This window comes from Lacerta agilis, chromosome 1, assembly GCF_009819535.1.
Source record: "Lacerta agilis isolate rLacAgi1 chromosome 1, rLacAgi1.pri, whole genome shotgun sequence".
Classification (NCBI taxonomy): Eukaryota; Metazoa; Chordata; class Lepidosauria; order Squamata; family Lacertidae; genus Lacerta; species Lacerta agilis.
In genome coordinates, this window is record NC_046312.1 from 81315432 (window position 1) to 81454505 (window position 139074).

Genomic DNA, 139074 nt, shown 5'->3' on the forward strand with positions numbered 1-139074 from the left:
ATTTGGGCGCATGTCGGGCATGGAAAATCTTTGCCGCAGGCCAGGGCAAAAATCTATATGGTCGCAGAATCTGGTGCTTCTGCTCACACCTGAAACTTAACACACAGGGAAAATGAACTATTCCAACTCAGCATACATACCTAGGACAATACCAGTTTGCCAGCATGAAGAAAACTGAAGAAAACTGTTCTTGTGGAAACTTTAAGAGAGTAGAACTCTGACCATTCCTTAGCCCTCTGGCTGGGATTAACTACATATTGTACAGTGGTACCTCGGGTTACATACACTTCAGGTTACATACTCCGCTAACCCAGAAATAACATTTCAGGTTAAGAACTTTGCTTCAGGATAAGAACAGAAATCGTGCTCTGGCGACGCAGCGGCATGTCCCATTAGCTAAAGTGGTGCTTCAGGTTAAAAACAGTTTCAGGTTAAGAACGGACCTCCGGAACAAATTAAGTACGTAACCAGAGGTACCACTGGGTTTTTTAAAATATGTATTCTTCTCTCTAGCCTACGGTGCACACACAAGAACTTACTTATTTTAGGTCTTTTATCTCCCAAATTTGTACCCGTCAGAAAAGCAAAGGACAGTCTATTGGTCTTGAGAATGTCTGCTCCTGAATTTTAATCTTGAATATTTTCAGAAGGGTAGCCACGTCAGTCTCTTGCAGCAAAAGCAATCAGGAGTCTTGTAGCGCTTTAAATACTGTACTAATTTTTTCTTTAGCCTTCAAGGAGTCACAGGCTCCTTTGTCTTGCAGACCTTTAGGATGTCCTTGAGAGACCAGAGGATGTTAAAATTCTGAGAGAAAAAGGTTGCAAGGAATTATAGTTGTGGCCAATATTTTATGCGGGATGCTACCGGACGTGCTAAGCCTAAGGCAACGGCCGGGTGAAATGGCCCGTTAGGCCTCCGAGCGCTCCTCGATTTGAGCGCCCGCCGCAGCGTATTGCCTGGGGCCGCGCTTGAATCGAAATGGTCTGAAAGACACCCGGCCTGCGCCAAGCGAGCTGCAAGTCTCCCCTGGGCCTCCAGAGGGCGGCCTCGGGCGACTAACTTTCTTCTCTCTGTGTGTGTCTATGTACAAAGCAGGCTTCCCTCGAGGGGCGGCTGTTGCTTTAAGCTGGCCCTGGAGCGAGCAGAGAAGGGAAGCCAGAAGCTGCGCGGCGGGCCCCGGAGGTCCTTTCCCCCTGCGGAGAAACAAAACCACCTACGGGCGGCAACAGCAGCAGCAGGAGGAGGAAGAAGAAGAAGAAGAAGGAGAGCGTGTGCGAGTTTCGGATCCGCTCGGCTCCCGCCTTAAGCGCCCAGCAGTGAATCAGCGCGTCGAGCTCGAGAGCTCCTCGGCTGCGCTTGCCTCGGGCACTTGCGCGACGCTGCTTCTCCGCCTTGGATCGCAATCAGAGGAAGAAGAAAAGCGCTGACAGATAAAGGCAGCAAGCCGCCGCCGCCACAGCAGCCTGCTCCGCCGCCACCACCCCCCACCACCCCTGCGCCGCCGCCGCCGCTCCGCGTTGACAGGCAGCGGGAGCAACAGCAGCGGCCGCGGCAGCCCTCCCTGCACGCGCGCGCGCAACACACACAAGACACACACACACACTCAGGACACACACAGAGACAGCCCGACAGCCCTGGAGGAGGAAGGCAAGCCAGGAGCGGAGGGCAGGGGGGCCAAGCCGCAGCCCAGGAACTAAGGAAGGGCCGCCGCTTCTTTGCATGGGCATCATGTGGGTTTGTTTGTAAGAGGGGTTGGGGGGCCAGATCCCCTCTCTTCGCCTCCCCCCACCCCTCGCTCTCCCTCCCCTCCCCCTAGCACAGGCGGCCACACACACGCACACACACACCGACCAGGAGGCGGCGGCGGCGGCGAGGGAGCCGCAGAGGCCGCTGGAATAATAAGAGAATTGATTGTGAAAAAGGAAAGCAGAAGAAATAATTTCCTGGCAAGATGGCCGACTTGGAGGCTGTGCTCGCCGATGTGAGCTACTTGATGGCTATGGAGAAAAGTAAATCCACTCCGGCAGCCCGGGCCAGCAAGAAGATCGTGCTACCTGAGCCGAGGTGAGCCCGGCAAGGGGGGGCGGGCGGAGGGGGCAGGTGCGTCGCCGGGGCCCCGCGCGAGGCGCGCCTGGTTTAGGATGGGCGCTGTGTGTTTGTGAACGCGAGCGAGCGAACGCATAAATGTGTCTGTATAAGACTGAGCTTCGCTCTTTTGAAATGCACGGAGCCAACTTTCCCTTGGCCCAAGCAGCAGGGGACCGTGAACTACCCCGTCCATATAGCGGGGTGGAGTGGGGTGGAAAGAGGGCTCGCTAAAGCAGCGTCTTTCCGTGTACGTGGTTGTGTTGATATAGTGTGGGCATGATGATGGATTGTCAGGGTGTCCTGTCTCTGTTTCCTGATTCTTCATTCGGCTGCTCAGATCCTTGGAGATCATTCCCCCAGCACCTCTTACAGTAGCAAACCCCCTCCTTCTCTGTCCTTCCCAACCTACACGTCACAATTCCACCCACCCCAACACAAACACACATAGTGATTCTCTCTGTGTATGTGTAATATGCAGTTGTGTTAACCACAGCAGAAAAGCAGGCTAGTAAATCAGGCTGCCTATATAGTGCTTTTTTCGGAGCCGTCCAGCAACTGTGCTGCTGGGTGTTATGAGGAGCATACAGATTGGCTCTGGCAGTGCCTGGGGTCAGCCTCATGATGCCCTAACCACTGTCTTCTGTTTGGGGTGGGTGGTTTCTTTGTTTTTGTTTTTGAAAATCTCTGTGTACGGACTTGTGCACTCCAGCGCTGTGTCTTGGTAGTGTGCTGGTAGATAGCACCCAGGCCTTTGCCCACCTTGCAGCTGCCCTGAGCTCAAGCAGGAACTGGGGCTGCACAAACAACGTTGCAAGCGTGCACAAATGCAGCGCAAGGTCACCACCGTGCAGATAAGGGGAAATGTGTTAGGCAGGGGCTCTGCTTCATGTAAGGGCATTTTCTTGCTGGGAGACACAAGTGGAAGCATTAAGTCAAAAAAATCTGACTGGTCATCCAGGTGGGTCAAAGGTGTTATGGTTTCGGTCAACCAACCCTTAACTCTGCTTCCTGGCAGCAGTTACCAAGGGCAACAGGGTGGGGCCTGACAAGCATCCTGCACCTTCAGCACATGGGCAAATGCAGGCCTTCCTCGCTCTCCCTTCTTCCCTTCCACCTCCCATGTGACATTTTGCTTACCCTACCCTTCCCTGTTCTTGCCAATAACCTTGGGTTGTCCCCATTGTAGGAGAAGTCTGTTCAAGCAGAACTGCTCCCCTGCCACTGAAGGCAGGACGGAGGGTCTCTGAGAAAGCTCCAAAGGGCCCCTTTCCGCAAGAAATGGCAAGCGGCCCTTTCAGAGGATGATGCAGATGTGTTACCATGGCAATGCCTGAAAGCCCCAGCAGCCTCTGTGCTCTTTTCCCCCCACACGGTTGCTGGTTTCGGTATGGAAGTACTCACATGGGAACTTTGAGTGAAGTTCCATAGCCTTTGGAGGAAATAATTTTGGGATGTGTAGTGACGGTCCAGAGAGCAGCCTCTTCACTTGCATCACATCTCAGCTAATAGTTGCTCACTGGCAACCCCCTGCCTGCCTGAGTCACATCCCTGAGTCCAGTTTAAGAGAACTATCTTGGGGTGGCAGAATTTAAGCCATTGTTTGCCCTTCTGCCCCTCCCTCATCTCTTTCTGCACCACTTGTGATGACAGTGTAACTGCTGCTGCCTTCTCCTTTCTTCTTCCTCAAAGTACACCAGGAAGGCCTTCAGTTCTCCCAGCTCAATAGCCATCTATTTGGGAGGCAGGAGAGGGAGTAGGGGAGCAAAAGACAATCTTGACAATATATCTACATATAGGAGGTACTTGTGAGATTTGGCTTTTAGGAAATAGAGCATTTTATTTGTTAAAAAGTAGGGGAGAACTAAGGGGTCAGATTGCCAATTAGGGAAGAACATTAAGGATTAAGAGGCGTACATGGAGGTCTTGCCATGATCACGGCACAGGGGTCTTATTGATAGCTTACTGATAGGCAGAAATAAGGTAGCTGGAATGGTAAGGAAAGCATGGGGAGGAGTGTCAAGGATATGTACAGAATTGCATTTCTTTGGATTCAAGACATCTGCTGAAAACAATCATTGGAGACTGCTTCTTCCCATTAGCTAGGGAGGATCAGATACATTTCTTCTGCACATCTCACTGTGGGAACTTTGCTGGGGGACTTCTAAAGTGTGGCCCTGTAAATTTTGTCCGGGAAGCTAATTTGGAGCAGGAGGAGAACAGGGTAATTCCAGAACAGGTTAATTCAGTCAGAAGCTGAAGAAATTCTTAGTTCCCCTAATCTGAATGCGTAATAACATGTAGACCTTTTGGTACAGCCCAACAGAAATCACGTGGAGGAGGAAACTGGGTTTGGGTGATGAGCAGAGTGTGTGTTTTACATTAAAATATGCAAGTCAATGTATTTGCATATTTATTTTTTGCATAATTTGCTCGGTTCCTAGCAGTCATGGGAGTCGGTGTAGGGAAGCAGTGCAGGGCACAGAATCCCCACCTCTTGACCATTAGAAATTCGACTCATCCTCCCTCTGGCCTTGCACACATATACTGTTGTAGATCAAAAAGACAAGAAACTTGCTTCTTCTTTTTTAATGAAAAACAAGATTTGGGTTCCCAAGTATAATTTATTTCCTTGCCTTGCATGATATCGTCTTGGCACCGCATACATAGTCCTGTTCACAAATCACATTACCTTGCTTCTCAGAGACAGAGCATTTACTCTCAGACGCTCCATAGGAAGGTGAGACTTAACAGAAACCACAAGCAGTGTGGCCCTAGCATACACTATCTTTCATCATTGTTGCTTTGCTGGCGGTTGACCTAACAGCTTCCGTGTGTGTGTCTGTCTTGAAACATAAGGGACATACAGATCACACCCTTGGAACCTAGGTGGTGCCTTCATTTTTTCTCATGGGCTATCTATTGGAATTGAGACAAAAATGCAGATACATCCTCAGGAAGTTGTCCAGGATTGGAACAATAGAAGGATGGAGATTCTAGAGCAGTGGTGAGGAACTTAGTGCCCCCCAGATGTTGATGTACTCCAAATCCCATCAGTTCCAGCTGGCACAGCCAATGGTCTGGGAGTTGTAGTCCAGCAACATCTGGAGGAGCACACCACCCCATCCCTGTTGTAAAGAGAGGAACATCAGCAGAATTGCCAAGGGTGCTGTTGGGCACTTAAAGAATTTGAGGCAAAACCCATGACCCAAATCTCCATAGCATTTGCATTGGCTAGTTTTTATGTACAGTACTGGTATTTAAGATGGTGGGTTTCTGATGCTTATCAGCATTTGCATTTTGCAGTGTGTACAGCAAGTCAGTAAAAAGGGGGGGGTGAATTTTTTAAAAGCAAGAAAAGGGCAGGAGATGCAGACCAAGTGCAAACCTGGGTTTTGCCACCCCTCCACATCTAGAACAGCACCCCTGAAAGTTGCTGAAGGGGCTGCATCCTTGTTCATTACTGCAAAAGCAGGAACATTCTGTTACATCTGTTACATTAATTTATGGCATTTATATGCCACTTCATCATTAGCATTTCTAGGAGGCGTACATAAAAATAAACCATACAGAGAATAAAACAGTAAAAAAATCACCATAAAACCAAACATAAATCCAAACCCTACCTTAAAATGCTTGCTGAAATAAGAAAGTCTGTGTCACATGCCTGAAGTCCAGCAATTTGTGTATTACCTGTCCTGTACTATGTAGTTCAGAGGCAGCATTTTATCTTCACAACCAGCCTTTGGAGGTAGATTAAATTTGAGATACAGCGACTTGCCCAGAGAGCTATCTGATGAGATTTAAATCTCTGCTTTCCACCAACCAAGCTCACAGTGGCAGGGTACTGGAGACATGATCCTGAAGATCTGGAGGACTCTGTCTACTCCCTCCTGGAATGTCTTTTGTAGATTCTACACCAGGGTCAGCAACCTTTTTCAACCGGTCCACTGTCCCTCAGACCATGTGGTGGGCCGGGACTATATTTTGAAAAAAAATATGAACGAATTCCTATGCCCCACAAATAACCCAGAGATGCATTTTAAATAAAAACACACATTCTACTCATGTAAAAACCCCAGGCATGCCCCACAAATAACCCAGAGATGCATTTTAAATAAAAGGACACATTCTACTCATGTAAAAACATGCTGATTCCCGGACTGTCCGTGGGCCGGATTGAGAAGGCGATTGGGCTGCATCCAGCCCACGGGCCTTAGGTTGCCTACCCCTGTTCTACACAGACATTCCAAGAGGGAGTGGAGGTAATGAAACTCAGAACTGCTGCCCATTAGACCGACTTCGAGATCTTGGGGGAATAAGATGTCTAAGGTTTTGCTTATTACATTGCGTCATACTTCTCTCCAAAGGAGCTGAGGGCCGCACACATTGTATGTGGGATAGTTTAGGTTGTGTGCGTGTTTGACTAACCACCGCCACTCTTCGATCTTCATGCCAAAGTGGAGAGTTGAGCTGAGGTTGCTCAGGGGTTGCTAATCTGTCACTCTCCACACATTGTTGGATTCCCATTGGCCCTAGCCAGCATGGCCAATGGCCTGGGGGTGTTGACAGTTGTACTCCATCCACAACTGGAGGACCACAGGTCGTCCGTCCCCCCAATTCCTCTTCCATATCATGCAGAGCAGAATTGTGGGACAGGGAAAGGAGGCCTCCCACAACCCCTATTATGGAGCACCCTGACTTTAAATCACTCCCACTGGTTTTCTCCGATAGGCTCCAACACACTAAACTTCGTGCCCGAGCAACCTCCTCGCTGGTGCAGCCTCTCATGTCCCTCCTCCTGCCAAAGTCAAGGCCCAGCTTCGAAGAAGAGCTGTCTCTCTGGTTTGTCTGCCAGGAAATGACGTCACTTTTGGTCGCAATAGGTTCTTTGGGTCTGCTGCAAAGTAAGAAACTGCAGCAGCACATAGGAGGAGAATCAGGGTGACCTGTGTCCTGCTGACCTGCCACGGCACCCACTGCAAGCTCTGCCTTTTTGTGCAGGTTTTATAGCGGAGTTGGAATGTGTCAGAGCCAAGGTGGTTGTGGCATTTGTGAGAAGGGAGAATTCAGCTTTGGTAAAAGGGCAGGGGATTAAAAGGGGGGACGGGACGGAAAGGAAGTTTCTCCTTTGCTGGTTGCTGCACTACAGTGTTGTTTTTCCTGTTAAGGGAACCAAACTGTTTTTTTTCTGTGCATTCATTTCCTTTTTCTGTGATTGGATATGAAGCCAGTCAGTGTTCCCTGAAGTCAGGCTCTCTCTAGCCTGACAATCTACAAGAGCATAAAGAAAAAAATAATAATAAACCAGCTCAGATGCCCAGGGATACTAGCAGGCAACTTCCCACTTCCTCCCCAATGGCCTTTAAGCGAACAAGAGCATTGTCAACAGCTGGCTGATTATTTATAGTACTAACTGCCTCTCATTAAGTCTCTGTGCAAGAGGAACTCAAGGGAGCTGACATTCTCCATAGGCCTTCCTGGTTGTTAACTAATGCTCTCTTTTTTCCTAAGGGGGAAAACTGAGGCAGGAAAAATGAGGGCACTAGGACCAGTTCTCTCAGACCTTATCTGACCGAGGTTAACTTCAGTGACTGAATTTTTGGAATCCGTCTTGTAAACAACACAAAATTTACAAGCTCGGGATTGTTTCCCCACCCCCCACCCCTCTGCAGACTGAAATGCACATACAGGCTTGTGGCTTAAACCATTTTTTTAAACCTTCCTTTCCTGGTTGCCTAGAACAGATGCTTGTTAGCCACAAGTGACCACGCTAGTTGCTTTTTAGAAGCCTGGCCTATATAGCTGTGCTGCTTTTCCATGGAGCAAAGGTAGCCAACCTAGTGCCCTCCAGACTGTGATCAGGCTACAAGTCCCATCATTTGTGGCCATTCTGGCTGGGGCTGGTGGGAGTTGGAGTCAGGCAACTTCCAGAGGGGATGATGTTGAGCGACTTGGTTTGATGCTATGAGTCCCAAGTTCAAGTCTCCGCTTAGCTGCTGCTATAAAAAGGAATGACTTGCCTACCTTACCAGGACACTGTGAGAATAACCAGATAATGAGTGTGAATTCCTTTTCTACACAAGGCATTTTATGTAATGATATTAATGCTATCATTCAACTGGACCTGCCCCCTGGAGATGGTTGTTATGGAGATGCTTGAGACACATTATCCCAGGCCCATAACAGCAGCAGGCACCAGAAACACAGCCATCCATCATCCTTCCAAGACGCTTCTGTCTCGGTCATGGGGATCTCTCCCCCCCGTCCCCCATGGCTTACTAGTTTCAGGAGCAGGAGTTTGTTGGGGGGGGGGGGAGAGACACATTCAGTCTAAATGGTAAAAGTAGGTCCTGTTTCTCAGCTCCCTGATATTTACTGCGCAGAATCCAAGGGAAAAAATCTGCCCTTCACAATGGGAAAGTGTCTCTTCAGCCCAATCACACTCTCCCCTTCAGAGGCACCCCTTACATCAAGCTCCCATAGCTCCTATAATACGACTGTTCCCCAGAAACCCCATTCAGAGCCAGCCCAGCAACCCATTTAATCCATGGACTGCAACAGCACCAGCTATGGTTGTTCCTACTGCAGACCACATTGGGCACCTTTCCATTGCCATTCAGGGAAGATGCAGTGGCCTCTCTAGGTTAAGCATCCAGATCTCTTTGTCCTCCATTCAGATATTTAAAAGGTACCCGGATGAAGGGCTGTTTATTCAGTCAGCACACTCAAGCAATGTCACACACACACCCCCGCCACACACACGGTTCTCTCTCCTCCCCCCCGCACTGCAGATGATAACACTTCCAGGCGGGCCGGGAGGGAGTTGTGTGTCTGAATAATGTTCCACATGTAAAACTAGAAAAGCAGTGTGCATGTCAGGGTGAAAGGATGCAGTCTTATTGGGCTCGGTTTTCTCTGACGAGTTTTTCATTCCCATCTGGGAGCATTCAAAATGTCACCCCACCCCCACCCTCTCACCTGCAGCCTGAAATGGAATAGTCCAAGATAGCCTTCCCCGGCCTATACAAAGTGGAGGGGCTGCATAATGCTTTCTGTAGTTGGGGGGGGGGGTTCTGTGGGGAAAGAGTGGGCAGGTTAAGCAGTGATTCCAGTTCTCTAAACCTTCTCTTCTTCCCAAGGTTACTTTTTCATAAGAAAGGAGGGGGGACCTGTGACCCTCCAGACCCTGGGGTCCAAACTCCCGTCATCTCTGTCCTTTGGCCATGCTGGTTGAGGATGATGGGAGTTTGCAAGTCCAGCATCACCTGGAGGGCAACAGGTTGAGGAATGCTAGTCTAAGGAAAGCTTTGCCAATTGATTGATTCAGTGTTTCTCAGACTTGGGGCCTCAGCCATTATTGGACTACAGCTCCCATCATCCCTGACCACTGGTCCTGCTAGCTAGGGATGATGGAAGTTGTAGTCCAGCAGCAGCTGCGGACCCAAGTGTGAGAAACACTGCATTAATTTGTCCTGCCTGACTTACCAAGTATCTCGTGCAAGTGGTGCAAACTGTCACAGAATGTTGGTGCCACAGTCACAGCATTTTCACCCTTATAGTGCCACCCGCACTGCTTCTCATTCATTCCAACCTGCAGTGAGGATCTGTACAGTCAGTATGTGGATTGTGGGTGTTGGGAATGCTGACTCAATACACTTGTCAAGCGATACGGTAATCTGCATCTTCCATCATCTGACAAGTACTTCTTACACAAGCTTCCATCTCGAAATGTACCCGTGCTGCAAATTGAAGCATGCTTTCTAGGGAGCAAACCCCCTTGAAGTCAATGGGACTTCTTCCTTCCAGGTGAACATGGTCAGGAGAAAATGGTTGAAAGTGATTTGGTGGCATTTCCAAATAAATGCATTTAGGATTAGAATTTCTGCCCCCGTTGTCAGAGGCAGTGTGCCTGGAATCCCACGTGGAAAAAATGCTCTTGTGCTCAGGACCTTCTTGAGGTGTTCCTACTGGCATCTGGCTGGCCACTGTGACAACAGAATACTGGGCTGGAGGGAGGCTGTTGCCCTTACCCTGCAATGGCCCTCATACTCAGGAGCTAAAATTTTCTCTGTAGAAGGGCTATGTGTGCTGCTTCACCAGCTAAATATCCACCTGGAGAAGCCAGGTCATCGCCCAGCTCTGAAAGATGGCACACAACTCCAAAAGAGAGTTCCAGTTCTTTGTAATACATTAACCCAGCATGAACCCCTGTCTCACGACCAGACCGCCTGTAGCATTTTCCAGGTTGCCAGCTACCAGGTCTTGCCAACTCATCTTTGAGATTAGTCATTGTACTTTGGGACCTTGGAATTTCAGGTTCATTTTCAACCCAAAAGGTGCTCTTTCCTAATTATTTGCCTGGCATTCACTCTTTCTCTCTCTCTCTCTCTCTTGGTCATTTTTTAAAATTAACCACCCAGAAGGACAAAACAAACACAGCGTCTAACAAAACAGAATGTATTCAGAACAATGCTTCCAAGATCCAATGTATAATTTCCTCTGCTTCTCTAGCCAGGAGCCTGTCCATCCACACTCAGACAACCATCCCCCTGTCCCTCCCGCTTTTTGATGAACCTGCATTTTCTGTTTAGACTTTTAAATTGGCTTCTCTTCCAAATTGCCCAGATGCAGATGCCATTCTAAGAACACCAGCTCTTCTTTAAGACAAGAAACAAACCTCTGTTCGTTCACCTGCTAGAATGACTGGCTGCCTTTGTAATCTTCCTGTACCTGGCTCCACTGAGCCCCAGATAAAAACACAGTCTCCTTTAAACAGCTGGTTGGTCTTAATTCATGAATGAAATGTGGGCTATCCAGTGCTGGATCCTTACTGACCCAAAATCTCTTGAGATAAGTGTCTTTTATCTGAAGGCTTCCTCTGATAATAATTGAGGGGTTGCAGCAAAAACAACAAAGGGTATTGCACCACCTTAAATACCATACTACATTTGCTATCCTTTAAGGTACTACAAAACAGCTCATATAATAAGACTTTCCCCCTCTCCACCCCCCACACTTTCTAAACATGTTCTTGGTTCCTCCCCCGACCCTCCAGAGCAGATTTAGAGGGTGCAGCGGGAAGAGAGGAGGGGGAAGTCCTGCTGTACGAGTGGACCTCATTCTGCACATGCAACAGCTTAGCTGGATCCTGCCCTTGTTGTTGTTTTCAGGGCAGGGGTGGCAAACCTTTGTCCCTCCGCATGTGGTTGGACTCCTGTCAGGCCCAGACAGCGTAGCCAGCGGTCAAGGATGATGGGAACTGGAGTCCAGCAGCATATGGAGGGCCACAATCTCCCCCCACCCCCCGCTTTGAGGGAATAGGCCGAGCTGAGAAGCTTCACCCGTTAACTTCCCTTACGTGCCTTTTCTCTTGGCAGTATCCGCAGTGTTATGCAGAAATACTTGGAAGACCGGGGTGAGGTGACCTTTGACAAGATATTTTCTCAGAAGATTGGTGAGTAGCAGAGCCTCTGCAGGGGTCATGAGTTCAGGCAAGACCAGCTTGCCTGTGCTCCGGTTAGCCAGGAGTCAGCGCCAGTGAGAGGAAATGGGGGGGGGGGCAGAAGGAGGGTCTCCTTTTTAAAAGGGCTGTGGTGGGATTGGCTGTCTGCGGAGTTGTGATGAAAGCTGCTTGCTGCATACTCAGTCTCGTCCTTCCCCTTAGGAATCCAGCTTCTGGCCCGAAAAGCGCTGCTGTGCTTTTGCCGCAGGGGCAGAGGCTGCAGGTGCAGCTTCTTTTGTCATTGCTCCTTCGCTGGAGTTGGGGAACGTTTGCCTCCTGAACTTGTACTTACCGTCCAGCCCTTGCAAAGGCCACTTGCCCACCTTCTTCGTTCAGATCAGGAGTTAACAAGTCTTCTCCTCCTCTAGGGCAGCCCAATGCAAAGAAAGTCAGTGACACTGTATCTATTAATGAGGATTTGGGGGGGGGCAGCGCATAGCTCTACAGTGGTGGCGGAAGCTGTGGGCGGGTCATTTTGTTCTTGCTAGTTGCTCAAAAAATGGGAGTCAGAACCCCTGAGGATCTACTGCAGGTCACCCAGAGATCTCCCAGCAGATTGTAATCTACTGTCTCTCCCTGCCCCACCCCCACCCCGCCTTGTTCTCAGGCCTGAGCTGCGATCTGTACAAATGAATTGGGGAAGGGGGTATTGCTGAGGTCGATGAGGAAATTCTGCTTCCTCTTGTGCGGCCTGCAACGGTTCCCCGTTCCATCTTCCATTAGTTGTTTGCAGGACAATTGCTTCACTTGAGGGATATTGGAAGAGAAGAGGGTTCAAAGCTTCTGGACTGGCTCACTTGTGAGAATGTTCTGCCTCCAGGAAGGGGGGGGGGAGCTGCAGACCTTGAGATTGAATGTGGCCCTGTAGGCCCATCTTTCTGGCCCTCAGGCTTCTTCCTAGGCCACACTATATCGCTAGGCCACACCCTCACAGGCCCTGCTCCCCGGCCCCCAATGCCTCTCTTGAGTGCCTGGATGAAGAAGTGTAATTACTCCAGCAGAGAATCTGGACCTGGTGGAATTCCCCTTCCATGAAGCTCTTAAAGAAGTCTTTTAGAAAGTAAAAGTGTCAGTTTTTTCTGGCAAGGCTCCTGCCCTGTTAGCAATGGTGTGAGAAGTAAAAATGCAGCTTGTGTAGCTTTTTCTCCCTCACAGATTGAAATGTACAGGTTGGTGGGGAGAGGGGACAACAACACACTTTCGCTGCTGAATTTCTGCCTGTCATCTTGCTGAAGGCACAGAAGCCTGACAGAAGGAAGGAAAATAAAATTCCACACCCTGCCACTTAACTCCTTTAAAAAAAACAAAAAAAAACAGAATACTCTAGAACAGTGGTTCCCAATTAGCTAATTACTGAGGGCCCCATATTTTTCAAAAGCCAAGGCCCAGACCCCCTATTTTTGAAAAATTTGATGACTCCATGGTAGTTACCTCTGCAAAGCAATTTTTTTGAACAAAGTGTGGGGTAGCCCCTAATAAGCAAAGGACTTTAGGTATACAGTAATTTTTAAAACAGATTTTAAAATTGGTGGTATTACCATGCAAAAATGACCAAAAAATAGTTGGGGTGGGGAAGCAAGGGATGGGCCGCAGACCCCCTGGGTGCGTTCCACGAACCCCCAGGGATTCCTGGACCCCGAATTGGGAACCACTGCTCAAGAGGCACTGATGAGGAATAGATGCATGCAGGTTGTGGTACATCTGGATAAATTAGGAGGATTGCACAGGTTAGGAAGGGCTGTGTGACTGCTGGCTTGGGACAGGCTGGGTGATGCTGGGCTGTTGTTGTCCATACTGAGCCCCGGAGGCATCTGCTTGCAAGGCTGTTTCTCCTTTTCAGTTACTACACCCCGCCCCAACAGGAAACACTCTTGCTTCCTCCCACACCCACAGCCACTTGTGGTTTCCTCATAATATCTCCCGCTTTCATCCCCTCTCTGCTCCCACCCCTCCTGGCTCTCCCTCTGCTCCTGTCTCCCCTGCTGCCTTCCCCACAGCCTCTTGCCTCTGCCTCTCACCTGGGGATGGCGCACAAGTAGGTTGGGGAAGCAGGTTTAGCACCAAGGAGCCGTTTAGCCACAAGCTGACGTGTGGATATTGATCCGTGTGCCCCTCCGCTGCGTGAGGGGGGGTGGGAGCAGAGTTGAGGCGGAAACTGGTGCGCAGTATGCTTGAGAAATCTTCTCCAGGTGTGGGGATTGCCACCCTCCAACTGCCCCTTTTCAGTTAGCTGAGGGAACCTGCATCTCTGCAGGTGTTATTGCTGTCCCAGCTCCCATCAGCCCCAGCCAGGGTGGCTAATGGTCAGGGGTCATGGAGTTTGCAGCCAAGAACACCCAGAGGCAGACAGGTTATCCACCCCCTGCTATATCTGGTACGAATGAGACTCATGTCTGCTTTGAATATATATTGAAGGTTACTGAAGGGGCCGCTTCACCCTGTATAAAATTTGCAAGGAATTTGCACACAGGCACAGTTCCGTGTAGCTTCAGTTACGCATGCAGAGGGAAGCTCTTCTCGGTTGCTTATTATGAGTGACACGTAGGTCTCCTTCATGTTCCTATATGGAAGTGCCTTCGGTTTGGGGACTTCTCTAACATGCAACTCAGACATGAGTTATGGCTAGCTTTCCCAGGGGGACCACGTGACTTAAGGCAAGCATGCGCAAAACAGTTATATATTTTTTATTTTAAAAAGTTACCCTGCTCCCGTGCATTTAACAGCAGCCTGACATGTAGAAATTAAGAATGTAAACCCTTCTGAACTTTGTGGGGCTTACTTCTGAGTAGGCATGCATGGGATTGCACTGGGAATGGTGGGAGAAGCTTCTCCTGTGTAAACCTACTGGGCATATTGCAACTCCCAGGGATATTGAACGTAGCTTATGAAACTGAAATGGTTATGCTTTTTTTTTTTGTAATATGAAAAGATTGAGATGTGCGTTCTTAGAAATATCAAAATCCCAGCTTGTTTTCTAGAAGTTTTCTGTAAAAAATAAATTGGATGACCATACCTGCTAGTTTTGAACAAAGAAAGACTCTTTGTCTCTGACAGTGGTGTAATGGGCAGAAATCACCAGGTGAAGATTTGTTTGGTATTAAGATGCATGACGTTAAAAGTTTCAGAATTGTTGATTTCTTTCTCTTATATTTGCTGTTAAAATCACAAGGCCCTTGTCCATAAAAAACAGGATTTGGTATTAATGGGCACTGGTATAGACGACTTTAAAAAAGCCAACTTTGATAAATTTGCATAGATCTTTTGACTAGCTATTCACCATGATAGAAGAATGAAACCTCTATATTTGGAGTCAGTGTACTAAGTTTGGGGAATGTTTTTGGACTACAACTCCCATCATTCCCGATCGTTGGCCATGGTGGCTTGGTCTGATGGGAAATGATGTCCCACAACATACAGAGGGGCCAGAGGTTCCCTATCCTAGCAATATACCTGTGAACATATACAATGGATTTCTTTTCCCACTATTGCTGATTAGTCAGGGATGGAATGCAGGGCCCTGGCTTTCTAAGGGTGCTAATTCAGGTGGGACCAACTGGCTGGCTTAGAAAAAGGGAAGCAGGGGCACACCTGGTCGTTGCAGCTGACAGTTGTGTGTTTTTCTTAGGTTTCCTGCTGTTCCGAGACTTCTGCCTAAATCAGGTGGAGGAAGCCAAACCACTGGTGGAATTCTATGAAGAGGTGAGGCCCTGATTGTGTGTTGAGGGTGGTGGGAGAAAATGCTCTATTTCCTTCCGTGCCGTCAAACCACAATTTCCTTCCTTGGCCTGGCATACAGGCTCCCCTCTGACATTGGTTTCCAAACTTGTCTTGAGCTGAGGAGTTGACTTTTCGAAGACCTGTTCAGAGGCCCCTTCAGGCCTTTTGACCCTCCTATCAAAAAGCATATCTGAATTCTTGTTCACAGCAGCATGACTGGAAGCGATCGGGGGAAAGGACCGGGGGGGGGGGACAGAAGGCAAGGCTACTGCATCTCCCAATTCAGGTTGGAAAACAAATATATGGAATCTCTGCATTGCCTCTTCAGGGCAGAGTGTGGTAGTTTCATTTTGCCAGGGGTGGGATGGGGTGTGGTGGTTATCTGGGGAACTTAAAAGCTTAAAAATGGGCAAAATATTTTATTAGAGAAGGCAAGAGCCAGAAAGTTCTGCTGTGCTTTATGTTTTCTTATAGCATTATCCCTTTTATGTGTATGGTTTATGTGGTTTGCCCTCTCATAATTTAAAATAAAACTAGATTTAATGGAGAACAATAATAATGAGGAAAAGAAAAATGCTTGATGTGAGATTTCAGCGCACTGCTTTCCCTGTATCTCAGAGGTCGTCCACAGGGTGCCCTCCAGATTTAGTTGGGCTCCATCTCCAATCCGCCTCAGCTAGCATGGCCAATGGGCAGAGATGATGGGAGTTGTAGTCCAGCAACCTCTGGGAGGGGGGGGGGGCTACAGGTTCCCCAGCCCAGGTGTAAGCTCAGCTTTTGTCTCTTTGACCTTGCATATGCATTCTGTGGCACATTTTGTCAGCTGCCACCCAGCCCCTGTGGAAAATAATTAATGAGGCAACAAGAGATTGCAAGAGCTCTCTCCAAGCACAGCCATTATTTGAGTTTTTCGGGTGCAAAACATGGTTCACATCGACCATGTGTCTGTCTATGCCTTCTGAAGGGCTTACAGAGTCTGTAGTCGGTGGGTAGGTTGCTGAGCCTTGTTACATCTCCCCTTGCCCCATTCTTCATAGATCAAAAAGTATGAGAAGATGGACTCTGAAGAGGATCGAGCTATTAAGAGCCGCCAGATCTTTGACACATACATCATGAAGGAACTCTTGTCCTGTTCTCACGTGAGTGGCCCAAATGCTTGCTGTCACATGAGAGAGTCTGGGAAAAAACCCCTTGGCAAGAAGCCTAATGTTTGCTTTCCAATCCCATTGATCAAGATCCTTTAAAAGATAATACTCCTCAGAATGGAAGGAGCCAGACACCCAGCATTGTCCATTGTCTCGCAGGCTGTGTACTCTCCCTGGCTCAATAAATGTCGCACACAACTCCCTTAGAACTACCTGTCCCAGCTCTTAATCTCCTTTTCACGACCTCACTTTCCTCTACCCTGCATGGGAAATGGCTCTTTCCTGTTCTGGGATGACCTTCCCATTAATGAATTGTAGGCAGCCGTTTAAGGCACCACCTTGTGAAATGCACCAGTGCCTTTGCTTCTCCCATTACAGTGGGAGCAAACAAACCATGGATTCTTCCACCATTAACCGTGGTTTCCCATTTTATCGGAACCAGGAGACCATAGTTAACAGCTTCAGAATAAGCTAGAATATCAAGCCAATTTCAAAACATGGTTTTATATGGGGGGAAGGAGATCACATTTCAGCCCAAGGGCCACATTCCCTAGTGGGTCCAAGGGCTATATGCCAGTTGGTGGGCAGGGCCAGAGGTAAAATGTGGGCAGACTAGATGGCTCTTGGGGGTCTCTTCCAACTCAATAATTCTATTATTCTAGGTTGCTGGGGAACAATGGGTTTAGTGGGAGGTAGGGGCAGTGCATGTGAGCCTTGCAGCATAGCAGGAGGGAGGCCTTCCGGAAGTCCCTGGGGGACATGATGAGAGATGAAACCAAGAAGCCACAGAGTCACACTTATTGGTGTAAAGTGCTGGGCCAACTATGACAGTTTTTGAGGTACGACACTTTTCAAGTTGTGTGAAGAGCAGGCAAACATTGATGCCGCCAGTGCTGCGTGACAAACTGCGAAGAGGAGTGATTCAAAACGAGAACGAAAACGACCTTCATTAAGTGATACTTGGAAACCAAGAAAGTTAACAAAATGTGTACATGGAACAATTTTATTCTGAATGGCCGACAGTCATAATTGTACCGTGTCAGTGGTTCCCCCAGACGGCTTCAAAATTGCTGAGAGTCCTGGTGCATCACTTTTTTTTTGCCAATTGTAGCGATTGTCATGCCTTGTGCTAGATGCTGTATGATTTTTTTAATTGCACTTTTATTGCTGCTTTTATTTCTTGCTTTCTGTTTTGCTCTAGCATTCCATTAACATGATCAGATAAAGGCGTGAAAGAAGGGCAACAGATTATTAATGAATTTATCCGACACAATAAAAAATCCACACCTGAGTGCAGTGGCAGCGTACAGACAGGGGTTCCGGCTGTCCTGTTTCAATTGCCTCCTCCCCTCTCACGTCAGGATTTTCCTGCTCACCTTCATTCCCACGTTTTGACTGTCTCCTCATTTTTTGCTGCTTCCTCTTCCTCTCACTCTTCTCTTTCATGCTGCTAATCCTCTCTACTCTTTTCAAGTGCCTTCTCCTCCCATCACTTATGCTCCTTCCCACTCACCTTTTGGTTGGACCACCAGTTCCTAAGAAGGATGGAACAGCTGCTGAGCCCACCGTTCTTCATAGATGCACGGTGGACTACCTGTTCAAAGCTTGCTGGCCATTGGTGGTCTACTGACCACAGTTTGGGAAACTTTGCTCTATGCATTTAGTTTGAATTGCTTGTTGTTCTTGTTGTTTTTGTTAAAACTGGGGGAAAGCCCCCCCCAAAAAACCTGATAAGTGAAAAGTGTTTGCCAAGCCCAAGAACAACAGGCTTCTTGCATCGGACAAAGGAGATAATTTATTCTGCTTTCCTTACGTTTCCATAACTGTTTTATTTCAGCATTGTATTTCTGCTGACGTAAACAAGCAAGTAACACGGAAATGAGTGCCAGACTTGTGCTATATTCTACTATATTTCTGGAAGCAGCTAGTTAGGGAAACCTTGGGGAAATGGAATAAACTGCTGTGTGAATGCAGCCAGGGCCTTATTTTAATCTGCCCAGGATTTGCCAGCCCTATTCCTGACCCAGCTTGTAAGCCTTTCCCAAGCTCTGTGCCCCAGTCCTGTTGATTTCCTTGTCGCTGGGCTTCTCCGGTGGTCTCAGCATTAGAGCTGGAAGTCAACGCAAGCTTTGTGCCCCAGGCAGGCACTATATCTTGATGGAATGTCTCTTTGGACAGCGATGCATCCAGACTCATTTCCTTTTTCTTGTGTCTTCTCACAGCCCTTCTCCAAGACTGCCACAGAATATGTGCAGAGCCGTCTCAGCAAGAAGCAAGTGCCACCTGACCTGTTCCAGGTAAATCCCTCCCCATCGACTAGACCGGGGTAGTCAACCTTTTTATACCTAACACCCACTAATGCATCTTTCTTGATGGTAAAATTTTCTTACCGCCCACCAGTGCTTGATGGAAGGAGGATTCAGCTTGTGCCGTAGAACCCCCTACCACCCACCTCAAATCCTGAATCGCCCACTAGTGGGCGGTAGGGATCAGGTTGACAACCCCTGGACTAGACCCTGGGGTTCATCCAATCTCGAATCTCATTTGCCCCAAGACTGGATGCACTTGCATAGGTAGACAGGGGCTGATGTAGCATGAACTCTGGCCCATTGCAACCAATTTCTTCCTAGCCTGTACAAGTGTCCCCACAGCAGGGGGGACCTCTTTTCCTATAACATTGCCAAACCCAAAGAAATGCAGGACCCATTTGGGCTGTTTCCTTACAGCACTTGCTGCTGAGGATCTCATGGGGATTTCCACATCACTGAGTCCCGCAGGGGCCATGCAGATGAGAACGGGGACCAGTGGGTGGAAAGCTTTAATGGATAGGTTTTCGGCATTCACTCCTCTCTGCCCACTCTTCTGCCAGCCATACATTGAGGAGATCTGCGCGTGTCTGCGTGGGACTATCTTCCAGAGGTTCATTGAGAGGTGAGTGCTGAGGACTATAGGCTGTCCACACGCAGAACCTGCAGCACCATGTTGCAGCATGGTGTGTTCCTGTTTAAGGCACACTTTTTCCAACATACTCCATTCCATTCCCCTTCCCCATTGTGCATGGCGAAGCTTGAAAGAAGACGGGACAGTGCCTTTGAAGTTTTGCAGATTTTCTTGGAAGTAAGCCCCTTTGAGCACCATGGAACTTCCTTCTGAGCAAAAATGCCTAGAACCAAGCTAAGCAGGAGCGAGTTCTGTAGATGGAAAGAAGGCTCACTTCTTTCCGTCTACAGAATTTGTGACTCTGTATTGTATTTTGGTATTTGTTGGAGGCCGCCCAGAGTGGCTGGGGAGACCCGGCCAGATGGGCGGGGTATAAATAAATTATTATTATTATTATTATTATTATTATTATTATTATTATTATTATTATTATTATTCTGAGTTAAGCCTGCATAGGGTTGTCTTGATGGCAGGATGGAAGTTATATGTATGTGAATGTCCCCTGTATTTTCCCTTTCCCCTCCTTACACCCACTGCTTCCTTTCCATAATACTGGGGTATAGGAGTCTCTGTTAAGGGGGCGGGGGTGTTATTGGATTTGGAAGAGTTCTGGCATGGAGATTTGAGGAGGGATCCTTTGAAAGTGGTGATACCCAGGGTTTGTGTTCCAGTGCCTGTGTGTTCTTTCTCTCACTTCTTCTCCTGTCTGTTCTGTTTCAGTGACAAGTTCACACGCTTCTCTCAGTGGAAGAATGTGGAGCTCAACATCCATGTGAGTGCCTGAGGAGGGAGGGCATTCCTGAGAGTTGCGACGATAAAAAAAGAGCTGTCAAAAGACACTAAGCATGGACCTGCCTGCAGCCACATTGTTGCAGAATGGCAAAGTGTATAGGATTTGCAGAGGTGCTGGTCATGTAGTTGGTGGGAGGTTTGGGGGGTGGGGTGGGGCTAATCCCTGCCTCAGGAAGTTCACCGATTTAGCTTCAGGGAAAACCAGGTTACGATCGTCTTCACTGGGTAAATGAGATGGGAGAATTTGAGGGTTTCTTGTCCGTCATGAGAGCTTGAGAAGCAAGCCCAGTTCTGGCTCCCCAATAATCCGAGAGCAACCACCCCTAACATGGGATCCTCTGTACAATTCCCATCAGCCTCAGCCGGCACAGCCCCTTCTGGGGAACCTCAGGCTGGGGAAAGCATTCCTAGTGCGACCCACATGCGACACAAAATAACCTTGAAAGCAGGATATGAGGAAAGGTCACTGTGGGTGAGAGGAGTGCTTGTGGAAGGCTATTCTGTTCTATGAATGGTAGACCCAGACCCCTGAAAGGGCAAAGGTGGTGCCAGCAACATGTTAACGTTCTTGGTCTTGCTCTCCTTTCCTTCCCCCCCTCACCCCCCGTCATGTTTGTTCATGCTCTCTGCCTTGTGGGACCCAGCTGACCATGAATGACTTCAGCGTCCACCGGATCATCGGGCGTGGCGGCTTTGGCGAGGTCTACGGCTGCCGGAAAGCAGACACAGGCAAAATGTAACGTTGCAAGATTGGTTTGTCAAATTGTTATTCCAACAATTGTCTGGAAGCCCAAGGTTGGGCAAGGAGACAGAGGGGGTTGCCATGTGGCCTTTGGCCATTGTCTTTTAGCCTAGCTGTGCTCCACATCATTGCTAAGTAGCTATATGAAGTATCTGTACATGGAAATGAAAAATGATATTATCCATTATTCTCTTTTGGTTTGTAATGGCTATGTTGGTCCTGGAGAACCAGGATGGTACCCGTCTGATATCTCAGCTCCCAGCCAGCCCTGCTGCTCCCTATAACCAGCATAAGTAGGCTTCTACTCACTGTCTGAGCCCCAAATGCAAACATAGCTTCCCAAGGGCCTTTCCCTAACTTGACTTTATTTTCTGGGGTACTAGATTGGTGCCTGCGCTAAACTCAGATTCTTCCAATGCACGTACGAAAGGTTAGGAAAAACAGTTTGTGCCTTCGTATCGTCAGTGTCTCAGATTTTATTCTTTATTTACTGAGGTTTTGAGGTAGCTAATGGCAAGATGGAGCAAAGCCATTGAGCATCATCTTAAAACAATATAATGAAAACAACAGCAGTATTCATAAAGCAAACAAGAGAGGAAGCAGATATTATTAAAAAGTGGGTCAGATACAATAAGGACGGGTTTAATCCAGGTGTTTATTGCTTAGGGGGTGGCAGGTTCAGAGAATCATAGGGCTAGATCCAGAGTAAGTCAATTGCATTGAAGCCCCATTGACATAAATGTGAAAAAATCAGTCATGACTTAGGGCTCATCCAGACTTCGCTTGTACCGCTGCTTTCACCCAGAAAAACCTGATCTTTAGCGCTGAATTGGAGCAAACGGCAAAGAAACCTGGAGGAATCAGGTTTTCTGCGGATTAATGTTTGCTCCAATTCAGCGCTAAAGAACAAAGTTTTCCCGGGCAAATGGAAAACTGCTCAGACCTGTGCTTTTTAGGCAGGGAAGTGTGGACAAGCCCTGGGTGAAGTCCCACTGATTCCAGTGGGAACTGGGCTCACCTGTCTTGTTCTGGATCCAGCCCATCAAATGTTAGTGTTGAAAAGAGGCCATCTCATCAAGGTCCCCAGCTCAACCCAAGAACCTTGCAACGCAGAATCTACTAACTGGCATACTTGGCAGTTCAGCCTTCGCTTCAGTACCCCAAGTGCAGGAGAGCCCACCCACCCCTGTCCCCCACAAAGGAAGGCTGTTCTCATATAGGGGGAGCTCAGTGAACATTAGCAGACACCCCAGGGACATCTGCGGTAAATCTCCTCCGTGGGAAACCAAAGAAGTGTTGGGGGGAGTTTAGTCATAGCAGGTGACTCAGGACTCAGATGGGGGTCATGATGGGTGTAATTAAGGAAGTGCCAAGTGGAATGAGCTTGGTAGGTTTCCACAAAGGAGGCACGCAGGCTGTTCTGCGTGGAGGGATATCGGCACGGGCGATTCCCTGGGAAGCAGCCAGACCTGGCGAGAGCAACATCGCAGGGCGAGAGCAACATCGCAGCCTCTTCTTTCTCCCTTGGCAGGTATGCCATGAAATGTCTGGATAAGAAGCGCATTAAGATGAAGCAGGGGGAGACATTGGCCCTGAACGAGCGCATCATGCTCTCGCTTGTCAGCACAGGGGTGAGTCTGGCTACATTGAGGAGTGGGCGGGGGGGGGGGAGAATAGGCAAGCCCCCCAGACTGCCCAGTCCAACAGGAAGGGGAAAGAGATCTGTCAAGTGGGTAGAGGCGAATGCTTGGGTTCCTGTATTGTGCTTGCAATCAAAGCTATGATAATGCCGGTATAGACATGGCAGGTATTTTGAAGCACACACTGGTAATTAAAGGCAGGGGGAGGGATGACGGTGATGAAGTGTGCTGGGGGTGGCACTGAGCATGTGGCTGGGAGTGTGATGCCTGCAGTAAACTAGCAGCAGGGCTGGGATGTGTGTAGGCAGTGCAGCGAATTATTATGCGCATGGAAGGGGAGGGGAGGCAGTTCAATGTGCACAACGGCAGGAGGAGGGCAGGAGGGGAAGAGAGGGGGACAGGGCGGGGGCTTTGTGCGCAAGGGGCACGGGGGAAGACAGGGGAGCCCACCGTAGGGGTTTGTGACAAGTTTGCGTGGGTGGGGGAGGCAGCCGGCAGGTGACGTGACGGCTGTGTAGGAGTCGGTGCAAAACCCACGGCAGAAAATGGGCGGGAGCGAGGGGTTAATGGAAGAGCTGGCAGAGGGAAGGAGGCAGTGGCGATGTGTTAGGCAAGAGGCCGAGGGCCCTGTTGAGCAATCCGTTCCCCTACAGTTTCCAGGTGCAAGTGTGCTCCTGTGTTTAGGGGAACTGTGGTAGGAAGCATGCATGTGCGAGGCATGATTCTGAGAGCGCAGAAGGGAAACGTGGAGCTTTCAGGAAGGCCTGTGGATTCCGGGCGTGAGCAGAACGTAGAGCAAGGGAACTCGTTCACGCACATGTGCATGCAGACTTGGTGATTCATTTATGTATTTTTCCCCCCTTCTCTATTTCCCCTGCTGTGACTTGGTTCCTTGTGTCTCTGCCAGGATTGCCCCTTCATCGTGTGCATGTCGTATGCCTTCCAAACACCTGACAAGCTCAGCTTCATCCTGGACCTCATGAATGGTGAGAGCCAGAACCCAGCCCGTAGAGAGCTTCTGCCTCTCCCCCTCCCCTTCCCTCACATGCTTCTCGAAGGGATCCACACACAGAGGCATCCCTGCCTCACCACTTCTCCCCTCTGCCAATACTCAGGTTGTGTGCCTCACATGGCTCTCTGCTCCATTTCCTGCAGGGGGTGACCTACATTACCACCTCTCCCAGCATGGGGTCTTCTCCGAGGCAGAGATGCGCTTCTACGCAGCAGAGATCATCCTGGGGCTGGAACACATGCACAACCGCTTCGTGGTGTATCGCGACCTCAAGGTGAGCACGCCCCCCCCCCCGAATGCTGCATTGTTGCCCATCCTTTATCTAGATGTTTGTATGTTGCCTGCCAGGGCTATGCAGCCCTTTCGAGGCAATGGGTGTCGTCAAACAATTCATTAATTGCAGCATTTATTTCCTGCCTTCCCTCCAAGGAGCTCTAGGGGGCTTGCATGCTTCCTTCCCCCACCCTGCTCCCTATTTTGCCCTCACAGCAACCCTGTGAGGTAGGAGAGAGAGAGAGAGAGAGAGAGAGAGAGAGAGAGAGAGAGAGAGAGAAAGAGACTGACTGGCCCAAGGTCACCCAGCAAGCTTCATGGCTGTGTGGGTTGGGATTTGAACTCCCCCACCCACCCTAGTCCCACCCTCTGACAACTATGCCAAGCCGAGCTACACCAGGTTAAAGGAATAAAATTCAAAGAAGTCTAAAAACCTGGTTTTAAAATGGAGAGAGAAAAACCTCACCATAGGCTTCTCTTTCCACTAAGAGAGGCATTTTCTGCCTTCAGCGTGGGGTCCCTCGGTGTTGCACCCGCACCCACAGAAAAGAGAGTTCTCTAGTGTACTCTGACTTCATGGCCACGGCCTGCTTCCTCCGCCTCCGCCTTAGAAGCCAGTACTGTGTTGTGTGCCATGAGTCGTTCAGGGTGGCAGCATTCCTCACTGGGGAATATCGGGATCTCAAGTTCTAACATCTATTTCAGAAAATGTGGGGTTTGAAGGTTTTTTTTATTTTATTTTACTGAGGGAGATTGTTGCCTTGATGGAAGTGCACTCCCACTCAAAATGCCTTGGGATTTGGTACTGTGGGTTATCAAAGCTACTTTTGACAACCCACTTGCCACCGTTGCAGGTTGATCCAAAGCAGGGAGGGATCTTGCGAGGTTGCTTGTCTTTTCCGTATCATGGCCTCACTATGCCGCTCTTCAAAATTAAGCATACCCACTGCAGGAATTGCCCAGAGGCCCAGGCCAAAGGATGAAGGAGGAGCGGTTATTCTCTCCCTTGCTTTCCCCAGCAAATCCTCTCTTCCCCCTAGCTGCCGTTCATTGCTGCTCTTGTTCCCCCTGCAGCCAGCCAACATCTTGCTAGATGAGTTTGGCCATGTGCGTATCTCGGATCTGGGGCTCGCCTGTGATTTCTCCAAGAAGAAGCCTCATGCCAGCGTGTGAGTATCAAACAGGAATCTAATCCTCGGCCAGCAGCTCCATTCTCTGTATCTGGACCTAAAACTGCTCCCATCCCAGGAGTTGTGGGTCTTGATAAATGTCAGAACACCCTTTCCCCTTCTCCCCCAGCTGCAGGGTGAGCTACTAGAAGTTCCTCCACTGTTGCGTCCTCTAGCTTTCTATAGGTGTTAATTCCTGTATTATCTGGGGATCACATTATCACTTCTTCAACATCCACTCATTGGGACATTTGCCCTGTCCAAAATATGGACCACAAAACTGGAACCTACAGATTACAGGCCTCAGATTCCGGTAGTGGATTCCTCTGCAAAGGGGCTTTCTGATTCTGGGGTGTGTGGGATAGAACGAGCTAGTTCAGTCCCAATGCCCAGCTTGCATAGGAGTGAATGTCTTTATGGGATCAACTTGTTCTTGGGAGATGCCGGTGTTGCAAGGAAAATGGCCCCTCTCTAACTTTTTCTACTTGGAACCACTCGTATTTTGTGGGGAGACAATTCCTACAGGCCACAACTGTGGTTTAAAGGGGAATTGTAAGGAGGAATTAGTACCTGCCTCCATTTGCAAGCACATGCATACCTAGATTCATAAGCAAATGCTCCTCCCACGTGAATGTGCGTATTTTGTAAGTGTACGTAGATCTATTTGTCACTGGCCTGTGTGTTTATTTTTCCTGTGTGTTTATTTTTCGAAAAGGATTCCTTACCCATTGACCTGTCCCTGCTGAGGCCTCCCTGCTCCTGCTCCTGCTCCCCCCCGCAGGCGCTGTGCTGTCTTTTGTAACTCTCAGTTTCCCTCCACCCCTGCAGTGGCACACATGGGTACATGGCGCCAGAGGTGCTGCAGAAGGGCGTTGCCTATGACAGCAGTGCTGACTGGTTCTCTCTAGGCTGCATGCTCTTCAAACTACTGAGGGGGTAAGTGGGGGAGAGCCCAAGATGGAGATGAGTTTGCAGGGATAGGGGTGGGAAGGAGGCCTAGCTGGCAGAGGAAGCCGTGGTTGAATCCAGAGGGTGCTGGGTTGGATTGATTGCGATGGGAATGGCAAGAATTGGGAAAAACCACCCTGAGATCTACAGTTATTGGGCGCTATACAAATTTAATTAAAATAATAATAATAATAATAATAATAATAATAATAATAATAATAATAATAATGTGTTAGGGGGTACCTGCAAGGCCTGAGTCTCCTTCTGATTCTCTCCTGGCTCTTCTTCTCAGGCATAGCCCCTTTCGGCAGCACAAGACTAAAGACAAGCATGAGATTGACCGCATGACGCTCACTATGGTAAGGAAATGTCGTCAAGCTCAGTCAGGGATCAGCCTGGATCCCAAAGCTTCCAGGTGCTGAATCGTTCCCCTCTTGCTCCTCGGGTCTCCGAAATCTCAGATCTTCCCTTCGCCAGTCATCGGAGTTATACCCGTGCTTTGCAGAGCCTGGCTGACCTATACTACATGTCAACTTGCCAGTTTCATGTGGACTTAGCACATCTTTCCAAATAGATTCAGCATTTTGACATGAGGTTTTTCCTGCGTTGAACCCCCATTATTCTCCTTCGAAGTCAAATATCCCTACACTTTGGACCGGGTCCATTTCTATGAGTTCCAGCGCCCTTTGTTTGGTTAGCTGGGTGGCTCAGTGTGCGCGTTTGTGTGAAGGAAGGAGGGAAATGGGTACGCGGAATTAAATTTCCCACTATTACTGTAAGTTATGCTGCTGCCTGAAGAACATGAATAGATCAGGGACCTTCTATTTTTAGCACCGCACAGACAAATCACAAAGAAATTCCCTTCCCTAGAGAACGTGTAGAGACTGTAAGCAGATGCAGTTTGGTTGAACTCAACAATTACTGTTTGGCAAGGCAAGCAACACAACTCTTGCCAAGGTGTCAGGCTGCTAAGCAGTGTCAGGCAAAGGCACCATTAGAAATTTCTGGGCTAGGCATAAAAATGCTTTGTGCCAGCCCCGGGTGCGGCTGTCGTGAAAAGGCCCTTCCTCCATGCCTTTGGTGTACAGCTGTGGTGTGGTTGCAACTATTTGCTGTTGAGGTTAATTCAGGGCATGACTTATACAAAGTGTGTGGCAGGGGTGGGGTTCACTCTTCATTTAGCAAAAGTTTATGGGTGGTTCTGAGGACTGCTGCTGCAGCTGCTGCTTCTAGAAAGTCCTAGATTTCAATTCTTCTTCCAGCAGAGCTCATGTGTATCACCCTAGATTTCCGTGAGGGTGTAGGATCCCTCCCACAGCACTTTTTGCACACAGTAGAACCGGGTAATGCCAACAGCGAGGGGAAGAGGAAGACAATACAGATCATCATGACAGAATCGAGTTGTAATGCATCAGCTGCCTAACTGTTTGACAGGCTTTTTGAGGCATCATGGGGAGATGGGAGGGAGCCGAATGGGGTTTAAGGTGCATAAGAGGCAGCTTTGGATGTTTGCAATAGCCAAGCCACTTTGATCGTGCAAGGCAAGTTGCGGAGAAATTGTGTTTGCGGGCAAACTTAAAATAGGTGGGCAATTAAGATAGCTATTTTCAGATCCATGTTTGCAGTGGCGGAGGAAGGGGGGTGGTCCGCCTCAGGTGTCTCATCACAGGTGTGTGTGTGTGACAAAATGAGTTTTTTTAAAAAAAAAAATTGAGCTCACAAAACTTTTTAGGAGTGACGTGGTTGCTTAGGTGCCTGCAGGTTCCGCGCTGCCTGAAACGGAAGTGTGGGACTTGCCTCTGCCTACTGCCTTTCCCTCAGCTGCATTGGAGAGGCTCACCCCACCCCCGGCTGCAGAACACGCCCCCGCACCAGGCACCCAAGCGGCTAGCTACGCCGCTGCGTGTTTGTGTGTGTGAGGTGGGGGGGAGAATGTTTCACAGCTGGGTTGGCATTTGATATTAAAACACCTTTTCTTCTGATGACAACTGAGGATCTTTTAGCCCACTGCCTCTCTCTCCTACACCACCTGCCAGGAGTGTGATTCCATTGCCACTGGATGAAAGTTGTCTTTCCTGAGGCTTCTCTGTGGGCTCCAGGAATAGGAGGGCCTGTCCCTTCTGTCGTAATGAATGAAATAAACCGACCCTGTCGTTCCGCACAGCTTTGAGCCATGGCGACAGATTAGTAGGAATAATGCCCCTAGATGCCAAAGGACATTCTTCCCGTACAATAGGGATCAGGAAACTGTGGCACCTCCTCCCAATGTTCCTGGACTGGAGTTCCCATTATCCCTGAACATTGGCCATGCTGGCTGAGGCTGATGGGAGTTGGAGTCCAACAATATCCAGAGGGCCACAGGTTCTTAAACCCTGGCAGGATCTTTCTTGCTCCAGATCCTTCCCACCCCCATTTCCATGATTGACCTCCAGTGCCCTTTTAAAAGGTGTTGAGGAGGGGGGGTGTTACTGGGTTGTTTTTGTATTTATTATGTATATTGTGATTTTATATTGTGATTTTATGTTGTAACCGCCCTGAGACCTGCGGGTGTAGGGCGGTGTGCAAATGCAAGAATTAATAATGAGAATAATTCTGCCCTTCTCCTTCCCACAGGCTGTGGAGCTCCCAGACTCCTTCTCACCTGAGCTGCGCTCTCTGCTGGAGGGGCTGCTGCAGAGAGATGTTAACCGTCGGCTGGGATGTATGGGCCGCGGGTGAGTCTCTGGGGGGAACAGCTGAAGCGCCTGGATGGGCTGTAAGGAGGGATGTTGGTGGGGAGTGAGATTCCTGTGGCCCTCCAGTTGTTGCTGGACTGCTTGGTGAGCAGTCAGGGGAAACTGTAGCCCAAGCGCATCTGGGAGGCCATTGGTTGGTTGAGGGGATTAAGTTGCTCAACCTTCTTATACAAAGAATGCTTTCAGAATTATCAGTGGAGTGGAGTTTTGTTGTTTGGAACTCAGCTAAGAATACTTAAGCCCTTCTCATTTGGAAAAAAAAACACACAACCTGGGGAAATGGACAAACGTACTATTTCCAGGTGCTCTGGTTGCCACAACAAGGGCAGGTTTAAAATACATGTGTATTTTATGGGACCAAGAAGTGCCTTCCATTTTCAAAAAGTATTTATGGGACGGGTTTAACATCCTGCTGTTAGCTTAGCTTTCCCAGGCTCCCTGCTTGCCCTGTTCCTCAGGTTCAGATTCAAGCCACAATCTGATAACTCAAATTTAGATGACCTTGAAGCAGAGGATGTACTGCGGGAGCTAAGGAATGCTCCAGCAACGTTATTCCTTCGTCGGCAAGGCTCTGGACTTTCCATGTAGTACCCTGTTCAGCGCAAGACCAAAGATAGGATCTGGAATTCAAAGAATCACAGATTTTGCTTGCTTAAAGAATCTGGTTTATGGTTTTTAATGGTTGCAGAGAAGCAATCTTGGAAGCCAAATATGGGGACTGAATTGGCTGCTATGTGCAAAATGTGCTCCTCATGTTACCCTGCACCCCAGCAGCCTGTCTCTTCCCCCTGCTGTCTTTTATTCTCCATTATTTCTGATTTTGTTAGCCTAGTTTTGATTTTTCTCAAAACATAAAATTTTCTATCACAACACTTTTCAGGTCTTTTCAGAGCTATGAATCGTTATTACTCACTTGCAAATACAATATCTGTTCTAGGGAGAATGGGGGATGGGAGTCCCTGCCTAGGTACTTGCTGATTCACCCTTTCATAAAATAATAATGGAGCAAATTAAACAATCCTGCCCCAGAATAGGCTATTCTCAACTCTTGCGACGAATAATGTATATATAACCCAGAAACTGACATGTCTCACGTAGGGACAAATCAGCTTTGTTTACATCCTGCATCTGATGAAGTCGGCTCTTTCCTATAAACGTTTGTGCTACGATGAGTCACTTAGCCTCTAAGGTGTGATGTGCAGACTTCGCGTTAATAGCATTCTGTGGCTAGGCAATCCAAATTCTGTGTCAACAAGAGCTGTGTTCTTTGACTTGTATATAAAAGGTTTGCACATTTTCTCTTATCAATCACAGTTTCTTCTGAGCTTTTGCTATTTTTGCATAATTTGCTCTGGTTTTTTTTTCCATGGAGAGGGGCAATAAGCCATACAGAGGACTGAAGCTGCCCTCCCCTGAACCTCTGATCATCTTTCTCTAGGTTCTAAGTTTTTAGTAAGCATAGCTCACATACGGTACTTTCAAATATATACAGTGGTGCCTCGCAAGACGAAATTAATTCGTTCTGCGAGTGCTGTCGTCTAGCGAAAATTTCGTCTTGCGAAGCACCAACGGGGGAAGAGCGGTTTGGAAAAAAAAATCACGAAAAATTTTCATCTTGCAAGGCAAGCCCATAGGAAAATTCGTCTTGCGAGTCAGCCTTCCGCTAGTGAATGCCTTTCGTCTAGCGAGTTTTTCGTCTAGCGAGGCATTCGTCTAGCAAGCTACCACTGTATTCAAAACCATAAGGACTACAGACTTGCCTGCCTTAAAAATGAGACCTGAACTTCCCAGAAAGCTGGATTCTGGGTGCAGAATCCAGCTTTCTGAGAAGTTCAGATCTGCCCTTTTTCTAAGCACCTGCAGAATTGCAGCATATGCACGGCCCTACCTTTAAGTTGCTCAATGTCTCTCTTGTCCTTTGTTTGCTGTAACAAAACAACAGCTCAGAGTTGTTGGGGGGTTTTGGTGGGGGGGGCAAAGAAGGCACACCAGGCTGAGTTAATCTAGGAGGTAAAAGTCAAGAGGTGCAGATGTGGTTAGGGCCAAGCTAAATCCTGATGTCCTTTTTAAACAAAACAAGTTTTCCTTCAAAGGAAATTGCTCGGCTGTTAGACGAACACAAAGGCAGCATTCCAGTTCTGTGTGGCTGTTCATGACGAAGCTGTTGTTCCCAAGCTTTTCTCTAGCCCCTAACTCAGGCAGCTGACAAGGGATAGTAATGAACAGCACCCAGCCTCCCTCCCCATTGACCAAACTGGCTGGGGCTGAAGGGTGTAATAGTTCATACCGTCTGGTGGGCACCGCATTGGCTACCCCCGCCCTAACTATTCAGTGGTCAAAGGGAGGAGGGAACTCTGTGTAATCTTGCAACTGTCTTTCCAACAGGTCGCTTGAGGTGAAGGAGAGTCCTTTCTTCCAGGGTCTAGACTGGCAGATGGTTTTCCTCCAGAAGGTGAGCAGGGTAGTTGGGAGGACAATGGAGTTGCTGGGAATAAAGACTCTGCTCGGTCATCATGAATCACAGAGGTGGAAGGGGCCCCAGGGGTCATCTAGTCCAACGCCCTGCAATACAGGAATCTCCACTAAAGCATCCGTGACAGATGGCCACCCAACCTCTGCTTAAAAACTTCCAATGAAGGAGAGTCCACAACCTCCCGAGAGAGCCTTTTCCACTGTTGAACAGCTCTTGCTGTCATAAAGCTCTTTCTGAAGTTTAGTCGGAGTCTCCTTTCTTGAATCCACTGGTTCGGCACCTAGTCTCGAGAGCAGAAGAAAACAAGCTTGTTCCCTCCTTCAGTGTGACAGCCCTTTAGGTAGTTGAAGATGGCCACCAGGGAAGGAAGAAATTGTAAGGGATAAGTGACTCTCCTCTGTGCCTTGGTTGACTTTCCCCCCCATCATGTCTTCACAGTATCCGCCCCCCTTGATCCCACCACGTGGGGAGGTGAATGCAGCTGACGCTTTTGACATTGGTTCCTTTGATGAAGAGGACACCAAAGGCATCAAGGTACGTGGGAGGCAGCCCTTAACCTACTCTCTGCTAGGGCAGCTGCAGCTTCCTCCTCTGCTCTTTGGTTTGAACATACCTCTAAATAATAATAATAATAATAATAATAATAATAATAATAATAAATGTATCTCCCATTTTTCTTCCAAACGAGGCACTCAGAGCAGGTTTAATTACAAATACACGGTGAGGGCTTCAGCAGCAAAGTGAAAGCAGCAGCGCTAATGGGTGGAACTGCACTGTAGGCTGCAATACTATGTTCTGCTACTAGGGAATAGGGTAATGCAGACAAATGAATGTTACTGGACTGGTATGTTGGCTTCAGTCTATCTGGTTCAGCACCTTGTCTCCGACACTAAGGCCAGCCACAGACCACTGGGAAGCTCACAAGCAGAACGTGATGGAGACACCCCTTCTCTCTCTCTCTCTCTCTCTCTCTGCCTGCAGTAGTTGGAGCTATACTGCCTCTGAACATAGAGGTTTCATTTATCCTGGCGAACAGCCATGCATGTGTTTAAACCTTTGAAGAGCTACTTGGGTAGTGGCCAGCATGTCATCTTTGGTAATGAAGTTCACAAAGTAAATAGCACATAAAACGGGGATGTTCAGCCTTAGCAAAACTATTCCTTATATGTGGAAGAAGTTTGTCATACAATTGCCGCATCCCCTAGAACAGGCTTCCTCAACCTCGGCCCTCCAGATGTTTTTGGCCTACAACTCCCATGATCCCTAGCTAGCAGGACCAGTGGTCAGGGATGATGGGAATTGTAGTCTCAAAACATCTGGAGGGCCGAGGTTGAGGAAGCCTGCCCTAGAACCTAAATCTACTGTTCTGAACAGCAACCTTTGGGGGTGTTTTGAGACGTATCTAACAATCCAGCGGTTCTCCAAATGCCTTAGGTACTAGGGCAAACAGAATGTAGAGGGGCTTACCGGACTGTGAAAAGTTACTTGACTTTAAGCCAAAAGGAGTTACAAAGTAAAGAACAGAAATCACACACACACACGGCAATAAAGAACTTTAAAATGTACATCCATAGATAAATATACAAAGGATGTACTCCACTAAAAGGAAGACCAAAAAAAGAGGCAATAGACATAACTAAATAACCTCCAAATTAAGGCTCGAGGGGCTGGGTAAATAAAACTGGCACCTAAAGGCAAACAATGATGGTGCCAGGCTTGCTTCCCTTGGGAGAGCATTCCACAACCAGGGAGCCACCATTGAAAAGGCCCATTCTTGAGTCACCACCCTCCCTGCCTGTCTTGGAGGGAGCACACACGGAATGCCCTCAAATTATGAAGGCAGGACCTGGGTCTGCTCTGGAGGGGAGAACTGCTCCTTTAGGTACTGTATTGGGATCCTGAGCTGCATAATGCTTCCCTCCCCCTTGCAGGCAGGATGGGAGAGGTGTTCTATCTGAGATGGTTGGGAGAGAACTGGAGAGAGCTGAGGAGATCGGCTGGGAAGTGATTGGGGAAAACCTGGTGGGTTTCAGTTTTAGTGCCTAGCAGAGGTGGTGCAAGGCTGGGAAGGTGGAGAAGTGCAGAAGGCAGAGCTGGAGAAAATATCCATGCCAGATACTTAAGATAGAAAGGAAGAAGTGGGACTCACCTCAGACCTCCACAGTAGAAGAACGCTGCTGGATCAGACCAAAGGCCTATAGTTCCACATCCTGCTTCCCATAGTGGCCCGTTGGATAGGGCTCAAAGGGGACCCGAGGGCAGTAACCCTCTCTTGCTGTGGTTTCCCTGGCAGCTGATATTCAGAGCAGGGGGACTGTGCCTGTTACCCTGGAAACAAGGGCAACATGGCTCACTTCTCATTCCAGCTGTTGGACAGTGACCAGGAGCTCTATCGCAACTTTCCACTCACCATCTCAGAGCGTTGGCAGCAGGAGGTGACAGAGACCGTCTTTGACACAGTCAACGCTGAGACTGACAAGCTGGAGGCTCGCAAAAGAGCCAAGAACAAGCAGTTGGGCCACGAGGAAGGTGAGACCCAGGGCTGGTAGGACAAGTGGCAATGGGTTCCCTCATTCAGGCTAGCTCTGCTCCATGCCCCAGTCCTCCTCAGCCGCCATCGCCACCCAGCTCTGCCGGCCAGAATCCAGTTTGCAGGGCACCTGCTTTTGGAAACTCTTTGCTGCAACACCCACTATGGAGAGAAGGCATGGCTGGTTGACTTGGGTTGTTTCCCCCTGAAATGTTCCCTTTGGTGTCTCCCTTGTTTTGTTTCTTGTGGGGCTTTTTGTTTCATTTTGTTTTGTTTTTGCCTGTCCTTGATGCTCTTCTCTTTGCCATTCCTGTACACAGATTATGCCCATGGCAAGGACTGCATCATGCATGGCTACATGGCAAAACTGGGGAACCCTTTCCTCACGCAGTGGCAGAGGCGGTACTTCTACCTCTTCCCAAATCGGTTGGAGTGGCGTGGAGAAGGAGAATCCCCGGTAAGAGGAGATCTTTCCTCTAAGGAAGGAGGGGAGGGGAAAGGGGCAGGTTTGGGGTAAGGGTGGAGTGTCTTGCTATATACAAGTGTGAGAGCCTAGGTTTGTCTCATATGGGTTTGGGGCGGGGGGGGGGGGGTAGGATTAGGCAGTGCCTGGAGGATGGGATTATGTGGAGGTGGGCAAGGGATGTAGAATGCATGTTTAACCTGGGGTTATATAAGTGGCTCTTTCTTTGACCAAAGATGTTTTGGACCCTACAACAGCAGTCGCTGCTCACTATGGAAGAGATCCAGACTGTTGAGGAGACACAGATAAAGGATCGAAAGTGCATCCTCCTAAAGATCCGGGGTGGCAAGCAGTTTGTCCTGCAGTGTGACGTGAGTTTTTCCTCACATTGCCTCTCCTAGAAGAAAGCCCAAAAAGTAGTGAGGTTGCCCAAACCTGGTGATGGGCAGCCCCCAATTTCCCTTGGCATGGTTTGATGACAGGACAGGACTTAGGATAATACAGCACATCTTGACTGCTTGAAGTGTTTCACGTGCATTATCTCAGTGATTCTTACAAGGCCTTTGTAAGACAGGTGACCATTGTTGTCCCCATAGTGCAAATGGGTGAGGTGGGGGGGGGGCCTGAGGCTGAGAGAGAACTTTGCTTCCATAACCCCACCCAGTGAATACATGGCAGACGCAAGATTACAACCTGAGGCTTCCTGATTTCACAGCGCTGTGGTCTCTAAACCACTGAGCCTAGGGCTCGCCGATCGGAAGGTCAGCAGTTTGAATGCCTGCAATGGGGTGAGCTCCTGCCAACCTAGCAGTTCGAAAGCACGTCAAAGTGCAAGTAGATAAATAGGTACCACTCCGGCGGGAAGGTAAATGGCATTTCCGTGCACTGCTCTGGTTTCGCCAGAAGCGGCTTTGTCATGCTGGCCACATGGCCCAGAAAGACTGTCTGCAGACAAACGTCAGCTCCCTTGCCAGTAAAGTGAGATGAGCACCGCAACCCCAGAGTCGTTCGCAACTGGACTTAACTGTCAGGGGTCTTTTACCTTTACCTTACTTCTGAACAATAAAAAATCCTGCTGAGGTCGCATTCTACATGTTTGCCTAAACAAAACTGTGTTAAGCAGGCGCTGAAAAGAATGCAGCCTGGTGTCAATAAGCAGGGAGTTCCAAAGGGTTGAGTACTGCCACACTGAAAGAGCAATTTCTTACAAACGGTTTTATGTGACACCTGTAATGGTTCCAGTTCCACAGATTGAAGCAAAGTAGACTACAGTGGTACTTCGGGTTACAAACTCCGCTAACCTGGACGTAGTACCTCGGATTAAGAACTTTACCTCAGGATGAGAACAGACATCGTGCGGTGGCGGCAGCGGGAGGCCCCATTAGCTAAAGTGGTACCTCAGGTTAAGAACGGTTTCAGGTTAAGAACGGACCTCCGGAACGAATTAAGTTCGTAACCAGAGGTACCACTGTATTCCCAAGCTGTTAAAGGCTTTATATATAAATAGTAACACCTTGAATGGTAACAAATCAGCAACTAGTGCAGATCTCAGAACAGAGGTGTAATATGATGGCAGGATCTCTATCTGGTCAGCAGCCATGCTGCAGCATTCTGCACTAACTGCAATTTCTGGAATCAAGCACATGGGAAGGTCCACATAGAGTACATTGCAGCAGTAATTCAGCCTTGAAGTCAACAGTGCCTGTGATTAAGCTCTCCTGGTCCGGAACGATCATAGCTGTCATACCATGTGCAGCTGGTAAAATGTGCTTCTAGCTCCTTAGGGTACCAGAAGCACTCAAAAATTGTGTGCCTACCCCTTCAAGAAGAGAGCAACTCCATCCAAGGTGGGCAAATGACAAATTTCTCTGACACAGGAAACACCCACGGCGCCTCCATCCTGCCAGGATAGATTGATAGTGGAGAGGGCTTGCTTACATTCCTGAAGTTTGCAGCTTGTTTTAGTCACTTGGTGGTATTAGGCCAACACCTTTCTGAAGTTGTATTCTTGATTTGGTAGGTTGTTCTGGTCAGATGAGATCAGGGGAAGGGTGGATGGTCCTTTCTTGCAGTTGAATCAAATTTGAACCCTCAGGTGTAAGATGGATCAGAGGCACAAGTATCTTGTAGCTCTTGTGTTGGTTTCTCATTCAAACCTGAAACAGATCTTTTCAAGTCTACCCTCACAAGGAGGTGAGCAAGTGTGGGGACAGCTTAGGAGAGCCAAAAGAGGAGATAAGAGTGAGATGACAGAGCAGAAACAGGAAGTGTAGAACTGTTGTGCTTCCTGTTCTCCCTATTTAACTCGATGGCCTGTGTTCCCTTCCTGTTCTGTGATTTCTTGAATTCTGTGGTCACGAGGTGCCCTACAGACTACTGGAGGAGGGGGAGCCCCTTCTCAATCTATTGGGGGGGGGGAATGTCCTGTTCAGTTAAGAAAGCTAGTTCACATTTTAGAAGACTATAAATAGGGTGGTGTGTGCTTTGCATTAAAAGGGGAAGAAATTTCTCTACAACCAGAATAATTATATGTATTCATCAGACGTACAGAATATAGTGGAAGCTGCATAATTCTCTTATAACTTGTTCAAGCCTAGAGGAGTTGGAGTAGCGTTTTTTATTGTATTGGGAGGCAAGGACTTTGCGTGGGTGCAAGAGGTTTATCCCTTTGCTGGAAAACCCATCCGCAGTGCAATCCTAAACTTGCCTACTCTGAAGTAGGCCCCACTAATTCATTGGGGTTTTCTTTTCCCCAGGCAAGTTTGTGTAGCAGGGGTAGCTAACCCATGGGCCAAATCCATCCTCAAGAGTGGATGCACACACATACCTAGACCCGAAATAAATTGACAATTGAATTTGTGCTATTTAGTTCATTTTTAAAACCTTGCATTTTTGCTGAGGTGTCCCTCACTGTCGCTGTGATGCTCCTACTGCAGACAGTCTAGCTAGCATCCCAAAAATTGTGTGCCTCTGCCTTGACCTTTCAAAGGCACCTCTTCTCCCTCTCATGCTGCACTGTTGATAGATCTATAGTACTCAGGAATCTATATGTTTTTAACAAAGGCCATATTTCATAGCTGTCAACTTTTCCATTTTTTTAAAGGGAAATTCCCTTATTCCGAATAGGATTCCTCGCAAGAAAAGGGAAAAGTTGACAGCTATGCCATATTTTGAATTAAGGGAAGGTTAATCATTGGCTGCGTCCATTGTCTCACTCCCACATGACCCCATATACAGGCAAGCACCTCTTTAACCCGTTTCTGCTCCAGTACAAGCAGTGATAGGGGCTTTGGCAGTCTGCCCTATATTATGCCCTTGAGCTCTGGCTTCCATGCGCAAGCCAAGCGACAGGCAAATGTGGCTGAGCCGTTGTGATGCATAAGTGAAAACCAACACAGGTAATATGTGTGGGGATTAAACAGCCCTTTGCCTGGGTGTTGGTCCATGCAGGAGAAAAGCATCTTAGGTGAACAACAGGAGATCAGGAGCTGTGCTGAGAAACTCTTCACCTCTGGCTTCCTATTCCTTCTCTACAGAGAGAAACTATTGGTGCTAATGGGCTGGCACAGAGAAGTGCCATTAGGAAATTATGCCTGAAAGCATTAACCATTTGTACACAGCTTCCAGAAATTTAGTCTGGTTGGTTGTTGTTTTCTGACAGTGTTTAGAACATTTAAAAACAATCACATTTGCACAGCTAATGATGTCAAGGTTGCCAAGAACAGTATCTTTCAGCCATCATAGGCCTGGTTAAAAATGAATGTTTTTAAGTTGCTCCCAAACCTTAATAATGAGGGAGATGGACACATCTCGCCAGGGAGGGTATTCTATAAACCCGGAGCCACCGCTCAGAAGGCCCTGTCCTGGGCAAGTGCCAATTGGGCACCAACCAGTTATGGCAGCACCACTCCCAAGCCAATTATAAGGTCCAAGGCAATTGATACCCTCTCCTGCCCCCCAGCAAAATAATGGCTGCTGCCTTGAGAGGTGTCTCCTTTGTATTCTAGGGGGGGCCCATTCTAATCCTTTGCCTTTCCTCCTCCAGAGTGATCCGGAGTTGGTGCAATGGAAGAAGGAGCTGTGCAATGCCTACCAGGAAGCCCAGCAGCTGCTGCAGAGGGTGCCCAAAATGAAACACAAGCCGCGCTCTCCGGTGGTGGAGCTCAGCAAGGTCCCTCTGCTTCAGCGCAGCAGCAGCAGCACCAATGGCCTCTGACCCTCCTTGACTTCCTCTCCCATCCTTAATTTATTTGGCTGGGTTTGTCCACCATCCCCACTCTCTCTCCTGTCTCCTTTCGCTGATCATTGTGATGTCCACCCCAGCCCCCTGGGGTATTATAGTGAGGGGGTGGGGCATCCAGAAGGTGTGGGACAGACTTCCCTCTCCCCATCCCCCAGCACAGGGAGACCAATACCCATTTGAGGGGAAGGAGCCTGGTTGGCAAATGTGGGTGAGCTTCTACCCCCCCCCCGCCCCCCACGAAGGAAAGCTGGGATTAAAGCCCTGTCTCCAAATAGGACCAATGGAAGGAGATGCCCAGAGGTGTGCCCCACATCTTGTGTCCTCCCTGCTTCTTCCCCTGTGGGTGCAAGACATGCGCTAGCGCACTCACGAGAGCCTGCTGGCTTAGGCCTTGCTCCCTATGGAGTGGCTGGCAGGGCATGTCCTCTCAGGTGAGTCCCTTCACACCAGCTGAGGTGAAGAGACACATCAGCATGGCAATCTGTGTTCCCAGCCCCTTTTCTTTCCAGCGCCAGGCTCTGGCGTATGGTTCCACAGCAGGCCCCCTGCAGAAAGGGCACCCTGGTTCTGGCGTTTATGGGATAGCTCAAAAGTGTGCATTTCCCACCGCCCGTCACTCACAGAATATCGGCTAGGCAGCCACTGTGCCATAAGCAATCCCCTTCAGCATCGGCTGGGTTTGCACTCTAGCGTGTGATAAGGAATTGCCTTGAAACTCTTACACTGTAACGAAAATGTCTAACAAAAAATGAAGGCTTGCTCCTGTTCTGTTCTCTTCCCTTCGTCCCTGAGTTCACGTCCTGAATCCTTCCCTACTATCCTCTTCTGGTCCCGCCAATTGCCATTCCAAATCCCGAATTCCTGACCTGGGGCAGCGGCTGCTGCTGCTGCTCTTGCTGCCGCCTCAGAGTTGTGGCCTGCCCTCTGCCTCTTGCCACCCTGCTCTCCCAGGCATTCTCTTATCAACTGTGCCAAATTTCAAGATTATTGTTGTGCCCTTCCCAGTTGGCCCCGTGGAGAGTCTGCAAAAAGTCGTACTCCCTGGGGCTGAATCTGGACAAGCTCCTTGCGTTTGGCTTGCCCAGTCTCTGTACTATTGCCTCTGAATCTTCTCCTTGGAGTGGGATGAGAACTGCCTCTTGCTCTGCTGTCTCTACTGCCAAACGCCCCATCTTGCTTTGCTGTGGGAAGAGGGGAGGGGCAGCAGGTTTCATGCCAAAAGAGATTTCTGAGCTGCCCGGCCCCTCTGCTCTCAGGGCCTCTCTGGGCTGAGCCTGGAGTGTGGGGAGTGGGGGTGCGGTCACTGGAAGCTCGGCCTGGATGAGGCACTGTGCCAAGTCCCAAGTGTCTGAAGGATTCTGTAAATATCTTTGTGCCAAGGGGGGGCCTGGCTGGGTGTGGAAAAACTAGGCCCATTCTGCCCCTCCCTTCCAGTATCCCTCTGTATAAACAGCTCCCCCCCCCCACCCACCACCTCCCCTTCCCCTAGCAGTGTTACGGTTTCTCCCACAGGATGGGGAGAAATCTCAGGTTGAATTGACCCTGTACCCCTCCTCCTCCTTTTCCCTCCATCTGCGGTTTAACAGAGGGGTTAAGGGTAGATGGCTTTCGGTTGGGGATCAGGTCTCTCATCCCCATGGTGTCATGCCCCAAGCGCATGCGATTGCCTCTGCTGCATGCCCCCCCCACTCCGCCTCATGTGATGAGTTTTTGCCTGTTCTGCTACATGGCTCCCACATTCCTCCCAAGGCGATTGGCCCTGGGAGGGGGAGGGGTAGAGCGGGAGCCCCCCCTTTCCCTGCAGTGTTTGTAAATATTGATCTCTGGTTTGTCTCTCTGGGTTATTATTATGGATTTTTTGCCGATTTTTGAATGTGATTTTAATGAGTGGGATAAAAAGACTGTTTTTATAATAAAAAAATCCAAAACCCACAAAGCTTAGAAAAACACAGGCTCTTCTGTGGCTCTCGGCACCAGAATGTGTAAAACGTGTCGCTGACGTAGATTGAGTTGGGCTGTTGGCTCAGGGATGTCTACACCAGCTTTTCCAAAGCTGGTATCCAATCCAGGTGTTTTAAGAAGACAGCCTCCATTAACCCCAGTCAACAAGACCAATTGTCAGAGATAGTGGGAGCTGTAGCCCACCAGGTTGGGGAAGGCTGGTCTATGGCAGAATCCAGCCCCAAGACCATTTAGACTGGAGACTGAAACTGAGACCATAGGCATGCAGATTGTGTGTTTTCCATGGTGATATGGGTGCTCCTTTTCCTTTCTCTGGAGCAAGGATGAGAAATTTTTGGCCCTCCAGGTGTTGCTAAACTACATCTCCCATCAGCCCCAGTCAGCATGGCCATTAGTCAAGGCTGATGGGAACTGTAGTTTAGTAACATCTGGAGGAGCACAGTTTCCTCACCCGTGCTCTAAATTGAAGCATCCATTTAGGAATCTATGGTAGGAAGCGCACAAATATGTGAAGAAATTCTTGCATTATTATAGGTGACCAACCAATTCTCTCCTATGGGTCTCAAGCTCCAACGTAATATAGTGCATCACTAACAAACCAAGTCCTTCTGCTGTCCCCATAGGATAAACAAAGTGGTGGGAGAACATTTCTGATATCCTCAATATTGCCATGCTTCACACACACACAAAGTTTTCTAAGGGATACTCCAGCATAAAATAGCTAAATGAGAATTTATCATCAAATTCAGTTCTGTTCAATTTGGACCTAATGGGGACTGTGGTTCTCCCTTGCGAACATGCTATGGAAGTGCTGAATTAGCATTGCATAGTAAATGATTCATGCCCCACTCTTCCCATAGAACCCATATGGGGGGTTTCATGAACTACAAAAACTCTCAAAAAGAAAAAAACAACACAGCTTAAAAACACTAGCATCAATAAATAACACAGAAAGATCAATAGGATTATAGTGACTGCTGCAGAGAGTACACCAGTCTGTGTATACATTTGAGCTCTGCACAAAAACGTCACAGACCTGCTAAAACCCCTTGCATTTTATAGCCTCTTGGACCCACTGTTTACATTTCCCCTTCTACAGCTATGTGCATGTATATATTATCTGTCAACTGAGGATAACACTTCATGCATCTGATGTCATGTGTGCTAGTTCATGAAAGCTTCTGCCACAACAAATCAGTCTTGAAGGTGCCACAAGACTTGCTTGTTTCTGATACAAGAGTCTCAATGAACTTACCAAAACAAACTGGACACAGCTGGGCTGGAGCTTAACACAACAGCTGGAATACTTTTCTCTCCATAAATGAACTTCATGGCCCAGTGGAATTCCATTTCCCCATCCCTCTTAACAACATTTGATAATAATTTAATAGCATCTGTTTGAGGCAGAAATGTAACGGGGAGCTTTTCACAATCTAAAGGAAGCCGTGTTGGAGTAAACTTCCCTGTTGAGTTTCTGCCTATCACATACCAGTAACTGTTAAAAGCCAATGGAACCCCTCTCTGTCAAAAATGGAGGGAAAGACAGGCTGGGGTGTATGACTGGAGGTGGAGGCTTTATGATCCACAGAGCACGTTTCTTGACTCTTGAGAAGGAATAGTAGTAACCTTTCCAACAGCCTTGCTGTTTTAAGGTGCCTCCTCTACATTTCCTGTGCTACATTTTTCTAGACCTAGTCATAGAAGGTCTGTTTACTTCATGCCTGCCTCTCCCTAGCAAAAACAACTACCAGTACTTCGTTTCAGGTTTAACTGGGTGCCAACTACTTTGTTACTTCAACCACTGAACAAGTCTGCAACAAGGCAACACTTCCCCAAGCAGGTAGAGCAGGTCCTGCATGTGAAAAGACTGTGCAATAATGATATCCATGTCTACTCAGAATTAAGCGTCACTGAGCTGAATAAGATTAATTCCCAGGGGGTATATTGGATGACCAATACCTGCGACCTAATACCCACTAAACACAGAGGGACTCATTTCTGAATGCACATGTCTAGGAATGTGTTTTTAGAAATGATTCTTGAAAGACACGTACACAAAACAACTTTTTTTAAAAAAAGCAGTGGATAGCCCATATTTAGGATTGGAAGGGTAGAGTTTAACTTCTAGAATGAGTTGTGAGGTTCAAGAAGCTTGGCTGGAGTCCTGATTGTTCCTACTCAGTAGAAAAAGTGCACTCTGCATATGTTTAGGTGCACTGATTTATTGAACCACATTTCACAGCTGAAACAGCATAGGAGGCAGCTCCAGGTTTCAGCTTGCCACTAACCAGAAGCCACCCACGACCCCTCCTGGTGCCATTCTTATTTCCCTGAATAATAAAAGATGCAAGGGGAAGAAGGCTTTCTAACTGAACATGATCCTACATATATCTCAGAAGTAAACTAGGCAGGGCTTAATAGGCCCCAAACCAATGGATTCAAGTTGCAAGAAAGGAGATTTTGACTAAACATGAAGAAGAACTTCCGGACAGAAAAAGATGTTCGGACTCCAGGTGAGGTGGTAGACTCTCCTTCCTCGGGAGGTTTTTAAGCACAACTTGGACGTATGATCTAGCTGAGATTCCTGCACTGCAGGGGGCTGGACTAGATGACCCTTGGGATCCCTTCCAGTTCCTCTCAGGTGAGTGGATAGCTGACTGCAGCCTCAGCCTTCCCGTCCGCTCCCAGCAAGCAAGCGAAGCCAAGCCAGCCCAATCGCCCACCCTTCTGGGGACTCAGGACCCCGAGCCGCTGCCGGGGGTGCAATTTCGCCTCCGCCCGCGTCCCCTGGCGGCTGACGAGGGAGGCAGGCTGCCCAAGGCGGCCGGCTCCGCTCCCTCCCGCTGCCGGTGGTGACGCAAGGGGTGTTGCCTGTCCTCGACGCCCAGAGCGTGGCCCTCTCGCGTGGGCTGGAGCGGGGAGCGAGCGAGGCCGGAAAAGTGCCTGGGCCAGCTTTCCGCGCCCCTGCCGCCGCTGTCTCCTCCCTGCGCCCCGCAGGCCCGCCCCTTCTCCCCCAGCCCCGCCGCTCCCTGGCTCTGGGTCGGCCCCGGGAGCCGCAGCGAGCGAACCCCGACCAGGCCGCGCGTGCGCCCCGCCGTCCCTCCCTCTCCGCCTGCCTGCCTCTCCTCCCGGGAGCGCAGCCGCCGCAGCAGCAGCAGCGGGGCCCAGCGCAAAACCGAGCAGGAGGGAAAGCGCCAGCGCCGCCGCCGCCACCACCACCACCACCACCCGGAAAGGCCTCGGGCAGAGAGGGATCGGCGCAGAGACCCGGCCGGGCGCGGGGACATGGTGACGGGATGGCCCGCATCACAGACGCCTTCCCCCTGCACCTGCTCGTCTGGCACAACCGGCACCAGGCGCTGGACAGCGAGCTGCGCAAGGGACAGGTACGGGGGAGCCCCTCGACACACACACCCCAATCTCCTAGGTCTCCCTCCTTAACCCCGCATTCCAGGTCGCCCCTTCCGGACGGAGTTGGCGATGTGGCAGCCGGGGAGGGGGATGTGATGTGGGATCCTTCCAAGATGGTCCCAGCCCTTCGCTTCCCCCCCCCCCACCCCGTTGGTAGCCCTGCTGCTCCTGCTGCTGCCGCCGCCGCCACTGGAAGGGAGAATGAACAAGGGCCAGATACTGGCACCTAGTCCTGGGATGTCTGCTGCTAACCTAGGTTTGTTCCACTTGCATCCTGTTAACCTCCCCCCCCCCAGCCACGCCACCCACACAAGCAGGAAAGCTGCCCAAGGGTGCTTGACCCCCCCAAGTCATGATAGCATCATCACCTTTCCCCCACCTTTGTAATGCTCCTGGTCCCCTCTCTCCATTCCTTCTCTTTGTACCTCTGGATTGTAACTCTTCCCTCCTCACCCCAGCCGAACTGGTGGTTTCAGAATAGCTGTATAGATGTTTGATGATTCTTTTGGGCTGGGAATCCCCAACCTCATAATTCCTCATCAGACTTGGCAGTTGAAGCTTGGAAGCAAACAGCAATCCTCAATTTGAGGCCATCTGTTTGGAATCCCAGAATCCACTGCTCCTTCGTCTTAGGCCCCCTCATAGCGATTTGGGCACATGAGGGCAAGGCACACGAGGGATCCGCACACTTGAGTTGGTTCTGAAGGGTGCCATGATACTCAGTCCTATAACATCCTCTAGCAATTGAGGCCTGGTGTTTTGTTTTGTTTTGTTTTGTTTTAAAACAACAACAACAACAACAACAACAACAACCTTCCTGTGGTGGCTTCACGTTTAGTGCACTGATAGCCACCATTTTGGAAAAGAGAAAAATGGGGAAAGGCAAAATAAGTCTTAAAGATTGATGTGCCTGTGCACAGCTGGTATTGGTCTCTTTTAAAAATTTAATTTAATTCAATTATTAGAGCCTCCAAGCAAGTGTCAGCTCTAAGCACCCTGTTGCATTGTTGAGGGGAAATTCACAGGGTTTTCTTCTTGCCTGCCCCTATGGACCACATCTGAGCACTGGACTAGGCTGAGCATCTATACTTAAAAAAAAAAAAAGTGTGATGAAAGCAGGGCTCCAGGTGGGTGGCTGCTGGTTGGACAATTGCCCATTTCGAATGGTGGGACTTGGTTCTCCCACCTAGAGTTAGAACCAAGAGAACAGAGTCATTAGAATACCTGTATGGGAGAAGACTGACTGGAAGAGTTCTGCCTGGCAACTGATTTGGAACTGGGAGAAATGCAGATCAGGGAGCATGGCTTAAAAGAAGACTGGGCTGGAGATAACTGGTGGTACCTGAGATAATGATGATTCCCATTTCTTGTTCTGGAAGGGGGGAAACGGGGAATGAACTGATTGATAGATCTAGGGGGGATGACTTTTGGGAGGATCTCAAAAAGAAAGCAATTTGGGGTGGAGGTTTGGTCAGCCGGATGTTTATGGAATCTAATTACATAGGGCACTCAGGTGATGGCCTTCTCTTGTTGTCAGTCCCTAACAGCTGATACTCAGAGGTATGTTACCTTTGAAGAGGGAGGTTCTATTTAATTTGGTGGTTGAGGCTAGTAGCTGTTGACAGACCTGTCCTCTGTGAATTTATCAAATCCTTTTTGAAACTAACTTAAGCTAGTGGCCATCAACATACCTCACAGCAGTGAATTCCATGAGTTAATTACCCCTTGAGTGACAAAGTGTCTGAATTTGCTTTTATCTTGTCTCTAAAAAATCATGGGCAGTCTGGGAAAGGTGGGAGAGGAATGATTCAGAGTATGGCATACAGTGGCATCGCAACAAAAGTTGGGTCAGGGCAGATATTTGGAAGGAAATGGTGTGGAGGGTTTGGGGCTCTGCCTTGTGTTCAATTTGGCTAGGTCACTTGTCTCTCAGTCTCACCAGTTCTCCTTCTGTAAAATGGATATTGCAGTATCAAATGTAAGGTCAAAGAAGTGGTCTGGTGTGTAGAGCTCATGCTCCACCTTTGCATTGTACTCAGTTTGCAGTCTTGGAGAAAGTCAGGTGTCTCCATCTAGTCCAGCATTCTGTTTCCAGCAGTGGTCAGCCAAATGCATCTGAAATTTTTACAAGCAAGGCCTGAGGTCAACAGTGTTCTGCTGTTGCTTGTATACAGCAGCTGACATTCAGAGGCAAATTCTTTCTGAATATTGTGGTGCTTCCATCAAATTATGGCTTTCAGAGTGGGTGTTGGGTGGGTGGAGCTCTGAAAGTTGGAGCCTAGGCAAGGGAATGGCTTGGCAGGGTGGGCAGATTTGTAACATCCTGAATTTCTGAAGGTATCAGCTGCTGTTACATCTTTTTTGCAGATGCTTTAGGATGCTCAGCCACCCTGCGCATGACTTAATTTGGTGGTAGAAGAAATCACATTCTGACTATTTTCAGATATACTCTTGTGGTCAACTAGTTTGCAAGTGCAGTGAAAATAGGCCCAGCTTACGTGGGATATAAGAGACCCTGGGCTGTTCCAGGTAACACAGAAGGATTCTGGAGCTATGATGGAACCAGCCAGACCTCTCTGCAGCATAGCTGTCAACTTTTCCCTTTTTAAAAGGGAAATTCCCTTATTCCGAATAGGATTCCTCGCAAGAAAAGGGAAAAGTTGACAGCTATGCTCTGCAGCAAACACTCCCATTGTTGGTGAATTCCTGATAACCTACTGTGAAAAAATGTGATTCTGAGCCCCAGTGCTTGAAGCGATTACACCAACCTCAGCATAAGGAAGGTGCCCATGACATCTGCACAAAGCACCCCAGCCCTGATTCATTTTTATTATCCATCCCTCAAAAGCGTATTTACTTGTAGGGGATTCTTTCTTTCTTTCTTTCTTTCTTTCTTTCTTTCTTTCTTTCTTTCTCTCTCTCTCTTTCTTTTCTTTAATTCATAAGCCGTGTGCTCTCCTTCTGTAGCACTTGAGTGCACTCTTTGTACAATTAAAAACAAAACAGGTTGTTTCACAATATGGCTGGGCTAGTCCCTATTCTGTTCTATCATGTGGGGACAAAGGCCTTTGTGGTGAATGGCCCCTTCTAATTGAATCTTGGAACAAGGCAGCATTTGCCATTGCAAAGAAAGTCCTTGCATCAGGAAGCCAAGACACAACATTAATTGATTTCCATACATACTTAGATTTCCCCCCACTTTTCAAGCAATCAAGAGTCTCCCAAAGTGGTTCAAAAACAGAGTCAGGCCCTGCCAGCAGGCTTGCAAACTGAAAAGACGAGACACACAAGGAAAGGGAAGTGGAGTGGGAGAGAGATCAGTCCTTCCAGGCCAGAACAAAGTGGTGAGCTATAAGAGAGGGGATTTATGCTCAGTGGAGGCCAGGGTAGGTAACCTTCCCTTGCTGATGTTCTCACTTGAATAGGAATTGTTGGCTCCAGCTCCTTTGACCAATGGGTGGGGCAAGCGCTTCAAACTTCTCCCTTTTGCTTCTACAGTCCTGGGGCGAGTTGGAGCTGAGTAGGAAGGGGAAGGTGAGTTCCATGTAGCCTGCTGGTTCTCTGGCTGATGGTTGGGGCCAGGTTGGTCTCCTTGCCATGATATTCTTCCTTGAAGGGCAACTGGACTGTAGCCCTAATGTGCTGCCCTTCACTTCTGCAGTCCCCTCAAGGCTTTTGAATATCTGAATATCAGCATGCGCAAGCTTAGATTAAGCAACAAGGCCGGCTCTTCTATTCTGGCCAGTGGATATGATACGTCATGGTCCCTTGGGTCGGATATTCTATAGGATATGTGAATTCTATCCTAGTATCCTGGATGTCCTTGTAGGTCAGGGACAGCATTATCTGGGGACGAGCTCTGAGTGAATTTTCCTCTTTTGCAAGAGATACTGGTGGAAGGGCATTAAAACCCCTGCTGAGTCCTAGCACTGAAAGGAATGAGCCCCAGCACAGAGAAAGCCTCAGCCCTTGTTCTCCTGCAAAGGAATATCCACCTAGCTCATTAATGCTGTGGCTCTTTTGCAGCACGATATTGAGATGCTGGACCCACGAGGCCGAACGCCCCTGGAGCTGGCCGTGTGCCTGGGGAACCTGGAATCCGTCCGGGTGCTGTTGCGACACAATGCCTGTGTGGGCCAGGAGAATGCCAATGGCTGGACAGGTATGAAGGCTCAGTGGGCAAGGGTATGTGCCCCATGTTGGTCCGTTTCAATTTCTGTCTCCTCCGCTTAAAGCTGGGGTGAGGAACCTGTAGTACTCCAGTTTTTTGTTGGACTTACAACTCCCACTTTGGCTGTAGGCTGATGGGAGATGGAGTCCAACAAAACCTGGAGAGCCACATGTTCGTCAGGATGGTCAGGTTGCACGACTGTGAAACGTCTTCTGCTTGAGACCTTGCAGTGCTGCTGCCTAATACTGGGCTCAATAACAGTCATTCATATTGAAGCATCTCCTTATATCCTAGGCAAGGGGGGAAAGAGAAGGAACGTGTTGAAAGGGTTGTTGTGAAAGCTGAGCAAGGGAAGACAGCAGTTGAGAAATGAAAGACCTGAGACATGAGGGCTGTGGTTTTGAGGGGTAAGCAACACGAATGAAAGCCAGAGTCCAGTGCTTAGGCCAGTACTGGAGTAATAAGTGTGCTTTGAAGGCAGAACTCTTCCTGGCACTTTTGTGTAAGGCGCCTATCCTTGCTTCTCTGGCTTAAGTTTCTGGAGCCTTGTTTTGCCCTGCCTAGGATGGTAGAAGTTTCCCTGGGAACTGAGCACTGATTGGCATGATACCTGTGCCCTTGGCAGCCAGACATGTCCTTTTGGCAGATCAATAGGCTGTCTGCTCCTGGTTGGGAGTGAGGATAGAGGAGAAACTCGTTTGGACTTGAGAGATGATGGGCACAGTGAGTGGGACCAAGAAGCAAAATACTGATCCCCCCCTCTGCCTCTCTAGTCCTGCAGGAGGCAGTAAGCACAGGAGACCCAGAGATGGTGCAGCTGGTGCTACAATATCGCGATTACCAGCGGGCCACACAGCGCCTAGGCGGCATCCCAGAATTACTCAACAAACTGCGCAGAGTATGTACTGTCAACTCCCAGCCAACTTCGGTCCTTGTGTATTTCTCTGTGTCTACAGATTTTATTATAGGGTGCCCAACCTGTACTCTTGTCAGGACCCCTGGCGAAGGGAGAAAGAAATCTTGCCAAAGCTGCCCTGTCTTAGGATCTTATTGGAATCTCCTTTTCTTTCTAAAACTCTGGTTGTGTTTGTGTTAATTAAAAGCAACAACCCTCTCTCTGGTTACTTCTTCCATAGAGCACCAGCATTAAATCCCTCACTTTTGTGTGGGCACAGAACCATTGCAATTTAACCATTCTAATGCATACTTCAAGAAGGGAAACACTCTTGTCCCTTCCACATTCCCTTGCAAAGGGGCTTGGAAGATGAAGCATTTGAACAGCACGGTTTCAAAATGACAGCGGTAGCAGTTACTCTGCATCCCAGAAGCATCAACCCTCTTCTCCTTTAAACCCCCTGGGATACTCAAAAGCACTCTTGGGTTTTCTAGCTAGCAGTTGCTAGATCTAATTGAACTCCCATTGGCAAAGTGTGACTCTTAATAAGATTATGGTCACAGCAAAATGTAGTCCCTTTAGAGAACAGGGATTGACTGTTCTTGCTGCCCCTTCTCTCACTTGCCGTGCTCTGCCCCCTCACTTTGGTTCTCCATCTCCACAGGCTCCTGATTTCTACGTGGAGATGAAGTGGGAGTTTACCAGCTGGGGTAAGTCAGTGCTTCACTTCTGGGAGGTGACAGGAGAGAGCTGTCCAATAAGGGAGGAATTTGGCCTGGGGAAAGGATGCAGCAGAAGAGATAACTACTTTAGCCCTCCTGAGCTCAGAAGCATAGGAACCTAGACGACATTTTGAGGAAGAAGGAAGCATTCTCCTTTCTCTGCAGTGGGTGCCGTGGCTTCACCAAGGAGCAGAATCCAAGCTATTGACACATGGTGTCCTAGTCGTGCTCCAGAGATTAGAGGTGTGGCACTCTGAAGGAATGAGGTGATGCCAGGCAGAGAGGGGAAGAAGTACCTCTCAGCCATGAGACTCATTGGGTACTTTGGAGCATGTCGCTGTCTCTCTGCTATGGTGCCTCTCTGAAGGGCTGTAGCTCAGTGGGAGAGCACCTGCTTTTCACACAGAAGATCCCAGGTTCAGTCAGGCATCTCGATGTAGGGCTGGGATGGGCCTCCCATCCTGAAACCCTGGAGAGCTGCTGCTAGTCAATGTAGACAATACAGAAATTGATGGACCAGTATTAGATGAACCAGTTAGATGGACCAGATGGATCAGTATAAGGCAGCTACCTGTGTTTCTATGAGTGAGGTACAAATGTGGCAAACAAGTAAATGATGCTAATCAATGTTCCCTCTCCCTCTGCTCCCTCTCTTCCTTTCCGTCACCAGTGCCCCTGGTCTCCAAGATATGCCCAAGTGACGTGTACCGGGTGTGGAAGCGTGGGGAAAACTTGCGGGTTGACACCACCTTGCTGGGCTTTGAGCACATGACCTGGCAGCGGGGCCGCCGCAGCTACATCTTTAAAGGCGAAGGTCAGAATATCTCTTTTCTGGGGAGATTGGCGAGTGCTTGGCGAGGTGTGGGGGGCTATGATACTGACTGCTTTTCTCTCCCTTGCTCCTTTCACCCTCTTTTCTCCTTCCCCTCATCGGCCAGATGAGAATGCTGTGGTGATGGAGGTTGACCACGACAAGCAGGTGGTGTACACTGAAACGTTGTCTCTAGCCTTGCATGAGCCGGAGCTGATGCTGGCTGCCATGCAGCCTTCCGAGGAGCACGTGGCCAGCCGGCTCACTTCGCCCATCGTCTCCACCCACCTGGATACCAAGAACATTGCCTTTGAGCGGTGAGCTGGGGAAAGGGGAAGGGTAGTGTATGGGTCGGTGTGAACCATGTGTTGCTGCTGTCGCTGGTTGTTAACCCCGATGACTACTGTATATGCTGCCTCCAGGATCAGAGGCAGCTGCATGTTGTTCAGAATAGCAGGAGAAGGCTAATGGTATCACACTTGCTGGCTTCCCAGAGGCATCTGATTGGTCATTGTGGGAAATGGGATGCTAGACTAGAGGGTCCATGGATGTGATCCAGCTGCAGGGCTCTTTTTATGGTACAGGATGAGGTCCATGAGACCAAAGCTGGGAAGGATGAAGTCTGCCCAGGCCCTCGAGCATCAACTAGTTTAGCGAGAAAAGAGGGGGACCGAGGCCCCAGCTTCTAGTGCCATAGGTGTCTGCAGCCATGTTATCGCACATGCCCCATCTCCCCTCAGAGGAGAGACCTCCACTTGCAGCTCCCTAGTCCAAGTCTTTCAAGGGCAGGGTCGGAAGAGGTGAAGGCAGAGCTGTGTGTGTGAGAGAGAAAGTGACATTTGATGAGATGTTTATCTTTTAGGCTGAAGAGTAGGGGGGCCTTCTAAGTCTGAAAAGGGTTGGAAGAGATGAAGCTCGATTGTAGGGGTGGTGTTTGAGAAAGTGGCATTTGAAGAAATGGATATCTTTAGGCTGCATTGGAGCGGGGGGCAGCTGAGGTCTGCAATGGCAAACTCTATCGCTCTTGACATAAATACTTTCCTCTCTGCAGGAACAAGTCTGGCATCTGGGGCTGGCGCTCTGAGAAGATGGAAAACATCAGCGGCTATGAAGCCAAGGTATAACTCTTCCCCCATTCCTGTTCCTTACATGTGTAAATCTGAAAAAAAATCAGCAAAGTTTAGCTTAGCTTCACTGCTTTGAGGAATCAGGGCTTGTGTTGAATGGGACCGGGTGATATCAACAGTCTCTTTGTCCTTTTTCCAGGTTTACAGTGCCAGCAATGTGGAGCTTGTCACCAAAACCCGTACTGAGCACCTGTCAGACCAGGACAAGACACGCAACAAAGGTAAAAGCAGATGTTGAACCACCTCCAGTTGTGACTCGGTGTGTTGACTCATCCAATGACCCTTCATGCTGCTGGGATTATTTTACACTACAACTCCCAGAACTCCACTTACACTTGCTGTTTGGCGGCTCCTGCCTGCCCTTTGACCACAAGTGACTTGTCCTCATTAGTCATGACGTGCTCCCATTTACAGGCTTCACCTGGTGGTTAAAAGAGAACAAAAATGACGGCAGCGTATACTGAATATTGGCCTGGTCTATATGTAACGCTCAGCCGAACTATGGCTAAGCAAGAATGAAAAACTGCACAAGTGCGCCAAGCGAATATTGCTGCCACTGTTTCCGCTGCCTAAGAAGCAACAGGATAGATATGGATTTTGGCTGTTGTCCTGTGTTAGACTGCTTCCCAAACCACTGGTGGGAGATGCAGAGTAAATGGGAATATGTACACAGCATAACTGTGGGAGTTTGAGAGGGGAGGGACCACTTGGGCCATGCTGGCCAATGGAAGGCACCCACTTTCATGGAGAAGGAGTCTGAGAAGGAGGATGTCAGGTGGCAGATGGGCTAGCCCAGGGGTCAGCAAACTTTTTCAGCAGGGGCCTGGTCCACAGTCCCTCAGACCTTGTGGGGGGCCGGACTATATTTTGAAAAAAAGGAAAAAGAATGAATGCCCCACAAATAACCCAGAGATGCATTTTAAATAAAAGGACACATTCTACTCATGTAAAAATATGCTGATTCCCGGACCGTCCGCAGGCCGCATTTAGAAGGCCCCTGTGCCTTAGTTTGGGGACCCCTGGGCTAGCCTTAGCGGCTATGGCAGGTAGAGGAGCCTGGTGATTTCATGATGCTGGTGGTTCCATGATGCATCTAGCAATCCTTGTGTAGATCTTCCCCCATAATGTAAAAATCTTTCAGTTCATGGATATCGGTATCTGTGGTAGTAATAGAGAGGACCTTTTCTGTAGCCACCTACACCCTGCAACTGTCTGTCGAGAGAGACCCACCTTGACCTCTCCCAGAAGGCCTCCTGCCATAATGCAAAGATCTTCCTTTCTTGGCAGGCATTTGGTCTGTCGAGCTGCTGACCTTAACCTCCCAGGCAGGTCACTTTCTTTTTTAATCGGCTGCCTCTGCCTCTTTTATCTCTTATCAATGACTGCTTTGCTGCATTTTCCTTGGATTTTGTCGTTCTAATGTTACTAGCCGCCTTGAACATTGCTGTGTAAAGGCACTCTAAAACTACTTCAGATAAGTAAAAAAAAGGTAACAAATAAATTGCACTAAAGTGTTGGAAGCGGTGGTAGTTTCTTTGGAGAGGACTCACTTGGATATCCTCCTTTTGCCTTCCAGGTTCTAAGACTCCATTCCAGTCCTTCCTGGGAATCGCCCAGCAGCATGCTGCCCAGAATGGGGTGAGTGACAAGGTCAGATCCTGTCCGTACATGGGGAAAGGAGACGCTGGCCCAGCCACACAAATTTAGCCTAGGGGTACATGAGGCGGGGAAGCAGATCACAAGGAGGATATGCCAGAGAAGGGATTGTGTTGCTCCAGAGTGTTGGTGTTCTAGTTCCTGCCCAGATCCAGACCCTGATCCTCACTTTTGCAGGCCCCTGTGCTGCAGTCAGCCAGCCCAACCAACCCAACATCTATTACCCCTGAGGAATACTTTGACCCCAACTTCAACCTGGAGTCCCGCAATATTGGCCGCCCTATTGAGATGTCCAACAAGGTGCAGAGGTGAGAAGGATGGGAGATACTGCATGGATTAGTGGGGTGGGGTCAGAAATGGAAGAAGATGACAGCTGGCATGTAACTCTTAACCAAAGGTACTCATTTTTCCAGAGAAAGGTGAGAAACAAAAGGTAGAGGAAATAAAAGCATGTTCCTGCAGATAATTCACCCGTGTAGGGGAGTTGCAGGCCCAGTCTCTCTGTGGGCAGATGTTGGGGGCAGGGAGCTGGATGGATCTCCGGGAAGACTAACATGCTCCTTGTGTGACAGGTTCAAGGCCACTCTGTGGCTCTGCGAGGACCATCCCCTCTCCCTGGTGGAGCAGGTGACGCCCATAATTGACCTGATGGCAATCAGCAACGCCCACTTTGCCAAGCTGCGTGACTTCATCACCCTCAAGTTACCTCCTGGCTTCCCTGTCAAAATCGGTGAGAGGTGTGAAGCCTGGCTTGGGGGGAGGCGGACATTAGCAACTGGGGGGAGGGGCGTGTGGAGACAAGCTGATGGGAGGCAGATCAAGATGGGGAGAGAGAAAAGGAAGGCAGAGAATGAAACTGTGGCGCTAGGCTTCTCCAGACATTATTTCTGTTGTACATCCATGATGATTTGTGCTCATGAAGGTATTGGGGTAGTTCATACACAATCTTGTTTTCAATGCCGTTTGTGCCTGCAAAGGTTTCAGAGCAGACGTACTGCTTCTTTTCAAATTGGTGAAATCCTGTAACGTTTCATACCTCAAATGTTCTGGGGTGGGTGCAAGATTGCCCCTCCAGATGGCAATAATGCAATAACTTTGGGAAAACATCTCAGAACAACTAATAAAGCAGAATGATGTGTGGAGAGTCTGCTATAAATGCACCACTAATGCACTATTATTGCAGAATACAACTACAGAAAAGAAAAACCTAAATCCACCTGCACTTTAAATTTAAAGTAGTTATACCACTTTGAGCAGGCATGGGTTGTCTCCCCCCTCCTCCCAAGAATCCTGGGAACTGTAGTTTGAGGGTGCTATGAATTGTTAAAGAGTTCCCTCTTCTCTTCACAAAGCCAAAATTCTCAGAGTGGTTTAACAATCAGGTACCCCTGACCATTAGGTCCAGTTGCGAACTACTCTGGGGTTGCGGCGCTCATCTTGCTTTACTGGCCGATGGAGCTGGTGTACAGCTTCTGGGTCATGTGGCCAGCATGACTAAGCCGCTTCTGGCAAACCAGAGCAGCGCACAGAAACGCCGTTTACCTTCCCACCGGAGTGGTACCTACTTATCTACTTGCACTTTGACGTGCTTTCGAACTGCTAGGTTGGCAGGAGCAGGGACCAAGCAACGGGAGCTCACCCCGTCACGGGGATTCAAACCTCCAACCTTCTGATCAGCAAGCCCTAGACTCTGTGGTTTAGACCACAGCGCCACCCGCATCCCTTGTAAAGGGAATAGGGATCTCCTAATAACTCTCAGAACCCTTAACAAATTACAGCTCCCAGAATTCTTGGGGGGAAGCCATGAATGTTTAAAATAGTATGATGCAGCTTTAAATATACCTGTATAGTGCAGTCCCCAATTTGGAGAAACCCTAAGCCTTTGTTGTGTGGAAAGGGGTAATGTCCTGGGGAGGGGAGCAGCCATGGGGGAAACCAGTGAGAAGCTTGAAAATAGAGGTTTACCAACCCCCCAACCTTCCTTTGTACATTTTCTTTCTTTTCCCCAGAAATCCCCCTCTTCCACGTGCTGAATGCCCGGATCACTTTTAGTAACTTGTGCGGCTGTGATGAGCCGCTGAGCTCAGTGCGAATCTGTACTCCCACCCACACCCCAGAGAGCACTGAGGAGCCGACTGCTGGGGCAGAGGCAGCCAACAACACCAAAGGTAGGATGGCGGCGGGAAGCCAGGGTCAGGACTTCCAACAGCTATATCTAAACCTTTGAGGAGGGAGGAAGAGTGGAAGAGGTGGAGGATGTTCCTGCAGGCTGGGAGAGGGAGGGAGGCAGCATTAGGGTGCAGTGGCCGTGAGCCCATATTGCAGGACTGGGAGACAAAAGGGTTAAGAAGGAGATGTGAAAGTGTAAGATGTCTGAGTGACTGGAAAACGGGTGACTCTCCTTCCCTGTGGAAGGGAAAGCATGCTTTCTAGAACTGACACATCCTTCCCCATGATCCCGCTACTGACCATCACATTTTAAAAATGGACATACTGGCTCAAGGTGTTCATCGTCATTTTTAAAAAACATCAAGTCTTTCCGCTTCAAGAATGCTAAACACAGCCATGTTCCTTTTGTTTCCCATTGTGTATTCAACTTTTACCCAGATTTGCTTGCACAAAGCTTACACGGAGGTTAGATTGTATCTGGTTTTTATTGAGCATTCATTCTGATTGGTTTGTGGGCCAGCTATGCCCCGACAAGCATTTGTCCCACATTCATCCTGATTTGCTTGCAGGCTGTTGGTATGGCTTCCTGTTAGTCATTTGCTCACCCTGCAATTTTCAGTGCACTCCCCCACCCCTTCCCAAACTTCAAAAAAGCTGGATTCCTTTTAAAACAGCATTTTTTTTGTGCGAGGGCAACAGAGCCTTTTAATCCGCTTCAGTTGCGCAAACCTAAATTTTCGGTGGGTGTTGAGTCTCTCCTGCAAAGTAGTGACAATCAGGAGGCACTTTTTGTTAAAGAGGCCCAGCCCATTTGCTGCTTGCCTTAGGCCCTAGGGAGATGTCCTTTGGCAAAAGTTTTTAAGAGCCCTTTTCATGGGTGGAGAAAGTGAGGCAAAGATGAAGGGACTGGTCTTTGGTGACACAGGGCATCGTGGAAGTTGCGTAGTCCGTTGGCCAGCGTGCTAACCATTGTTCTCCCTTCCTCCCCCAGTGTACCCTTTCCCCTGTGAGGTGGACCCATCAGTATTTGAGGTGCCCCAGGGCTACACAATGTTGGGTGCAGGCCGTACAGAGCCCATGCGGGACGAGGATGATGACCTGCTCCAGTTCGCCATTCAGCAGAGCCTCCTGGATGCTGGCACAGAGACAGACCAGGTGATTGGGAGGGCGGAAACCTGCCTGCGCTAGGGGTGAAATTATAGCAGGCAGGTATGACTAACTGGTTCTTGGAGGGAGGTCTCATGGTGCCAGGATGGTTGTGCGGGGACCAAGCAGAGGTTGGATTGAGTGGTGTAGCAAACTAACTCCCAGTTGTTGGGACTCAGAGTGGAGATAATTCTTGGCTGTCACTTATAAATGTAGCACTGAGTGCTTTGCAAACCTTGATCTCATTAAGGCTTTTACACCCCAGTAGGAGCTGGTGATTATATATTTCCTTTTTGCATGTGTGTGTGTGTGTGTGTGTGTGTGTGAGGGGGTGGAACCTGAGGCCATCAGATTTATGGCTTGCCTCAGACCTCCCAGAGAGTCCATGGCTTAACTAAAGCATTATGGCTTATTATTTTAGCATTATTCCAAGTCCAAGCCTCAAAATTACAGCAGGAGTACACACCCATTCTGCCTCTTTGCTATCGGTTTTAGCATATTCATTCTTGTGTGTTACACCAGGTGACCATCTGGGAAGCTCTGACCAACACACGGCCAGGATCCAATCCTCCGTCCTATGATGAGGAGCTACAGCTGGAACGGTGAGTGTTTCCGTAGCAAGAAGGAAGAGGTGGTATTACGGATTCAGTTCTGCAACCTGTATGTTAAGGTGTATTATTTTCTAAAACCTACTTTGTGGTCACTTGGTCCACCTACCAGCAACAATTCCATCTTAGCTGGATTGAGCTTCAGTCTTGCCAGGCCTCATCCACACCCCCACTGCTTCCAGATACTGTTTCAAGGATTTCACTGCCTCAGTGGGGTTTAAGGAAGAGCAGACAGAACTGAGCAGCATCTCCATATCCTCACAGGACCTCTCCCATTGGCTGAATGCAGTGTTCTTCCCCAGCTATTTTCCTTCATATTCCACTATAAAGTGGGGTGCAGGGCATCTTCCTTGGTCACCTTGCATCCCCCTTCTCTCATCCTTTCTTACCAAGCAGAATGGGAATGCCCTCTTGGGGAACATGATGGCAGAGAAGGAATTTGGGCGTGCTTGAATTAGCTTCCAGTGCGTCACCCATGAATGGAGTTTGCCTGCTTATAAGCGATATACCCGTCTGTCTGGGAGATCCCCAGAAATTGGTATAGGTGCTATGAGAAATTGAGCTCGGCATAGTTCAGATTGTAAACACTTTGAACATGGGTAAAAATCCTCCAGCTCAAGCAGATGTGAATGTATTTGGAGAAATTTCCCCTCTTCATGCCTTTGCCCACTCTGCCTAGTATGAAGTGTGATTGTTTATCTGTCACGTGGATCTTCTTCTGCTTGAGGAAAATAAGGCTGTCTTGATGCACAGCTTTATATCCTGCTGGGGGCACGGATTTTTTTTTGGGGGGGGGGGAGAGGCACTTGTGATATTTCACATTCAGCTGTAAGATTCCTCTGTGGGTTTTTGCAACTGCCAGTTCTTATTTCTAATAATAATTTGAAAATCTATTCAACAATTTCAGTCTGCCAGTGGGTGGAAAGCAAGCACCACCCACTTTCCGGCACCAATTGGAGAGCGATGCCAACAGAACTGAGAAGGCTGAGAGAGCCTGAAGGAAGTTTTTTGGTATGAGTAACCACCCATTGCTCTACAAGCACAGAGCTTCCTTAAAACTCAGCAGTTGAGAGAAGACTGAAGGCACATTTGCACCTATGCTCTCAGGCAGCAGGAATTTATTCCCAGCAGTAACTTCTAAGAGAATCTTAGAATTGTGGGGTTGGAAGGGACCACATGGGCCATCTAATCCAACCCCCTGCAATGCAGGAATTTAGTTTGTTTCTTCTGTGTTGTCAACACTGCCAGTTTAGTTTACTCCTACTATTCAGGCAGTGCAGACAGCCCAGAAGTGCCATACTTTACTCCAATTCTGTCTCCTGTGTCTACTCTATCTCAGGACCAAACAACCCCAGCCATTCCATTAAAGGTCATTGGCCTGCGCATTTTCTCATGTGACGTACGCTGTCATCTGCTGACAATGCCATTGTTTACGTGGATCAGACTGCTCAGTTGTGACATGAAGGAATAAACAGACACAAATCAGACATGAAAATAGCCTCAGCAGCCAAGGCAAGAGGAGCATTTCAGTCTCCCAGAACTTATTGAAACAGTCCTTGAGGTCCCCTACTTAAAAGTACAAGCAGACCACAAAGTTTCAACTGGAGATTCTTGTGTGAGATCAGGCCTTGGGGTGAGGGGCATTCTTTAATTTTTCTTACATTTATATCCCGCCTTTCTTCCATCCAGCATACAGATGGTTCCCAGGTGGTCTCCCAGGCACTGACCAAGCTCACACCTTCAGCAAAGAGGTGGCCTTAGGTGCTTTCAGATCACTTCAGCCATTAGTTGAAATTCATCACCAAGTTTGCTGCAGTGAAACTTGGACTTGATGAAGACCAGGAGTGGCTAGTTAACTAACATATTTGTCTTTCTTTTGGTCTTTACTTACCTGATTCAGCTTGCTGTGCCTATTCACCCCAGCAGATCCTTGTTCCTTGTTGAGAAAGAGTCACACCTGCTCTGAGTGGGTCCACCAGATACAATCAAATGAACGTAGTTTTATTTGTGCTCTGGCTAGTATTGTGGCAAACCTGCTGCTATCTTTTGTATTGCTTGGGGGTGGGGAGGTTGGCCTCGCCTTGTGGAAAGAAAGGTTCACTCTGTACTTTGTGGGTAGGTTCCCACTTTGGCAGCCACTCCATCTAACAAAATGGGCTTTAGCCCTCAAAATTACATGATGCAAAATGGCCACAATCCTTACAGTACCACAAGATGCTTTATTCTCATCGCTGAAACAGACTACTCGTGCAGAATTGCCCTGGCAGTATTCTCGGCAGTAAACGACAGCTGTTTTGAGAGAATTGGTGTGAACATTCCCCGCACTGATCCAGAACTGGTGCAAGCTCTTTGCTGAGATGTAGAGTATAGCAGTGTAGGTAAGAGCACACATAGACTGCATCATGGGAGATCCTTCAGGCTTCTTGTAGGGCATAGAAATGCATAAGGAGTGAAAACCAGGGAACAAACAGGAGGGAAACCCCTGGGTTGTGGTGTGGCCTGTGCAGGCAGTGAGGCGTTTTCTTCACGACAAGCAATAGCCTCTTCCCCTTTCTCCTACATTTCCTGAGTTGCTGCCCAGCAGGGAACCCACCCAGAGTTGTGATGCAATGCAACAATCTGGGGACAACAGGAAGAAAAGACACAAGCCTTTCAAAGGCTAGATGATACAAAGACAGCTGTTTATCCAATCTAGATAAGATGGGGGAATTGTTGATGGGTAATGCCTGTGTGCAGATAATGCTATTCAGTCTATTCTGCATGGGATTATACTCTGAAGAATCATGCTCACAGTTTAGGGGGTTTCTACACCCCACTTTCTCACTAGAGGCCTAAGTGGGAGAGAGCACCTTGAGACAAGTGCACCAGCTTGTGGCTCTGCCCTGGACAGGGGGTAGCCTATACTTGGGGTATCCATTCCCTGGTAACCTCAAGGCTTGATTACTAAAATAAATTCTACATGGGAGTACCTTTGAAAACTGACCAGAAACTGTAATTAATGCAAAATGCAACCACTAGACTGAAATGGGATCAGGTGTTTCAAACATATCACCAACATTTAAACAACTGCACTGGCCTCTGGTTCATTTCTGAGAGCAATTTGAAGTGTTGGGGCTTGGGGCCTGAAGTCACCTAACCACAAGATGAGCCTTTCCATGAAGTAAGGTCAACTTTGGAGGGACTTCATTGAGTATCCCCACCAGCTAAAGCCACAGTGGCCCACAGGCCTAATTCAGCCGACCAGGGCTTTGAATTTGGCCATTTTGGGCAAACCAGTTGTCAGGTTTTCTCTGGTGTAAGATAATGGAAAATGATGTGGAAATGCCCTGGAAAGTGTGAGATAACACTTGCTTTGAGGTAACATCATCTAGCCTCCTTGTGAACCTTTAGATAGCCAACCTTGTCTTAATCTTCCTGCTAACAAATCGGCATGGATGTTCAGTAAACAGGTCGCTTTGAAGCACCCTTGTTGTGAAAATAGGTGTATTACAATTACACAAAAAGCACTGTTTTTACCTGTGAATTGTATTGATGCAGAGAGCACCAGAAAGCTGTCAGGCACTCTGGGAACCAGACTGAGCCAAAGGCCAGCACATTTCTTTAATTTTTACTAGCATCCAGCAGGCTCTGGGCAGTTGTGTGGGAATGGAGGAAGCCCAGATTGGGCTGGGGGTGTTGGGACATACCTGCGAGCAGTTTGAGCCAGCTTGCCTGAACTGGGCCCGAGAAGCACAACCAAGTAGCCATATCTTGCTGCCTTGTTTGCTGATGCCTCCTTCTCCTTCTGTGTCCTCTCAGGGCTATCCAGGAGAGCATGTTCCTTCAGGCGGGGCCAGGCCTGAGCCCAGTGGAGTCTGGAGGTGGCAACGGTGGTGCTCCTCCTCCCGAGAGCAGCCCACCTCTCAGCACCAATGGGGGTGGCTCCTCGGCCTTGCCCCCGCCCTACCCCAGCTTTGACGAGCAGCTGCGCTTGGCCATGGAGCTGTCTTCAAGGGAGCAGGAGGAGAGGGAGCGCCAACGCCGCGAGGAGGACGAGGAGCTGCAGCGCATCCTCCAGCTCTCTCTGACGGAGAAGTAGCGTCCCAGCCTGCCAGCAAGGGGCCCCTAGCCTCCCTCAAGCCTCACACCGCCCAGCCTAGCTGTCCTTGCCGTCATTGTATTTTTAACCTCTGGGGGTGGGGTGGGGTGGGTTTCATGCTTTGCCCCTTCCCAGTTGAGGGTCAGGCTGGATGTGAGAAGACAGCACCTTCTGCATTTCCTCGGACTCACTCGGTTCCATCCTCTGGTATTATTTCCTGTAAGATTTTTTAAAAATTTGCTTTATATCCTCAACCTTCACTGGGGAAATGTTTTCTACAGCACAGAGAGGCAGGTTGGAGAAGAGGAGCAGCAACAAATAAGAAGGGGACAGGATGTGGGGTGGGGGGTGTGGGAGGAAGACGTTGAGGACATTTTTATCACCTCGGCATGAGATTTTTCTGTGCTGCTTTCTCTTTCCTTGCAAGGGTTTGGGCCTGTTGGGGACGGGACCAAGTTGGGGAAGTGGCAATAGAAGGCGGTGGGGAAGCCTGGAGCTTGATGCGCTGATGTTTTGCGGTGAGACCTGAAACCAGGCTGCCGTGTGGTGAATAATTTTCAGTCCCGCATTTTATTTTCCTCCTCATTGCGAGCTGCTGCTCTCCCTGCCCCCCTTATTTTTAATTTATTTTATTTATATCTCTGAAGATATATACAAGAAGGGGAGTGGGAGGTATGTGGTTTTTTTTTTTTTTTAAAGAAACTGAACCCAGTGGGTCTAAAGGGAACAGCTGTGCCCACTCCTGAGCGGCTTTCTCCTGTCGTCTGGGAACCAGGCACAGTGGGCTCTGGGCAGCAGGAACTACTAAATAAAACTAAGAAACCAGCATTGCTCTGCTGTGACGTTCTTCCGTTTTCTTCCATCTTGGTCTCGGGTTCCATGGCTGTGACATAAACATAAAACGTGGCTCCTGCTAGGATTTCTGTGGCTCTCCTTTTGAAAATTAACAAACATGCTAATTAATATACTCACAAAAAACCCTGATAGTTTGAACCATAAGAACATTATACCAGCATTATTTTGTTCCTAATGATCCCTAGCATGGAATTCGCCTTTTTCACAGCTGCCATATGCAGGGTTGACATCACTTTCATCAGTGTATCCACAATGACCACAAGGTCTTTCCTAGACTGCATACAAACTACACCCTTAAAAGCACATTCAGAACATACTGTCCCTTCCCAGAATTCTGGGCACTGTAGTTTGTCCAATGTTGCTGGGAACTGTAACCCTCTGAGAAATAAACTACAGTACCCAGAATACTTTTGAGGGGGAATGTGCTTTGAATGTCCTTTAAAGGTATATAGTGTGTGTGCTGCCAGTTCAGACCCCGTTACTATATATGTCAAATGAGGATTTATTTTGCTTACATTGTGCTGTTTTACGTTCACCCAGTTTGGAGAAATTCTTTTGGAACTCCTTGCAATCCCTTGTTTTGTTTTTTGTTTTGTTTTGTTTTGACAACCCTGAACAATTTAGTATCATGAGCCAACTTTGCTCCCTCAATACACTAATGGGACTCCATATGTTGGTGATAGTCTGTATCCATTTTGGTAAACGATAAGGTTTACAAGCTGCTTTAGGTTCTTCAACAGGCTACATTGCTATTAATTTGGCGGGAGCAATAGTAGAGAGGGCAGGAGGGGAGTGAGAGAGGGAGGGAGGATAATACAATATTGGAGTCGTAGAGTAGTACCATCCTTTTTCTTACAGCTGCACTCAGAAAGTGTTCAGTTTAAATCATTAAGTGAAATCTACACACTTTCTTTGCCCTCATTGCCCTGATAGTCCAATGCCCCAGTGACAGTAAAGCAACAACTAGCTTAGTTTCTTGGCAGTCTAGCAATCCTCTACCCTCCACCTTTGCTTCCTGCCAATAGTACACAGCCCTTGCACCATCTACACCATGTGCATCATTTTGCACCAATACTCTTCCTTTTCCCCACTGCTCTTTGTCAACACACCTCTGCCACTCCTTGTCCCTCCATGTCCTTTCTTAACTTTAATCAAACCGACAACTTCCATCTTGCCTCAAAGAAACTGGACTACCAATGGATTTGATCTCTGAGCCACTGAAATTATATGTCTCTGCTCAGCCAACCTAGCTAGCATCATAGTTTTGGACTGCCCAAGTGCAAATATATACATACACTGCGCTTTGTATAAATCCCTGTTGGCCTTGCCTGACACAACGCATATCCCCATCTAGTGTGCATACACAGAACTGCAATTTGTCTCCCCACCCCCCACTTGCTCAACCTTCTGCATGGTGCAATTTAGGAAGCCAGGCACGATGATTGTACGCAGTGAAGAACCGTGGCTGCCACGTGATAGCACAGTGTCTCATAGGACCTTAAACAGAGCAGGTGGCAATGGTACTGTTAAAATTGCTTTGGCTGGTTTCAGTTGCCAGGTCTCCCCTGCCAGTTTGGAAGGGGTGCAAGGGGCTCCTGAGAGCTCTGCTTAACCAGCTGCACTTTGGGGGAAGAGCTGTACTCAGTGGTAGTGCAGCACATGCTCTGCAACCAAAGATCCCCGGTTCAACCCCTGGTGTCTCCAGCTGCGGCTGGGAAACGGCTTCCCCATCTGAAACCCTTGAGGAGGTGCTGCCAGAGAGTGCAAGCAACACAACTGACCTAGAAGTGCCAATAGCCCGATTTGCTATAAATCAGCTTCATAACTGCATGCAGTAATTTTGGGTCCAAATTGCAGCACTAGTGTCATATAGGCTGTATTGTAACTGTGTGCCTGGGGCTGGCTGGCTTAGGGAATCGAGGGGGTGGATAGGCTGAGTGTGCCGAGATTAGGGCTGCCCGCAGTGAACCTGGAAACCCTGCCTACTCCTTTCAAAAGCTCCAAAGCAACAAGAGATGCTGCTGCCTTGCTGACCCACCTGCCCACGCTCCTTTCCACCTGCTGGGTCTTACACAGCTAGCAAGGGCAGGTAGGAAAGTGCATTGGTTGTCAGCCCTTTCATTGGTTCTGAGTGTTTAAAGATCAAATGCAAGGCAAGCAATTCCGTTATGTTCGCGAAGCAGCTAACATTAAGCATCAACAACAAAAAGCCCCAGGAATTAGCTGCAGTTCCTGCTATATCTTCTACACTGAACAAATCTCTCAGTTGGTAGAGCATGAGACTCTTCATCTCAAGGGTGTGGGAGGAAGATTCCTGCATTGCAGGGGGTTGGACTAGATGACCCTTGTAGCCCCTTCCAATTCTGTGATTCTTAGAGGTTTAACTGTGGAAACTAGTGTGCACTATGCAACTTGCACTTTAATGTTTTAAAATATATGATCATTTCGTTGATTTTTTTTTTTGAAGCATTCCCCTTACAAAGGGCAAGTTGCTTGAAATGCTTTGGATCAAAACTGCTTCCCATGAGAACTGGTTAGCAATTTGAGCTTTTAGGGGGAAGAGCTGGGCGTCTATCTAGGTTGTCTGCTGGCAGCCTTCCGCAATAACCGAAGCATTTAGAATTCAGCACTGCTGAGTTCTGAACTTTTACCTTTACCTTCGATAGCCTGGCCCGGCGGTATCAGCAGCTGGCGATGTTTGCAGGGCGGTGCTTGTGGGTCGCTATGCTATGGATTAGGAAGGCTGCTTTTTGGATCCCGATATGCGGCGGGGGTGGCAGTGGGCTCCATGCGGCCGTCGTGCTTGGTGTGTTGGGGGGGGGGCGCTGTGCTGCTTCTCCAGCCTCTGACGTTCGGCTTTTCGCTCGACCACCTGCTGAGTCATTTGTAGTAATATGCCGGGGGGGGGGGGAGCAGCAGCGGCAAGGCGTTAGCTTTCCATGTAAGCTCCGACTCTGGTGTTAGCTGAGATTTTAACTCTGCATGCATGAAAACAAACAAACACGGTGCCCGCTTCCCTCCCTAATGTCCAGGCCACAACGGGAAGAGAGCCTCCTCCGTTTCACACGGCTGTCCCGAGGCAGAAGCAGCAGCAACCTCACAGCAGCTGCAGCAACCTCTCTCTGCACATCCTCAGAGGCATAGAAGCCAACTCCTAGGGACCGCTGTGGTTCCTTCGCTGCCCCCCTTAATAAAATATTTGAGCGTCCCCCTCCCCGCAAAAAAGTTGATGGGCTTTTTGCCATTCAAATAGTGTGCGTGTCATGTGATCGATTATGTGGGTCGGGGCTTCCCAGTCTTTCTCTCTCTCTCTCTCTCTTCCACCCCCCATATTTCATTCGTTGGCACCTCTGCTCAGAGGCACTTGTTACCCCGCTTCACACCATACGCAGGCCTAGCAGCACTCAGAATAGGCGCCGGGGCTGAGCCTTGCCCCCTATGATGGAAGGGTGCCACTGCGGCTTGGGGAAGCGAGCCCCGAGCAACCCGACGCTCCTCCCACCTCCGCTCCCGGCTGGGGAAAACCCTGCCGCGTATTGGGGCTGGTTCCTTTAAGAGCCTCCCGCGAAGGACGTGCGCGATTCCGCCGCGCAGCATCCTTGAGTGAGCTTCCTGGTTAAGGCGGCCGGGTGCAGGAGAAGAAAGTTTACGGCCGGCAGGTCCCACCCTGGCGTGACCCAGGGAGTGCGCGGGAGGCTGGGCACGCCCGCCCCCTGGAGGCTGTCTGCAGCGGCGGCAGCGGCGCCGAGTGGCACGATCTTTCCCCGTCGGCTCCCGGCGCGCTGGGAGCGGAGGAAGGGCGCAGCAAGCCGCGCATGGCGCTGGTGACCGTCTGTCGCTCCCCGTCGGGGAGCGGGCACTCGACACCCACCGGCAGCAAGGTGAGGTCGCACGCCGCTTCTAGCCCAGCCTCAAGCCGCCCCAAGAGAACCCCACCCTGATCCCCCGACGGGACCCACAGAGCAGCTGCTCTTCTTTTAGGCACGGCTGCGATCCACCATCCCCTTTCTGGGGCTGGCGGGTGGTGTTGTGTTTCGACGGCTGCGCCATCGTGTGCCCCTTTCTCGCCACCTCTGTCTCCCATTGCAAGCTGTATGCTGAGCTGTGCAAGCGACTGCACCTTGCACCATTTTGGCCCCGAAGGATCTGGCCGTTTGCTCTCGCACCTCCCTGCAGGGGCGCTGTCGGAAGAAGGACTGGCCTGCGCAGGGTGGGTGGGGGGCCGGTATTGCGCAGAGAAGGGGACCCACGCCAAAGATCAGGCAAGAGATTTCCCCCTGTCTCTAGTCCTCTTCTTCCCAGTAGAGGGAGTTCCCTGGGGTGAAGCAGTAGCAGGAGTGGGATAGGGAAAGAAAACGACGGTCTGCCACTCTTAAATTTAGGATTTCTTTACCTGCTGCAGCAGGGACTGTGTTTCCCACCTTTGCCACTCAAGGTGGGCCACTCTCAACCTGAAACAGGAACCCCACTTAGCTGTTCTGTCATACTTGCATTCAGCAGAAGTCACAGAGTGGCAAAATGGTGGGTTGTTGTTTTTTGTTTTTGTTTTTTAAGCCATCAAGATTCTCATGAGGGCTATGTTCTTCCTCCATCCTTCTGAATACCAGTTGCTGGAAACCCCAACAGCTGTTGCTGTCATGCCCTGTTTGCAGGATTCCTGCAAGGCATCTGGTTTGACTACTCTGAGAACAGGATGCTGGATTAAATGGGCCTTGGGCCTGATCCAGCAGTCTCTTCTTATGTTCTAGACTGCACCTGCTCTGCCTGCAGGTTCGATTCCCAGAGTTTCCAGGCAAGGCTGGGAATGTCCCCTACCTGAAACCCTGAAGAGGTGCTGCCAGACCATGCAGATAACATTGAACTAGGTGGGCCAATGGTCTAATTTGGTCTAAGGCAACTTCCTATGTTAACATATCTCATAGAGTAGTATTAAAATGTCCAAGCAGAAGCAACTGCCTCTGTGCTGGTAGTTGTGGCTACAGAACTAAGGTTACCAGATTTTTTCCCCAATAAATCAGGGGACACGTTTCAACTTCAGTCAGATTCAGTGAATTTTGTCAGGGGACTGGTTTGTAAATCTGGGGACTGTCCCCGGGAAACAGGGACATCTGGTAACCTTATTGTAAACAGTTCTGGTTGCCTAATGGAGCGGGAGAGGCATACAAGGGCATGATCTTGAGTATGTGGCATCCCCAGAAAGGTATGGTGGAGGCATTTTACCAGCATCTTCCTTGGGCTGGGTGCTTGCACAACTCATAGCCTTCCTGGGTGTGTGGGTGGAATGAGGGGTTCATATAAAGTGGAATAATCTGGCTGCGTGAAGCCAGAATGTTTGAGCTTCACAGTCCCTCCTCATTGTGACTGAGAGCAGGGGCCAGCTGTGAAAAGCCCATTCAGCTCCTCTGGCCTGAGCCTGTCTGCCCCACACAGGGTGCCTTGTTGTGGGATTCATTCCCTCCCTGATCAACATTCTCTCTCAATTCTCCATGTAAGGAAGCCTGTCAAAAGCATGCCACAGTGGTCAATTGCCTTTCCTTGCTTGGGTCCCCACAGATATGCTTTCCCCAGTCCTTACTCCTTCCTCTTTTCTTCCTCTAATCAGCTCTTGACAGCTCAGGATCCTGTGCAGGAGAACTGGGCACTAATAAGTGACTTGTCAGGGAGTTTCACAACTTGCCACTTCCTGCCAGTTCCTTGCAGATTGCAACGTCAGGGGCCCGTGGAAGGCAGCAAAAAATATCCCTTGCATAATAGCCTCAGAAAAGCAAGATTTCCCCACCCTGGAACACCAACCCTGGGGTACCTCTGTGTCCCTTTGCACTGGGGTGCCTAGCGCCAGAGTTCTCACACCCCAAGCTTGGCAGTTTCCTGGGCTGACTGCGTTTCAAGCGTAATTAGACATTGTGCAAGGAACTGGTAATTAGGAAGTGGCAGGGGCACGGTTTGTGTTTTTTTCCATGCTTAAAAATGTCACAGGAAATTGCCAACAGACTGGGAATCACATAGATAAGGTTATGCAAGAGCCTGAATTCAAGGCCGCTCCAGGAAAATATTTGCAACCATTCCAAGGAGACGGGAGACTAGCAGTGTCCTAAAATGGAACCACACTGTGTATTTCCAGGCTGGATTCCCTCCCACCCACCCACCAGCCCTCAGCTGTGAAACTGTGACATTGTGCAGGTCTGCACAGCTTGTGATCCACCAGGGCAAACACAGACCACCAATCGCAGATTGTGAAACGCACAAGGCTTGATAAATCTTCTAGTTTCTTGCTTATATGGGATATGGGCCTACAAGAAACATGGTGGAGAGCACCTCTCACAGCCCATAGATGTGGTCCGCAGGGAACACTCAGCTTAGTGAGACATAAGTTGTCCAGGCTTGGTGCAGAATGCTAAGAATTAGTGTAGTAGCTAACAGCTTGAGCTGCAAAGTCCTTGGTTTGACACTTGCCTTAGCAGGGAACTCATTTTGTAGCTTTGGACAAGCCACTCTCTTTTGGCCTCAGCTCCACTATCAATAGTGCAGAGATAATAATACTGGCATACTTTGTGGGGCTGTTGTAGCGCAGGGCTGGGGGACCTATGGCCAAATGTTGTTGAACTCCCATCAGCCCCAACCAGCATGACCCGTGGTCAGGGGATGTTGTTGTTCAGCAATGTCGAGGGCCACCGGTTCCCTGTGGCTGTTATAGGGATTGTTGGGATAACGCATGTGGATTGCTCTCACTATTGAAATCTATTGTAATGCTAAGTAAATGGAGAGAACCCTCATGTGTGACCCAGCCTGATAACATACATAATAATGAGTACTTGTCATTATATGCAACCAAGAGCCTGGAAAACTCAAATGGTTAAGAGTGTGGTGCTGATAACACCAAGGTTGTAGGTTTGGTCCCCATATAGGGCAGCCGCATATTTCCTCTGCATTGCAGGGGGTTAGACTAGATGATCCTCAAGGTCTCTTCCAACTCTACAATTCTGTGATTGTTATTAATTTGTCACCTTTGTGTTCTAGCTTCTTATATAGGCCAAGAACCAGCAGGTTTACAAAGGCATCCCTTTTATGGCAGAATCCCATATTCACTGTAGAGCCAGCCCTGGTTTTCCACCTGAAGTGAAAATCAATATGGTGACCTTTTATTCAGTTCTGAAGTGTTTTGTTTTTTTTAATGACATGAAGACAAGAAATTGGAGGTAGGAAAATGGCACCCTTCTGGAATCTGTTGCCCATAGGTCCCAGATCCAGCCATGACTTGTAGGCCCATAATGAAAGCCTAGCTACTTCAACATCTCTTTCAAATAAGGTTGAGAACCGAGCCAGCTTCTGTGAAGGGGGATGGTGTCTGCATTCTGTGTCTAATTGTAGCATGCAACCTTAGTATTTGATTAGCTGCATGATGAGACATTTGGGGTTCTTTCTTTTTCTTTTCCCCCTTCAAAAGAGAACATCTCTAACCCTTTTGGTGCTGAGATAAATTGGGAACCTGCTTGTGAAATTGCGGAATTCAGAAGGCAGAGCAAGGCTTCCAAGACCTTAGGCTTCAGTGCTCAGACTCGGTCCTTCTCTCTTCCGAAATAACAATAAAAATGATCCAAAATAAACACCAATGCACAAAGTCAGGCTGTTGGTTGGGGCCTGTAAAATACAGAGCCCTGTATGGAAGTCCTGTTGATGTTCGGGATCAGAGGTGGCACAGAAGGGACTGCTTGGAACAGGAAAATTATATCATGCTGGGTTTTTCCATGGGAGAGCCAACAGCGCAAACGCAATTGTGAGGTGGTTTGGTTCTTCTGGTATAAAGGAATCACTCTGAAGCTGCTTTGGAAGGCACCAGCCACCTGCCCCAGCCACGGATGTAGCCAGCCAGAACTTGGGCCTTATCCACACTTACCTTTTGCCCCACTCTTTCCAGGCACAAGTCTGTGCTTTAAAGCTCTGTGTCCAAGTGTGTTTCTTTACTTTCTTTCTTTTTCTTATTTGCCGGGGAGCTTTCCCTCTGAAATCAGAGCAATTGTGTGCTCCAATTGAATACTAAAGAGTGGTTTTTGCAGGGAAAGCTCTGGAGCAAAAAAAAAAAAAAGTTGCTTGAAGCACTGACTGTCCCTGGAAAAGAGCAGAGGAAAGGCAAGTGTGGAGAAGCCCTTAAACCTGTACTCGCCACAGTGCTTTCTTTGTATGCCTTTTGTGTTGGCAAGCGTGAGCTTTAAACATTTCAGCTGTGCATGAGGTAGATGATTTTAATAATAAATGGTAGACTATTTTATGGTTTTATAGCCTGCATTTACTATGTTTGTGCATTGCTGTATGTTATGGCTTTGTGGTCTAGAGACAAATAAACTTATCCATCACTTAAAAGAAAGGCAGCCTGCTATCACTCCCAAGTCCCACCAAGGTAAAAGCCTCAGTGATTTAATTGGGTCAAACTGTTTTATCCCCAGGCCCGTGCAGAGCTTGTCTGAGGCCTGGGGTGGGAGTCCCCAGTTGGCTAGGAGGCATGACAGTGCAAGTCTGGCAGGCTTCCCCAGCCAGCTTAGCCCTCTGAGGAGCCAGTGCTATTTTTCTAGAAAAAGTGGTTCTGGAACTCGCCATGAACACCTCCCTCATTCTATTAGGATGGCAATGGTGCCCACCTGAGAGGTGCTGGGACTGAGTTCCGGAGAGTTCCGGCTGCTGAAAAAAAAAAGTCCTCTGAGGGCCCCCTGCTCTGTATGGACCTGCTTATCTCTGGAAGACCTTGGTAGCAGGGCCACCTCTACCAATAGGCAGAAGAAGATGGCTGTTTGGGGCAGCATTTGCTGAGGAGTGCAGAGCAAACAGAGCTGAGTGTGCCATATGATCTGCCTTGCAGCTCCCAAACTAGCCTGCTGTCCTCAGGTCCAAGGAAGGATGCTGTCCCATCTCCACTGTTCCGGTGATATTCAAGGGCCCGCCTGGTTGGCTTCTGCATATGGAATAAGGGGAGTGCCATCTTGCCCCTTTGGTTCAGGAAGCAAAATGCCTTGGGATAGCCCTTGGTGGAAATGACCGTGTCTAGTAGATTGGTGCCACATGTGTGGAAACTCATCATTTAATCTGGAGCAGGAGATTTCTTCTTCTTTGCTCTGGATCAGAAGTGACTGATCTGCCTGGAATTCCCTTGCAGGATGAAGATGTTCCTCGGAAGAGACAGCTGCAGCGACGGTAAGGAGCTAGCCTTTGTAATCCTGTCCCTTAACACATACAAACAAAAAGACCAGGGTCCTCCCAAACCAGCTTCTGGGCTTTTTCACACATTTTTTTTTTTAAAAAATATTTTGGATTTAGTGTGTTACTCCCAGTAGCAGGAACCCAGCACCAGAATATCCCCCCCTTTATTTTTGCAACTTATTTTTTTAAATGATGGTTCCAATGCTGGAGCTACATTGTGAAGAAATGCAGAAGGAAGAGAATATAAATATTCCAAAACAGTGCAGTGGGTAGTGGTGGTGCAGGAAGGTGGAGCATTGCTGCTTCTTATAACTAAAAAACAAACAAACAAACCCTAGTGCTGCACCAAGTGCCCCAATACTAGAAAAATATAGTGTAGGAGTTCAAACAGGAAAAAATAGTTGATTTATTTTTACCCCGTTTTTCATGAAGCATCCAAATTGGCGTACAACAAAAGATATCATAACAAATGAAACCGTTGAAAAACCTACAGGTTAAAAAGACAAGAGTGACCCAGAGTAAATTAAAATTGTGATACCGTACTCTGGAATCAAAAAGCAGCAAACATTTAGGAGCATATTCTGGTGCCTTTTTAAGCTGAAGTGAGAGAGGGTGCCTGCACAGAGAAGACTCTTCTTGATTACTGCCAAACACACATAAAAAGTGTGCCATAGCTGATTATAATGAACAAGAAGGAGAGGGGGATCCTTCAGGTAATCGGTCCCAAACTGTTAAGGCAGTACAGTATAGGTCAAAAGCAAAACCTTAAGTGTGGGTCAGTGGCTAAATGGCAGCTAATGCAGCTCCTTGAGGAGTGGTGTAATATGAATGTGATAAGGCACCCCGGTGAGTTGTCTAATTGCTGCATTTTGCACCAGTTGCAGCTTGCAGGGCAAGCTAAGGGCCGCCCCACTTAAAGCACACTGCAGTAATCCAAACTCAAGGTTATCAATGCCTGAGACACAGCAACCAACTGATGTAGGTGTTTGGCGGTGAGGAGGAGGAGAGAGTTGTGTTCCTCATTAATATCCCATGATATTTGCAAAACCAAATTGTACACCGTAGTCCCAGTTGCATTGGAGGGAAGAGCTACATTTTCCCAAGAGAAGTGCAATCTTGAGACAAGATTGTGTGCAGCAAAAGCATAACAACTGCATGTTTGTTGCTCTGAAAAGAGGAGTGTACAGGGGGGGGGGAACCTTGCAAAGAAGAGTGGGAAATAGGATAAATTATCTTGCAATGGAAAATGTGCACCAAACGAGTACATGGGAGGATACTGTGCATTAAATATAAATGTACAGCATAGTGGAAAGATCTCTAATTCTGGTGAACTGGAAGGATCTAATTCCCTCGTCCTTTGTAACGAACTTGCCATCTTTTCAAACACTTTTGAACTCTGCAATGATGTGGGGCAGGGGGCTGAGGTGAACAGAGGAATAATGGCTGGGGGAACAGATACTGCCCATTTCCCTTACTGCTCCTCCACTCTTAAATCACTTCCCCTAGCTAATCTCTGCTTTTTAAAAAATGGTGGGAGCACTGTTACACACGCTAGTGTGTAGCATGTAGGGAGTGTCAAAGCCTTTCTATCCAATTTGTCAGGGATTGGTGGTCATTTTTAGAGAACACACCTCTTTTTAAAAAGTGTGAGAAAAGCGGAGATTTGGCAAATAGTTTTTAAAAAATTATTTTGAAAAGGCTAAGGGCACTCTTGGGCGAGGAAATGCATTTTACTTTGTTTTTGTTTTTTAAAAAAGTAGGTAATAAATCAATGTTGACATTTTTTTTAAAAAAGAGGTTGCAATTTCTAAAATGCTTGCTTGTATTCCAGCTGAGTATAGCTAATATTGGTTATATATTCCTTAGCGTCAACGTTTTTCAACATTTTATTTTAAAATCTGATGTGATTTCTCAATATACCGCCACCTCTGTATACATTTAGTAGGCCTTAAGGCTTCTAGCTAGCAGAACCTACTTAGTTTCCCTTGACGGCTAGGCCTGTCTCTCTTGGACTACTTCAGATTTTGTGACTGTTCTGTACTTGCAAATTGCTCCCAAGCGTTCATGGGGAAGGGCTGTAGTTCAGTGGTAGAGCACCTCCTTTTATAGCCTAAAGAAGGTCTCAGGTTCAGTCCCAGGCGTCTCCAGGAGGACTGGGAGAGATTCCCAGCCTGAAACTCTAGAGAGCTGCTGCTGATCAGGGTAGAAAATGCTCAGTTCAATGGATCATTGTCGGGGTAAGGCAGCTTCTTATGTTCCCCTTGGAATGGGGAAGGATTTAATGGAGCAAGCTCTCCTTCTGGAGCAAGAGGGTTTTTCTACCTATCTCCATTCCTTTCCCTTTTCAGCCACAGCTTCGTCATGGTCAAAGGAGCTGCTTTGCTCCTGCAGGAAGAAGAAAAGCTGGAGTCCGTGCAGGAAGGCCCAGCCACCCCCATGGACCACAAGCCTAAGAGTGAGAATGCCGCGGCTGAACAACAGGAGCTGCACTTACAGCAAATGGTGGGGTTGATGCGGCCAGAAGACAGCATCCGGCTGGTGAGACTGTGAGGGCAGGGAGATACGGCAGAGTGCGGATGACAAGAGACAGGAAAGCAATCGGCCTGACCACAAAATGTGCCTCTTAGGATAAAGAGTCTGGAGCAGGCAGTTATCGAGTTCAGTGTTTTTTACTGCCTTGTAAAAGAGCTTGCTTGGGGCAGGGCCTTTGCCCTTTTCCCTCCTCCTGGAATCAGCACGGTCTCCATTTCCACCCACTCAACCCTGCCAAGGCCCAACACTTAGGGCAAATTCCCTTCCCTCCCTGGCTCAGCATTGCTTACTATTGGAAGAAAAAATGATCCAGCTTTCTGCTGCCAAACCAGGCCAGTTTAAGGTTCATTCTGTTCATCAAATGATCTTATCTTATCAGAGTTGACCTTCTGTAGTAACACCCACAAATTAAAATTAAAGCACATGGCTTCACCCACCCCAAAGAGCCCTGTAGGTTGGTGCTGTTTACTATAGGTCTGTGACTGGTAAACTATTTGTTTATAATTTATTAAATTTCTACACTACCCTCCACCTGAGGATCACAGAGTGATTTACAATATAAAAACCCAAAAATACATAGCACAGTAACAAACAAAAACAAAAACATCCCCATCACCACAGAGTATTTGTTTTATTTATTGCAGCTCCCATGGGAAGTTGTGACTGTTAAGATGGTATAGCTGTGCTTTAAATGTATGTTAGTTGGACTCCTCTCCTTAATGGCATAAGTGTTTTCTTGCCCTCCTGTCCAGAGCCACCAGCTGCACCCAGTGTGCCTTGCTGCTGTCCTACAGGCCTGGTTGGGCAAGCCATGCCACAAGAGGGCTATTTTCTGCAGACACAATATTTCAGAAAAGCGAGGTGTGTGCCCTCAGGCTTCGGCCTAGTTCTAAGAGGCAGTAAACCTGTGTCTAGACAGTATCGCTTCAGGCTGTGGGTGGGATTCACATGACTGAATCCTTCCATCGTGGGATCGCACCTGAAGCCTGAAAGGGCACAAGTTTACTGCCTCAGTGAGAACTCCTTAGTGACCCACATTGCTTCCCAGGCTAGTTCAGCTGGTTTGTGGAGTAGACACCTGACTATTAACGCCTTCCTCTTGACCTTGATCTTCACCTTTCTCCTCCTCTTAGTGCGATTCTAGAATCTGTGTTGCCTCTTGCCTGGGAGTCCTGTGATAAACTGATTCCGCTTTGCCTTCCTGCTGCAAAACTCTGTGCTGGGGAGGCCTGGCTTCTGAGGGCCTCATTGTCTGCGCTTGTGGAGGCTCAGAGCAGGGCGGCGAGGGATTCCTCTCCTTGAGGAATGTGGTTTTCAGGCAGACATTCAGCCGGGAGCTGCAGCCACTTCCCCATTTATGGCCTGCGGGGCTTTTGCTCTCTTGGGCAGACAGCCAGAGCTGGCGTCTCTGCCGAATCTTATCCCGGCTTTGGCTTTGGGGACTCTGCTGGGAGATTTCCAAAGTAGCATGTGCTGGGTTTTCTTTCTTTTCTAGAGAGTGAGTCACAATAGCCTCCCAAGTACCTGGGGAAGTTCCTGAAGGCAGCGGTTCTCATGCTGCTTTCTGGTAGCTGCTGATGATCTCGGGAGCTTAGATGTGGCTCAGTTGGAAGTTCAGTAGCAGCAGACAAGCTGCCCTAAAAGACAGCTTGCTCCCCACTGTGGATCTTCCCTTGCAGTGTGGAAAACGGAGAACTAAATAAATAAATGTGCATCTGTCCAGTATACTCTCAGTTCAGGCAAATCAGTACTGAGGTCTAGTGGTCCACAATAACACTCCCTGCCCCCCCCCCTGTGTGTGTCTTCCTAGAACATGCCCCAAACCCCTTGGCAAAACCATGAAGATCTATGGCATTTGCCAAAGTGGAAAGTGTGCATAAAATATGAAAAACACTCCCATAACATTTAGGTCCAGAGGCTCTTCCCTGTGATCCTACCACACAATGCCAAACTGCATTCACTTAATCCAGGGGTGGGGGGCTTTTCCCCCCTGAAACTCCCGTTCTATTTTCCTAATGATTTTGTGCTAAAAGCCTTGTATAATATGATTTCCAATGGATGATTTAATAGCTTTGAGAACCTCAGTGCCATGGCTCTTGGGCTCAGTGATGAAAATGTGACGCACTTATTTCTGGATAAATGTAAAAGGAGTTTTTCCTCAAAACCTCCCCCCCCCCCGCACTGTAAATTGCACAAATGGCTACAGATAAGGAACAAGGTGCACTCTGTCCTAGGCCTACTTGGATTATCCCAAGTTACTATCTTACGTTATTTCCACTCAAGTAACAATATGATACTTAGCTATGACACTCTGAGTAATAACCCTCCCCACTCCCTCACTATATTTAAGGGTCTGGTGACTTCTGTTTCAGCGTATCTGAAGAAGTGTGCATGCACACGAAAGCTCATACCAAGAACAAACTTAGTTGGTCTCTAAGGTGCTACTGGAAGGAATTTTCTATTTTATTTTGTTTTGACTGGTCTCAGGAATCATGGAATTTTTTTCAGAAGTTGCTGGTGTTGCTAAACAAAGAACTATCCCTGGATCTGCCAAATGCACCACCAACAGTTATGTTGGAATGTTACTGGCATATGTGTGGAGGTGACACACACAAGGACAATCTTGCAAGGACTGTTTGTTTTTTTCTCCTCCAGGCTGTGAGGCTGGAGTCGGCTCGAGCTCACCGGATCCGGTACTTGCTGGTTGTGTCAGCAGCAGAGGTGGAGAGCAAGAGTGAGATGGTGCTGCTGGGAGTTGACTTCCCTGAAGAAGGGTGAGAGGACAAGGGAAGGATCAGGAAGATGCACAAGGGGTGGGGCTAGAAAGCTTCCAGCAGTCTATACTGCCCTGCCTTGTATCTTCCGCATGATGTCTTTCATCAAGGCTTGGACCAAAATGAGATACCCAATAAGGCTGCTATCCATGACTCACTTGCCTGAGAGTAAGCCCCATTTAATTATATAGGACTTTCGTTCTGAGTAGACATGACTAGGATTGTGCTGAAAGTCTCTTAGACTACAGTCTGATGCACACTACTTCGTGCATGCACACGAAACCTCATACCTAGAACAAACTTAGTTGGTCTCTAAGGTGCTACTTATTTTATTTTGTTTTGACTATGGCAGACCAACACAGCTACCTACCTGTAACTGGTACTGTACTTCCTTGAAAGTAAGTCCCATTGAAATTGGTGGCTCTTACTTCTGAACAGACTAGCAGTTCGAAAACATGCTGTTTAGGGAGGCTTTTAATGTTTAATAGATTATTGCATTTTAATGTTCTGTTGGAAGCCGCCCAGAGTGGCTGGGGAAACCCAGCCAGATGGGTGGGGTATAAATAATAAATAATTCTTATTCTTATTATTCAAAAGCTCGTCAAAGTGCAAGTAGATAAATAGGTACCGCTCCGGTGGGAAGGTAAACAGCATTTTCGTGCGCTGTTCTTGATTGCCAGAAGCGGCTTAGTCATGCTTGCCACATGACCCAGAAACTGTCTGTGGACAAACGCCAGCTCCCTCGGCCTGTAGAGCGAGATGAGCACTGCAACCCCAGAGTCATCCGTGACTGGACCTAACGGTCAGGGGTCCCTTTACCTTTACCTTAATTCTGAACATACATGCATAGGGAACAGGCAACATTCTCTGCTTCAATAACCAAGGTTGTGTTCCAAATTACCATTAGCCAAAGGCAAGTACCGTTGAAATTAATGGGGCATGCTTCCAAGAAAATGCACTTAGAAGAACACAACCCCTTTTCTCTCTGCATGATGTTTGTTCAAAACCCTTATCGAAAGCATCTTTGCTTCAGAGTTCTTTCTTTCTGTCCTTCTCTCTCTGTGTGTATCTAAACTCCTTAATGTCTTTTACTCCCTGGTCAAACTGGTTTGGCAACCCTTCACCCAGTCTTTCCTCTCCACCCCATTCCCAGTGTCTGTGCTCCTTATTTATGTATTCAGTAAGGGCACAGACACTCGAGCATGCCGCAGGAAGACGTCCAAATCAACGAGCTGAATGGAAGATAGCAGTGCAGTTCGCCAAGCACCTCTGTCACAGCTCTGGAATGCTTGCTTGGCTTTGCTATCAGTGATTTTTACAATGCTGACCAAGCTATTGAAAAAGCCGGTTAAGAGGCGAGTGCAGATGGGGGAAGGTTTGTTGTAGGACAGGCACAGGGACTATAATAACCCCTTCAGTAGCTACCTGACCTCTTCTCTCTTTGCCTCCCAGCTCGGCTGCCTGCACGCTGGGGATGGTGCTTCCGCTTTGGAGTGACACTCAGGTCTTCCTTGATGGCGATGGGTAAGACAGACCTAACCCCACCAGGCGCCCACAATGCTCCACGTAATAGTAATCCTCATATAAGCTTTGAGCTTTGCAAACAAACTAGGATACTCAAACAGACTGAGATAGTGAGAGGCCATTTTTTGGGTGTGTGTTTGTTTTTCTCCTCGCCCAGTTTCACCAACACTGCCTCCTCTCTCATCTGACTTTAAAATGGTCTCCACAGACTACAAACCACTTACCGGTATGTCCTGAATAGCTACAGGAGGGTTTTTGTTTTTTTGCTGTCTCTCCCTCCTGTATTAAATGGAAACCAACCATTCTTTTCTGCGTGGCCTCTTTTTCTTAAAAAGTCTCCTTGAGAGCCTGCCCCATGCTGCGTCTCATCTTATGGTTGTTGTTGTTGTTGTTAATAATAGCCTTGTTGCACCTCTGATGTGCACAGCTTTATTTCAGTGAGTCATACTTGCGTTTGGTTCCATGATGGATGAGGACTAGGGTATGTGTGTTCATGCCAAACTTTTCACAGGAAAGGTATGTTTTGAAGGAAGTCCAAGAGGGTCTACTTCACACAGGTTTCCTGGAGAGCAGTTCTAGGCATAAGGGGCAAAAGGGGGTAAAAGGCAGAGTCCTCTGAGTTAGCAGGAGAGCTTCAGGCAGTTGAAGGTGGTTGAGCTTGAGGCACAAAGGCCTTGAGTGGCCATATTTTGGGATAAAAGAGCAAAGAGATGGACCTTAATTAGCCGTGTTTAGGGAAGTTTTTAATGTTTGGTGTTTTATTCTGTTTTTAATCTGATGGGAGACGACCAGAGTGGCTGGGGAAACCCAGCTGGATGGGTGGGGTATAAATAAATTATTATTATTATTATTAAGGGCTAACTAGGGTTCAGGGCCAACCCAATGTATTTTGGGGGCTCAGGCAAAAAAAAAATACATAAATCCAAATTGTACCTGCCAAATAAAAAATAGAAATATAAAAAGCAGACACTTTGCCATTCTTCAGTGGCAATCTAAGTCTGCTGCCTGAGGCAATCCACTGCCCTGGCTAATGGTATGACCAACTGTTCGCAACCCACCACAAGCGTAAGCCACTTAACTCTGCACTGGAGCATGCCCACAGGCTTCATATTCACTGTGTCTGGCCCAGACCAAGATTTATTAAAGTCAGGGTTATGGGATCAAATCTGCCGTGAACTTTATGCACCGGTACCAGTTGCATGTCTCAGCAGGCAACTCAAAGAGAACTCCTTTGACTAGGGCCACCCTGGATGTCCAACAGCCAGTCCTATTGACAGTGTTCCATCTTCACTAGTGGCTGTATTGTAGGTCATTTTAAGGTGCACAAGGTTTTAGAAAGTATTTATCCTCACACCTCTCCTGCAAAATGTGCCTGTCCCATAGTGATGCAGAGATAAGCACCACAATCCAGGGACACAGAACTAGACTTTAACTGAAAACCTTCAACTTTGTAGTTAAAGCTTTAGGCTAGTGTTTCCCAAACTTGGGTCTCCAGCAGTTTTTAGGCTACAGTTCCCATCTTCTCTGACCACTGGTCCTGCTAGCTAGGAATGATGGGAGTTGTAGTCCAAAAACAGTTGGCAACCCAAATTTGGGAAACACTGCTATAGATTGCCATTCTCACAGTTAGGACCTCACTGGAGCAAACAGAATAGCTATCAGTGCTAAGAGCTGTTACCCATGGGGTGTAGCCAGGATTTTTGTTGGGGGGAGGCAGAACCAATGTGATTGGCCAGTTAAGTATTTCTATTGTTTTACTTGATCTAGGGGGGCAGCTGCCCCCCTTGGCTATGCCCATGCTCATGCTGTTGTCTCAGTCCCCACGCACCCTAGTCATGTGTTCTGTTAGACAATGCATTTGCCATTTCAAAAAAAAATCAGAACTCCTCCAACAGGACACTGGCCAGTCACTGAACCACAACTGCAAGCAATCAGACTTTCAGGTTTCCTTGTCCAGAAGGGAAATCAATAGCTCCCTGAAACTCCAGACTAGTTTACACTGCATAGTCAGGAAAGTCACAGCAGCATTCCAACAGCTGAGGGGCAAACCCACAATACAGGCCTCATTGTAATATCACACATTAAAGACAATTGTCTGTTTAACTTCCAGAGCTACACAGATAGTCCTTATTGCTTTGCAACTCACTTTTCTGCCCCCCCCCCCCGAGGAAAAGTAATCACAGACTAAACTCAGTGGGGCCTGACAACCGGCCTGGTCTCCGTAGAGTTGTTATAATTTTCCATATTTAACTTGTCCCCTGCAGAAAACTTTATGGTTAGAATGAGAGAAGAATAATTTCTTTGCTAAGGCTGAGAATTTTTAGAAGGATTAAGCAGTGCAGAAGAAGGGTACCTAAAATATTGACTTCAGCTGGCGCCATCCTTTCTAGAATGCATAGATTAAGGTTGTTGCCATTGCACAAGGCAAGAAGCAACAACATCCTGACTTTTAGATCTCAAGAGCAGAAAAGGGTCAGATTCTCTTTTTTGGCTTACAAATGGAACCTGGCACCATGGAAGATCTCAAACTAGTTTCACAACCATGCCAAGTACTGCATTGTTATTTGCCTCTTTCCATATATCTGCATCTCAGATGGAGCACTCCCAAGTTAATTGTGACACTACTCTCCCCTTCTCTTTCCCCAGGGGCTTCAGTGTGACGTCTGGGGGGCAGACCCGTATCTTTAAGCCCATTTCAGTCCAGACCATGTGGTAAGCAAGGCTGTCAGGTGGGGTGAAAAGCGCAAGGACATGAGTGGGAAAGGATGAATGCGGGGAACAAGGATATAGTTGCCGCTATTGCTTTTGGTAGGCTGGGAGAGGGGCATTATGGAGGAAAATGGGAAGAGATATGTGCATTTCTCTGATGGCAGTGGTAGCCTTCAGAGGATTTTCCAGCGTATCTCTGATGTCTGATTGTCATCTCTGCTCTCAGGTCAGCGCTGCAAGTGCTGCACAAGGCATGCAGCGAAGCCGTCTGTAACAACAATTTCCCAGGAGGCAGTGCATTGAGCTGGACCGAGTGGTATCAGAAGGCTGTGAACTCGGATCAGAGCTGCATTAATGAATGGCTAGCCATGTCCGACTTGGAATCTGTGCGGCCCACTTCTCCTGCAGCCTTCTCTGACCAGTCAGTGATGGCCCTTCCCCTCCTAGGGCTTATTATAGGCTGTGAATGATGTAGTCAGCAGAGCTGCAGTGGTTCCGAGGTGGAACTCGATACCATGCAGTAGTCCAAAGCACAGACATTTCAGGTGGCCCTGCTAGCCAGTTTTAGGGACTACTGTGCAGAAAGTTCCTCTTCTGTAGGTCATGAAAGGGAAGGGTTCTTGTTGTTGTTTTTTGTAATAATGAGGGAGGGAGGGAGGGAGGGAGATGCTGATCAGAGACACAGATCAGAGCAGAAGCCCACCCCCAGTTCAGGGCATGTAGCATCACTTTTTGTGGTGCACTGGAGTGGAGTGGTTTGGGTAGCAAACTAGGACTTGAGAGAGACCCAGGTTAACATTCTCACCCAGCCACTGAGTTCACAGGGTGATATTGGGTCAGTCAGAGCCTAACCTACCTCACAGCAACTTGTGAGAATAAAATTGAAAATTGAGGGGGGAGAGAGAGTAATTCTTAAGGCCCTCAGAGGAAGGTCGGGATTTACATGCAATAAATGAACGAGCGCATTTACAAATGCGTAAAAGCTATCTAGGGAAATGCGAAGCTTTGGCATGGTGTCAAGATTTGTAACCCTACTGCCAATGGGGGAGGGGTTCTCTAGGTGTGCCATGGTGTCTGGGGCAGAGTCTGGCGAGCCAAGAGCTTTGCCGACCCTCCGTCTCTGTGCCTCAGGCCGACAGCACAGGAGATGACAGAGCGGATGATCCGGGCCAAGCTGCGTGAGGTGATGGCCACCACTGACCTGGAGAACATCACCTCCAAGGAGGTGGGATGTTGGGCCAAGGGGGTGAGGGAGGAGGGGGAGGGGGAGAGGGAATGTGAGGGAATGGAGGCGTGTGTGGTGGGGGGGGGGCGCAGGATGTGTAAAACAGGGACTGGGAAGAGAATTTGGGAAGGGAATGTGGGAAAGCAGGGGTATGTATAGGGGTTGGGGTGATTGGTGAGGGACAGGGAATGGGCATGTCATTAAAAAGCAGCCAGGCTCGAAAGCGACCTCAGGCTCTCACAAGCTCCCTCCCTCTCTTCCTGCAGATCCGTACAGAACTGGAGCGGAGAGCCGGCCGGAGCCTCAACGACTATAAGGAGTTTATTGACAATGAAATGCTTCTCATTATGGCTCAGATGGATCGGCCCTCCAGGATTTTTGACTATCTTTACTTGGTGAGGGCCAGGGACGTGGGTGGCGTTGTGGGTTAAACCACAGAGCCTAGGGCTTGCTGATCAGGGGTGAGCTCCCGTTGCTTGGTCCCAGCTCCTGCCCACCTAGCAGTTCGAAAGCACGTCAAAGTGCAAGTAGATAAATAGGTACCGCTCCGGCGGGAAGGTAAACGGCATTTCCGTGCGCTGCTCTGGTTCGCCAGAAGCGGCTTTGTCATGCTGGCCACATGACCTGGAAGCTGTATGCCAGCTCCCTCAGCCAGTAACGCGAGATGAGCGCTGCAACCCCAGTCGGACACGGCTGCACCTAATGGTCAGGGGTCCCTTTACCTTTACTTGGTGAGGAAGTACAGGAAAGGGGTCCATGATGCCAGCAGACTGGAGCTCCGAGCCCCTAAAAATAGCAGTCCCTCCTCTCAGCTTAAGAGGCATCAAAATTCTTTACAGGAATGTCCGGAAGATGGAAGCCTTGCTGTTATTTTGAGGCCTCCAGGCTTTGCCTTCCCTTCCACAGTAAGAGGAAGCAAAGCACCCTGTAAAGCTTCTCCCTTATACTACCTACAGGGCCTTCTTGAGAGATAGCCTGGGGCAACAGTTTTATATTCTTTACTTCATACAAAGTTGAAGATCACAGCAAGCAGCTACGGCTGCAGTCCTAAACATATGGTTTGCATTGTAAAGGCTCCATCTTTGGTGGCCATCAGTCTAGCCTCAACAGGTGGTGGAACGTACAGAACAGCCTTGGAAGCTGACCTAAGAAACTGGACAGGAGGTATTAAATTAGTATACCACCCTGTACCCGTAGATCTCAAGGCAGTTCACAGGCACTCCCTGCACATAAAAATCACAACCAAGCACATCATGAAGACCATTCTCTGCTATCTTTCTACATGCAGGCAATTTTTCCTGTTGGGGACATATTCAAAACCTCAGTTCCATCACCTGCAGTCTGGACTGGTATAAGCTAGAAGGGACTCTACCACATGATTTGGTTAAATGTGGTGTTTGGTTTTGAGTATTTAATGAGCAATCACAGGATGGCTGAATGTTTGTAAACTATTTGCGCTCGCCTGGGACTGAGCTCTGTGCGTGGTGTTGTTCCTTTTTGTCCCAGGGCTCTGAATGGAATGCAGCCAACTTTGAGGAGCTTCAAAGGAACAGGTATGTCACCACAAGATGCTGCTCAGAGGGCAAGACTAGTACCTTCGGGAACTTCATCTGATGTGGATTCCTTGGACACTGAGATGACCATTTGCCACACCTCTCCATGTAAACTTGCCTTCTAGTTGGAAGGGATTTCTGCTGTGCATTCCAACCTGACTGAGATCCTGAGCAACTGCAGTGGGAGATATTTAGGAAATTGGAATGGTTTAGTTAGTTGAGGCCATCCTAAAAACATGGCGAAAAAGAGCTGCTCGCATTCTCTCCTTGCCTTGCCTTGCCTTGCCTTACAGGGTCAGCCACATCCTTAATGTCACCCGTGAGATCGACAACTTCTTCCCAGAGCACTTTACGTACATGAATGTCCGGCTCTACGATGAGGAAACCTCACAGCTGCTGCCGCACTGGAAGGAAACCTACAACTTCATTTCGGCTGCCTGGTGAGAAGCCGACACCAAGATAGTAGTTGTGATTTCAGCTGCAACACTCGTGCATTGCAAGCTGGGCTAACCAACATGGTCCCCATCTAATCAACAAGATTTCAGGCACAGAAATGGGCTTTTCAGTGGGAATCCGAGGGCTGAGGTGGGAGAGGAGGGCTCTTGTCACAAAAGCCCCCACCTCCCTGAATGAAATGTTAGCTGTTGTTTGAGAGGGCCTGTGATACCAGGTAGGACTGTCAACCCAATCTCTCCTTTCACCCCGGAAGATTTTTCAGGTGAGAATTTGGCACAGCCCTTGATAATAATAATAATAATAATAATAATAATAATAATAATCCTATCAGACTGGGTTGCCCCAATGCACCCCCTGCTTCATTAAGAAGTATCATGCCATCAGTTCCTAGCTTTTGATCTCTGTAAGATTTGACACAGCCTGTTACTCGTTTGGAAGAGCAAGCAGCTGAATCCAGCCATCTCCTCCCATATTGGAGGATTCATAGCTCAGAGCTACAGTCACCGCTGCTGGAAACAGTATCTGGAAATTCCCACTGTTGCCTTAGCTCAGCATTCAGGAAACTTGTGACGCCACTCTACATTATGTTGGACTGCAATTCTCATCAGCATGGCTAATGGCCAGGAATGATGGGGGTTAAGAGTTCAACACCATATGGAGGGGCAGAAGTTCCCCATCCTTGCCCTAGCTATATCTCTGCTTCATTTATTTTTATTACTACATTTATATCTCACCTTTCCTCCAAAGATCTGAGTTTATCTTCACAACGACCCTGTGAGGTAGGTTAGGTTAAGAGATGGTGACTCGCCACAGTGAGCTTGCTTCCTGACCAAGTGGGGGATTTAAACCCTGGCCTCCCAGGTCCTAGCCCAGCACTCTAACCACTACACCACACTGGCTGTTGAGCAACCATAATGTTTTCCGAGCAGCAGTGATAGTCACTCACTCGGATTCATCATGATCAGAGCAGAGTGGCCTCAGCATAACATAACTAATCTGTGCCTTGGCAAGTGTTGAGTTTGGCCAAGAAGCTGGGGTATCCTACTCTCAGCTGAGGGTACAGCAACTGGATGCTGAATTTTCATTACTGTCCTGGGTGGTGCTCTAGCCCTGCTTACAGCAAATATTCATTCCCCACAGGGCGCAAGGCTCTCGGGTGTTGGTGCACTGCAAGATGGGCGTGAGCCGCTCTGGCTCCACAGTGATTGCATATGCCATGAAGGAGTACGGGTGGTCACTTGAGCAGGCCCTTTCCCATGTACGGGAACGACGCCCAATTGTCCACCCCAATCCAGGATTCATGAGGCAGCTGGAGCTTTATCAGGGCATTCTGGACGCAAGGTAAATCCAAGGGGAGGGAGAGCAGGTCTGGTCACTGTGTGTATGTGGGCAGGGCAAGGGAGAGTGATGGGAGCTGCAGCTGACCAGCCAAACTACATGTTACATGCAACAGCATGATGATCCTCTTAGACTGTAATCTACTTTCAGTGGGGCTATTGGGATCAGAGAAGATCTCCCCTTCCTGGGATTCTAAGCACCTTTGTGCAAAGGCAAACAGGAAACCTTCCGTGTGGGAAAAAATGATGGGGGTAACAAAGAGCGGCAAGGAAAAGATCCAGCATCCATGCCAACTGCTCCATTTCCAACTTCCCACTCCAAAGCACTTCTTCCAGTTTAAAAGGGCTGTTTCGTATTGTTATGCACACAATATTTAATCTTAAACAGGGAGCCACTGATAGCAAAATTGTCCCATACTAATAGTGCAGCAAAAATTAAATAGACAGTGTGATTATTTTTATTAATTAATGCTTCTCACTGTAACTGACTGGATTCTAAGTCCATTCTTTATTTGGCTCTTTATTTAGCATTCCTTGCTGAATAATCTCTTACATTGTTCACCTCATGTTACTACGCAGCCGACACAGCAGCCTATGGGAACAAAAGGCAGGAGATGCCCACTCAGAAGGTTCTCCAGATATAAGTGATGCCAGCAGTGATCCTTCAGGAAGCCCATACTACGAGACTTTAAGCTCAGAAGAGGAACCAGAGGAGCCAGTGACAACCCCCCAGTATTGCTTTCGTCCTTTGCGGGAACCTCCTGAAGAACCTCACCATCCTATGGACCCTCCTGATAGTCCCAGGCTCAGTCTTCAGGCCACAGAAGAACCTGGGGCATCAGATGACTCTGGAGCTGAGGAAGTGCGAAGACACCTGGCTACGATGAGAGTGCCAGAGAAGCAAGCCACGCTCAGACGGGAACGCATCAATCTCTATGCTGTCATGCGCAGCATCAGTGAAATGGACAGCCCAGAACACCACATCTCTGTACCAGAGTGTGCCGCTGAGGAAGAGGTAAGAGGGTCACGTAAGGCAAGTGGAAAGAGTAAGGGAACTTATAATGGAACCTCAAGGCGTACAAGGGAAACAAAAATGGCAGTACATAAATCAGTGGATCTGGAACCTCAACTAATGCGAAGATGAATGGTAGAGGCAGGATGAAGGAAAATCCTTTGTAGTTGCTGGCCCTCATACAATCTACCTCTTTTTCCTCCAACAGGTATTTCTTCATGATAAAAAGCAGACGACTGTGACTTTTGAGCCATCTCCCCAAAATGAAGAGAATTCAGGGTCAGGAACAGACTCTACAGCAAAGGTGCAACTGCCAGAGGGAGAGGAGGCTCAGGGTCGCAGGGCCAGGCGACGTGGGCGGAGGGCTCACCGGGGACGTTCCCATGTCTGCAAGCAGCTTTCATACTACCCGGCACCAGGCAGGGTGCGCAAAGTTGTCCGGCGCATGGAGGGCCCTGTCCCATTTGGCCGCAGGCCCGTCTTACAGCACCGGCTCTCTGTGGCTCAGCTGGCTGATGCTGCCCTGGTGGTGAGCCGGGCCAAGGAGTTTGAGGGACACACAAATCCCGAAGGACCAGACAAGCTCCGGTCCCCTTCTCCACAAGAATCCAAACCTGAGGAAAGCACTGCCCTCTGTTCTTCCTTGCCTTGCTCCCGGTCCCGGCGGATGGTTCGCCAGGCCAGCGTAGACATGGACCCCAGCTCAGGGTGAAGCCCTTGCTGTGGCATTTCTCCCTTTTTTCTGGTCATAAGTGGAGTGATAAATGGAGCCCTGAAGGCCAAACAGGTTCACTTCTTATCATTGGGGGCTTCTTTCCTCTGCCTGAAGCACTGTTGGCAGCTGGTGTGGGAAGTGGCAATTTAAAGCTGCCTGGGAGAAGGGCAGGAAAGAGGAGGAAGGGAGACCATCCCTTTAAGAGACTATAGTGCTTCACAAGCTCTCCATCTCTTTCCATAGCTATGGAACTGCACTGTGGGGCAACCAGCACTCTTGTGGGGCTCTGTCCTATCCACTTATTTCAGACCTCTAAATGGCCTTGAAGACTGCACAGCTCCAAGATCTATACTGCAGGGCACTTCTGCTTCTTCCTTCAACTCACTTTTGATAACACTACCCTTTGTTAAAGCCGTGGGGATCCCTGTGGCCTCCCAAGATGTCTCTCTCCAGCCCTGCCAGCATGGTGAATGGTCAGAGATGATGAGAGTAGTAGTCCAGCGCATGAGGAGGGCTCTGGGCTCCCCACATCCCTGCTTTATGAGGTGGGGCTAGGGAAGTAGCATCTCACTGTGATCCTAACCGGGGAAGAAACTGCCCCTGTTTACTTTTTCACACACATACACAACCACTGTGCCATTGCCAGCTTCACTCTGCTTGGGAATAAAAGAGTTGGTTAACATTCCACTTGCTAGAACTCTGGTCTTGTCCTTTTCTTTGAAATGTGTCCTAATGCTTGGGACCTAATCTGTGACCACAAACTCGCCTGGTCATTTTAGCCACTGACCATTTGCGTTAGGTGGAACAACGGGTCAGTAAAACATCCCACAATATCTGGCTGTTTGCAGAATCAGTTTTCCGTGGGCCCCTCGATCATGCGGTGCGCTGAGTTTGATCTATGCAGAATAAGGGCGCAGCTCACCATGTGACCAGTAGAGTGTGCAGACAGCAAAGCACATGGTCACACTCGCCCCAACTTCTCCGAGTGGTGACTAATCCCAGGGAGAATTGGCGAGCCTGGTTTCATTACAGGTAAGCATCAGAACCTCTGGGTTGGGGAAACTACAGTTACCAGCACCCCTTTCAGCTTGCTTCCTGCTTGCACCCTGGCGCCGTTGCGTAATTTTGCGTCGCCATCTCATGCCTGCTAAAAAGAACAGAGCTAGGAACTTAATATAGCTTGTCTCGTCAGATGGGGGAAGCTGGATGTATAATTTTTTTTGTCTCCAGCTGAAAGCGAGAGCTACCCTTGGTAATTGACTGAGATTCAAGATTTCAGCGTAGTTGTTGACTGAGAAGCAGAACCAGAAAGTATTCAGAGACAGCAGCTGATGCTTTAATTCAGGCCTTACGTCGCGTGGAAATTAAGAGAGTGCCCTGCCAGTGCCAGTACAGTCCAATATTACAGAGGAGCATGGCTTCAGCAGCCTTGCAATGTAGAGTCCCTGAATGAAGGGTGGAGGCAGGCTGAAGCTGCCATAAATTTCCAGCTCAAAGTCCACCACATAAAACACGTCTCGGGTTTCAGTATCAGTGGCATGTTAATTGGATTGTGCCCCTATCAGCTGCACTCCAGAAAAGTCTCGCACAGAAGCCCTGTGTTTACTGACTTGTATGCAGAAGAGTTGCGCTGTTAAATATTAAAGCAAGTCTAAAATACCGGAAGTAGATCCCTGTGTGTCACTCTACCCAGTGAAGTCTATGCAAGCTAGCGAGTACGTACCGGTAACTCTCGTTCTCGCCGCTAGGTGGATGTTGAAACAAAACTACCGTAACCATCATGCCTTGCGGCCACAGGAAGAGGCGGGGACTACGACACATGCGCAGAACGCTCTTTCCTTGTTGCTATGGGAGCCTACGGCAGGGCAGCTGCAGGGAAGAGGTAGAATCCGCGTTCTCTTTTGTTCCTCCGCTGCGACGGCGGCATTTTGGTACCTGTCTTGACTCTTTCCCGGCTGGGGTTTGCGCCGGCGGTGGCCCCTCGTTGCCGCGGCGGCTTTGGCATTGCCCCTCGCGTGCTAAAGATGCCCCGGGAGGCGGCGAGGCCTCCGCCTGGGAGGATGTCGCGGCCGCAGATCATCCACAGCGGCCACTTCATGGTGTCGGAGCCCCACGCCGACCCGGACCCGGACCCCGAGGCGGCTCTGAGCCAGCCAGGCCAAGGCGCCCCGCCGAGCGCGGCGGAGCGAGCGAGAAGGACCGGCTCCACGCGGAAGACCGCGGCCGGGAAGGCTGGTGACGGGGCCCAGCTGACCGCCGCCGCCGCCGCCGCTTACGACTTCGACACGGTGAACGAGGCCGCGTGCCTGTGCTACCGCTACGGGCCTCGAAGCAGCGGAGCCCTCAGCATCGACCCTTCGCTCACGAAGCTCTTCGAGTGCATGACACTCGCCTACAGGTAAGGGCGGGGCGGGGCGGGCAGGGCAGCCCCCGAACAAACGGGGTTCAGCGGGCCGTGTGTGTCTGTGGGAAAATGTGGAGAGACACAGTAGGAAGGGATAGAGAAGGGTCCGCCGGGAGGCTTTCTTTCTTGCCTCCGGCCCTTGCCTCTCGGAATGCATTCAGGGAACCAGACTATGCCTATCCCCATTTGGGATTACAGAGTGCCTGCTATGGGAAGTGCAGCACAACCAATTAGCCTGCCATTCATACGCAAGATATACTACTATACATGCAGATAAACAATACTAAAAAGAGAATCCATCTGCAGGTAACTTGGCATCGTTAAATAAAAGCCTCGGATTCCTTGTAACTAAAGACATAAAGGGCATTTTCGCCCAAGAAGGCGTTTCAAAGGCGCAGCTTGCCGTTGTTGTGTCTGCCATGCCAAGTTAAAATCTAAATGAGTGTATAAATACATATAGAAATGTAGCTGCCAGTTAAGGAGTGCTCGCCTACAACCTTTCATTACACCTTAAGAACTTTCACTTATCGGAGGGAGGTTCTCAGGCATGTGAGAACAGAGTACTCATGGAACGAAATTGACATTTTAGAGTCAGAAACGCATACATCTGTTGAAACCAACAAATCCAGTTTTGTAGTTAAAATAAAAAAAGCAGGGGGCCTAGATATGACATAGAATTGTGCCTGGTTCTCCAGCGTTCTATTACCACTTGCTTTCTGGCACAGTATTATTTATTTATTTATTTATTTATTTGCTCACTCTGGTTGCAGTTCTACACACAAGGGATTAGAATCAATGAATAAGTCTCATTGAACTCCGTAGGAGTTACTTCTGAGAAAAGGTGCAGAGGATTGCACTGCTACTTGTTTTACTGTACAGTATTTGGAAGGTGCCCAATAGCATCTCTAGTGGCATATGGGAATATGTTCATATAAACACATCATAGAGAAGAATTGACACTAGCTTTAGTCTTCCCAGAAAATCATGTCAGAAAAGCACATCTTGCTGCTTAGACAGTGCTTCTGACCCATACACATTACTTTGGTTTTTATCTACCCCATCTTCCGTGTATCTCATACCCCAGTTGACTTGTGCACTAAGCAGTCAAGTCCTTTAATCTTTAATCAGCTCTCAGGTCAGACTCCTTTAATGTGTTGAAAGGAGAGAAACTCTTAAATAATAGAAATTTCTATTTGATAGAGTGTAGTGGATAGATAGTTATGAGTATTAAAGTGAGAAATGGACCATGATCCAAGTTGTCCCTGCCGGATGCTAGAGACATAATGTCAAAAAACTGGGTTATGTGGGATTAAATATCAGAAAGTATATCCACTGTGGTAAAGGTCTGTTTTGTCCCCTTTCTGATAGTAGTGTTGATAAGCATAAACAGGAAGTTTTCACAGGACATGTATTTCTGCCTGTGCTCCCTTTAGCTTCCTAATGGAATTTTAATGTGAACTCTTGTGCAGAATTTTAATGATTTATGTTGAGGAACTACCATAATTAGCTTGTTTTGCACAGTCTAGTTTTAATTATTGTTACCTGTGCTGTACTATGTTGAAAATTAATACATGCCCTGGATTTTTTGAATTGGTTGGCTGCCCCCCCCCCCACATTTCTGAGAAGTAGGAGAGAAACTTGAGCAATGAAACAAGCTGCTTCAGAGGTAATGAAATTTGCTTCCTTGGAAACTTTCTACTCATGTAAAAACACTCTGATTCCCGGACCGTCCGCGGGCCGCATTTAGAAGGCGATTGTGCCGCATCTGGCCCCTGGGCCTTAGTTTGGGGACCCCTGTTTTAACCAGTATCCTGTTCCCAGGAATGTCTGGCCTTGATGTTAGCATATACAGTTTTGAATTAAATAGCTGTAGTCTTTTCATATAAAAGTTGTATTCTTACCTGAGTTGCACATTCAGCGGATGCTACAGCAGTATGTTGTAGACTAGCTTCCCAACCAATTTATTTGCTGCAAAATTACTGCTTCTGCCATTTTTTATGTAACACTGCATGCATTTTTCCTACATTGAGATCATCTCCTTGTATATATGTATAGGTAGGTAGGTAGGTAGGTAGGTAGGTAGATATAGATATACACACACACATCCCCCAGCTTTAAATCAATAAAAAAACTGTTCTGGCATTTTCAGCAACCTAGTGAAATGGAATAGATCCTCAGAACTGGGATTTTTGGGTCTGTTCTTTCACTTCCAGCATCAAAGTGTTGGTGTTGACATTTAAAGCCCTAAACGGCCTCGGTCCTGTATACCTGAAGGAGCGTCTCCACCCCCATCATTCAGCCCGGACACTGAGATCCAGTGCCGAGGGCCTTCTGGCGGTTCCCTCACTGCGAGAAGCAAAGCTACCGGGAACCAGGCAGAGGGCCTTCTCGGTAGTGGCGCCCGCCCTGTGGAACGCCCTCCCATCACAGGTCAAGGAGATAAACAACTACCTGACATTCAGAAAAAACCTGAAGGCAGCCCTTTTCAGGGAAGTTTTTAATGTGTGATATTTTTATAGCTGATTTTTGTTGGAAGCCGCCCAGAGTGGCTGGGGAAATCCAGCCAGATGGGCGGGGTACAAATAATAAATATTATTATTATTATTATGACATTTCAAACGTTGACTCCTTTAGGTATTTTCTAGTTAATCTCCCACAACATAATACATTATGAGATGTCATCATGGACTAAGCAAAAGGACAAAAGTCGTGTGAGGAGTTTGAATGCCTGAAACAAGAAATCCCCTCAACAGAGTCCTTTTTGGCATTAGCTTTGTCAAAAGCTCAGTTTACCATACACCTGAGCCCACTGGTTTCAGCTGGCAGTGCAAGCCTCTGCTCCCAGCAAGTGAAATAGACATTATATTTTGCTCATAGTAACAGAGAATCATATATTGTATCTTTGCACAGCTATGCATTAGAACTGTGACCGCTCTATCTGCCTGGGATTATTCATTACAGTGGTACCTCGGGTTACAGACGGTTCAGGTTACAGATTCCACTAACCCAGAAATAGTATTTTGGGTTAAGAACTTTGCTTCAGGATGAGAACAGAAATCATGCTCTGGCGGCGCAGCAGCAGCAGGAGGCCCCATTAGCTAAAGTGGTACCTCAGGTTAAGAACAGTTTCAGGTTAAGAACGGAACTCCAGAATGAATTAAGTTCTTAACCCAAAGTTCATTCTGTCTAAAGCAGGTGCAGTTTTGAATAAGAAGCTGTTGTGGCAGAAAAGCAAAGAAGTGGCATGGGTTCTGAACAGGATCTTGTTTGTTCTTTTACACAACTGTTAAGTGAAACAGCTGCCAGGTTTGAAGTGTAACGGGGCAGAGTGCAATAGGGTGGCCTGAGAATGTAGTCTAAAACGCTTATTGTGAGGATTTTCATGTGGGTTGTTTGTGCACCTTCACGTGAACTTCTGAAGGGCAGAATATGAGTGTGTGTTGCTACTGATTAAACAGGGAGCGTGAGTGGTATGCAAGCTGCCAGTGTCTGCCTGTATTCCTAAGGAGATGCTGGCTCATTATAATTTCTTCTCCTTCATAAGAACATACAAATGAGGCACAGTTTTACTTTAACAGTGGAAGAAATAAACCACTGAAATAAACTTCCAAGATGTTTTTAATCATTTGGATTACTCAAGTCAATACTATATTTCTCTGTTGTAGAGAGATACACTCACTAACGAATTGGTTATTAATAGCAAAACACAAATCATTTAACTGGGTGTGTTTTAAATTATGCTGCATTTCTTCAGTGGTACCTCGGGTTAAGTACGCTTCAGGTTAAGAACTCCACTTAAGAACAGAAATCGTGCTCTGGCAGCGCAGCGGCAGCAGGAGGTCCCATTAGCTAAAGTGGTGCTTCAGGTTAAGAACGGACCTCCGGAACAAATTAAGTACTTAACCCGAGGTACCACTGTAATTGAATTAGGTTCCGTCCAGGAAATAGTTGTCCAGCACTCACTGGCTTTTCGTAGATGGGGTTCTGCAACAATAATGAATGGGGACGGCCCCTTATAGTAATGCTGGGTGTGGGGGGGTATTTCCAGATCTGCCACCTAAAGCCAGGGCTATTTTTCCTTCTGTCATAATTGCCACATGGAATTCAACCCCAAGGCTAGTATCTATAGCAAACTTTTTAAAAGCAAGATTTTGTCCTTTGTTGAGACTCATCAGAAAAACAGGAAGACAGTATATACATAGGGAGCCAGTGTGGTGTAGTGGTTAAGAGTGGTAGACTCGTAATCTGGGGAACCGGGTTCGCGTCTCCGCTCCTCCACATGCAGCTGCTGGGTGACCTTGGGCCAGCCACACTTCTTTGAAGTCTCTCAGCCCCACTCACCTCACAGAGTGTTTGTTGTGGGGGAGGAAGGGAAAGGAGAATGTTAGCCGCTTTGAGACTCCTTCGGGTAGTGAAAAGCGGGATATCAAATCCAAACTCTTCTTCTTCTTCATAGAGAGCCATGTAGTTCTGTGGGCAGAGCTTCTGTAATCAACACAGCTTCTTATCCCTATATATGGTCTATAATTATGTTCTACACTTATAAGCATATGCTACTTCTCACCTGTTCATATTTCTCCTTCTCCCACAGTTTGCTCTAAAATCCATAGTTGAGGAGGAATCAGCATCCATTGAGAGGTTTAGAATAAAGCAGGCATATTGGGTCAATCTGTGCAAAAGGTGAACATTTGTATACATCTGAGTAGTTTACAGTTTTGAGTGCAGAATTTAGCTTTATTGGCACAGATTAGTAATAAACTGTGGCTATAGGATAGTCAAGCTTATTGAAGAGATGCTCCTGTCCACTGTTTTGAGCTGCCTTTTTCTTCTTTGGGTTGTTGCCTGGCCCTGTTTCCCCTTGAAAGGCAGATATACTTAGTATTACAAGATGTGGTTTTTTGGCTTTCTCATTTGTAGTGAGAAACTTGTCTCTCCCAAATGGAAAACCTTCAAAGGGCTGAAACTGCTACAGCGTGACAAGATTCGACTCAATAATGCAATCTGGAGGGCCTGGTATCTGCAGTGTAAGTAGCCTGGAAGAAGGTATTAAAAAACAAAAATACCAACCATGTAAAAGGTGATCCGATATGGGCAGATTAGGTGGGAACCACCAAATTCTGTGTATAAATCCACAAAAAATGGGTTCTTCCTCCATCCCTACAAGTGTTTTCCATGACTTCCTCAACCAAGGAGACTGTTCTGCACAGAATTATGTATTGGAAGTTTGCAAAGCTTAATGCTAGCAAAAGTCACATATTAATTGCTTATGGATTTAAAGCTCTTCAGCTCTACTGCGCTATTTAGTGGATGCTGAAATGGGAGCAACTACCAGCCAGCAAGCAAGTATTTTCTCTGTTTGGTCCTGCTTGAAGCTGCACTGCAGATTACAGCCCCTTTTCTGCTATTTCATTCTGGATGCAGATGTGGAGAAGCGGCAGAACCCAGTGTGCAGTTTTGTGACCCCACTAGAGTGCAGTGATGTAGATGTGCACCGCAAGCCTGAGGTGAGCAAAGGTTACTTGGGCCTTTCTTACTTAAGAACGTACAAAGAAGACAGATTATGCGTTTCTGTTAGTGACCCCTGGCTGCACCTTTATTTGGCAGGCTGTCATCATGGAAGGAAAGTACTGGAAACGCCAAATTGGGGTTGTCATAAGGGAATATCACAAATGGAGGTTGTTTTCCTATACCCAGGTAAGTGTCTTCTCCAGCAAGATGTGTTGTACGTCATATAGCTCCCCTTCACCCCTAAGATGACATGTTCCACCCAAGCTCATACAGTCCTTTTTAGTGTCAACCAAGGAAATCAAGCAGCCCCATTCAGAAGCACCTTGGAACTCCATTGTAAGACGGTGGCTTTTCTAGATGCTTCTTGCCATGCTATCATAGACTGGAGCTGGTGGTTATGAGTAGATCTGGTTCTAGACTGGCGAGGCTACCCTTCCATCTTACTCTGGTGGGTGCCTTGGCCTATAGACTCATTTCCGTAGCTGCCAAAAGCTCTCATTCTCTTGCCCTCTCTCTCACTTCCACAAAGACACACACTGGTCACCCAACTATCCCTGTGTGATTATTGTGGTCTGCAATGGCTTGCTGAGGCCTCAGGTGTTCATTGTTGTTGTAGCAGCAGTAGTAACAATAATAATAGTACATTATACCTAGCCCTTCTTCCCAAATGTGTCCAGGGAAGCAATGGGCCAGATATGATTTTATTTAGCCACCTCTGGTTTTCCTCTAGCTAAGTATTGTAATTGTAGTATTTTCAGTGGCCTAATCCTAAACATTCTGTGCATTTTATTTTAGGCTTCAAAGAAGATGGATAAACCCGTCTATGGTTCTGCTCAGGTGCTATTTTAATGCTTCGCTTAGCCTTGTTCCTATACTGCACCCTCCAGATTCCCCTTTCCCCATGGCAGAGGGTAGAATTTAAAAAGTTTGGGGGTTGTCCGCAGCCATTCAGTATTCCAGCCCCTCATTTGAGTTTGCCTAAAGTTGGAGTTCACAGCTCTTTCTCTCCCATTCTGGACAGGAAGTAGCTGATGATGTTCCAAGGGCAGAGCTGAAAACGGATGGAACAGATGCAAGCCCCATGGACCTCGATCCCTTGCATGACCTGGATGCACTTCTGGACACCTTCATTTCTAGCCGCAACCCTTATGGTGGCCCCAACCTCCGTGGCCTTGGTGAGAAGTCTTGCTTTGTGCTCATTCCATCTATCCCTGGATCTGTCCCTTTCTACCAAGAAACCATTTAAGTTTTCTCCACTGTCCCCAGAGGCTAGTACAGATGCCTCTAAAGGGTGGAGAGAGCTTTTGAAGTATCCCCATGTGCACCAGAGAACAATTCTTTGCTATGGAACAAAATAGCGAGCGAGTGATATTTTTTCTCATTTTGTGTCTTCAGCTCACCAGGGAAATGCAGATATGATCCAGCCCACACTGACCCAACTGCACCCCATCTTTGGGGAGGAGTTTATGGACTTGGACCCCATTCAAGGTAAGAGCAGAGATTTATATGGCTGTACTTAGTGGTAAGGTGGTGCATCTCAAAGCTGAAAGACATCCTCTGAAGCACTTTGTATGGCTTCTTAAGACCACTTCAGACTGTGTTTAAATTATGTATCCATACTGTACACACTTAAAAGAATTATGTTTGTTTATACGTGCTGCTAGGATCTCCTGATCAGCTGCAATTCCCTGCTTATCTGTATAAGAGCCCTAAGATTCCTCAGAATTGCAGCTTGCATATTTACTAAACTCACTGTTTGGGGAAAAACTGAACAAAATATGAATTGTGTCATCAAGGCCCAAAAATCAAATAGAAACATTATTATTTTTTTAAGCCCACAAGTTAATCACCAGTTTTGAAAGATTAACTTGTGACCTCAAGAGTAAATAACATCTGAGTCTGGGTCACCAAAGTGGGCTGAAAGCTATCATTGGTGAGAGGAGACTATTTCCAACCTGACATTGATGAAATTCTAGTTCACCCAAGGCCAGAGCAGAATGCTGCTGAGCAAATATGCTATGTCCTGGTAAGACTAGACATTATTTAAATCAGTCAGCATGCACATAAAAATCCTCTTTTGGGCATCCAGTGCTCTAATAGAAGACTCATTCTCCATATAATCACATGCATACTGTGCTTTATATATTGTTTGTCCCCTATCCCATTTTCTGAATCAGACAGGACAAATTCTTCAGAGCCACTGTATATCCCCTTTTCACAGGAAGAATAAAGTAGGCAAATTAATCTTGTATGAATTCTTAATTTGAAAAATCTTAAACTTACAAGTTTGTCATCTCAAAATTTCTACTTGCAAGTATATCATCTACATATTGAGCCTATTTCAGTCTCATTCCTGCCACTCCATCACATAACTCTGAAATCAGCAGAGATTGCTCCTGTTCTTGACTTGAGTTTCTCTACCAAATGTTTCAGTTGACATATCCTGGATTTTACGTCTCATCTTTCTTCGAAACCGCCAATTGATGTCTGCTTGTATGGTGGATGTGAATGAATGAATGTTTATTATTATGGCCAAACAGCCAGCATACTACTTGTATGGTGAAATCCTGATGATTCCTTGCTTAATTGATTCAGACACACCAGCCAGTTATCTTCTACCAGTTGCTCTTCATCTCCTCCCAGCCATGTACCTTTTAAATCTTTGCTTTCTTTTCACAGAATTCATCACTTCCTGTCGTTCTCAAACCATGATCCAGGTAAGGAGAATAAATTTATCTGATAGCTTACAAACTCCTTGGGCTTCTGCAGCCCCTGATGCTTATTGCAGATACTGGTCTGTGCTTGATTTTGATTTTGGAAAGGCAATAGCCTTTTCTCAGCATTGCAAAAAACTGAGATTTTCAGTGCAGCCAACTCCAGCCTGGACTCAGGATTTGTGTTTGATTCGCACTCTCTTCTCCCCCCCCCCTTAGGCTCCTGCAGTAACGGATGCTAGTGCCTTGAACCAGTGCAACTCAGATGAACCTCTCATTGCCCCTGGGACCAAGGATCTCCCACCGCCTGGAGACTCTCTCAACCCCATTCCCATCTCACTGGATGTGGAGCCGCCTATACCTTTGAATGGACAACAGACCTTCCTGCCATTCTTCCCCACCTCCCCACTGAGGATCAGCCCGCCGCCTGTCTCTCCCATCTTGCGCATGCAGCCTCAAACCACTTTGGTCTTCTCTGTCATCACGCATACAGGATCAGAAACAAACTCCCCGCCTATATTTCGGGACACTTTTGCTGTGCCAGTCTCTGCTCCTCCACCCAAGGATGGGAAATGCAGACACCTGCAACAGATTGCTCCAGCACCCTTCTCTAGCCAGCAGCCAGCCCTTTCCGGTGCTCCACTCCCCTGCCTGCTTGCAACTGGTATGTGCCTGCAAGGACAGGCTCTCTGTAGGGAAAAATGAGGCATTGCTGACCTAGACTACAATGCTTCTCTAGATCCATTTGGAGTTTTAAGTCATACTGCAGAATTCTCTTTTCTTTTTGGTTGTTGTTTTCTCAAGCAAATCTCACCAGGATCAACTTTTGGAATCCCTAATTTAAACAACTGCATGCATTATTAGTGTTTATTTTTATATAATTATCTGAAGCTGGAGTTTAGCTTCATACTTGGGAATCACTGGGAGCAAAAGGATTTTTCTGTATTGGAAAAATAAAATATGTGGTCCAGGCAGATAGTATTTTGTGTTACTGCAGAATTTTAAAATTATATACAGTGGTACCTCGGTTTTTGAATGTAATCCGTTCCAGAAGACCGTTCAAGTTCTGAAACGTTGGAAAACCAAAAACTCAGTATGGAAGCCTCAGTATGAAAAACAATATGGAAGCTGCGTGGCATGTTTAACTTCCGAGGCGTGTTTGAAAACTGAGGCATTTATTTTCAGGTTTCCAGCATTCAAAAACTGAAATGTTTGTCAACAAAGACGTTCAAAAACCAAGGTACCACTGTATCTGACTTGAGCTGATAGGCATTAAGTAACAGTGCCTGCATCTCCTTCAGTGGGTTTAGGGTTTAGCCTTGCAAAAATTGTGTGTCAAAACTATGTACTGACTAGTCCGTAGAATAGCAAAATGGTTCAGTTAGTCACAGGTATTGGAGATGGATTTAAGGTGGCAATCTTATGTGTAAAGATGTGTGGGAGCTGCTATTTGGAAAGGGAAAGAAAAAGTCCTCTATGCGCAGATCCCTGCTTTGATCCCCTCCTTGCTTCTCTGGAGTGTAGTTAAGCTTTTTGTTTTGATGCAGCCAGCAGATTGAACCAGCAAATCAAGCAAAACTACAAATGTTAACATTTGTCCAAATGCTTCATAAAAAACCTTCAACTCATTAGTAGAAGTGAATGACAGCTCATTAATTTAACTATACATATTTACTAGCTTTTTAAAATTATATTTTAATTTCTCTTAAATCTACAAGTGAGCACAGATTTTCTTGATCCAATGCAGAACAAGGCTCTTGTTTGTAGCTTTTTTGAATGGGAAAAGTTGTCAAAAACTGTAGAGTCTTCTAATTTGAAAGCATTATGAAGAGAGAATCTGTAACTATGAAACTTTCCTCTCTACCCCATTTAAAACTCATACATAAAGGTCAAGAAGTCCTATCCTCTGTGTCTGATGGCAAAGTGGATACCAAACAGTTGCTGTCAGATTGGCTGGTACATGCAGGAATTTTATGAGACGCTGATGGTTACGGGGAAACCAGGCCTAGGTATGTTTTGGAAGGGATCCCTGAGGCAAGGATGCTCATTGGCCTCTCTGTTGGGTAGGGTGCCATGCATTCAAGTAGAGACCATTGGCCCTAATTGTATTTTCAGTTGTGGTGGGTGGGATTTCATAAAGCAGCAGACTCCTTTTCATTAAATTCTGCCACATTCAAAAACTTGGTCTACTGGTGAGCAGCTAAACTGAAGCTGTGTAGTTCCAGGGAGTGAGTGATGCTGCTTCAGCCAGCCAAGTTTTGTACATGCATTGGGGGTTAATACATAGAGGCTGGGAAAATAAGAACATTTCTTTCATCTCTAGGTCCTGCCCCACTGCCCCTCACTCCAGTCATGAACTCTGTGCAGGTAAGGATGCTCTCCTCTGCCACCTTCCTTCTGTGAGGCCTCTTATCTCCATTCTGCTTTTTGCCTCCTTGGAGTTGACAGGCGTGGTATTTTTCTATCTTTCTATTTGGCTGCTCTTTCTTTCTCTCAACCCTGCTTTTCCTCTCCCACAGGTGTTTGGTGTCCCAAAGCCGCCTGCGAATATGCTGAACTCATTCTCGGCAACGGTGAAGTCTCCTCCACTTGCCTCTGCTGCTGCTTCCCCTGACACTGGTAAGCTGGCTCAGGAGGGTGCGAAGTCACTCGGTCTCTCTTCTTAGCAGTATCTCATCCACTTTCACTGGATTGGTCTATATGCCATGCCAAAGTAGAAATTGAATACACTCCTTAAGGGGAACTCACCTACCCCAGTATTTTTGTGATTATTTCAGGTGCGAAAACCAAGGAGAGAGCTGAGGACAACACACTCTGCAAACCCCAGGAAGTGGACAAATGCTGTACTGCCAAGGTAATAAGGATACCCACACCACTGTACCTCATCTTGTTGGCTTGAGCATTGTGGGAGAAGACATCTTGTCTCAAAGACGATAGCCAAAGGGGTAGTAGCCTGGCAGTGTCTCAAATCATGGCTTGATTGGCTCTTGCAGGGAAGTCGCAGATCAACACTTACCTCAGCTGACTATGCCCGCCGTAGGGTCATCAGCTCCGGCTTCAACACTCTTGCCAGTCTGGTGTTGACAGGACCTGATCAAAGCAGCACTAAGGTACGCATCCCCCATTGTACCAGAGGGTGGAAGGGCACATATTCTCTGCTGTTTGTCCAGTCCTCCCAATTTGCTTTGTGAACCTGCTGGATCCATTCTTGTGGTCTTTGCCCTGCCAATCCATCTTACGCCTTTACTCCACTTCCCCCCCCCCCCCAGTTCAGCAAAGCAATGCTCCTGCAGAAAAGTGCAGCACATGTGGAAAGACTGCAGCAAGAGCGCCGACAAGCTCAGGAGACAGTTGAAAGACTACGTGGGGAAATCAAAGAGCTGAGCACTGCCATTGAGTGAGTTAGGGAGTTGGCTTAAGGGGTTGAATTTTCATTGGATCAGGGATACAAGTAAAAAGGTGAGAGGGGAACTCCTGTCAACAAGTTGTGGCTTTTCTCTTTGCTGCAGTGACTTTCAGCGCCAGCTTCCACCTACGGGAGCTCCTGTGCTGCCACCACAGTCGGATCAGGCTTCTCAACTCTATGAAGAGTATGTGCGCAAGCGCACCCTGCAGGACTGGCGCTTCTGGCTTGTATCCACCCGCGAGCATATGGGATGGGATGGGACAGGTTAGGGTGCAAGAAAGAAAGAAAGGGGAGGTGTTTGGCATGGCATCAGTGGCCTGCTGGGTACTTAAGGGGAGCAGGGAGACTTGGCTGCATAGGCTCCTTAACCTCTTCCAACTTGCAGTTCAGCATGGTGATTAAGCCACTCTTTGAGAGCTACACCAGGACAGTGAGCACAGGCAGTGTCAAGGAATTCTGCGACTCAGTGTTGAGCTGGTTGGAGCAGCACTGCACCCTGCCCATCTTGCGTCCTGGTATGGATCAACAGGGAAATTTAGGAATGTATTTCGCTTCACTGACCCATCTCTTTTCCCCCATGGCTTTCAATGATCCTTGCCTGCCTTCTGCTCTGATATCTAGCACATGCTTCTGTATCATTCACCCATCCTACTCCTGCTTGAAGTAAGGCCCAGATGTGACCTTGTAGTTACCTGGCTTTGTAGTGTTTAGGAAAAAATCTAGCTGGAGATGCCAGCTGTTCTCACAAGTCTTCTATTCCTGATACTTCCTGAAGACTTGAAAGGATCCTCTTTCTAGGAATTAGGAGAAAGTGTCTGCATTGAGTTCATTGTTACTGTTTTGGTTTTTTGTCCCACAGCTATCTCTGGCTCCCTCCTGCAGCTAAGCAAGATCACATCCATATTGACTCGGCCAACCCAGTTGCGTGAACAAGCCCTGCAAGCGGTAGCTGGGCCCCCACACCGCAAGAGCAACAGCTAGGATGAAGACCAGGTCCAGTGCTATATGGACACCCTCACACACTACCAGGAAATCCAGCAGCAAGGACCTCTATCTCAGGAATTCATTTGCCATGCAACAAAGAAGCTTACTGTATTTTTCGCTCCATAGGGCGCACCGGACCATAGGGTTTTTGAGGATCAGCTAAAAGTTTTGCAGCTTTTTTTGCAAAGGGGGAAAAGCACAGAGGAAAAGCCCTGGTTTTATGGGGTTCAACTCACATTTCTGCAGGTTCTAAAGGAAAGGGAGCAGGGGACTCTTATCTCTCTCCCGATCTCTTGCTGATCAGCTGCTGAGCGGGTCCTTTCAACACCCCCTTTTCTCTTTGTAAAATAAAAAGCATGATCCTCTTTTGGCCCCTGGGCAATTCAGCTCCAGGGACCACCATTCCCTCCATAAGATGCACAGATATTTCCCCTTACTTTTTAGGAGGAAAAAAGTACGTCTTATGGAGCGAAAAATACGGTATGTTTGACAGTATTGGGGTTTAGATTGCTAGAGCAAAGAATCCTTGAGTTTTCATTTTGGTGCTGGACACCACTTAATTATCTCTCCCTCTCTCTCTCTCTTCAGAACTTCAGGTAGTAGAGTGGGCGGGGGGGGGTGTGATAAGGCAAGACACAGAGCCAGATGTAGGATGCCAGCCATGGCTTTAGCCTCTTTCAGGACTGGGGTGAAAGATTAGCTGCCAAAGAATTAGTGTGGCCTCCATTTCCTGTGTTTTCCCACCAGAGGGCAGTGAAAGTGATTCTTACAGGCCCTCTCAATAGTATGTTGATGGCAGATTTTACCTATGCAACCATACCCATGAACCCTCTCTGGGGTGTAGAGGATCAATTTCTCCCATCTTTCATTTTAGCTCAGAGACCTTTTGTAGGACTGTATTTTCTGTAGATCTGCTGAATTTTTACAGGGGGCAGAATCTGACTTCAGCTCTGTATTTGACGGTGTGATGATACTCTTTGCTCTGAGGATTGTACCTTCAGTGCACTGCATAGCCTATGTCTGTCATTCCCCATGCTCATGTTTCTTTTCTCAAGTTACAGATTAGCTTGGCATGAAATCTGGAATTTATTTATGTACAACACATCCTGTACTACGTTTGCCAAATTTTGTTCTAGGCTCCCAGCTAATGTACAACAACTTGACATTTGACCATAAGAAGGTTGTATGAGGATGGGGAAGACACCACTGATAGGCAACCAGTTCTCTCTCTGCTGCTGTAATTGTATGATTGTATATCCTTCTGCAAATGGCAATACCTCATTCCAAACTCCCAAGTTAGTCGTAAAGCTAATGCCTACAGGAACAGGAGCCTAGCTGACTAAACTAGGGAAAAGGCTTTTTTACCCTTTCCAGAGTTTTGAGTAATATCTGAAGTAGCTCTGGACATTTTGGCACCTGATAACGGAGAATCCAAATGTCACACCTCTTCCCCCCCCCCCCAAGTTAACATGTACAACCATTGAAATTAGCAGGAACAGTGGTGGTGCGTAGATCCTTTTCATTCCTGATGGGTAAGCGCTATTGCCTTATCTTTCATTATGAGGTGAAAGCCTCTGGTGATTGGAAATTGTTCTAGCTGCTTGCATACAAGATATTCTAATACTTATGTGTCCTGGGGGGAAAAGAGAGTTGGAAGGGACCATGAGGATCATCTAGTCCAACCCCTTGCAATGCAGGAATCTTTTGCCCAACGTGGGGTTTGTTGTTGAGATCTGGCCTAGGTGTGTGTGTGGTTTGTTTTTGGTTTTACTGATTTAGTATTTCTTCATCCTACTATAGGCCCAAAACTTTCAGCAACAAAACCAAAAAAGCTATTCTATTATCATATAGGAATATAATAATAGTATGGCAGCTTCCCATCAGCCACTTTAACCAAGGAATGGGCAACGGATTGATTCCCATGGGAGATTTGCCTCAATGGAATGTTAATGGCCCCACCCTTTAGTGCACCTCTTTTACTCATGAATGATGGTGGTGCTTTTTATGAATCTGCATTAGCTGAAGGAAACCACTCTGCATTTATGTGAAGTTAATGCACAATACAGCTGACCCTTTCACTGTTCAGCATGGGAGGTTTACTGCAGAAAAGACTCCCAGTGCTTGCTCACCTGGATGTAATTACTGATAGCACTTTACTTCCTCCTGTCCTGTAGGATTTCTTCAGTTAAAGTCTCTTAAAAAATAAGAATGAGAGCACACATGAATTATGAATTCTATCTTGAAAAAATATTCAGTGGGCCCTTTGAGTTTTCTAGTGTTTCTATATCATTTTGTAATTTCAGCACTATTTCTGTATGTTCCACATATATCACTATATATTACATTTGAGTAATCTTTAAGTGTTGTTTTCCATTTTCACAATTGCACTTGCCTTAACTGATGATTTATATACTCCACCCCTCAATGTTTTTTGTAATTATATATATATTAATTACTGCAACTTTTAGAGGTTCTAAAGAAATACAAAAATTGTACTGACTTTCTTAAACCATGACTTTGTGGTCCCAGTCATTGATAATTAGGAGCCAGTTCTGTCCATCACTACTTCTAAAATTCAGAAAATCCACTCTCTTCATACATGTAAGCAGCTGCCAGCCTTTGGCCAAACTGCAAAAGCATCCCACAACCAACTTCTGCCCAGCCATTCTCACTGCTCAGCTGCTAAGGCCTAGAAATAGCCAAATAGCACTTCAGTTGGTGGGGCATACTATTCAGTTGTTTGTAGTGCTACTCGGCTGGGCAGCAGGTAGGGAGGTATGCAATAGATCTCTCTGTGTGGTGATGGGGTTGAGGAGTCTATACATCTTCCTTGAGCAGGGTGGGGAGAATAATGTGTCACAAACTATTCAGATGTGGCCCCATTGACACATGCAGCTGTTAGATGTGCAACTGTTTTATTTCTCAGTCAGTTAACCTGATAGCCAATTCAACAAATCAAGCAAGTTTTCAAAGAGCACGCAACAGTAAAACAAACAGGATGCAGTGCCATACTAAGTCTGGCTTCCAAGAACTAGTCACCCAGTTTTTGGGATCCCCCCCCCAGCACAGCATATTGATCCAAATCAATCCTCACCTTCATTTGACCTCAGCCATCTTAAGTACTCCCTAAGAAGCTTTGATTATTATTTATAAGTGGCATATAGGCTGGGGCCAGAACACGTAAGTGGAGACCAGCTAGTAGACCTTTGCATCTTTTTAGGGATGTTACATCCAAGCACAGAATTTCCACAATAGGAATGAAGGAGTTATCCAGTAATGTCAAAACTCAGGGACTTCTCAGGCTGAGATACAATCACATTCTCTTCTCAGAGGCAATATCCATGCCACAGGCTGCAAGGGAAGCATTTGGAACATGGTTACTGTCTGAAAGAATCCTGTCTTTGCATCTTACATGCCTCCTTCACCTACTGTGCCAAACAGCAGGCATGGGCAGCACAACAGCAATGGAGCAGGTGCATGTTTCACAGCCAGTATAAGCAAATGATCTGTGGGGGGGGGGGCACAGCTCTCAGCTTTCAATTCTAGCAAGTTATTGGCCAGAAGGAAGGTGGCAAGTAGGAAAAGGAATACATAGAAAGGAACTGGGGGAAGGGATAAATGGGAATACCCGTTACTGAATGTGTCCATATTTCTTACATGTGAGCCTTTTTAACCCTTTAAAATTTTCGTTGCCCCCTTAAAGTTGGGCCCTGAGCTGCTATCGGAGACTCTAGTGAGCATAAGAATGATGGACCAAAGTCATGTCTGGATGTGCTACTTGGTGCTTCCTAAAGCAAGTAAACTGTAAATACATACTAAGGCTTCAGTGCTCAATGCTTCAAATGTAGTAAATGCTGTGGGTTGGAAGTACAGCACCACCAAGCCCAACCTCAATAGTCTTCCTCTTCCAGATAGATCTCATTACCCTAGAATAAATGCTTCCACCCAGTGCTTGAGAAGGACAGAGCAGCTTGTCTATACTAACCTGTACGTAACGAGAGGGTCCTTGTTGTGCTTCTCCAGCAATTCCCGCACCATAGCAGGGGGGTGGAGACCCAGTAACTCTGCCCTCTCCCAGCGCTGCAAGCGGGTGATTCCTGTCAGAAAAAAAAGGTCTCTCAAAGTGGCCTCTTCAACACCAGCGATCTTCAACCACCTTCCTTGCAAGTATATTGCCACTGGATGAACTTGAGAATTAACTAGGAGTCTCCTTTTCCTGGTATGCTGCCACTAATTATAGTGTAACACTTTAACAGAGCATAGGGAGACTGGTCCTGGCCCCATAGAGGTATATCTAAAATTGTGCATGGAGGGAGGCAAGGAAAACTCTACCTCTCTTTTAAATTGGAGGCAGTGAAGGTCTTGTGTGAGTGCCTGGAGGCAGTTGGAGGATGGATAGTGGCTAATGGATTGAGGTTGAATACTGACAAGACAGAAGTACTGTTCTTGGGGGACGGGGTGGGCTGGTGTGGAGGACTCCCTGGTCCTGAATGGGGTAACTGTGCCCCTGAAGGACCAGGGGCACAGCCTGGGAGTCACTTTGGACTCACAGCTGTCCACGGAGGTGCAAGTCAGTTCTGTATCCAGGGCAGCTGTCTACCAGTTCCATCTGGTACGCAGGCTGAGACCCTACCTGCCCGCGGACTGTCTCGCCAGAGTGGTGCATGCTCTAGTTATCTCCTGCTTGGACTATTGCAGTGCGCTCTATGTGGGGCTACCTTTGAAGGTGACCCGGAAACTGCAATTAATCCAGCACGCGGCAGCTAGACTGGTGACTGGGAGCGGCCGCCGAGACCATATAACACCAGTCCTGAAAGACCTACATTGGCTCCCAGTACGTTTCCGAGCACAATTCAAAGTGTTGGTGTTGACCTTTAAAGCCCTAAACGGCCTCGGCCCAGTATACCTGAAGAGCGTCTCCACTCCCATCATTCTGCCCGGACACTGAGGTCCAGCGCCGAGGGCCTTCTGGCAGTTCCCTCACTGTGAGAAGCAAAGCTACAGGGAACCAGGCAGAGGGCCTTCTCAGTAGTGACGCCCGCCCTGTGGAACGCCCTCCCATCAGATGTCAAAGAGATAAACAACTACCTGACATTTAGAAAACATCTGAAGGCAGACCTGTTTAGGGAAGTTTTTGTATGACATTTTAATGTATTTTAATATTTGTTGGAAGCCACCCAGAGTGGCTGGGGAAACCCAGCCGGATGGGCAGGGTACAAATAAATTATTATTATTATTAGTATTATTACGGTATTATTATTATTATTATAACCTATGCTTTCATTGCAGTGATGTGTACTTTGGCTCAGTTGTAGTAGCAGCATGATTGGAAGTTCTTACCTGTACAGGGGCCATACTGCCAGCTGAGGTCAAATTGCTTTAGTGTCTCCAGCTGGTCTGGATGTGCAGCATCTTGGACTGCCTGGACTATCACTGTGTCTGGGACTGTCACTGTGTCTGATCAGAGAGAAATGGATGATTATCACCGCATTATGGAGAGCCCTTGTATGAAATGAGTGTGCAGGAAAGGGTTAACATAATTCTTTACCCAACACCATTACATTAGTTATCTCTGGCTTGCTCTACAACCCATACAACCCTGCCTGTGTTGTTGTTTTTTTACCATCTCTTCACTCACACTTCGATCTCATGTAAATATGAACACACACTAACTGAAGGAAACAACACTAACATAATTAATCCATTGCTCATTAAGAATGCTCCTCTTCTGCAGAGGGTCCCCCACCTTTTGGGAGTATATGTTTCATATAATTTTACTTCCTGCTAAATGATTTTTCAAATACTTCACTTTCACAGCAATCCTGTGCAACAATTCATCACCACTGTACTATAGCAACTTGCTAGCTAAGCTAGTGGCACGCCTATTACTGATTAACCCTTACTTGCATAACCGTGGTATTCGAGTTACGTGCAGATCCAAGAAACAACCTAGGAGACGACCAAAGCAAGACCATGCAGGGAAAGAGTTTGCAAGAACTGATGTCTTGCAAATCTCAAAAGAAGGGCCACTCCAATGGCCATCCATCTACTCCCCACCTAAAGCTGCTGAGTTTTCACCCTTTCCCCCCGTTCAGATTATCTACCTACTGGTAGCAGAGGTATCACCTTGTCGTGGTGAGTGGGCTTGCACATGCCTATGACCCTTGTGAGCGAAGCCGTCGGGAGTCTCGTACTCCCAACAGGGTCACCCAAGGTGGTAAGGTCAAAGGGGAGGAGCTAGACAAAGAATGATGCAAGAAGTCCTCAACGACAGAGCAGGCGGAAGATAACAAGTGGCATGTTACAAAGGCTGTGAAGGCAGATGAAGGCTGCAGCAGATAAGATTCTACTGGTCGTTGTGATACTCATGCCATTGGAATAGAGCCTTACTGCGAAGACTGTGCTTTGGTCAGCGTGCACTGATCTACATACATGAAACAAATTCACGCACATGCATCTTCCAAAAACCCATACCAAACCCAAACCCATAAAACTCCCATGGTGATCAGCAAATGGTAACGGTGTCTCCGAAATTTTTTACACATCACTTGGGAAGACAGGTGAACTAATGCCAGTGTACTGGAAGAAGCAATGATCACCAGTGTTGAGGCAATGATTCTTCAGCATCAACTATGTTGGACTGGTCATATTGTGCGGATGCCTGACTATCGTCTTCCAAAGCAGCTACTCTATTCTGAACTTTAAAATGGAAAGCGTAATGCTGGTGGTCAACAAAAGATTTTTAAAAACTCCTTCAAGGCAAATTTTTAAAAATGTAGTATAAAAACTGACAATTGGGAAACACTGGCCTGTGAGTGCTCCAATTGGAGAACAGCCTTCACCGAAGGTGTCATGAACTTTGAAGATGCTCTAACTCAAAGGGTTTGGCAAACCCTCACCATGATCAATTCCCGCCTAGAAACCTATGTCCCCACTATGGAAGGACGTGTGGATCCAGAATTGGCCTCCACAGTCACTTATGGACTCACTGTTAAGATCATGTTCATGACAGACAATCTTACTCAGCTACGAGAGATCGCCAAAGGAGGAGGAGAATGATCTACGGGAGCACGACCAAATTGGTTGCACTGGGCACGGAGTCTTGGGGGTGCCGCAGGGAACGCTGAAAGTATGATTTAGAATGAAGTGAGAGAGGTGAAGGGTGTTGGATTTTGGTGTTGCACCAGGTCCTGCTGAAATTCACACATCCCTTCCTAGCAATACTCACCATGGAGTGGGCTCTGAGCCTTCTTTGTTTCCTTACTGTCTCTTTTCCTCTTCTTCACCACTTGGAAGGAGTCTGTGATTAGCCGTTTCCTGCCCATGGTTCCATGTGGCAGTGGTCACAGAGCATTAACAGGCTGCTCTGAACAAGGAGCTGAGGAGAAGCAAAGACTGTTAGACAAGCTGCTGACTAGGACCTTCTATCTCCAAACCTACTCCAAACCCACCTACCAGTCAAAATGACTTCATTTCTGGAGAGAGAAAACCCGCAAAAAGGTGTCTGGACTCTCCTAGCTGGTGAACTTCTCCCATGTGGAAGCTCTTTGCCTCCAAACATTAAAGAGCTTAATTTTATGTAAAGGAGAAGGAAGTATATTCTGTGCATGGTTAGAGACCCTATGCTCTTTATAAATGCCTTTGCATTTTCCAGGACTGTGTGTTGACACTGAAAAATTCTCAGCCTGACTCCAAGGCAGGGCAAAGTCCTCTCCCTGAGCGGGAGGCTGTTCCTCTGTCAAGACGTGCGACAGAATCCCTTGCGGTCCCCATCCTCGACTCTGCTTCCTCCTGCAGCCATCAAAGCAATGCACGACTTGGCCCTCTCCTCATCCAGACCTCGAGAACAGACTCCCCTGTTCCTGCTCCTCTAATCACTAGTTACTCTCCCCCACTCACACCCAAGAATCCAAGAGGCCCCCGGAGATCAAAACGATCCCCTTCCTCTAACCCCCCTGAACAAATAGATGTATCACCCTCATGTTCCTTCTATAGTAGCCGCGTTCCAGATTTTGGCCCCTTCCCTTCCAGACGACCCCCCGCAGCCTTTTCGAGTCGCCCCCTGGAGTTCCTTCCCCTAATGCCCAAACGCGGAAGGACAGGGAGGGTCTCTCTCCTCCTGTCACCCCGGAAAAACGGCTCCGCAAGATCTCTAGAAGCAGCTGCGTCCTTACCAGGAGCTGCGCCGGGGGCTGTCGGTGCTCCCCCCCCCAAATATCTCTTGGGAGCGATGCGAGGACTGCGGGGTGGGAACTGCTGCTGGCACGAACAGCTCCCGATTCTCCGCCCCCCGGAGCCGCTCTGGGTCTCCCCGGAGCAGCCGCTTGTTTTTACACGGATCGGCCAATGGCAGCGCTGCTTTCGCTTTGCGTTCAAGGCGGCGGCGGCGGCGGAAGCGCCCCTGGCGGCCAACCCGGGGAAGGACGGCGGCTTAAGGCGTCGCAGGTGGCACCTCTTGCTCTTCGTGGCCCCGCGATTCTCCCAGCTGTTTCCTGCGCTCCCCGCACTCCACCCCCAGCCCCACGCCACATCCATGCTCTCTCTTCCTTTTGCTCGAGAGATTTTGCCTCGATCAGAGGAGCAGAAGCCACAGAATCGCCAGAGACGCCTGCCGATTAATAGTAAGACACGGGACATGTCCGGGCTAAAACGCTGATCCGGAGCCAGACCAAGAAATGAGCGGGGAGTCTAAACGAGGAAACGTCGCCATAGCAACTTGCCTGCTGCGCTAGCTTAGCAGCTGTTTGGGTAAGGCGTGGGGAACCTAAACAGAAAATAAATGCTTTACCTGGAGAGAGAAAAATTCCCAAAAGAGCAGGTTCCTCTTCTCCAGCAGCAGTGGTCCTCTCCCTTACAGCTCCCTCGATCCCTGCTCCTCCGCGATCTCCTTCAGCACCACCTGGTGGGAGCGGCTGCAGCTGGCAGAAGCTTCCACTCATCTCCCGTTCTTTGGAAGCAGACCCGCCTCTTTTTCATTCGGAGAATCGGCCGATTACTCTTATCATCCGGATCACATCCCACTGGGCCTGCGGCTGCAACCCAAGAAACAATTTTGTGGAGTGAATGAACCATTCAGTATAACATATACATAACAACACTACAATCCCTCGCTCCCCGAAGCAAAGTACCCCTTAGACCAAGCTGCAGAAGACATACACAGTGGGTGGGTGTTCAGCTTTGGTTTCTCTTTCCTAATCTGCTTTTATCAACAGGAAGACCACAACTGAGTAGCTGAAAGCATGGTGGAGCATCAGTAGCTCACATAAGACCATGTTTTTCTTGTCTATCTGGAGCACTGAGCTGTTACTCCTATAAGTTCAGGAGCTGTGCCTTCTTGCACGTGTGTTAAATCCTAATTTCAGGCTGTGTACACACACCAACGTTTAAAGCATATTCACACATACAGTACCAAGAATCCTGGGAACTGTAGTTTACACATTGCAAATTTTGCTCAATATATTGTTGTGCATAGCATACAACATTTGAGCAGAATAATAAAATACAAAGTTGACAGAAGAATGGAAGACAGAAGAATGCATAGCTTTGGAAACTGCTGTGCATAAACAACAGTTTAAATTGCCAAATATGTTTTGTCCGGTTTTTCATCAGTGACAAATACTGATAAATCAATGTAGAGTACACAGTGAGATAATCCCTGTAGTTCTGTTAGACTTGTTACAGAATGATTAAACCAATGGATGAACCCTCTTCTGAGTCCAACCTTCATACGCATGCACAAGCACGCTAATACTCGAAGATGAGTTTTACGGATCATTTGAACAGCATGACAGGGACTGTCAGTAAATCATATATTGCTCAGGAGATCATTAACTGTTGTGAGCCTGAGTTTCCCCACTGCTGCACTAGAGCCATGTCTCCTCCATTTCTTTCTTTCTTTATAAAAATTTTACGTTTTAGAATATTCATTTAAACAATCTAAAAATATAAATGACTTCCCTTCTTCTCTTTCCTTGGTTCACTTTGCATAACATAAATCCTTGCATATTTTATATAAACTAAACCATTCAGTATTCCATTATTACATCCATCAAAACTTATTTACACTGTTGAATTTATCTTAATGCTGCCCACGTTTTCAAATGTACACAATTTCCCCCCATATATTCAATAAACATTTTCCAATCTTCTTTAAATGTAAATGTATGTTCTTTTTGTTCTCTTATTCTATATGTTAGGTCCGCAAGCTGCGCATGTTCCATCAGTTTAAGCTGCCATTCTTCTTAAGTTGGGACTTTGCAGGGCCGTCTTAAGGGGATCGGCCGCCCTGGTGCGACGATCGCTCGGCGCCCCCCGTGGGCCGCCTCTCCGCCCACCTCCCTCCCGCGCTGGCTGCCCCTCAGTAGGGGGGGTGGGCGAGCGGGAGATGAGGGGCGTGGCGCTGCAAGCTGGCCGCCCTCCGGAGCCCCAGCTGGAGCGCTGGGAAGGGCGCGCAAAGCCCCGCGCTGCACCAGCGCCACGCCCCTCATCCCCCGAGGGGTGGCCAGCGCGGGAGGGACGTGGGCGAGCGGGGGGATGAGGGGCGTGGCGCTGGAGCGGCGCGGGGCTTTGCACGCCCTTCCCAGCGCTCCAGCTGGGGCTCCGGAGGGCAGCCGGCTTGCAGCTCGCTTGCCAGGGGGCGAGCACGGGTTGGGGAGGGGGCGCCTGGTATGCCGGCGGGCTCGCGGGGATGCCCCTGGGGGGCCTGGCGCCCTGGTGCACTGCGCCACCCGGCCCCTATGACGAGACAGCCCTGGGACTTTGCTTGTTTTCCAACTCCTGCATTATTTCCTTCAACTCATCCTGGTGGAAGAAGCTGCAGCTAGCACTTCTCTCCCAATCTTCTGAAGCAAACCCACCTCATTCTTATTCAGGAACACAGCCAATTCTTCTGTATCAGTGGGATCCAATCCCACAAGTCCTGTGGCTAACAATCCAAGGAACGATTCTGTTAACGGTTCACTCACTCTAGTATAAATTTATATAGATTCCCCCTCCTAATCAAAGCAGTCCCTAAAGTTACCAAGCTGGAAGAGGACTCCAACTGCAAAGGTCCGTGTTACTGTTTTGGACAGCAGGTGAGCAGTATAAGAGAGTATCTTGCCTGTAGTTCACAAGAGAAGGCTTTTGTTTATCAGAATTGAGCTGGAAGGAATAATAATAATAATAATTTATTATTTGTACCCCGCCCATCTGGCTGAGCTTCCCCAGCCACTCTGGGCGGCTCCCAAACGAATGTTAAAACAATACAGCATTAAATATTAAAAACGTCCCTAAACAGGGCTGCTTTCAGATGTCTCTTAAAAATAGGATAGCTGCTTATTTCCTTAACATCTGATGGAAGGGTGTTCCACAGGGTGGGTGCCACTACCGAAAAGGCCCTCTGCCTGGTTCCCTGTAATCTCACCTCTCGCAATGAGGGAACCGCCAGAAGGCCCTCGGTGCTAGATCTCAAGAAGGGCTTTCCTGTTAGAAGCTCAGGGGGAGCTGTGCCATCTGACACTGGTGTGTAGACATAGGGGTTAAGTAACTAATAAGTGTGCATGCACACGAAAGCTCATATCAATAACAAACTTAGTTGGTCTCTAAGGTGCTACTGGAAGGAATTTTTTTTATTTTTTATTTTGTTTCGACTACAGCAGACCAACACGGCTACCTACCTGTAACTAAAAATAATTTTGTTAATTGTACCCTGCTCATCTTACTGGGTTGCCCCAGCCACTTCAATAACATAGAAGACTTATCAGTTTTGGGGATCCACTTTCACCTCCCAAGCTATGTTGATCCTATCCTGTGCATCTAAGCTGCAGTTGCTGGAGACACTGCTGAAGAGAAACCTCCCTCAAACAGTTGCGGTAATCTTTAGTTTTGTAATCTGCTTTAAGAGCTAGGAATAGGGGCAGGTTCCTGTCAACATCTCTTGATCTTTCCAAAACTCCACATTTTGAATCTGAGAACACCATTGCATGTTACATTTTTAGGTGCATGCCTTAAGTTTTTAACTTCAACAAACATGTGCTTGAAAATGTGTGTATCATGTTGATACGCTCAGCAGAGAACTAGGATTTGTGAGAAATATGTGTAATATGTGAAATGGCCCAGTGGGCTCCTAGAATTTGTTAATCAGCTGGTAAACAGGGAGTCCTCAGTCAAGAGGGAGTCCTCATTCAAGGACTAGGCACTAACAGTGGGGATTCATGCAGCAGATCAAAATCTGAATTAGGGGCCACACCACCGATTCTCTCCTCAAACGTTTGTCTCAAGCTGCCTCTTTCAGCTGCAACACCAAGGGAAATTGACAGATTCTCCTGTCCCAATGCTCACTCAGATCAGGAAACACATCTCAAGGCATGCAGCAGATACAAGCCTGACACACCACACCACTAATTCTCTCCCCCAGACCCCACGCATTTCTCCCAGGCTGCCTCCTTCAACTGCAGCACCAACTCTGACATCCTATGACTTTTGACAGGTCTATGGTGCGGTCGTGAATATAAACCGTGGGAACCCAGTGCGCCATGAGGTGATTGTGGATTCTTGGCCGGATTTCAAAGCGGTCCTGACTCGTCCACGGACAACGGTAGTAGCCTTCGGAGATTTTGTGGGATGTCTGCTGGAAAAGCTGTGTGTTCTGTGCTGGGACTTCTTCTAAGCCAGGCTCAAACTGAAAGGGGATGTTGCCTTTTGTTTAGGAGGGCACCTTTGGCATTGGAGCAGGTGAAAGTTCACCCATCATTTCATCTCAACATCAGGAAAAGCTTTACCTGTTGAAGTGTCAGGAAGCAGTTAAATGCGCAGGAATTTTACCAGAATAAAGTTGTCAACCTGAGAAGAATTGGTTAGAGAAGGGGATGGCAGGGAGGCTATCGTAATGAGTTCCATGTCTCTCTCTTTTAGGCTGATACAGACAATACAGATTTGTATAAAAACATATATGCAGCCTTTTACTGGGATCTTGATGTGTACCGGAGACTGTTGCTGGACACAGATGCCGTCAACTGGAAGCAAACTTTTCGTCTCTATGGTAGAAGGCAGATCTTTCTAAGGGAAAAGTTATGAGATGAGAGAGTCCCCCCCCCCTTTTTAAATGACATTACTGTAATTAATGTAAACTGTGGTGGCTGGTTCTCATTGGAACTGGTAGGGCAGAAGGCAGGCAGACCGACATAGGTGGATCCAGAACCCCTAATAGGCAGCATTTGCCTTCTACGAGAGACAAAACTGAGACTAAGGAGGAGGAAGCTGATAAAAGTGCCCCAGCCCAAACAGACTGGATGCAAGTAAAAAGTAGGTGGGGGGAGCTGGCTGTGGGCAGAGAGCGCTTGATGAAGCAGGCCCCATTCACCCTAAAAGACCACCCTCCACTGAATATAAAGTGCAGGACCAGCACAGCCATCAGGTGGAGTGAGGCAGTGGATGCCCCAAGGTGGTACCCTCGCTTCCCCAAATAAATAAATAAATAAAATGAATGCTTTTTAAATGTCAGTATCAGGTGTCAAACTGGAAGATGGGTAGGTGGTTTTAACATTTTGCCTCCTACTGTGGTCCTGATGCACTGAACAACTTCTGGTCCCATCCTCAAAACACACACACATACATATACATATCCTTCTCTTCGTTGTTTAATATTTTACGATTCTACAGGGAACCAGAATGGGATCTATGAGGTCTCTAAAGATGCTGCTGCTGCCAAGAAAATTCATCTGACTGCAACTCCCTACTTCACCTACCTGAACCCTAACCCAGATAAAATGCCTCAGCGCCAGTAAGTGTCCACCTTGCTCCCCCCTTTCTTCCTTTCTGGTTGAGGCACTGGTTAACCTGTGGTGCTTCCAGTTGGAGAATCTCCAAAGCCAAACGACCATGGTCAAACCTTGCATTCACTCTTTCCGAAGTCTGCCTTCTCATGGCTGGCACAGCAAAGCACCAAAGGTGGTACTACAAGTTTCCTAAAGATGTTATGTCTATTAATGGCTATGTTGACACCATAAAGCAACCCATGTGTGCAAAAGCAAACTGGTTTCCTGCTTGAGACTTTCTCAGGTTTCTGGCCAGTGTTAACATGTGTTGGACTAGATGAACCTTTGATCTGATCCAAAAAAGTGGTTCCTGTGTTCTTCCACCATCTCTGGCTATATTGTTCTTGCCTGTCTTTTCTTCTAGGATAGATCCTGGCTTCACAATTTCCGCCTTGAAAAGCTCCCATGTTGACATCCTAAATGAAACATGGCCCCATGGGGGCAATGAACAAAGCCGGCGGTTCCTGGACAACATGGTGAAGTGCTTCCCCAATATCTGCATCCTGGACAGCAATGGTCATCCAATCAGCTGGGCCCTCACAGATCCTCTTGGTGCACAATTACATGGCTACACCCTTCCATCCCACCGCCGAAGGGGCTACATAGCTATAGTGATAAGGGCACTGTCCATGCAAAGCTATGCAGCAGGGTGCCCTGTATATGGCCATGCTGCCTTGAATAATGTCCAAATGCAGAATTTTCTGGAAAGTATGGGCTACCAGAGATTATCTGAATTTTGTCATATCTGCATACATTCTTCAGCTTAGTAAAGGGGGGAGGAGAGCGTCCCAGAGTTTCTTCTCTCCTTGAATGAAAAGAGAGCTCTCTGAATGAAAGAGAAACAAACGCATCACTCCCCCAATTCTGGAGTTTCCTCCCCTCTCTTATTTATTTCACATAAGTTACCTTAAGCCTTATATCACGAATGGTCAACCAGCCAAGCAATGCTAGTGAAATACTAGCATTTCCAATACATTTTGGGGGGGGGGTGTATTGGTTTGTGTGTTTTGTTTGTTTGTTTGTTCTTGATTTTATTAAGTCTTTTGTGTTTCTATATTGTATTTTTATGTTGTGAGCCGTCCTGAGATCTACGGTATACAAATTAATAAAGAATACATAAATAAATACCATTAGGCCAACCAAAATATTGCAATATATTGCACATGCTTTTGAGTTCTCCCAAAAGTCACTGGTTGGCAATGGTGGCCAATTTTTTTTGGGACAATGGACATATTAGCAAACCTGATAAACTGTCACTTACAACCACTCACATTTGCACTGCAGCCACACACTCACTCTAAACCCTACCCACCGGCAGCCCCACCAGCAATTACTCTTGAAAAAGGCATTTTCCGTTTTTAAAAAACATAATACCAGGGGTGCTCTTTGTGGAGGGTGCACCAGCATCAGCTGAAGAATTAACCTTTCATCTTCCTGCAATTTCCAGGAAGATCATCCCAAAACAATTACATTGGAGCAGTAGTATGCTTTGTTTCCAAATCTAGTTGTAACAGAAGAAGGGCAATTTTGGAAATTACAACTGGAGAGGGAAGAGTTAACCCTTCCTTCCTCAGCTATGCCCCCTATCACCTCTTCCCATACCAGGTCAGCTTAATCACCTTCTACTATAGAAGGCTTTCTCATTTCTAAAAGGAAGAACTGGTTGTTACTCTGATCTGCTTCCATCCTTAGGTGAACATTAAATCATAGTTTAGTTTTAACTGTGGTTTAAAGTTATATGTGAACCAGCTCACTGTGTACTCTGGATCGACTTATCAAAATTTGGCACCAAGACAGAGGATATATATATAACCCTGGTGTATAACTTGGAGAGTGCATTTTCTTGGATTCTTACTGAAGCATATTGAAAGGAAGCTTTTACCCTACTGGGGAGGTTGGGCATTCTGACTTTTGCATGTTGTCAGAGTTCATCCCATTACCACATTGCAGTGAAATGAGAAAGGGACCCTGGTGAATGAATACCTAGCTGTCCTGCTCTGAACTTGAAGCAAAATAAATCTCTGTAGGGTTGAGAAGACTTGGCCAAGTGTAAGCACCCAGGTGGCGCTGTGGGTTAAACCACAGAGCCTAGGGCTTGCTGATCAGAAGGTCGGCGGTTCGAATCCCTGCCACGGGGTGTGCTCCCGTTGCTCGGTCCCAGCTCCTGCCCACCTAGCAGTTCGAAAGCACGTCAAAGTGCAAGTAGATAAATAGGGACCGCTCCGGCGGGAAGGTAAACGGCGTTTCCGTGTGCTGCTCTGGTTCGCCAGAAGTGGCTTTGTCATGCTGGCCACATGACCCGGAAGCTGTCTGCAGACAAACGGCGGCTCCCTCGGCCTATAGAGCGAGATGAGCGCCGCAACCCCAGAGTCGGACACGACTGGACCTGATGGTCAGGGGACCCTTTACCCTTTACCTTTAAGCAGGGGCGTACCTAGAGATTGGTTAGGTTGGCCCCGCTGCTGGGGGGGCGTCAAAATCATGCCCCTCGACTCTGGCTTGGAGCGCCCAGCAGGGTGACTTCAGAGTTGATGTTACAGCTCCTTGCCAAGGGAGCATGGAAGCCTGGACATAAGTCATAGTATATACCAAATCTCTCATGTTCTCTGGACTTGTGACAATCTGAGTCAAGCAAAAGCATGTTGCAGCCAAATTTCGTTCTCTGTTGAGACACTGGGGAAAAGGCCAAGGCACCAGCCTGTTAATGGCTTATTGCTTCAGGAATTATTTAAAAAAACACTGTAGTGGATAAATTGTCTCAGCGAGGATGGCATTCCATATCATGCCAGTGGCCCTGCGATAGGAGGCTGCTACCTTCTTCTCAAAGGCAGACGTGTCCCTTCAGGTAAGCACTGCAGCTGTCGTGTGGACCTCTGAGGAGGACAATCTAACGCCCCTAAATAAGTGGGACTCAAATCTTCTTGCCTACCAATTCAGCTCTGCCTCAGTGCAAGAAAAATGAAGAAATGGTTTGACTAGTTGCAAAGGAGAAAAGGGGACTGTCTGAATGAGGGGCAGCCAGTGTCGATCTCCTCAGCCAGAGTAGGAATCAACTCCATATATCCCTGATCAGGGGCGTCGCTAGGGGGGTGCGGTGGGGGCGTTATGCCCCGGGTGACAGGGGTGACAAGTGGCAGGTGGGGGTGACAAGCGGTGGCCCCTCCCGACACTCCCCACGCAACGCCGGTCACCCTGGGAGCAGCAGCGCTGCACGGACGGGGTGTTCCCTCGGCCGTGCGCTGTTGCTCCCGGGGCGACGGAGCGAGCGGCGGCGCGTGGGGGTGACAAGCGGCAGCCCCTCCCACCATTCCCCAGTGCTGCCGCTCCCTCCGTCACCCCAGGAGCAACAGCGCACGGCCGAGCGAGCACCCCGTCCGTGCAGCGCTGCTGCTCCCGAGATGACCGGCAGCATTTCCTTTGCCACCCCGGGTACAGCGGAGCCTTACTCCGCCACTGTCCCTGATCTACAGACATAATTAGTGATGTAATTTGAGTACTAGAGATTTCATGAAAAATGGCAAGTCATTCTGGTTGTGGATTGTTTGCAAGCACTGAGTGTAAGGGTCTGGTGCATTTCTCTCTGTGTTTCTTCCCCATCAAGTGCTTCCTTCCCACCCACGTTATCTTTACTGGAACCTGACATAGCCACCAGCCCGTTTGGCCAGCCATGCAGATCCTGACCTGCCCCTCCAAGTTGAAGCTGCTTGAGACTGTGCTACAACGGCACCTGCCCCAGGCTCTGCCGGTAATTCTCGCTCCTCTACTGCCACCCCTTTTCCCCATCAATTTAACAAATGGCATTTCCTATCATTTTCTCATGGAGCAACATGGATTTTTGCTCTAGGTAACTCCCCTCCTTTCCTTGGCAGGCCTACGGAGCTGTGATGCACATCAACCGTAGAAATCCAGCTCAGCACGAAGTGGTGGTGGACTCTTGGCCGGAGTTTAAAGTTGTCCTTACCCGCCCACGTCAGGAGGTAAGAATTCTCCCATAACCTGTCACCTGGATTTGTGAGAGAAAGCCCAAGAGGCTGGAAAGCCATTGGAGATGCACTCCGTGGTGGTGCTGGGCCTGTTCCTGCTTCTGTTGCCTTTCTCTTGCTCCTGCTCTCCATCGTTAATAAGACCCAACCAACCCCTGCTGCCTGCGTCCTGTCAATAGCCAAGTAACCGTGCCACGTTCTGCAGGTAGTGGAAGACAAGCAGGATTACTATGCCAACTTTCATACTGCTTTCTACTTGGATGTCGACGCCTGGCGAACACTGTTGGAAAATGCAGAAGCCATTGACTGGGGAAAGGCCTTTCAACTTCAAGGTAAAGCGCCACGTTTTACCCTATTCCATTCCTGGAATAGCAAAGCTAGTACCTCATTCCAAAGGAAACACCAACCCTGGGTAAGCGCCTGGAACCCCTGGAATCTCGCACTGCTCAGAGATTGGGGTGGTACACAACACTATGATCATACAATTGCAAGAGAGGTGCTAACACAGAGCTTTAGAAAATATAATTCCCCACTCTTGCCCCCAGGTTGACATCTCATTTTCATTGTGTGCAGGGCTCCAAGATGGCTTATTTGAAGCTGCCAGAGATATTACAGAGTCCAGACGTGTTGATCTTAAGCCATACCTCTACCAGACATTCCTGCATCCTGACCCATCTGCCTACTGTCAGAGCCGGTTAGTGAGTGCACTCTCACCCCTGGGGTATCTAACTGATGGGAATCTGTTGACTGGAGAAGGGGAGAAATTAAATTTAGTTCCCATTTAAAGGCAAACTTATTTAACTTGCACTTTCCTTAAATACAATAATCCTTTGAAATTTAGTTGAGAGAGGGGGGCCCTACCCATTTACCATCTCTCACCAAGCCTCTTAATTCTTTGTTCTCTTAATGGCCCATCACCCAGGTGATCACGTCAGCACAGGAAACTAGCCTGACTTATATTTTTAACACTTCCTGGGTCCAGGGGGTAAGGAGGGCCTCAGCTCTCCCCTGCAACTCTTAAGAATATCATTACATATTATTTGTGGACTGAAAATAATATCAGCAAATATACAGTATTCATTGGGCTGTTTTCTGATCTGGAAAAGGGCTGACTAGGTGAACATTAGCAATTTCTGCTTCTATTTTCATCAGAATTCTCAGACGTTCCTCCTCATAATCAGTAAGTAATGAATTGTAACCCAACACAAAGTTCCACATCTGATTGCTACATCCTGGCTTACTGCCGCCCACAAAACAGGAGGAGACAGTCACAGAGTCACTTCCTGGGCTTTCTGTTGCAACTTCCTGTTCCTTTGTTCTGGTTGATGGGGACGAAATGCTTTTTAAGCCTAAGGGATGCTTTCAGTCTGCTCAACCGCCAACACTGTCGTGCAGTGGTAAATTAATCAAAGCAGAGTCTACTTTATGAACAGAATAAAACTTTACTGAATAAAATAAACTTGTTCAGAAAGAGCATAGTTAAAGAGCATACACAGAGTGCTCATAGCAACTATCTGACTCTTCACAGAGGCACAGTCTTAGTTACTGATTCACTAGAGTTCTTGAGCCACTCTGTCTGCCTTAGCTTTACATGGCAACAACAACAGTACTGTTCCACAGACTACTCCATATACAATCCATACAGCTCTCTGACTGAGGCCCATAGAGAGGCTGGCTACTTTTACATGGAGAATGAGTCTTCATCCAAGATGAGTCACGAGTCACAGTGACTGAGCAGTTTGCTGTTAACAGTTAGCAGGCTTAGGCTTGAATGATTGTGTAGGCCTTGTAGGCCTTACTGCTGCTTCTGCTCTCAATAACCTTTGTCTCATGACAATCACTGCCTTTCTTTGTGTTTCAGGTACAGAAGTGGCCTCTTCCACTTGGGCAGCCTCAACCCCTCTCATTCAGCTCTGCTCAATGAAAACTGGAGTGTTGGGCGCAATGATTGGAGCCTGCGCTATCTGGACAGCCTGATCCGCAACTTCCCTAGTGCTTGCCTCCTGGACAAAGAAGGCCAGCTGGTTTCCTGGTGCCTCACTGATCCAATGGGTTGTTTGCTGCATGGCTACACCCTCCCTCAGTACCGAGGACAAGGCTGTGTGGCAGCTGTGACAAGGGCAACAGCTGTGAAGTTGCATGCATGTGGGTTCCCCCTGTATGGTGGGGTTTCGGCAGACAACCAGCCTAGCAAACAGACATTGAAGCGTCAAGGATTCCACATCTTGCCCTTGACGAAGTATATGCTTCTCTTTACACCAAGCCTCCAGCCCACAAGATAGCACACTGCAACCTTTTGCTCCCAGAACTGTGCACATCACTTCAGGGTTAGTTAGTATCATGGCCAGATTTAGTGGCCTGCTCTGGATACATTTAAAATTAAATTGAAATACATAGCAAAGCAGCTATTGCGGCTACTTTTCATACCAGATAAGAATTACCGTAAGGTTAATGTTGGTCCTGATGGATATTCCGTTAGTCTAAAACACATTTTCCCTTCTGTCTCTTTTAAGTCAATCTTAACTGTCTTTTAAGTCTCTGAGTCAACCCGGCTCATATTCTGTACCATAGATTTGTCAGGGAGAGCTCAACACTTTGGACACAAATATATCTTGTTTGGATGCCATTCACAACAAAGTGTTGTAAGAATTTTAAGGTCTTAGATATATAATAAATATTCATAAATGTACCAAGCAAACTTAAATATATAAACCACATTTCCGAAGCAGCACAGTGGGTAGGTGTTCAACTTTGGTTTCTCATTCCTAATCTGCTTTTATCAATAGGAAGACCACAACTGAGTAGCTGAAAGCATGGTGGAGCACCAATAGCTCACATAAGACCATGTTTTTATTGTCTGTCTTGAGCACTGAGCTGTTACACCTTCTTGCACCTGTGTTAAATAAATCCCTAATTTCAAGCTGTGTACTCACACCAACATTTAAAGCATATTCACACATACCAAGAATCCTGGGAACTGTAGTTTACCCATTACAGATTTTGCTCAATATACTGTTGTGCATAGCATACATGAGCAGAATAATAAAATGACAAAGTTGATTGGAAGACAGAAGAATGCATAGCTGTGCAAACTGCTGTGCATAAACAACAGTTTAAGTTGCCAAATATGTTTTGTCTGGTTCTTCATCAGTGGCAAATACTGATAAATCAATGTAGAGTACACAGTGAATTGGTTCACACATATCTTTAAACCATGGTTCCTAAGTTATGGTTCCTAAGAATGGAAGCAGACCTGAGTAACAGCTTTCAGAGATAAGGAAGCCTTCTATTGGCTTCTTTCAAAATCAATTGCATTAAGGGAAGGATGAGTTCACGAGTCACAACTGGGGAGGGTTAACCCCATACAGGGGCATAGCAAGGTAAATTGGTACCCAGGGGCAAAAAAAAAAAAAATTGTCACCCCCCCCCCGCCCACACACACAAGCACTAGCTGCAACCTATTGAAAATTTCCTCCATGCTGCTAGGTTTGAAAAAAGTGTTCTGTTGGTTGCAGTAGAAGGTATGAGGATTTTAAGATCCTGTGCCAGGGTTTGGAATTTGTGTTTCAAACCTGAGTGGGGATTGTGGGTTAAATTCTGGTTCATTTAAAAAGCTTGGACTTAGGGGTACTGCCTGTAGCAGGAGTTCTTTTCTACAGATAAATGTAGTGACTGTTTCACAGAACAACACTTACATACAGGTGTCTTTTATTATTTTTGATTCATTAACTTGGAAATTATTATTATTATTTACTGAATGTGTTAGTCACTTTTTCATACGCAGGGCAACCCAAAGCAACTTACAAAGAAAAGAAAAGAGTGAGAACTAGTGCTTTAATGAAAAATGACACTGCATTTTTTTTACCATTCTCCATTAATGATAAAAACAAATTGCATTCAAAAATTGCAAAAAAGAGAGAAAAAATTCAGAGAAATCCTCATGGGTGGGATGCATTGTTTTTCTCTCCAATTGTTTTTTTTTTTCATTTAGCTTACTCTCTGTAGACCTATCCTAATAAATATAAGAATTCTGTAATTATTCACCTTTACCTCATTTTAACATTTATCCCTCCAGAAATTGGAAGATCAATAAAGATATCTAGTTTAATAATGCTTCACATAGAAACTAGAACATAAGAGCCTGCTGGATTGGGCCAATCAAGTCCAGCATCCCGTTCTCATCATGGCCAACCAGATTATTTATATACATTCATCAAACATAATACCTAAGATAATTCATTCTATGTCAATATGCAAGTACAAATCCATCCAATTTATTGAAAGATATTTCCTAACAAAATATCTTAGATACATCCTACAGACATAAGAATGAATTATTTCTCTCTAAGACAAAAAGGCAGCCAAACATTGCAAATTGCTGGTCATTTCACAATTGTTTGGTGTATCCCCAATTTTCTTCAAACCTAGTACAATAATTTTTTTTTCCAGGCTAGCTCAAAGTTGATTTATTTAAAATTTGACATACCGGTATTCTTAGTGTCAGTATCAGATTTGCTTTCCAATACTTTATGGAAACAATTCTAGCTGCCAATTCTAGCTGATGGAAGAGAAAGAAATGTATCTTTATCAGAGATGCAAGTTGCTGGAAGTTTTGCAGCCATGGAGGGGAAACCAGCTTACTTCAATCCCAGCCCCTACCAAGACCCTTCCCAATGTTTCACTAATTGTAATTGACAACAGACCTATTTAAACAATCCCTGTAGTTCAATGTAGAAAATAACTAACTTAAAATTAGTTCAGTTGGACTACTCTGATTTCGGTCTGACTTAGATGGAAGGGTGTAAACGGGTTATTTTAAAATTTGTTTTGTACCGTATTGTTTAAATTTGTTAAATTGTTTTATTTTGCGTGTATTATGATGAATGTGTTTTTGCTATGTGATATGGGCCAAATGGCCGAAATAAATTACAAAAATCCCTGTAGTTCTGTTAGACTTGTTACAGAATGATTAAACCAATGACTGAACCCTTTTCTGAATCCAACCTTTATACCCATGCACAAGCATGCTAATACTCGAAGATCAGTTTTACGGATCATTTGAACAGCATGACAGGGACTGTCAGTAAATCATATATTGCTCAGGAGATCATTAACTGTTTACAGTGGACGCTCTGGTTATAAATTTAATTCGTTTTGGAGGTCCGTGTGCACCCCGAAAAATCCGTAACCAGAGGCGCCGCTTCTTCGCACGCGGCGCGATAGAGCGCTTCTGCGCATGCACGAGTGGCGAAACCCGGAAGAATACACTTCCAGGTTTGTCGCTTTCGCAACCTGAAGATTACGTATCCAGAGCGGTAAGTAACCCGAGGGTCCACTGTAGTTTAAGTTGCCATTCTTCTTTAGTCTGTGGCTAATAATCCCAGGAACGATTCTGTTAACGGTTCACTCACTCTAGTAAAAATGTACAGTATATAGATTCCCCCTCCTAATCAAAGCAGTTCCTAAAGTTACCAAGCTGGAAGAGGACTCCAACTGCAAAGGTCCGTGTTACTGTTTTGGACAGCAGGTGAGCAGTATAAGAGAGCATCTTGCCTGTAGTTCACAAGAGAAGGTTTTCGTTTATCAGAATAGAGGTGGAAGGAAGGCAAGGGCTTTACTTTTACAGTTAGAAGCTCCAGGGGAGCTGTGCCATCTGACACTGGTATGTAAACATAGGGGTTAAATAAGTAATAATAAAAATAATTTTGTTGCCCCAGCCACTTCAATGACATAGAAGACTTCTCAGTTTGTGGATTCTGGTGAGCAACAAAGAACTGATCTCTCTCCCAGGTGCTTATCACAGGCATTGTTTCTGCTGGTACCAGCCCATCCGCTTTCACCTCCCAAGCTATGTTGATCCTATCCTGTGCTTCCAAGTTGCAGTTGCTGGAGACGCTGCTGAAGAGAAACCTCCCTCAAACAGTTGTGGTAATCCCTCTTGAGTTTTCTAATCTGGTTTAAGATCTAGGAATGGGAGCAGGTTCATGTCAACATCTCTTGATCTTTCCAAAACTCCACATTTTGAATCTGAGAACACCATTACATGTTACATTTTTAGGTGCATGCCTTAAGTTTTTAACTTCAACAAGCAGGTGCTTGAAAATGTGTGTATCATTGTTGATACGCTCAGCAGAGAACTAGGATTCGTGAGAAATATGTGTAATATGTGAAATGGCCCAGTGGGCTCCTAGATTTTGTTAATCAGCTGGTAAACAGGGAGTCCTCAGTCAAGAGGGAGTCCTCATTCAAGGACTAGGCACTAACAGTGGGGATTCATGCAGCAGATCAAAATCTGAATTAGGGGCCACACCACCGATTTTCTCCTCAAACGTTTGTCTCAAGTTGTCTCTTTCAGCTGCAACATCAAGGGAAATCGACAGATTCTCCTGTCCCAATGCTCACTCAGATCAGGAAACACATCTCAAGGCATGCAGCAGATACAAGCCTGACACACCACACCACTAATTCTCTCCCCAGACCCCACACATTTCTCCCAGGCTGCCTCCTTCAACTGCAGCACCAACTCTGATATCCTATGACTTTTGACAGGTCTATGGTGCAGTCCTGAATATAAACCGTGGGAACCCAGTGGGCCATGAGGTGATTGTGGATTCTTGGCCGGATTTCAAAGCGGTCCTGACTCGTCCATGGACAGAGGTAGTAGCCTTCAGAGATTTTGTGGGAGGTGCTTTGTGGGATGTCCGCAGGAAAAGCTGTGTGTTCTGTGCTGGGACTTCTTCTAAGCCAGGCTCAAACTGAAAGGGGATGTTGGCTTTTGTTTAGGAGGGCACCTTTGCATCAGACCAGGGGTCATTCCACATCAAATCAACGCAAAAAACAAGGATTTCATCACCCACTGTTTTAGATTTTGATGAAACCTGGTGTACACCCTTCCCTTATGGTTGAAAGAAGCCACCTTAATTCCCCCCCCTCTATTTATAAATTTATGGTGGGGTTTTATTCCTTGTAACGAAAATTTTACGGTTTTTGGACATTGTGGGGGGAGAAATGGCTACTGGGTACAACATTCCTACAATCCATAGCTGTAAGAAAAAAAAATTAATAAAACAAAGTTGTTCATCATAAAAATTAACATAATATTGGTTATTATAAGTTTTCCCCCAAAAGTAAAGTGCATACTTGTTTTAATTTGGGGATATTTGAATCTGAAGTTATGAAAACTGGCTATCGGGAAGTGACCCCATTGAATTTTCACAATGGATTTCCACAGATCAAACACACTTGATCAAAACCACTTCTACACTAGATGAGTTCACTGATGATCTAACAGACAAAATAGAACATTTTATTCCTCAAATGATTCTTGTACTTTACATCCTGTGGTAGTGCATTATTAAAGTCCAGACGGAGAGAAGATGATCTCATCCCATTTGCATTGTTTCTGATTATTTTAAGCATAATGTGAATACAGTATACATAACTCAAGAAATAGTTTTGAAATATATAAAAGATAATTTTCCTCACATCAAACTTTTGCCCAAAAAATGTAAAATTTTCATTACAAGGAATAAAAAAATCCATAAATTTCATTCTTTGTTGACAAAGAGCATGTCTTTGCAATAATTTTCAACATCAAAAACTTTGAGTTCCATCATGTCCACACACTGAAAATTGAGATTTTCTAAACCTGGTTTTTCCACCAAAAAATACATTTATAATTTTTTTTAGGCATTTATTAAATATTTTGAGTGCTGGTGTATTTTTTCCTGAAATCCTCATCCTCTTGTTGAGCTCTTTGTAAAATTTCAAAGAGATTTGATCATTTGTTGTGTAGAAAAAAATATAATGTACATGTGCAAAGGGTCTCAAGAGGGACAGACAATGCAGATTTCACAAAACTTTGAAGTGCTATAAAATTAAATCAGTTTCAGATCAAAGGGGGGGAATTTAAGGGGGTTTCTTTCAACCATAAGGGAAGGGAGTACACCAAGTTTCATCAAAATCTGAGAGAGTGGGTGACATGACTGCGTTGACATGACGTGGAATGACCCGCAGGTGAAAGTTCACCCATCATTTAATCTCAACATCAGGAAAAGCTTTATCTGATAAAGTGTCAGGAGGCAGTTAAAAGCGCAGGAATTTTACCAGAATAAAGTTGTCAACCTGAGAAGAATTGGTTAGAGAAGGGGATGGCAGGGAGGCTATCCTAATGAGTTCCATGTCTCTCTCTTTTAGGCTGATACAGACAATACAGATTTGTATAAAAACATATATGCAGCCTTTTACTGGGATCTTGATGTGTACCGGAGACTGTTGCTGGACACAGATGCCGTCAACTGGAAGCAAACTTTTCGTCTCTATGGTAGAAGGCAGTTCTTTCTAAGGGAAAAGTTATGAGATGAGAGAGTCCCCCCCCCACTTTTAAATGGCATTACTGTAATTAATGTAAACTGTGGTGGCTGGTTCTCATTGGAACTGGTAGGGCAGAAGGCAGGGAGACCGACATAGCTGGATCCAGAACCCATAATAGGCAGCATTTGCCTTCTATGAGAGACAAAACTGAGACTAAGGAGGAGGAAGCTGATAAAAGTGCCCCCCCCCCAAAAAAAACCAGACTGGATGAAAGTAAAAAGTAGGTGGGGGGAGCTGGCTGTGGGCAGATAGCACTTGATGAAGCAGTCCCCATTCACCCTAAAAGACCACCCTCCACTGAATATAAAGTGCAGGACCAGCACAGCCATCAGGTGGAGTGAGGCAGTGGATGCCCCAAGGTGGTACCCTCGCTTGCCCCAGTGCCGATTTCTAGTGAGATGTTGCCAAAATTGTACGAAATCGTGTGGAGTGAGATCTCACCCCCAATCAGCATGCTCTCACCCAAATTCAGTACCAATACCTGTGCCGCTTCTCTGCCAGTAGATGGTGGTGGCAGTGGCAAGGTGGCACTTCCGGTTTCACCTCAGATGGCAAAACGAGATGTGATGCCCCTGATAAAGTGTCTCATACACTTTAAGTGCTGTTGAGAAATGAAGTCAAAAAGTGGAAGCCCATTGAGAAGGAAGGAGGGACTCAAAAGGAACGTGAAGGGCATAAAGAAAGCAGTGGTTAAAGGTTTGGGAAGAGAGAGGCATTTTCACATGCTACTTCAACATTTGCAAGGGAAGAGCAATGTGAATACTGAGAGGTCATGATGGTTTCCGGAGGAAATGTGAAGCAATAGAGAGAAAAGCTGGAGCTGTGAAATCAAAGAGTACGTGGTGGTTTAGCCAGGAGGTGAAGTATATCAGTGAGTGGAAATGAGAGGAAGGCAAAGGAAGAGAAGAGAAAGAGCCAAAGAGTGAAAATACTTTATGTGATCACTTCAACTTTATGAGATCCTTTAACGAAAAGGAAGTCAATGGAGTGTAACCAAAAGGAAATGTAGATAAACCAAAACATGGGAGGAAACCACACAGGCAGCTGAATTAAGAATAGAAGTCTGGGTGAACAGGAAAATGAACAGGAAAACGGGCAAAATAGAAAGAAGAGAACTGCAATAGTCAAGCATAGAAAAAATAAGATAATAAACCTGGGATAGCTCAGTCAGTAGAGCATGAGACTCTTAATCTCAGGGTCACGAGTTCAAAGCCCCACATTGGGCAAAAGATCCTTGCATTGCAGGCAGTTGGACTAGATTACCTATGTGGTCCCTTCTAACTGTCTTTTCGCAACTTGGCTGTGAATTTTTAAATGGCAAATAAAAGGTAGCTAACTAATAATAATAATAATAATAATAATAATAATAATAATAATATTTTTTTATTTATACCCCGCCCTTCACAGCCAAAACCAGGCTCAGGGCGGCTAACACTAATTAAAATCACAGCAAAAACATAAACACAATCAATTTAAAATAACAGATAAAAATACAAATTTAAAAATTCAACATTAAAACTGCAGTCTCATTTTCAAATAACCCACCAATAAAAGAATGAAGCATAAATGAAGCAGTTCGAAAGCACGAAGTGCAATAAGATAAATAGGTACCGCTCCGGCGGGAAGGTAAACGGCATTTCCGTGCACTGCTCTAGTTAGCCAGAAGCGGCTTAGTCATGCTGGCCACATGCCTGCTCCCTCGGCCAGTAATGTGAGATGAGTTCCGCAACCCTAGAGTCGTCTGCGACTGGACCTAACAGTCAGGTGTCCCTTCACCCTTTACCTTTTAAGCAGTGTGGTAACATTTGAATATATTTTTATTTGATTTCTAGGGCTGTACCCTGGATTAGACTGAAGCAAACCAAATCCACAATTATCATGTGCTCATTATGGCTATTCCAATCCCTTTTCATCATATCTATCCCACAAACAGACTACGGGATGGGGAAATGGTCAGTATTCCTTGCTCCTTGTTGTTCAGGACGGCAGAGGCAGAGAGGGTGTAACTACACCTTAGGCCCAAACTAGGCATGAGTGACATCATTCACACAAATCAGCAATGGCATCACATGGCAACACAAGAACGGGCCTTCTTTGTAGTGGCTCCCTGTCTATGGAATGCTCTCCCCAGGGAAGTTTGCCTGGTGCCATCATTACACACCTTTAGGCACAAGGCAAAAATGTTCCTTTTTAACCAGGGCTTTGGTTTATCTTATTGACATTCAACATCCTTTTAGAATGTGGCTTTTTTGGGGGAAGGCTACTGGGTTACTGCTTTTGGCTTGATTTTATATGTTGTGGTCTTGTTGTGAACCACCCTGAGACCTCCGGGTATACGGCGTGTATAAGTTGAATAATAATAGTATTTTATTTTATTATTATTATTATTATTATTATTATTATTATACGAAGGGCTTTTAAAATATCATTATCATGTGTTAAATAGGAATATGAGTAGGGGGCTTTAACATTTTGCCTCCTACTGTGGTCCTGATGCACTGAACAACTTCTGGTCCCATCCTCAAAACACACACACATACATATACATATCCTTCTCTTCATTGTTGAATATTTTACTATTCTACAGGGAACCAGAATGGGATCTATGAGGTCTCTGAAAATGCTGCTGCTGCCAAGAAAATTCATCTGACCACAACTCCCCACTTCACCTACCTGAACCCTAACCCAGATAAAATGCCTCAGCGCCAGTAAGTGTCCACCTTGCTCCCCCCTGTCTTCCTTTCTGGTTGAGGCACTGGTTAACCTGTGGTGCTTCCAGTTGGAGAATCTCCAAAGCCAAACGACCATGGTCAAACCTTGCATTCACTCTTTCCGAAGTCTGCCTTCTCATGGCTGGCACAGCAAAGCACCAAAGGTGGTACTACAAGTTTCCTAAAGATGTTATGTCTATTAATGGCTATGTTGACACCATAAAGCAACCCATGTGTGCAAAAGCAAACTGGTTTCCTGGTTGAGACTTTCTCAGGTTGCTGGCCAGTGTTAACATGTGTTGGACTAGATGAACCTTTGATCTGAGCCAAAAAGGTGGTTCCTGTGTTCTTCCAACATCTCTGGCTATATTGTTCTTGCCTGTCTTTTCTTCTAGGCTAGATCCCGGCTTCACAATTTCCGCCTTGAAAAGCTCCCATGTTGACATCCTAAATGAAACATGGCCCCATGGGGGCAATGAACAAAGCCAGCGGTTCCTGGACAACATGGTGAAGTGCTTCCCCAATATCTGCATCCTGGACAGCAATGGTCATCCAATCAGCTGGGCCCTCACAGATCCTCTTGGTGCACAATTACATGGCTACACCCTTCCACCCTACCGCCGAAGGGGCTACATAGCTATAGTGATAAGGGCACTGTCCATGCAAAGCTATGCAGCAGGGCGCCCTGTATATGTCCATACTGCCTTGAATAACGTCAAAACGCAGGATTTGCTGGAATATATGGGCCACCAGAGATTATCTGAATTGTGTCATATCTGCATACATTCTTCACCTTAGGAAAGGGAGGAGGAGAGAGTCGCAGAGTATCTCCTCTCTTTGACTTCAGTAACTCTCTGAATGAAAGAGAAAGAAACCCATCACACCCCCAATCCTGGAGTTTCCTGTCCTCTCTTATACATATTGGTTTTAAAAAATATTTCACATAAAGTACCTTAAGCCATATATCTAGAATGGTCAACCAGCCAAGCAATGGTCTAAAGTTATAATATAAAATTGGAAAATACAGGTCTTACCTAAAATAGAAGAATGGCAAATGAAGATGATGGAATATACGGAACTGGCCGAAATGACTGGACGAATCCGCGACCAGAAGGAGGAGACGATAGACCAAGATTGGAGCAATTTTAAAGTGCATTTTAAAAGTATTGTAATATTTTTTAAAGAGGAAAGTTTTTGGAAGAAACTGAGGCTTAGGTTAGTTTTAGAATGGTAATTAATTAGAAAATAGATAAAAAAGTGAGACAATGATATGAGATATATAAATTGAGGATTAGAATTAGGAATGTTTAAAATGAAATGGAAGATTGCTAAAGATGTAATATAATGAAATCAGCAAAGAGGGATCTGAGGAAGTCATGAAACAGTAAGAAGATATAAGGATGTTTATATATGTATTATGTGAGGAGTTATATATCTTTTTGTTATGGAAATTATGTTTTATATGTTTCAATAATGTTAAAATCAATAAAAAGTTAATAAAAAAATAAAGTTATAATAGTAAAATACTAGCATTTCCAGTAATTTTTTTAGGGGGTGTAATGGTTTGTGTGTTTGTGTTTTGTTTGTTTGCTTGTTCTTGATTTTATTATGTATTTTGTGTTTTTATATTGTATTTTTATGTTGTGAGCCGCCCTGAGATCTACGGATGAAGGGCGGGGTATACAAATTTAATAAAGAATACATAAATAAATACCATTAGGCCAGTGGTATCCAATTTTTTTTCAAAGAGGGCCAGATTTGATAAAGTGAAGGGCCATGAGGGCCAACCAAAGGTCCATCCGAAGTTGTTGACCTTTTTTTAGGATTGAAGTTGTTTAGCTTTTTTTTTTTGAGAATTTTACCCAAGGAAATAAACTGCCACGGGGGCCGGATTAGACCCCGAAACAGACTTTGGACATGCCTGCATTAGGCCAGCCAAAATATCACAATATATTGCGCATGCATTTGAGTTCTCCCAAAAGTCACGGGTTGGCAATGGTGGCCAATCTTTTTTGGGACCATGGGCATATTTGCAAACCTGATAAACTGTCACTTACAACCACTCACATTTGCACTGCAGCCACACACTCACTCTAAACCCTACCCACCGGCAGTCCCACCAGCAATTACTCTTGAAAAAGGCATTTTCCGTTTTTAAAAAACATAATACCAGGGGTGCTCTTTGTGGAGGGCGCACCAGCGAAAAAGTTAACCTTTCATCTTCCTGCAATTTCCAGGAACATCATCCCAAAACAATTACATTGGAGCAGTAGTATGCTTTGTTTCCAAATCTAGTTGTAACAGAAGAAGGGCAATTTTGGAAATCACAACTGGAGAGGGAAGAGGTAACCCTTTCTTCCTCAGCTATGCCCCCTATCACCTCTTCCCATATCAGGTCAGCTTAATCACCTTCTACTAATAGAAGGCTTTCTCATCTCTAAAAAGGAAGAACTGGTTGTTACTCTTGTCTGCTTCCATCCTTAAAAGGTAAAGGGACCCCTGACTGTTAGGTCCAGTCGCGGACGACTCTGGGGTTGCGGCACTCATCTCACTTTATTGGCCGAGGGTGTCGTTGTACAGCTTCCAGGTCATGTGGCCAGCATGACTAAGCCGCTTCTGGCAAACCAGAGCAGTGCACAGAAACACTGTTTACCTTCCTGCCGGAGCGGTACCTATTTATCTACTTGCACTTTGACGTGCTTTCGAACTGCTAGGTTGGCAGGAGCTGGGACCAAGCAACGGGAGCTCACCCCGTCGTGGGGATTTGAACCAACCTTCCAATCAGCAAGCCCTAGGCTCAGTGGTTTAGACTGCAGCGCCACCCGTGTCCCCCCATCACCTCTTCCCATACCAGGTCAGCTTAATCACCTTCTACTATAGAAGGCTTTCTCATTTCATCCCATTACCACATTGCAGTGAAATGAGAAAGGGACCCTGGTGAATGAATACCTAGCTGTCCTGCTCTGAACTTGAAGCAAAATAAATCTGTGTAGGGTTGAGAAGACTTGGCCAAGTGTAAGCAGGGGCGTACCTAGGGATTGGTTAGGTCGGCCCTGCTGCTGGGGGGGTGTCAAAATCACGCCCCTTGACTCTGGCTTGGAGCGCCCAGCAGGGTGACTTCAGAGTTGATGTTACAGCTCCTTGCCAAGGGAGCATGGAAGCCTGGACATAAGTCATAGTATATGCTGAACCTCTCATGTTCTCTGGACTTGTGACCATCTGAGTCAAGCAAAAGCATGTTGCAGCCAAATTTCATTCTCTGTTGAGACACTGGGGAAAAGGCCAAGGCACCAGCCTGTTAATGGCTTATTGCTTCAGGAATTACTAAAAAAAACACTCAAGTGGATAAATTGTCTCAGCAAGGATGGCATTCCATATCATGCCAGTGGCCCTGCAATAGGAGGCTGCTACCTTCTTCTCAAAGGCAGACGTGTCCCTTCAGGTAAGCACTGCAGCTGTCATTGTGGACCTCTGGGGAGGACAATCTAACCCCCCTAAATAAGTGGGACTCAAATCTTCTTGCCTACCAATTCAGCTCTGCCCCAGTGCGAGAAAAATGAAGACATGGTTTGACTAGTTGCAAAGGAGAAAGGGGGACTGTCTGAATGAGGGGCAGCCAGTGTCGATCTCCTCAGCCAGAGTAGGAATCAACTCCATATATCCCTGATCTACATACATAATTAGTGATGTAATTTGAGTACTGTACTAGAGATTTCATGAAAAATGGCAAGTCATTCTGGTTGTGGATTGTTTGGAAGCACTGAGTGTAAGGGTCTGGTGCATTTCTCTCTGTTTCTTCCCCATCAAGTGCTTCCTTCCCACCCACGTTATCTTCCTGGAACCTGACGTAGCCACCAGCCCCTGTTTGGCCAGCCATGCAGATCCTGACCTGCCCCTCCAAGTTGAAGCTGCTTGAGACTGTGCTACAACGGCACCTGCCCCAGGCTCTTCCGGTAATTCTCGCTCCTCTACTGCCGCCCCTTTCCCCCATCAATTTAACAAATGGCATTTCCTATCATTTTCTCATGGAGCAACATGGATTTTTGCTCTAGGTAACTCCCCTCCTTTCCTTGGCAGGCCTACGGAGCTGTGATGCACATCAACCGTAGAAATCCAGCTCAGCACGAAGTGGTGGTGGACTCTTGGCCGGAGTTTAAAGTTGTCCTTACCCGCCCACGTCAGGAGGTAAGAATTCTCCCATAACCCGTCACCTGGATTTGTGAGGAAAAGCCCAAGAGGCTGGAAAGCCATTGGAGATGCACTGCCTGTTCCTGCCTCCTTTGCCTTTCTCTTTCTCTTGCTCCTGCTCTCCATCGTTAATAAGACCCAACCAACCCCTGCTGCCTGCGTCATGTCAATAGCCAAGTGACCGTGCCACGTTCTGCAGGTGGTGAAAGACAAGCAGGATTACTACGCCAACTTTCATACTGCTTTCTACTTGGATGTCGACGCCTGGCGAACACTATTGGAAAATGCAGAATCCATTGACTGGGGAAAGGCTTTTCAACTTCAAGGTAAAGCTCCACATGTTTTACCTATTCCATTCCTGGAATAGCAAAGCTAGCTTCCTGGTAACATGATGAGACATTGAGAGGTACAACGGAAGTGACTCTGTGTGGGTAGTTCGAAGGGCAAAGGCTGAGTTGAGAGGAGAGGGTTGGAGTGATGTGAGCTAGAAGCACATTAGCATGTTGGGAAGAGAGAAAGAGAGCAATGTTTGATTTCTGTTTGAATAGAAGGCTGTGACCATGGGGAAAGCAAGTCCCTCTTGGGGTGTTAATACTGTGAACCCCTCCTTCATAAGCTCAGGTTGTATATATGTGTAAATCAGGCTTCCTCAAACTCAGCCCTCCAGATGTTTTGAGACTACAATTCCCATCATCCCTGACCACTGGTCCTTCTAGCTAGGTATCATGGGAGTTGTAGGCCAAAAACATCAGGAGGGCCGAGCTTGAGGGAGCCTGGTGTAAATAAACCACATGCCATAGAGACGCCACAGTCTCTGCTGAACCTCATTCCAAAGGAAACACCAACCCTGGGTAAGCGCCTGGAACCCCTGGAATCTTGCACCGCTCAAAGATTGGGGTGGTACACAACACTATAATCATACAACAGCAAGAGAGGTGCTGACACAGAGCTTTAGAAAATATAATTCCTCACTCTTGCCCCCAGGTTGACATCTCATTTTCATTGTGTGCAGGGCTCCAATATGGCTTATATGAAGCTGCCAGAGATATTGCAGAGTCCAGATGTGTCAATCTTAAGCCATACTTCTACCAGACAATCCTGCATCCTGACCCATCTGCCTACTGTCAGAGCCGGTTAGTGAGTGCACTCTCACCCCTGGGGTATCTAATTGAAGGGAGTCTGTTGACTGGAGAGGGGGAGAAATTAGATTTAGTTCCCATTTAAAGGCAAACCTATTTAACTTGCACTTTCCTTAAATACAACCATCCTTTGAAATTTAGTTGAGAGAGAAAGGGCCCCTACCCATTTACCAACTCACGGTGAATTGTAACCCAACACAAAGTTCCACATCTGATTGCTACAGTCCAAGCCTACGTCCTGGCATAGTCGCACCAACAAAACAGGAGGAGAAAGTCACAGAGTCACTTCCTGGGCTTTCTCGTGCAACTTCCTGTTCCTTTGTTCCGGTTGATGGTGACGAAATACTTTTTTAGCCTAAGGGATGCTTTCAGTCTGCTCAACCGCCATCACTGCCTCTCTTTGTGTTTCAGGTACAAAAGTGGCCTCTTCCACTTGGGCAGCCTAAACTCATCTCATTCAGCTCTGCTCAATGAAAACTGGAGTGCTGGGCGCAATGATCGGAGTCTGCGTTATCTGGACAGCCTGATCTGCAACTTCCCTAGTGCTTGCCTCCTGGACAAAGAAGGCCAGCTGGTTTCCTGGTGCCTTACTGATCAAATGGGTTGTTTGACACATGGCTACACCCTCCCTCAGTACCGAGGACAAGGCTGTGTGGCAGCTGTGACAAGGGCAACAGCTGTGAAGTTGCACGCATGTGGGTTCCCCCTGTATACTACGGTTTTGGCAGACAACCAGCCTAGCAAACAGACATTGAAGCGTCAAGGATTCCACATCTTGCCCTTGACAAATTATGCGCTTTTCTTAACACCAAGCCTCCAGCCCACAAGATAGCACACTGCAACCTTTTGATTACAGAACTGTGCACATCACTTCAGGGTTAGTTAGCATCATGGCCAGATTTAGTGGCCTGCTCTGGATATATTTAAAATTAAATTGAAATACATAGCAAAGCAGCTATTGCGGCTATTTTTCATACCCGATAAGAACTAAGATTAAAGTTTTTCCTGATGGATATTCCGTTAGTCTAAGACACATTTTCCCTTCTGTCTCTTTTAAGTCAGTCTTAACTGTCTTTTAAGTCTCTTTGAGTCAACCCGACTCATATTCTGTACCATAGAATGTCAGGCAGAGCCCTATACTTTTAGACACAAATGTATCTTGTTTGGATGCCATCGCCATCTAAACATACCTACAGAGGCACCTTTAAGCAGGGCTCGTCATATTTATCTCTCCCACAGAGGAGCTCAATTTCACCAAACACATACAATGCATTTGAGACAGACATATATCAGTGACGCAAATGCTGGTTGAGTTGCCTGTCACCCGCTGCCCAATACTGCAGATATTATTATTTACTAAAGCACCACATCCATTTAATCAAATCCCTTGTAAAGCATTGTAACATTACCAGGGGGTGTGATGGAGGTCTGCGTCTGACACAATAGGCACCAGTTTGTTTCTAGAGTCAGAATAATAAAATTGTATCTTGGAAGGGACCCTGGGGGTCATCAAGTCCAACCCCCTGCAATACAGGGATCTCAACTAGATCATACATGACAGATCACCATCCAACCTCTGCTTAAAAGCCTCCAAGGAAGAAAATCAGGATCAATGCTCAGTACATACCGGTAAGTCACCGGGGGATCCCTAAATATATATACAGCCAATATGTCACCATTCAATTAAAGAGTAACAAATCATTACAAAGACAAACCAAACAAACAAACAAAAATGAAACCACAACAATCTGTGTAGTGCTACTAGATGTAAGACTTCTCACATTGTTCCCTTTTACCACTTTTTCAATTTACTTCTCCATAAGCTGTTGATCAAGGTTTCTAGCCTTATAATGCTTTACACAGGAACCCTATTTATATGCCTACCTACCATAGGGTTGTATCCAATGCTATTCATATGGAGTAGTAGACCAAACTGAAATGAGTGGATCTGAATAGACCAATTGAAATGAGTGGATCTGACTAGCTGAGGTCCATTAATTTCTACTGGTCTACTCCGAGTAGAAATAAGTTGTCTACAACCCAAAATATCTAAGGTAATTCTTTCTGGACCTATATTGGTGTTGTTTTACAAGGCTATCTGATTTATTTTACAGCATTTCTTTTATGAAAAAAGAGATTTCCAAGCACTTCAGTTTGTTTGTCATTTCCAGATTGTTTGAGCTAGTCCCAAACTTGTTTAAATCTAGCATGAGTATACTTTCCCTGGCTAAGAGGGCCAAGTTAATTTGAGGTCAATTTGAATAAAGGTTTTCACCTGCTACTGTAGCCTGTGAGTTCCACATGCACCTCATGAAACATTAGCTAATTTGTACCCCTCTGACCTTTTCTGCCTTTTTATCCTCTGTATTTTCAAAGCTGTTTTATATTATGGGTTTTGTTTTTGTTATTCAGCTGTCCATGTGAAAGTACTCATGGCATGCTGTAGCATCATACTGCCTAAGCAGGGAGGGGGGGGGGAAGAGACTTGGTTTTCAACTTATTTGCCCCACCTCCACTTTAGGTGGCGTCTGGCAAGCAGTGAAGAAGGTAAAGCTCTTGGAATATCTCCTTTAACTTCATTCTTAACATGAATGTACAAGAAGTTAAGCACAATGTATTATCAATTATTTGATCTATCATTCAATATATTCATATATAATATGAGAGAATTCCCAGGATCGGATCCAGGTTTGGGGCTAGTACTCTTTGTTGTGAGTACCCCAGCAGAGATTTAAAATCACAAAACACATAGCAAAGCATGGAAATATAGGTAGACCTTTAAAATTGAAGTTCCTTCCAAAGTTTCCCTCTTCCCCTG

General features: G+C 47.1%; 9 protein-coding genes across 12 annotated transcripts; 8 read left to right on the top strand and 1 right to left on the bottom strand.

Moving 5' to 3' along the window:
* The first annotated feature begins 1484 nt into the window (after positions 1–1484).
* GRK2 (G protein-coupled receptor kinase 2) lies at positions 1485–40354 on the top strand. Of its 3 annotated transcripts, none has more exons than XM_033158963.1 (21): positions 1485–2065; positions 11467–11543; positions 15217–15290; positions 16346–16447; positions 18676–18750; positions 19323–19384; positions 20114–20165; positions 20830–20921; positions 22459–22558; positions 23475–23553; positions 23723–23853; positions 24927–25021; positions 25850–25957; positions 26262–26328; positions 28583–28683; positions 31090–31156; positions 31616–31711; positions 33544–33706; positions 34028–34164; positions 34407–34541; positions 38216–40354. In XM_033158963.1, the coding sequence occupies exons 1-21, from the start codon at positions 1953–1955 to the stop codon at positions 38384–38386; spliced, it is 2097 nt and encodes a 698-aa protein (XP_033014854.1). In that variant the 5' UTR covers positions 1485–1952; the 3' UTR covers positions 38387–40354. The 3 variants fall into 3 exon arrangements, with proteins under 3 accessions (XP_033014854.1, XP_033014859.1, XP_033014864.1); XM_033158968.1 differs by having other exon boundaries at positions 34428–34541; XM_033158973.1 differs by lacking the exon at positions 11467–11543 and having other exon boundaries at positions 1962–2065.
* A 3222-nt stretch (positions 40355–43576) lies between these two features.
* ANKRD13D (ankyrin repeat domain 13D) lies at positions 43577–61423 on the top strand. Its single transcript, XM_033158984.1, has 15 exons — positions 43577–43761; positions 47813–47948; positions 48731–48855; positions 49517–49562; positions 50245–50388; positions 50513–50702; positions 51437–51503; positions 51652–51733; positions 53089–53150; positions 53346–53476; positions 53741–53898; positions 55178–55336; positions 56329–56492; positions 57006–57085; positions 60890–61423. Exons 1-15 carry the CDS (start codon positions 43672–43674, stop codon positions 61167–61169), a joined length of 1914 nt encoding a protein of 637 aa, XP_033014875.1. The 5' UTR covers positions 43577–43671; the 3' UTR covers positions 61170–61423.
* A 4416-nt stretch (positions 61424–65839) lies between these two features.
* Positions 65840–87743, top strand: SSH3 (slingshot protein phosphatase 3). The gene is made up of 14 exons (XM_033158996.1): positions 65840–65905; positions 71170–71207; positions 73562–73751; positions 76401–76519; positions 77972–78043; positions 80690–80755; positions 80979–81173; positions 81884–81977; positions 82244–82372; positions 83484–83530; positions 83824–83970; positions 85127–85327; positions 85903–86338; positions 86544–87743. The coding sequence occupies exons 1-14, from the start codon at positions 65840–65842 to the stop codon at positions 87045–87047; spliced, it is 2304 nt and encodes a 767-aa protein (XP_033014887.1). The 3' UTR covers positions 87048–87743.
* A 1316-nt stretch (positions 87744–89059) lies between these two features.
* LOC117052220 (MLX-interacting protein-like) lies at positions 89060–102170 on the top strand. The gene is made up of 17 exons (XM_033159007.1): positions 89060–89448; positions 94372–94478; positions 94876–94958; positions 95059–95148; positions 95758–95799; positions 95984–96137; positions 96358–96450; positions 97642–97679; positions 97896–98340; positions 100000–100043; positions 100196–100295; positions 100454–100530; positions 100670–100786; positions 100946–101073; positions 101186–101309; positions 101468–101597; positions 101942–102170. The coding sequence occupies exons 1-17, from the start codon at positions 89075–89077 to the stop codon at positions 102061–102063; spliced, it is 2268 nt and encodes a 755-aa protein (XP_033014898.1). The 5' UTR covers positions 89060–89074; the 3' UTR covers positions 102064–102170.
* Positions 102171–104697: 2527 nt separating this feature from the next.
* Positions 104698–110296, bottom strand: POLD4 (DNA polymerase delta 4, accessory subunit). Of its 2 annotated transcripts, none has more exons than XM_033159019.1 (5): positions 110241–110296; positions 109295–109444; positions 107407–107523; positions 106052–106163; positions 104698–105417 (listed from the first exon to the last, which is right to left on the bottom strand). In XM_033159019.1, the coding sequence occupies exons 2-5, from the start codon at positions 109389–109391 to the stop codon at positions 105393–105395; spliced, it is 351 nt and encodes a 116-aa protein (XP_033014910.1). In that variant the 5' UTR covers positions 109392–109444; positions 110241–110296; the 3' UTR covers positions 104698–105392. The 2 variants fall into 2 exon arrangements, with proteins under 2 accessions (XP_033014910.1, XP_033014918.1); XM_033159027.1 differs by having other exon boundaries at positions 107407–107505; positions 110241–110294.
* Positions 110297–113779: 3483 nt separating this feature from the next.
* On the top strand, positions 113780–116869 carry LOC117052262 (glycine N-acyltransferase-like protein 3). The gene is made up of 5 exons (XM_033159058.1): positions 113780–113918; positions 114536–114643; positions 114961–115087; positions 115708–115828; positions 116227–116869. Exons 1-5 carry the CDS (start codon positions 113841–113843, stop codon positions 116627–116629), a joined length of 837 nt encoding a protein of 278 aa, XP_033014949.1. The 5' UTR covers positions 113780–113840; the 3' UTR covers positions 116630–116869.
* Positions 116870–119520: 2651 nt separating this feature from the next.
* LOC117052252 (glycine N-acyltransferase-like protein 3) lies at positions 119521–122277 on the top strand. The gene is made up of 5 exons (XM_033159048.1): positions 119521–119607; positions 119732–119839; positions 120051–120177; positions 120419–120539; positions 121707–122277. Exons 1-5 carry the CDS (start codon positions 119530–119532, stop codon positions 122125–122127), a joined length of 855 nt encoding a protein of 284 aa, XP_033014939.1. The 5' UTR covers positions 119521–119529; the 3' UTR covers positions 122128–122277.
* Positions 122278–125306: 3029 nt separating this feature from the next.
* On the top strand, positions 125307–132010 carry LOC117052243 (glycine N-acyltransferase-like protein 3). Its single transcript, XM_033159037.1, has 6 exons — positions 125307–125372; positions 125636–125773; positions 126395–126502; positions 128042–128168; positions 130806–130926; positions 131325–132010. The coding sequence occupies exons 2-6, from the start codon at positions 125696–125698 to the stop codon at positions 131725–131727; spliced, it is 837 nt and encodes a 278-aa protein (XP_033014928.1). The 5' UTR covers positions 125307–125372; positions 125636–125695; the 3' UTR covers positions 131728–132010.
* A 2737-nt stretch (positions 132011–134747) lies between these two features.
* On the top strand, positions 134748–137242 carry LOC117052271 (glycine N-acyltransferase-like protein 3). The gene is made up of 5 exons (XM_033159070.1): positions 134748–134882; positions 135007–135114; positions 135317–135443; positions 136130–136250; positions 136668–137242. The coding sequence occupies exons 1-5, from the start codon at positions 134805–134807 to the stop codon at positions 137086–137088; spliced, it is 855 nt and encodes a 284-aa protein (XP_033014961.1). The 5' UTR covers positions 134748–134804; the 3' UTR covers positions 137089–137242.
* Positions 137243–139074: the final 1832 nt, after the last annotated feature.

Coding starts and splice junctions, on each gene's coding strand:
- LOC117052220 (XM_033159007.1), top strand. CDS start 89,075: ATGCCCCGGGAGGCGGCGAGGCCTCCGCCTGGGAGGATGTCGCGGCCG. Junction 100,296..100,453: donor TGCTGCTTCCCCTGACACTG/GTAAGCTGGCTC, acceptor TGATTATTTCAG/GTGCGAAAACCAAGGAGAGA. Junction 100,531..100,669: donor ACAAATGCTGTACTGCCAAG/GTAATAAGGATA, acceptor TGGCTCTTGCAG/GGAAGTCGCAGATCAACACT.
- SSH3 (XM_033158996.1), top strand. CDS start 65,840: ATGGCGCTGGTGACCGTCTGTCGCTCCCCGTCGGGGAGCGGGCACTCG. Junction 65,906..71,169: donor CGACACCCACCGGCAGCAAG/GTGAGGTCGCAC, acceptor ATTCCCTTGCAG/GATGAAGATGTTCCTCGGAA. Junction 71,208..73,561: donor AAGAGACAGCTGCAGCGACG/GTAAGGAGCTAG, acceptor TTCCCTTTTCAG/CCACAGCTTCGTCATGGTCA.
- LOC117052271 (XM_033159070.1), top strand. CDS start 134,805: ATGCAGATCCTGACCTGCCCCTCCAAGTTGAAGCTGCTTGAGACTGTG. Junction 134,883..135,006: donor ACCTGCCCCAGGCTCTTCCG/GTAATTCTCGCT, acceptor TTTCCTTGGCAG/GCCTACGGAGCTGTGATGCA. Junction 136,251..136,667: donor TCTGCCTACTGTCAGAGCCG/GTTAGTGAGTGC, acceptor TTTGTGTTTCAG/GTACAAAAGTGGCCTCTTCC.
- LOC117052262 (XM_033159058.1), top strand. CDS start 113,841: ATGTTGATCCTATCCTGTGCATCTAAGCTGCAGTTGCTGGAGACACTG. Junction 114,644..114,960: donor TGACTCGTCCACGGACAACG/GTAGTAGCCTTC, acceptor TCTCTCTTTTAG/GCTGATACAGACAATACAGA. Junction 115,829..116,226: donor GATAAAATGCCTCAGCGCCA/GTAAGTGTCCAC, acceptor CTTTTCTTCTAG/GATAGATCCTGGCTTCACAA.
- ANKRD13D (XM_033158984.1), top strand. CDS start 43,672: ATGGCCCGCATCACAGACGCCTTCCCCCTGCACCTGCTCGTCTGGCAC. Junction 50,389..50,512: donor CTACATCTTTAAAGGCGAAG/GTCAGAATATCT, acceptor CTCATCGGCCAG/ATGAGAATGCTGTGGTGATG. Junction 53,151..53,345: donor AGCATGCTGCCCAGAATGGG/GTGAGTGACAAG, acceptor TCACTTTTGCAG/GCCCCTGTGCTGCAGTCAGC.
- GRK2 (XM_033158963.1), top strand. CDS start 1,953: ATGGCCGACTTGGAGGCTGTGCTCGCCGATGTGAGCTACTTGATGGCT. Junction 28,684..31,089: donor CTGGGATGTATGGGCCGCGG/GTGAGTCTCTGG, acceptor TCTTTCCAACAG/GTCGCTTGAGGTGAAGGAGA. Junction 33,707..34,027: donor GCAGTTGGGCCACGAGGAAG/GTGAGACCCAGG, acceptor TCCTGTACACAG/ATTATGCCCATGGCAAGGAC.
- POLD4 (XM_033159019.1), bottom strand. CDS start 109,391: ATGGGCAGGAAACGGCTAATCACAGACTCCTTCCAAGTGGTGAAGAAG. Junction 106,164..107,406: donor GCAGTATGGCCCCTGTACAG/GTAAGAACTTCC, acceptor TTTTTCTGACAG/GAATCACCCGCTTGCAGCGC. Junction 105,418..106,051: donor GACCCTCTCGTTACGTACAG/GTTAGTATAGAC, acceptor CTTCCCTTGCAG/CCTGTGGCATGGATATTGCC.
- LOC117052243 (XM_033159037.1), top strand. CDS start 125,696: ATGTTGATCCTATCCTGTGCTTCCAAGTTGCAGTTGCTGGAGACGCTG. Junction 125,774..126,394: donor ACCTCCCTCAAACAGTTGTG/GTAATCCCTCTT, acceptor GACTTTTGACAG/GTCTATGGTGCAGTCCTGAA. Junction 130,927..131,324: donor GATAAAATGCCTCAGCGCCA/GTAAGTGTCCAC, acceptor CTTTTCTTCTAG/GCTAGATCCCGGCTTCACAA.
- LOC117052252 (XM_033159048.1), top strand. CDS start 119,530: ATGCAGATCCTGACCTGCCCCTCCAAGTTGAAGCTGCTTGAGACTGTG. Junction 119,608..119,731: donor ACCTGCCCCAGGCTCTGCCG/GTAATTCTCGCT, acceptor TTTCCTTGGCAG/GCCTACGGAGCTGTGATGCA. Junction 120,178..120,418: donor AAAGGCCTTTCAACTTCAAG/GTAAAGCGCCAC, acceptor CATTGTGTGCAG/GGCTCCAAGATGGCTTATTT.